Here is a 144,179-nt window from a genome sequence, read left to right as displayed (position 1 = left end):
CCACTTTTTCATCCATTGTGAGTTAGCTTGGGACATTTGGTCCTTCTGCTGGGTGACCCCAAGACCTGTGGTTGATCTCTTCAAAGCCTAGGGATCCTGTCCCTTTTGCCCTCATGGTAGTCCTATGGAAATTGCGACCCCAACACAATGTGGACCTTATGGAAAGAACAAATTAAAGAATTTTTTACAATAGGATATCATCAAAGTGGAAGTATATAGGAGAAAGCAGAGCCTTCTTCCTGAGTGAGGTAGAGCTACGAAGGATGTCAAAAGTGTTCCTTTATCGGATTTGGAAAGTTGGATAGAGGTGGTCATTGACATTAGAAAGGGACCAAATTGGTTGCTAATTGGAAACAACCCCCTGCAGCGTTTTGCAAATTTAATACCGATGGCTGCTTGCTTGGCAATCTAGGTGACTCTAGTGTCAGGGGTGTGCCAAGAGGTGATCAAGGTAGAATTAAGTTTGTTTTTTCCATGCTATGTGTATTCGCATACTTGAATTGTGTAGAATTAGGAGCTTTGAGTATGGGGCTTTGCCATGCCGAAGCATCTCTTGGCTTCGTTAATAGCCTTGTAATTGTCGGGGTTCCTAAAGTGCTCTTTCTTGGGTGGAAGGATCTGATCAATGTTTTAAATATTGTTATCGCGTAAAATATTGCACCCTTGGGATACGGATAAATATCGGTTATCGCATGGGATATATTGGTTGTATCGCATAATGCGTTGTTGTTGTTGGGAAACATGGGAACATTAGAAATTTGGTCGAATTTTTCAATGAAACTTCAGGGATTGTTGAAAAAGACATCAATACACACTTAGAAATCAAAACATTACCAAAAAGAAAAAAAAATACACATAATAGGGGTTTCCTTTGTATGGGGTCTTAATATATGTGCTTTCCAACTGAATTGATGCAAATTTATTCGAAGTCTATTCATATAATTTATAAATGTAAGAAGACATGTATGGAAACACAAGCAATACATTCAAAAGCAAAAGAAGAATCACTGGATCAGGTTACATATATGTTTAATTTTGTGTTTGGATACAAAGATTGCAACTAATTTATGAGAAATTGAGAATTTTTGATTTTTCTCAATTTTCCGCAACTTGACCTATCTCCCACAAATCTCGAAATCGAAGTTCCAAATCCATTATTTTTCATGGAGAACATAAAGAAGCATAGATTTGTAACCATTTGACACTGGTTTAACATGATTTACAACAAAAACATGATTCGAAAATTGAAAATGCTCACTAGATCGAATAGGTGGGATATATCGGCACAACCTGTGTGTTTCGCATCGCACAAGTGGTATACAAGATATATCGTGGGATATATTGGTTGATATCTTCGATATTTAAACCACCGGATCTGATCAGTTCCATGGAAACGAGTTTTCTGTGTAACTAAAATCAAAGATATGATATTCCAGAGTTCTCGCTCTCTCTCTTTTAGCCTGTCCATCGCATCTTCTGGTGAATGATCTAGCTAAATAGGGGTTGCTAGGCCTGCTTCGCTCGCTAATGCCTCATATTCGTTATCTTTATGTATAAAGCTTTTCTTATGTCTTCTTTTCCCAATAAAATTGGTGTTAATGATTTTAAAAAATGATGGAGAACTAATTGAAATGATTTGGCCAGGTGCTATGAAAGACAGAGATGGTGTTGGTAAGATCACATCCAGCCCTGATAACACATCTTTCAAAATAAATAAATAAATAAATACATAAAGAAGGCCCTGATAAGCAACAAAGTTTGATTAGGTTCCAATGGTCTGAAGGATGAGGGGACGAGCTAAAAAGACTTCTCGAGATGGTGAGAAGTGAAGGCTTGTAAACTTACTGAGGACATGTCTTTAGATAGGTTAGGTATGATTGGAGGAGAAGGATTTGTAAAGCCTATCCCAAGTAGCTGGGACAATACTATGTTGATGATGATGTTCGAGCTATCGCAAATTGATGCAATCCATCTTTGATATATCTGCCTATTAACCATTAGAAAAGGTATTGGTGTGTTATAGCTCACACTATCAAATTAATTTGAGAGGAAATTTATAATAGGGAACATTGGTGTGCTTCTTTGTGGTATAACATGATAGTAACAATAGGTCCTCTGCGTGCTTCATTAGGTCTGTGGTGCTTTTTTTTTTTTAATCATGTTTATTGAGATGTTTAGAGACATTCTTTATGGTAGTTTTAGATGCTTCTGAAAACTCAAACTTCAATCCTCATGGAATTCTAGTTGGGAGCTTGTTGCTTGTTGTCTATTTTCAGAAGGGGAATGCTGATTGTGCATGACTTACTGCACACATTTATTGCACATGAGTTCCCATGGGCACATGTGCCAGAGCTTACAAGATTGGCATTGCTCATCTATCGGGCCCCATTATGTGCACCATGGCCCCAAAATTGGGCTGATTGGATGATTCTAACTAAATCGAACAAGTGCCCCAAAGGTCACTGTTCATTTTTATTTATTTTTAATCAAATCGAGTGGTTAGGACTTAGGATCATCTAGGTCCATTTTGCCCCTATATGGCGGGGACCTTCAGTCCAGACCTTGTACAAATCTTTTCCCATGAAACTCGCATCAACATCTGCAGTCCATACTTGCCATTGTCAGAATTGTAAAGCAATCTGACTTCTAATTAATAAACTATATTAGCGGAAGAATACATCACTTTTTAGGTTGCCCATTATGAGGCTATATGGAGCAATACTCGAGCAAAGTTGCATCCCATCATGCTGTCAGTAGTTGCATGCAGCTGCAGTTATTTTCTTTCCTTCTATCCATGTATTCAATATTGATAACCCTGAATTTGATTATTCTCACTGTCAGGAACAAAATTTATTTTGATCTCTAAGGTCCTGTTTGGTAGACGACTTAAAATGGGTTCTTCCCATTTTATTTAACAGTAATGATGCATTATGCATTATACTGTTAACTAAAATAATGCATTATTACTGTTAAATAAAATGGGATGAACCCATTTGTTGGCGTCTACCAAACAGGGCCTAAATAACTTCAATTTATTAGATTATTTAGTTTGAAAATTGATAAATGTTATGTAAGTTCTATTAATTACATTGTTGAGAATGTTAACCATCTAAGTTATCTTTGCTGACCTTTTTTTTTTAATTTTTAATTTTTAAAATTTCTATTTTGTTTTAGAGGCCATATCTAGGATAAAGAATGACAACGTCCTTGAAGAACGGGATCCGGAATATGATGCTATGCTTAGTCAGTTGGTTGGGAGAATCAGGTCAAAGCCTGGAGGGAAGCTTGAAATGGGTGAGGTAGGTTCCCGCCCCTTTTTTTCTTAATTTCTCACACACTCCAACAAGTGTTGTGCGGTGACTCATTAGGTGTTTTTCTATGTTCGATACAATGACTTACTTCTTTTCCTTTTTTTTAGCGGTTGATGTCTACACTTTCCCTGATTGATAGATTTACCCTTTTATTCTCTACTTTTGATATTACAACCGTACTGCTTTCTACTACAGTACTAAAAGTAGAAATGAGGGTATGTCTATCAATAGTAGTGGGTGTAACTAGTGCCTCCTTCTCTGAATGTTTCAGGTACTTTTAGAAGGCATGTCTGATAATGAAACAGTTGTAGTGTGTGTATTTTTTTTCCTAGTAAGGTCCCAAGTCCAACTGGTGGGGCCAACCTATTGGAAGGGTTGGATGTCACCTGCACTTTATGGGTTTGAAATTATCTGCTGGGTGGGCCATAACTTGTCATCCAACCGGTTGGACTTGAGACGTTCTCTTTTTTATAAAGTGGGCTGCTGAAGTGACAGTTAATAATGCTCTAGATTAAGTGCCTATCTGCAAAAAAATACACAATTTTTACTAGTGTTCTAACCATTCATCCCTTGCATATGTGATAATCTGGCTCATGTTGACAAATATGTTGCAGATAATCACTAGTTACATGTCGCATTGATGTAGATATTGTAGCGTTAAGGAGGTTCTATGGCCAATACGCCACCATGCCTATCATCTCTTGTTTAATTGAAGCCTGCTAACTGCAAATTGATACAACTTTAGGCTATTCCCCTCTTAGTGTCATTGTGTGTGTAGTGAAGTACGTACATGCTATGAAGAATGAACTAAACTGAACTAGGTAACATATTTAGGCAGAGTGCTACCGTGACGTTCGTGCCTCTTGAAGTTTTATGGAGTGAGTGCTGAAACAACTCTATTGAGCACATCTTTCAAAAAAAAAAAAAACTCTATTGAGCACATGCAACTTGTATGTGGAGATAAGTATCACTCATTGGATGGACCACGTTCTTGATGGTCAATCTGACCAGTAGCCCGAAAAGAGGACAGTTAACTCGAAAAATGAGCCAAGGTTTTCATTCAAAGGGTGAAACTCACAGAATTGTCCAACCATTATGATATTAGTCTTTAACCGTGAAACAGACTCGGCAACCCACCAGAAAATTGCAAAGGTGCAAAAAGGTCAAATGGAATTGCCACTAACTGGATTTTGGGATTTGAATTCATTTGGGCGGTTAGAGAACCAGTGAGTCAATTCCTTAGCAATAGTCGAAAACTTGAAATTTTTGATTCCAGCGAGGACCCATTTGGACGTGCACAGAAAGGGATTTCCCAAAAGGGGGTTTCAAGCATGCTTTTTGGGCTGACTCGACCAAAACCAATTGGATTGGTTTTCGTCAAGTTTGCATTTTAGTGCTGAGTATGTCGAGTGGGATGTTAAATGGGAGTTTGCAAAGTGCACCCAAATGCATGTAAGAGCTTGTTTGATTTTTGAGAGCTTGTTTAATTACCCTATAAATGGGTAATTATTACCATTTCACCTGTTTGATTTTCAAACGAATTTCTGCTTTGGAAACCAGTTCAAAAGAGTTAATTTAAATTTGTGGACCCTAGTGTGATATGTATTATATATCTATTCCGTCCATCTATTTTACCAAAATATTTTGAGGCATGATCCAAAAAATGAGGCAAATCCAACACTCAAGTGGCCCACAACAAAAGAAATAGTGGCCCTAAGAGGTTTTTAATGGTCAGTGTTCGATTTCCTTTTTCCCATGGTGTGGTCCACTTGAGCTTTGGATAGGCCTCATTTTTTGGCTCATGCCATAAATTCGGCTGGCATAATGGATGAACGGTGTGGATAATCAACATGCATCACGATGGGACCCACAAATATTTTGTGGCCTTCTCGGTTTTTGTGTCTAAAGAGCAGCCGGTCAAATCAAGCACCGGGAATAGTGCTGTAAATAACAGGTGAAATAATTATTACCGATTTACCGGGTATTTACCATTGAATTGAAAATTCAAACAGGCCCTAAAAAAGCCTGGTTTGGCGCAAAGGGGGGTTTATGCCTCAAACTGCCCTTTGGAGGGTGCGCCCAAATGGGTCCTAATGTTCTCTACTCCCAAAATCCGGGTGAGGGTCTTGGTGGCGGAAAGGGGTAAGGCACCTTCCTTGCCCATCTAAAACGATTCTTCACTTAACAGTAGATGCATTCTTGGAATTGGTCTTAATTATGAAAGAAAATAAAAGAGAGAGAAGAAGATATTAGTAAAAAAGAAAATAAAAAAGAGGTGGCAAGTCCTTTCTCAGCAACTCTACTTTCAATGTGCCTTGCTCGATTTGTTGGAGGGTCTCATCTAATAATGTTCTTTAAATGAGAGATGGTTTGGGAGAGTTGGTATGGGGAGGAGATCATTTGAATGCTCCTCATTCAGTGGTTAGTGGAGCTGTTTCTCAGAACCTGAATCTAAGGGGATGGAAATCCAATTTCCCAAAAATTCTAGGCTTGTAGGGCATTTTCAGCTCTTTTTAAAAGGGTTTCTTGTAAGAAAAAAGGGGGTTACCTAATTATAGTTAATCCCTGCAAAAATGGAGTTTTAGGAGTCAAGACCCTCTTAATATGATTCGATTAGGGCCTGTTTGAATTTTCAATTCAATGGTAAATACTTGGTAAATGGGTAATAATTATTTTACCTCGTATTTACAACACTATTCCCGGTGCTTGATTTGACCGGCTGCTCTTTAGACAAAAAAACCGTGAAAGCCACAAAATATTTGTGGGTCCCACTGTGATGCATGTTGATTATCCACACCATTCATCCATCATGCCAGCTGAATTTATGGCATGAGCCGAAAAATGAGTCATATCCAAAGCTCAAGTGGACCACACCATGGGAAAAAGGAAATCGAACACTTACGTTAAAAACCTCATGGGGCCACTATATCTTTTGTTGTGGGCCACTTGAGTGTTGGATTTGCCTCATTTTTCAGATCATGCTCAAAATATTTTGGTAAAATGGATGGATGGAATGGATATATAATACACATCACATTGGGATCCACAAATTTAAATTAACTCTTTTGAACCGGTTTCCAAGGCAGAAATTCGTTTGAAAATCAAACGGGTGAAATGGTAATAATTACCCATCTATAGGGGTAATTACACAAGCTCTCAAAAATCAAACAGGCCCTTAGATGATTTCAGACCAGTATTAGGTTAGGTGTCTACAATAACCCATCTACATGGTGGCCGGTGGATCAGCAGGTCAATAGTCTGGATCACCATGTGCATTTGCCAGGTGAGGTTGGGTTGGTATGCATAAAAATGTGTTGGGTAGCTGGGTAGGGGTGGCACTTTATGGAACTTCTATGAAGCACATGTGATACTAGCATTTTCTGGCATTTTTTCTTCAGGTCAGAAGTGGGTTGTTGGAGAGGCCACCTAAAATGGTCCCACTGCTACTCTCGCTGGGCACATGGTGAACCACAAACATTGAAATACAGATGCATGGGGTGTTGCATGATTGGTAATGTGTCTGTGAAGAAAGTGCATAAGTCACCGCTGTGCTGGATCAGCACTTGAAGAAGTTGTTCCGATCTATATGATTTAAATATTGTAGTTTGTGACCATGGATATCTATGGTCCCAAAGCATTGTGGCAGGCCTGTCCATTGCCTCTTGAAGATTTAAATCAAAGCATCAGTGCTGATGTGTGGTCTATATCTTAGGTTGGAAAACGTGAGGATACGATGTGAGGAACAGCAAGCCTCTGCAGCAGTTATCTTCTGTTGTTAGCATCGTTATCATTGTAATGACAGCATTGGAAACTCATTGTGTTGTCCTTTTAGTGGACAGTATCTTGAAGATTGTGGAATTGGCCTTTCGTTACCAATTTGACAGGTTTCCTTCAGCAGGCCCATGATGGATTCTTTGAGATTGTAGATAGGAGTCTGACAATTCATTTCGGAGGGCCCCTTTTCAGCAGAAAATCAAGGGAAGTGGCTCGAGTCTTTAGTCATAGATGAGATAACTTAGACTCCATGCAGAGCAACCAAAGTATTACTAATTGTGGAATATCACCTACAACTGGTTATAGTTTTAAGTTAGCCTACAGCCCATCTCTCCTACGTATAACGCCAACAGCTTTGGGCATTTTTGCCCTCAGATGAGTGTTCACAACATTGGTTAAGGGAGGGTAAATTCTTCATAAATATGGAGGGAACGGTTAAAAATTTACTGCACAGGGACGGCATAGATTGCATCTGCTTCCTTTCACTTCTTTCAATGCATCTAACCTGCAAGGACCTCTTCGCTTCCCTTTTTTTCTTTTTCTTTTTTACACACGCACACATACCCCCACACACTCACGCCATAGTGGAATTATACCACCTATGGGTACTCGAACCCCTGACCAGGTGTTGAAACTCCTAAGAGTCTACCACCGGAGCAAGAGCAAGGACCCGACCTCTTCGCTTCCCTAATTAGACACATTGAGCGTCTTATTAGGGAGATAGTGAGACAAAGGCTCTATGAGGCCTACCTTGATGACTGTGTGAGATCCACTCCATACATCTACTGCATAAGCTCATGTGATTGCATGATTTACATCGATCCAAAAAATAGGTGGATCGGAGACTCAAGTGGGCCACAGCAAGGGAAATAGTGAAGATGGGTTGCTTACTATTCCGTTTTCTCTTTGTGTAACATACACCTGTGTGTAGCCCCGTCTCCCTTTGCTTCTCTCCCTTTAGAATCTTTCCCTTTTCTCTTTCTATCCCCTACTCGCTCCCTTTGTGTCGCATGTGCTTTACCCCTGGTTTCTATGATTGTGCTGTCCTGGAAAATCATGGGGTTGTAGGTGATCATTCAACATGAGTGAGGCCTTATTTGTCATATCTTGACATTTGGATTCGCAGAAAGTCGGGCATGTTCAAAAACTAAGTGATCACTTTGATTAAGGGTGTGTTTTGAAGTTTCAGCTTTTTATGGTGGGTGGGATGCCATTCATCCAAATCGCAGGGGGGATAAAGATCTCTGGCTCTGAGCAATTTCTCATATCACTTGCAACCTGGGGCAGGAAAAGCTGGAAATGAGAACCTACCTTGGTTCCACCAAAAAAGCAGAAGATGGATGACCAAGATTGCCTGATGAGCAAAAGGAGACCATAACCCAAGAGTTTTAGAGATGTGCATCATGTGGCCTATTATTATGGCTCATTTCAACAAAAATATAAGTTACAGGATGTCTGCGAGCCCCAGCAAGTCTCCTGCACACCTTTACAAGCGTCACACATGCTGACCTGGCATGTGTGCGAAATCTGACCTGTGCATCAGGTGGATCTACCATGCAGATGATCTGTTACAAAATTCAAAGCATGGCCACTCATCAAACAGGCGACTCTTGTACAAAAACAATAGACATCTTACAATTCAATGTATACTTGTGGCCAGCCTTAAGGGTGGACTGACTTGATTCCGGCACCAAATCATTCTCACGGGGAGGCCTGCATTGTACATGTCTCACATGTCCCTTGCACATGTGCCGCATGTTTGTAGCTGTCAATGGCCTAATCTGCATCCAATTGCACCACATCTTGATTAACTGTTTTGTAACTTCGGATGACCATTTTCCTTTTCCTGTCTTTGGCGCAGGCATCGGTTGTAGAGAGGTACAATAGGCCAATGCCAAAGCTGCGGAGCTCAAAAGCCGAAGTAGGTCATGATGAGCAAAAATCAGCCCCCCCAGGAAGTCTCACCATTGCCCAGTTGAGGCATATCCTCCTCCTACATCAAGGCAAGGCTGATGACCATGATGGCCCGATGGATGCTCACAACATCGCCAAGAAATTCCGGATTGACACTGCTCAGGTAGAGAAAGTCTTACAGTTCCTTTCATTGCCGCCAGAAAATATCACTAAAACGAAGAACGACGACAGCAGGTAGCCCGATTATTTTTATTTTTTTGCCGCTCTCTTTTGTTATTCTGCAGACTGTCAGTAAACAATCCAAATCAACACGACAATGGTTCCAAGAGGTCTTTTTAACCTTGGAAGATGGGATCAGTTAGTGGAATGTTGAGAGGAATTATTGGTTCCAATACATCAGGGTGTGAATAGTGTCCTAATGTGCCAAGTCCATATGACTGGGACCCATGATCGGGTGATCCAGGCCATTGATATGATGGACTTCACTGTGGATGGGAGACTCTTTTGCTTTTTTTTCTCTGGACCATTTCTGTATTCTTTTTCTCAAGCAACTACAGTAGGTCAGGATCATCCAATCTAGGAGATTTCAGTAGAGCATCCTGTCCACAGTGGGGGCCCACCAAACAACCAGAGCAAGAGTCTCACTTGTACTGAATGGATTAGCACCGTGGATCTCTTCATGTCCCGATGCATCAAGAACCGATAATATCAGAAGGCCTGAAGAGCTGTTGGTGGCTCACGTTTACGAAGTTTTGTATGAGAGAATCATCACCTCATGGAGGCTTAGGACAGATCATTATATACAAATGAAAATCAAAATGGAGGGATCTGAGATTAAATGTATGTTAGAGGTGTGGGTTCAGATGCTATATTCAATAAACAGGCACATTTGTTGTATTTCCAGTGTTGTTTTGATGTCATTTTTTGGGGCGAAATGTTCGAACTGGGTGGGCCAGGGCCCATCCATGATGTCTATGTGGAGTCCAGACCGTAAATCCCAAGAATAATCCTGACCCAAAACTCAGGTGGGACAGGCTAAAAGATCAATGTACATCCATGCCCAAACGTATATATTCACTTTTTCTTCCTGCGTAGGTTTTTTTTTTTTTTTTGTGCAATGGCACAAGTTTCATGGCGTCTTTATCCTTGTGGGGCCCATCTGATAGATGGGTTGGATGATATATAAACAAACAGTGGACCCCACATTCCATTCGGAAGTTTTCTATGGTGGGCTCCTCTTTCCCTGTTGTTCTCCATTGTTCTCTTTGGTGTCACCCACCTGAGTTATGTATGAGGAAGGATTTTGAAATCTAGGCCTAATGTGGTTGGGTGGCAATCATACATCATAGTGGGCCACACACAGCTCGAACCTATGTCCAAACCCATTGTGAATCATACGTGTGGCACGTGCATGATGATCCAAACCAAGCATTGAGTGGGTATGCCATTAATAGGCCACTTACGGACGATGGTTTTGTTGGATTATCCTAGCCATCTAATAAATGAAACTTTTATAGCAGAATATGAGCTGTTAATTTTTCCTATTAGTCACTTTGTACGTTGCTCTGCGCTTGATGAAGGGTCAGGATTGTCCAAATACTGTGTTTTTTGGGGCTCTGACCCATTCAATATTGGAAGTACTAAATGAACGGTTCCGATCTCATCCATCTATGCCATGTGTGTTGCAATGACATGGTGCAGCACTTCCTTTGCCATGAGCGTTAGTGGATGAGCCTTTTGGCACGGCAACGCTTGAAAGTTAGGGGCTAGATTATGGTACACGTGGCAAAAGTGCAGGAATTCATCATTGTGTGCTGTATCTTGGGTGGGCCATACCCAAAATATACGCCAATCTGATAGCCTATTGGGACGCGGACGTCCTACCCCCGCTGACCTCCAGCTGGGAACGGGCAGGAGCTTTGAGTGGCCACCATGATGTGTGGGTCTTATCCACACCGTCCATCCATTTTTTTCATATCATTTTAGTGTGGAAGTCCAAAAATGAGGCAGATCCAAGGCTTAAGTGGACCACACCACAGGAAGCAGTGGTGATCATGATTCTCACCGTTGAAACTTTTCTAGGGCCCACATTGATGTTTATTTGCCATCCAACCCATTCATAAAGTTACATAGACCTGGATGAGCAGAAAACACAAATATCAGTTTGATCCAAAACTTGTGGCCCCCAAGTTTTCACCGCTGCTTCCTGTGGTGTGGTCCACTTGAACCTGTTATTTAATTAATTTTAAACTTCCCAGCCTAAAATGATATGAAAAAATGGATGGACGGTGTGGATAAGACCCATACATCACGGTGGCCACTCAAAGCTCCTGCCCGTTCCCAACTGAGGACGGGTGGGGTAGGATGCAATCCGCGTCCATTCTAATGGAGGACCACGGGGTAAAGAAGGTAGATGGTTATTAAAAGTCCATAGAAGTTCTGTTGACTGTCCCTTCTTTCCATAATGACCTCCGATCCCGGAGGTGGAACTTTCTAATGAGTTTGTGGGTCACGATCGGATGATCAGAGTCGTCCATGTTTTGGGTGCCATCCCCGGCGAGACACGGTAAGAAACTTACGCTGGATGGATATTCCCGACTGCTAATTTGTTTATCCGAATTTAAACCACTCGGAAATGGAATTTTCCGTGGGGATAACACGCAACCATGACCCTTACATCATGAAAACAATGACTCAAATATTAGCTTGATCCAGAGCTCATGTGGGCTCAAATATCAACAGTGGATGCCATTGTCACCATTATTTTTTATTATGTGGCCCACACGAGCTTTAGACCGGGCTGATACTTAGAACCTGCCCTAAAATGACATGGCAAAAAGGATTGGTGGCATGGATTATTCACATACATCAATGTAGGCTTCATTAGTTGGCCCTTGCCAAGGCATATAAAATGAAGACTATAACCCTTACCTCATAACAACTCATCCCTCATAACAACCATGACCCATATATCATGGCAACCACGACCCATACCCGGGTCGTGGTTGTAATGTGGTAAGGTTCGTGGTTATAATGGGTCATGGTTATCATGTTATATGGTAAGGGTCGTTATTGTAATGTGGTAAAAGTCGTAATTGTAATGTGGTAAGGATCGTAGTTGTCATAGGTCGTGGTTATCATGTTTTATAGGTTGTCGTTATCATAAGTTGTAGTTGTCATGAGTTTGATTGTAGTTATCATATTATATATGGTTTTCATGTTATATGGGTCGCAGTTGTTACATGTTCACTTTCTTTACTACCAAATAAAAGATAGCCATTAGTACAATAGCCTAAGGCTCATTATATGACCCACAAGAGCTTTGGATCAAGTTGATATTTGGGCTCTAGCCCTAAAATGATACGGAAAAAAGGATGGGCGGTATGAATTATACATATACATCAATGTGGGCTCCACGAGTTTGGTTATTGCCCACGCACAAAAAAGGATTGCGTACACGTTACTTTCTTGGCATTAAATATGATCATGGCATTTTGGTTCAATTAATTTTTAGAAGCTTGTTAGAAGGCCACCTTCGGAATATTTTAAGGGTTGAATCTCTCTAGAGAATTTGACCATACATAGAGGCTATTACGGACAATTTCCCTAACTCAAAAGATGACGTACAGTCCTGACCACCAACGGGTGTGGTTTATAAAATTAGCTCAACACATAATCTTTGGAAGGGGATAAATGGGGGAGAGTTTAAAGACAGGGTATCCAGAGAGCGTAGAGACGGAGATGGGAGTATTTTAAGGTTTTTAAAGATTTTGGAAATCCCTAACAAGCATTATTAGGTTGTCTGATATGGTTGACGTGCGTTGTGTACAGCCATCAATGGCAGTCTGCAAGCAACCCCATGACAGTTGGCTGATTGCAATGCCGAAAACCCATCAAATCACAAGGGGCGTCCATAGCTGCAGCAACGGTTTTTTTGTTTTTAATGTATTGCAACTGTATGGGAGATGGGTTTCCACAATTAATGGTGGTTGGCGACGCCGGAATAAGAAATAAAAGAGGGGTAGGGGTTAACGGCGTTGTCAAACATTGCTGCAGGCGGTGGCGTAATCTGGTCTGATTTTTTTTATTTTCTTATTTTTTTTCAAATCTGTATGGCCGGAAGTTTGTCGGGGTCCATGGCTTTCGATCTGAATTACGCTGCTGCCGTGGTCTTGCAAACAGCCATCGGGGTTTTCACTCCGATCTGATTTCACAACAGTAAAACCACCCACAACCGGCATCTTACCAATATAGAAAACCCGGATCGTCGAAAATGAACAGGTGCTCGACAAAAGAATCTACCATCGACAAAAGAATCTACCATGATTGATGCGTAGGTGGCTCTGATACCAACTGTTATAACTGTGTTTGCGGTTATAACTGTATTTGCGGAATTGATAGATGGTCTATGCATCGATAATAGACATTCAATACTTTAATATTAACGCACACATGATTAAAAAGACATTCTCGATTTCCCAATGTAGACAGAAATCCTGCTCTTATGCGCCTCACACCTTCAAGAGAATTGAATTAGGGTTTTCTCTGTGTTGGTGACCAGGAATTACGTTTCGAAAATCGGCCCATACAAATGTTTTTATTACTGATTTAAATATGTGGGCCCCACCATGATATATATGAGTTATCCACACCATCCATCCTTTTAAAAAATATATTTTAAGGCATGAGCCCAAAACTGAGGAAAATAAAAATCTCAAGTGGACCACTCCTTAGGAAACAGGTATCATTAAAACGTCAATGGTTGAAAGTCATTTTCTCCCTAGGTCCCATAGTGATGTTTATTTTTCATCCAACCCGTTAATAAGGTCACACAGTCATGGATAAAGTGGAAACAAAAATATCAGTTTGATTGAAAACTTTCAGAGTCTTCAAAAAGCTTTCAATGGTAGGAGTTCAATTCCCATCTTACCAATATAGAAAACCCGGATCGTCGAAAATGAACAGGTGCTCGACAAAAGAATCTACCATCGACAAAAGAATCTACCATGATTGATGCGTGGGTGGCCCTGAAGCCAACTGTTATAACTGTGTTTGCAGTTATAACTGTGCTTGCGGAATTGATAGATGATCTATGCATCGATAATAGACATTCAATACTTTAATATTAAAGCATATCTGATTAGAAAGACATTTTCGATTTCTTGATGTTGACGAAAATCCTAATCTTCTATGCGTCACACCTTCAAGAGAATTGAATTAGGGTTTTTTCTGTGTTGGTGATAAGAAGGATAATTGAAATAGTGTTTTCTCATAAGTTAGTAAGCATACCAAGATATCTATTGATATAAAAGAGGTTATAGAAGCTTATCTATCACACTTCTCTCCTCTTAGGTTTCAAACTGTAAGTTTTTATATTCAGCTTAATAATTATGTACCGCCCCAAACCTATTTACAATGACCATAACAGTAGTGAAATCAATTGAATCACTCAATATGAATATTCCTACAAATAATATCTAAACCGATGATCATGTATGGCCCGCCTGATAAGAGTCTTATAATATTTTCTAAGATCACAAGTCAATTGCACGGGTAACTTAAGTCAGGAAATCTTACCTTGAAAATAATTCTGCAATTTTTATTAGCTTTCATCTGGTTAGCTAGGACTCTGGATCACATGCATATCACCATCTGAGTGCATAGCTCACCTCATTCACTTGAACTGAGCCAGAGAAAGAAAAAGCAGGAAAAAAGTGTGGGCACATGCTCCAAGCCGAAGAAAGAAAAAGTAGGTAAAAAGTGTGGGCACTCGCATGTGGTTTTAGGAGGGGTGGTTGCTCTCTCTGTTTCCAGGGCACCCATTTTTTATCAACCATACCGGGCCACATTGATCATTGGGCTAAGCCTTATTTACAGGCGAGGACAGATCCAAGGTGGGTCCTACCCGATGAATGGCAGCGATCTCTAACAGTGCTCGGTCGACGGGATGCATCATGCCGCCACCTGTGGGTAGACAGATCAGCCTACCATCTGCCGGCTTTACCAGCTATGCGTATTAAGTATTAATCTCGCATGAGTATCCTAACCTTACAAATGGTCCCGTACGACCTCCGTTCATAATCCACGCAAAGTGGACCCCGTGAAAATGAACGGTTCTGATCTCTGTGTCAACGTTAGCAAATTGGGCTCCAGCTCCTTGGTTTGTCCAGAACTCCACATGCGCGAATGCCATTCGCAGGGCTTTGGGAAACATTGTAAGAATTGATGTGGCATTCTCGTAGTTAAATCAACGAACCAGGGTAGTCTTACTTAGGGCGTGTTTGGGCGGTCGGATTAGAAGGGAATAGGTGGGATGGGATTCCAAAAACATAATTATTAGTTTATCACCATGGCAGCGATTGTACCATACTTTGTTGGTAATACGGTGTACATTGAATGGACATACCCACCATCATTTGGAATTATTGAGAATAACACACGTGTTATATTTAAATAGTTCATTTGTATTGTAACCTCAATTTATGGCATAGGCATAAAAATGAGGTAGATCCAAAACTTATGTAGCCGTAAAGAATTTTTCAACAATAAGTATTCAATCCCCATTGCTTTCTATAGTGGGGTCCACTTGAGCTTTAGATTTACCTGGTTTTTTTGCCCATGCTCTAAAATAATCTCAAAAAATAGGTGGATGGTGTGGATATAGGTATATCCTTTCAATATACCGCTGTATTACAAATAAAAAAGGAATTAAGCTTATCCCATGGTAACAGGAACAGTCCCTACCATGGGCAATAATGATGTTTTTTTAATCCCATCCCACCTGATACCGTGAGATCGGTTCAGCCAAACAGGCCCTTAGATGTCTGTAAAATTATGATATACTACTCCTCTTTGTACGCCTGTTGCAAGGCCAAGGTTAAATGACGTGGAATTGTATTAGATGAGATTAACACTATTATTATACAATGATTGCATGAGTATTTGGTTCATACAATCTCCACATTTGGGATAAAATTAATGCCATGAGAAAAACTTTGGATTAAGCAAGATTCCTTTTGGTGGATGATGATATTGTAATCAATGAACCAAAAACACAGATGTTAGTCACTTGTGCATGTATATAACTAAAATGATGTGTGTAAAAGTAGTATATGCATTAACAACATGGATAAAACACATGCATCGATGTGAAGCCCACGTGTGTAATAGATTTTAAAATATGCCAAAATTTCACATGAGATCATACGCAAGTCTATCCCAACTAATCCTAACCTGTTTGGGTAATATGCTGAAATTTCACATGGGATCATAGGCAATTCTATCCCAACTAATCCTAACCCATTTTGTCTACCCAAACATGTTATTGGAAGGATTACAATAATAGTGGTTGTATATCCATCATTTAAATCCTCTTGAGGTCGACTATACTATTTATCTGAAATTTAATTTGTTTATTATGTCATAAAGACCCAGATGAAGGCTAAAAACAAAGATCATCTTAATCCAATACGTTTATGGCCACTAAAAAGTTTTTAATGGTCGATGTTCATTAAGCACTGTTTCCTGTAATGTGGTCCAATTGAGATATGGATATACCTCATTTTTTTTGTATAATATCATAAAATGATATATAAAAAAAATGGACGGCATGGTTGAAACACATACATCATGATGGGGCCCACAGAGCACCGAACACCACCCATTGGCTGGTGGCTAGGGGGAGTAGCCAATCCGTTTCCTATCGTTTATCCACGCTGTCCATTCGTTTTTCTATCTAATTTAAGGGGTTAAGCCCCAAATTGAAGCATATCAAAATATCAAGTGGATTATATAACGGGAAACAGTGGGCATAATGATTTTCTAGTTTGCCCTGCTGATTTTCTAGTTTGCCTCGCTGATTTCATGTTTCCTCCACTCAATTTCATGCTTGCCCCGTTGATTTTATAGTTTGCCCCACTTAATTTCATGTTTGCCTCATTGATTTCATGTTTATTGACTCATTTTTCAATTTGGTGCTTATTCATCCATTTTGCCCGCTCATTTTCCGTTTGCCACTCATTTTTTTTTTTTTTTTTTTTTTTTTTTTTTTTGGTTATCTTGAAATGCATAACATTTTTTGGAGTTTGAATATCGTGTTCTTAATATCTTGCATTATTGTAACTGTTGTGGGCTTTGTTTGGTTTCTATAGATTATAATTGAGTTGTGAAGAATATGATTTTTTGTCTCTTTCTCAATTTTGATTTGTAGAAACGTTGTTAACGTGATCTTTGGCTTGTTTGGGTTGATTCCCATGTTTTGATGTTTGAAGAATGTCATTTTTATTTTATTTTGTCATAATATTTAGCTTGTTTGTGTTGATTCCCACGTTTTGATTTTTGAAGAATGTGTGTGTGCATGTGTTTACATCTTTGGCTTATTTGTGTTTATGTCCATGTTTTGATTTTGAAGAATGTGTGGTGTTGGGTATATTTGGCTGTTTGGCATGTTCTGTTATGCCATGTTCTGGTTTTTGAAGTGTTTGTTAAAGCTTATACAACATACCATTCAGGTTTTAAGGAATTTTACAAGTGAGGGCCCTTGTTCGGTTATCCAAACTGCTGATGGTTGCCTTTAGGACCCACGAAAGAGCTTAAGATTCCTTAATTGCAGCCCTTCTATTTGTTGACCACCCACAGAAATGTTTGGAATTTAAAGCTTGTACAACGTACATTTCGGGTTGTAAAGCTTGTACAACATACCATTCCTTAATATTTGTACAGAATAACATTCAGGTTTTAAACCTTGTACAACATACATCCCTTAACATACCAGTTCGTGGGATTTCACGTAACCGTAGCCAAGATGAAAAATGGCAAATGTAGATTAATGATATCTAGATGGATATCTATATGCTTCACAGAGATTTTAGTCAGGAAAATGAGAAGAAAACCCTTCGTACTTCAGTTCTTCGTTCCAAGAGAGTGTAGGGCTGGAAGCACCTGTTTTTTCGTTAAGGGGAGTGAAAGCAACACTGAAAGCAATGCGGTGAAAAGAGCATGTGAAAAGGAGGGGTATTTTCTTGAGAAAATTAGGAGTGGACCCCACCTTTTATCCAACTATTTTTATGAAACAATACAAACTTTGTTTTGCAACTTAGACCTACATGTGGGGAGACCGAATTTCAGGACGAAAATACCCTCCTTTTCGCTTGTCCCGCTCAATTTTCGGTTGCCCCGCTCAACTTCTAGTTTGTCTCGCCTAATTTCCAGTTTGGGCCGCTCATTTTCCAGTTTGTCCTGTTCAATTTTCATTTTGTCCCGCTCAATTTTCTTTGGCCAATTTGCTTCACTTCACGGTCATTTCCATGCATTTCACTGGCATACCCGGCGATTCCGTGTTGATTCACGGCCATTTCCATGCATTTCGTGGTCAATTCCCTTCACTTCACGGCCATTTCCATGCATTTCATGGTCAATTCGCTCCACTTCACGATCATTTCCATGCATTTCCGATCATTCCCGATTCCGTGTTGATTCACGTCATTTCCATGCATTTCACGGCCAATTCCAGTGATTCTATTTCATTTCACGGCCAATTCCCTTCACTTCACGATCATTTCCATGCATTTTTTTCTAAACAAACAAGCTAAAATATAGGACAACTACTCCATTACAAGTCGTATTTTGTATCAAGCAATTTATTTAGGAGAGGAAAATCCGGCATATCTTGTTAGCTTAAGGGGAGGCATTGGAATTTTCTTTGCCTTCAACACATATGATCTGCACTCAATTATAATTAATTTATAAGGAACTTATATATTAATCGGGTTCGTGTTGGGTCGACAACCCAAGACCTCAATTCGAGCTCAACCTAAGTTTTATCAGTTGGTGTTTGTATGGCCCAACCCCAAGACCAAACTCGATACATCCCGCCCAAGCCCAACCCATTGTTGGGTCGGTCACAGGTTGGTCGAGTTGAGCCCGCCCAACTTTTAGCCCTAAAATCATATATGGTACGTCAAGTAACTAATTTTGGTTTAGAAGATATTCTTGTTATATGAATAAAGAAAGAAATGAAAAAAAGAGATTAAATTTTTTTTATATGCTTATATATACATATTTATATAAATATGTGTTAGAGAAAAATGTAGGTAGAATAAAATTCTCTATGTAAATAAAATAAAATAAAATAAAAGAGAGAGAGAGAGAGAGAGAGAGAGAGAGAGAGAGAGAGAGAGAGGATACGGTACGGTTATAACTACGGTTATAATCTATAGCCATCAACTTGGACAGTGACTTGCGGTGGAATCGCGGGTGCAGTGATTGATCGCGGAGCTACGTCTATAGCTACGGTTATAGTCCGCTATAGAAAACCGTAGTTATAGGTTCCCCTTCTTCTTCTTTTTCTATTGTAATCCCCACGCTTCCTCGTGGGTCCCATCATGAGGTCTCGTGTTATATCCAAACCGTCCATCTATTTGACGGCCTCATATTAAGGCTTGAGACGAAAAATAAGATAGATCTAACTATCAAGTAGACCACACTTTAAAAGGCAATGGGGAATTGAACGTCTACCATTGAAACCCTTTTAGGGGTTATAAAAGTTTTGGATCATTATGAAATTTGTTTTTCTTCTTCACCCAGGTCTTTGTGACCCTATGAATGAACTTAGATGGGGAGGATTTCTCACAAACATCACAGTGGGCCCCTGAAGGTTTCTAATGGCTAACACTCATTCAACACTCTTCTCTGTAATGTGGTACACTTGATACTTGGATATACCTCATTTTTGGTCTCATATCATAAAATGATGTGGAAAAATAAATGGACGGCATGGATGAAAAGAATACATCATGGTGGGGCCCACAGACCACCAATCATCCGCCATTGGCTGTTGGCAGGGGAGTACCCCATGCGTTTCCGTGAAAGGAGGTATTTTCGTCCTCAAATTCGTAATCCGCACGTGGAGGTCTAAGTTGCAAAACAAAGTTTGTCTTCTTTCATAAAACACAGTTGGATAAAAGGTGGGGTCCACAGTCCTAAATGGGATAAAATCAATGCCATGCATTGTTGGTAATACGGTGTACATTGAATGGACATACCCACCATCATTTGAAATTACTGAGAATAACACACGTGTTATATCTAAAATGTTCATTTGTTTTGTAACCTCATTTTATGGCATTAGCCTAAAAATGAGGTAGTTCCAAAACTCATGTGGCCCCAAGGAAGTTTTCAATAGTAAGTATTTAATCCCCATTGTTTTCTATGGTGGGGTCCACTTGAGCTTTAGATTTACCTGATTTTTTGGGCCACGCTCTAAAATAATCTCAAAAAAAGAGTGGACGGTGTGAATATAGCCCACACATTATGGTGGGACCTACACAACTTGCTAAAATTGAGTGAAATTGGCACGGACCCAACGACCAGATGAATCCCGTCCCACCTAATCCTTTCTAATCCCACTGCCCAACCAGGCCCTTAGATGCCTGTAAAATCATCATATGCGACTCCTCTTTGTATGCCTGTTGCAAGGCCAAGGTTAAATGACGTGGAATTGTATTAGACGAGATTATCACTATTATCATACAATGATGGCATGTATGTAAATATCATGTATTTGGTTCGATACAATCTCCACATATGAGATAAAATTAACGCCATGAGAAAAACTTTGGATTAAGCAAAACTCCTTTTGGTGGATGATGATATTGTAATCAATGAACCAAAGTCACATATGTTAGTCACTTGTGTGTGTATATAACTAAAATGATGTGTGTAAAAGTGGTATATGCATTAATAACATGGATAAAACACATGCATCGATGTGAAGCCCCGGTGTGTATCAGATTTTAAAATATGCCAAATTTTCACATGGGATCGTATGCAAGTCCATCCCAACTAATCCTAACCCGTTTGGGTAATATGCCGAAATTTCACATGGGACCATATGCAAGTCTATCCGAACTAATTGTATAAGCTTAATTTCATGCTGTGTTTGTAATATGATGGTACATTGAATGGATATATCCACCATCATTTGAAACTATCGAGAATAACACGTGTTATATCCAAATTGTTCATCTATTTTGTAACATCATTTTATGACATGGGCCTAAAATTGAGGCAGATGCAAAACTTATGTGGCCCCAAAGAAGTTTTTGACGGTAGGTATTCAATCCCCGTTGCTTTCTATGGCGGGGTCCACTTGAACTTTAGATCTAGCTGATTTTTTGGCCCATGCTCTAAAATGATCTCGAAAAATGGGTGGACGGTGTGGATATAGCCCACACATCATGGTGGGACCTACTCAACTTGCTAACATTGAGTGAAATTGGCACAAGACCCAATGCAATTCCATCTAATCTAATTCCAAGCTTTTCCATTCTTCCCAAACATTGAGTGGAATTGGCACGGGACCAAATGCAATTCCATCCCACCTAATCCCATCTAACACCATACGCCAAACGCCCCCTTGATTCCATGTCCACCACACAATGAATGGTCCAGATTATGGACCACCATGCCACCCTTCTGTGGGAGCTCACATGATCCATCCTTTAAAAGAAAACATTTTAAAGCATAAATCCAAAAATTAAGAAAATCAAAATCTCAAGTGGACCACACCTTAAGGAATAATGATCATTAATATGTCAATGGTTGAAAGCTATTTTCTCCCTAGGGCCCACATTGATGTTTATTTGCCATCTAGCCTGTTCATATGGTTACACAACCATGGATATAGGGGAAACAAAAATATCAATTTGATCCAAAACTTTTGGGGTCTTCAAGAAGCTTTCTATGGTAAGAGTTCAATTCCAATTGTTTACTGTGTTGTGGTCCACTTGATCTTGGGATCTGCTTCATTTTTTGGCTCATGCCCTAAAATGAGTTAGCTAAAGGGATGAACAGTGTGGATAAGACACACACATTATGGTGAGTCCCATGATTTAACATTTTTCTCCCCGGGTGACGTGAGGAGTGTTATAAATGAAAGGTTGCCGTCAACATCACCTTGAAAATTTTAACAAAAAACACACCGGTAAATAATTATTACATATTTACCTTGAATTACCTCTGTAATTAAAAAACCAAACAGGCCCTGGAATTGGCTTCTAATAACATGCACCAAACGCCCCCTAATCCATGTTGTCCTCCCTAGCATTAACCAAATGCAATTCCATCCCACCAGATCCCATCTAAAACCATGCACCAAACACTCCCTAAATTTTGCCGAGTAAGGCCCACGTCCATGATGTATACAATACATTGGTCCAGTGGGTCCCACACTGTATGGACTAGGACCTAAAAATATTCTCCACGTTGGAATATTAGCCTTTTGGTCATGGAGAGTGATCACATACGATTCCCATCTATGGTAAGTATCATGCAGTCGAGCTGCGTGAGGCCCACCGTGATCTGCGGGTTCCATCCAACCCGTCTATTAAATGCGACCCGAAATTTTATTATAAGGATCCAAATACAGCCTGATCCATACCTCGTGTGGCCCACACCAAAATGTAACAATGGGGGAAACCCACCATAGAAACTTCCATATGGAATGTGGGGTCCAACGTATTTTGTACATTCCATCCAACTCATTCATCACGTAAGACCCTCCAGGATGAAAGGACGCACCGAAACTCAAGCCATTCAAATTAATAGGTGGGCCACAAAAGTGAATATACAGGTATTAGGACGGATGGTGCATTAAGCCTTTTTTTTTTCTTTTTTAGGAATTATTCAAAGTATGTACGGTTCACATGATGAGTCTCATCAGATTCACGGTTTGGATCCACATACACATAACAGCTGGGCCCCACACAGCTCAAACGTATGAAGTATCATTCCATTTTAATTCATAGCCTTTGATAAATGGATGAAAGAAGATAACAGTGTTTTAAAATTCAACTGAAAAGGTCCCAAGACCGATCTTACATCCTTGCATAAACATGTGTCATGGTCCATCCAAATAAGGAACCGATAACCAACGGTCTGGATTTACTGAAAGATGGGCCTCACTTGTTAGAAATGAAACCCGCGTATATAGTGAAAAGATTGTGGGTCGCGTATCGTACGATTCCTCTATGTGAAGAAAGCTGAAAGCGAAGAAGTATTTTTACCCTCTCTCTCGCGGGGCTTTCAAGGGAGAAGCTCAGATCCGAAAAACCGTAAGAGATTCTTCCTCCTTTCGATTTCTCGACGCAAAAGAGCTTCGAGATCGAATCATTTTGCGGTATTTTCACACAAATCCGTTGAAAATCACGTTAATCCGTGTTCTTTCTTTGACTGAGTTGATTTCGGATTGAGAGGTTGATATTAGGGTTTTGTTTTGTAGACAGATTGATTGCTTGTTTGTATTGGAGACTGTAAGTCTCTGATTCAATCTCTTGCGTTTTGGTTTTATTAAGAGAAAACGAAAATGTTTTTGTTTTTGTTTTTTATTTTTTAATTTTAAAGAAATTGAGGATTTTTTTGGCATATTAGTGAAATTTTCGACGTTCGAAACTGTAGATCCTTGAATAATCGATCTTTCTTTTTTTGAAAAAAGAGGCTTTGTGAAGGTAATTTTAAAAAACTGGAGGATATTAGTGAATTTCAGTGGGTTTCGATGTTTGGAACTGTAAATCTATGGGATTTTAGTGGATTTCGATGCTTGAAACTATAACCCTTTTTTAAAGTGGATGGTGAAAGAGGACGTTGGAAGATTATTTATTTATTTATTTTTAAAAATTTTTAAAATTTTTTACTGGCATTTTATCATATATATTTCAAATTAGAGGAATTAAGTGAATTGTAATTTTTGGGATGCTTAATTTACAACAAATTCCTCTTCTTTTTTTTTTTGGTTGTCACTGATCAAATAGAAAGATACAGAATTTGTTTTTCCTGTTTTTTTTTCCGTGTCTTCTTGTCTCTGTCTTTTTTTTTTTGGTAACTGAGCAAGTAAGAGGCGCTAATGCAATTTCTGCATGGGCAAATTGAAGAAGCAAGCAATTCCTGGCACATGCCAACCTGGCACTGTTGGACATCACTGCCATTCATCAGATGGGGCCTAGCATTGTTATGTTCTGGCCTGAAAATCAGGCCAGTATTGCCCACCTACCTGTCCACATATGGTTGAGTAAAAAGGGTGCTTAGAAAAAAAAGATCGACATTTAATGTAATATGTGTATGTGTTGCCTTCCTGATTAATGGATCAGCCTGATTTTTATGCTAGGACATGTTCACAGTGGGACCCACCTGGTAAAAGATCAGGGAATGTTCATGTATTTGCCAGTAGACATGTGGACTGGAAATTGCTTCGACAGACTTGCCTTGTGTGCATTGCCTTAGCATTCCTCTGAGCATATTATAGGGCTTCAATGAATTTAGCAGATTATTTGAAGTCGCAGTGCCGATACATTGTTGATGCAATTTTTTTTTCTTCTTCATGTTTTATTTTGAAGAAGCTTACTCTTTATTTTTTTTGGTCTCCGATATGTTTCTACACTTGTTTGTTGGATGGATGGTCAACTGAAGTGGAATATCCAAATTTGGGTCAGTCCTGCTATGTTTAGATCGAATAATCTGTCCAAAATTTGGTTTTCATTCTAAGTTTGACAATTGATGGTTTATAGATCTAAGAAAAGCACTAGATGTTTAACCCTTGGAGGTTATGTGGTTGGTGAGGAGGAGAAAAGAGGAGTCCCAGAGTCCCAGGAGTATATATTAACATCACTGATAAATGCATGTGGCTGGGTGGAATCTCTTTGTCAATGTTGCAATGGACTGGGTCTCCATTGTATTTGGGTGATTCTTTTTTGGGTTTTTGGCTTTTGACACCTTGGCTTGTATCTTTTTGTGTAGTTTGTTTTTCTTCTTGAGCTAGGGAGTTGACAAGAGGGCCACCCTTCATCTCTGTCCTCTAATTTTGTTTTCTTCTTCGTGTGCTTAGTAATTCATCATCTTTAAAAACATAAAATAAAAATAATGAATATGTGAGGGTGTTCTTAAAACAGTGAGGACAGTTTGTAGGGAGGTCAATGAGTCCCTGTAGTAGTGGGTCTTCATCAGGAGTCAGCATTAAGCCCTTAACCTCTTTTCACTTACCATAAATGACTTAACCACTAGTGCTCAGGATAAAATCTATTGGTGTTTGTTTTTTGAGGATGATGTGGTGTTAGTTGATGAGACTAAAGGGAGTGCAAACTCTAAATTGAAAGTTTGGTGTAGTGGATTAAAATTAGTAGAACCAAGAGCCAAGACAAAGTATTTGGAATGCAACTTTAGTAAGACGATTATAAAGGTGGGGCACTGGGTAAAATTGTTTTTGTTTTTTTGTTTTTTTTTTGTTTTCCTGAAAGGTAACACTGCCAGGGAGTGAACCCTGGATCACTTACACAACTACACTGTCTCCACCAGCTTTGGGTAAAATTGATGGTCAAAAGATTCCTTGGAAGGATGGGTAGATTGATGAGGATGTTTCCAATAGAATTAGAGTGCGGTTGATGAAGCAGAGCCATGCCTCTAAAGCATTGTGTGATTGCTACATGCTTATGAAAGTTAAGAGAAGATTTTATAAGGAAACTATTCAATATACTATGGTATATGGGTCGGAAGTGTTGGGCAATTAAAAAGCAACATGAGTAGAGACTACATGTTGCAGAGATGAGGACGTATATGTGAGAAGACATGGATAGAATTCATAGCGGGGTCATTTGAAGCAGCCTAAGGGTAGTCCTGATAAGAGATAAAGCGATGAAGAGTAGATTGAAATGATCTAATCATGTGCAATGAAGACCAAAGATGGCTCTGATAAGGAGGGGAACATTGATTAAAGTTGAAGGCAAAAGATGATAAGAGGAAGACCTAAAAAAGGGCTTGGATTGAGGTGGTGAGAAGGGATATGAAGTCTTGTTCACTCATTGAGGATAAGGCCTTAGATAAGATTGATTGGTGAAACAGGATTAGCAAAGCTGGCCCCAAATAGCTGGGACAAGTCTATGATGATAATAATGATGAAGAAATTGGACTTAAAAGAAAAACAATTGCAATAGTGCGGTGCGAAGGGATATGAAGGCTTGCTTGCTCATTGAGGATAAGGCCTTAGATAATATTGATTGGCAAAACGCGAGTAGCAAAGCTGGCCCCAAATACTTGGGACAGGTCTATGATGACAATAATGATGAAGAAATTGGACTTAGAAGAAAACACTGCAATAGTGTGGAGAGAGAACTAGCTTTCGTAATTGAAAAACTATCCAGATCATTGATTTGCTTCCATTTTGAGTTACAGCTTCATTATCGCAAATCAATCTAAGTCAATTCCACAACCAAACATACTTTCAAGGTCCTTTTGTTCAACAAAAGTTATTTGCTTCCATTTTTTTTTATTACAGCTTAATTATTGCAATCTAAGTCAATTGTACAACCAAACATGCCCTCAAGCTCCTTTTGTTCAACAAAGGCTGTAGTGGCATGGGGTACTTTTAAATATTTAATGTGATATCTTATTGTGAGTTGAGTCAAAGATTTAGCTTTGTTTAGCTACTCATTAGTTTAAGTGTTAATGGTACTGTTGATTGGAAGAAAAATTAAAAGGTTAATGCTACTGGACTTGTAGGTCCCTGACACTTTTTTCTTTTCTTTTTTCTTCTCTCTCCCTCTCTCTCTCTCTCTCTCTCTCTCTCTCTCTGTGCATGGAATTAGTGGACCTATTGGTGATTTAACATCTGCTTTGTGCAGGTTTTGGCCTTATTAGTAGCCCTTTTTATTGAATTATTTTGAAGATTTTTACTGGGTAAGAAGTGAAATGTCAAGATTTCGCGTTGATGGGAAAGTTATAGAGGGAGTAGACTTACTGAAGAGGCGACATGGGCTGTGGCGCTTGGATGTGTGGCCCTTTGCCATTCTTTATGCTGTTTGGCTTTTCACTGTTGTTCCCACTATAGATTTCAGTGATGCTTCAATAGTTCTTGGGGGGCTGGCGGCCTTTCACATTCTGGTGCTGCTTTTCACTGCTTGGTGGGTGGATTTCAGATGTTTTGTTCAGTATAGTAAGGTATGCAACTTATTAAGATTTTGATTGAAAGTCCATTTTACATATCAAACTGCTCATGGATTTTGTGGTTGTCAGAGTATTAATGCCCATCTTTTCTTAATCGTTCATAATACTTAGCTTAAATATTGGAGATATCATTGATTCACACATGGACACACACAGGGTCCCAATCCAATGCAGTTGGCTCTACCATGAGTACGGTGGAGATGACCACCTTAGGCTCCACCATGATGTTTGCATGACATCTGCTTCGTTGTCTGTTCGCCACCTCAAGTTCACTGAGCCCAAAATCAGCCCGATCTTTGATGGGCCACATCAAAGGGAAAACTGGAAAATAATATGTAAAAACTCTATATTCGCTTGTTGTGGCAGACTTGAGTTTCCGAATGACCTGATTTTTGGTATATTCGGCATCTAGTGATTGGATTGGATAGCATCTACACAACATAGTAGGCCCAACAAAACAGTTTGGGGGTTTATTGGTTGGCCGTCCCTTCCCAACTTCCAATCAGGCTGATTTTTTGCTTCATAGTGCAACATAGAAGGGCTCACCTCATGGATCGGGTGGATCTGATGCATACATCACGGTGCAGACCACAGAGATTAGGTCGAGCTTTTACTGTAGAGTTGATTCTATCATCTATGGGATCATTTTCTGATGAGGACATCTGAGAACAGAGAGTGTATCAAAGGAGGAGGAGAGCCCCGACAACTTCGATTTGGCTGGATGATTATCACGTGGGGCCCACCTATGGGCCCAGATCGACTTTCTAGCCCATTCGGAAGACCCCACATGCATGTACGTGCATCTAAAAGACCACACACTGGGAATATGCATGTTGGCTGCTTTATTAGGAGTATTGGACCGTTGGATTGCATGGAGTATAGGATTGGGCCGTTGATCGTGGACCGTCATCATCAGGGGGCATCATATATTTTATGATTGCATATTTTTTAATGATGTCTTCGTGGATTAGATGCTAGTTTTATGTTTTATTGCTTTGGTACACTTATTTTATGGTTGGGAGTATTTAGGATGTGCTAGGAACTTTTTTTTAACCGAAAGGGTAGTTTGGTCATTTGTAGCCCAAAAGGCTATAAAGCCTTGGGGGTGTAAACCCTATGGCATTATGACATTTGAATAAAAAATTCTTGTTCCCCTTTGAGAGCAACTTCTTCTCGTGAAAAGAGAAACTCCGTGGTGTGAAGCCATTCGGTGTTAAGCCGAGCCTATTTTCTCTTTTTCTTCATTCTCTAAAGGTATGTATTTCATCTCCCATCTTCGCTTCTCCCCCTCCAATACTCTTCTTCATTATTCTCCAGTTTTTCTTTAAACCCTTTTTCCCCAAACCCTTTTTTTCCCCTTTAACCAAATCCTGCAAAATTTCTTTTTCCTCTTTGTTTCTTTTAGTTCTTTTCAAAACCCATTTGAGCGAGGATCATTGCACCCAAATCTTATCCTATTCCTCCCAAACTTGACCCAACTCTTCCTCTACCCTACCCGTACCTAAAACCCACCACCCACCTTAAATTGGGTCTATTCACCTATGCCAGATGGAAGTCTCTACTTCCATAGGTCCTATTTGATGAGAATTTTATAGATCTAGCTTGCAGGATTACCTCGGTCCTAACCCTAACACGATCGAATACTTGGATTGCTTGATTTTGGGGTGTGAGTTGCTGTTAATTTTTTGTTTCATGTTACTTATGTTATCTGTTATCTAATTTCAGCAATGCATATCATGTTAGCATTCATGTCCTACATCATTTTCCTATATTATAATATAGTTATATGTATGTATGAAAATGTTCCTATAAGGTCGAACTTACTGTAGGTTACGGTATGGTTGAGATTTGTGGGCTAGACTCGACTATGATGTGTATTAGACATTCACCCTATCCATTGGATGCATACCCCTATTAGGCCTAGAGCCTAAAATCAAGCGTAGTCCATGGGTTAGGTGGGCCACACCAAAGTAAACAGTTGAGAGTAGGATGTCCATCATAGGTTTGCGTGTGGGGCTGGCATATATGTGACATTTGACCTATCCGTTGTGTGCCTCCCACATGGATGAGGGGCTCCACCAAATTTTGGCTGTTCTAAAATTTAGGCGAGCCCCATGAAGTGGTTTTGAGATGTTTTAGGCATGATTTTGCACTATTCTAGATAGTGTGTCCAACTCCCACCTGAGTTCTAGATACGATTGACTTTTTGGACATCCCATGTTTAGGAGGGGAGCCACCTGACATGTGGATCGGTTGCCCACATACACAGTAGTTGACCTACAAGAACATTTTCCACACATAGGCACATGTGTGCGGACATGGACACGAACACACATATATTACTTGAACAAAAACCTATGTTGGAGTTATCATATGGTGCTCCATCAAAAGAATGTTTTATTTTTGACACATGAATGGTAACATATGTGGCCCGTCTTTCAGGAAGTTAAACTATTGATATGGTGAATACCATCACAAGACTAATGTTTTAAATATCGTTATCGCGTAAAGTATCACACCCTTGGGATGCAGATAAATATTGGTTATCACATGGGATATCGGTTGTATCACGTAACGTATCGCTGTTGTTGGGAAACATGGGAACATTGGGAAATTGATCGAATTTTTCAATGAAACTTCATGAATTGTTGAAAAAGACATCAATACATACTTAGAAATCAAAACATTACAAAAAGGTACACATAATAGGGGTTTCCTTTTTATGAGGTCCTAATATATGTGCTTTTCAACTAAAATGATGCAAGTGTATTCAAAGTCTGTTAATATAATTTATAAATATAAGAAGACATGTATGGAAACACAAGCAATACATTCAAAAGCAAAAGAAGAATCACTAGATTAGGTTACATACATGTTTAATTTTGTGTTTGGATACAAAGATTGCAACTGATTTGTGAGAAATTGAGAAATTTTTATTTTTCTCAATTTTCCGCAACTTGACCCATCTCCCACAAATCTCGAAATTGAAGTTACATGAAGAAGCATAGATTTGTAACCATTTGACACTAGTTTAACATGATTTACAACAAAAACATGGATCGAAAATTGAAAATGCTCATTGATCCAACTTGTTGATAAGGTCACGTAGACCTGGATGAAAGGATAAAAAAGCAAATATCAACTTGTTCAAAAACTTTTGTGGCCCAAAAAAGGTTTTTAATGGTGGCCATTCAATGTCCACTGTTTCATGTGGTGTGGTCCACTTGAAATTTGTACCTACTTCATTTTCTGCACCATGCCCTAATGGTTGGGTAATCCACATCACTGGTTTCAGGTCATAGCCTAATTGAGCTATATTTTTGGATAATGAGGAATTTGTATTGCCTGTTTACCATCATGCATCACTAGACTAGGCCCACATGTAGAAATATTTAGATGGTCTGATCCATCCTTCATCTTGGTGCTTGAATGGATTGGTCACAACTCAGAACTCTAAATGCAAAATTCTTAAGGAATGGATGACTTTATATATTTTTATAAATAGTTGCATGTCGACCCTTTACACATGAATCTTGGAATACTTGTGTGAGATCCGAGCCGCTCATTAGATTGGACCCATTGTCTAGATGCCTTATTTCAAATGATAGGCCATTATATGATGCTCACCAATCTGATGTCTCAAGTGGCCACGCCGCAAGAAACAATTGTCATTGAATGCCATCAGTAACAACTTCTTTGGAGCCATAAAAGTTGTGAATGGATGCATACATGGGATGGTTGGATGGATGGATGGGATGGGATGGGATGGGTGGATTGGATGGTTGGATGGATGGATGTGATGGTTGGATGTGATGTTGGATGGATGGTTGGATGGATAGTAGGATTTTGGTTACTATTGGAGTGATTTCTTATGACAACACATGTTTTTAAGTCCCCATTAAATAAAAACTTTTAATGCATGCATTCTTTTTACATTTTTTTTTTAAATTTTAAAATATTGTTAAATATACAAATGAGTGTATTTAGGCATCTCCTGAAGTCTTACTTAAAAAATTCCACTATTTTCCCCATGTTTCTTTCCGTTTCCTCCGCATTTCCAGTTATCGATGATATTATTGATGATAACGATATTGTTCCTTTATTTCCGGCCAACGAAACTTGTAGCGGGATAAAGTCTTTATTTCCGGACAAGGTGATTGAGAGATGTGAAAGAAAGATTTCAAAATGGTAGTCGAGGTACTTATCTATGGGTGGGAGGATGGTAATGATTAAATCATCTATTTCGAATCTTCCATTCTATTTTATATCTCCTTTCAAATGCCCAAAATCTATTTTGAATGCATTGGAGAGACGAAGAAGGGTTTTTTTTTACGGGAAGGGGGAGAAACACAAGTTTCATCTAATGAGGTGGGATGAAGTCTATAAACCAATGGGTCAAGGAGCGGGGATCTAAGTTAGAAGAGATGAATTTAGCTCTTTTGGGAAAATGGGTATAGAGGTTCGGGGTGGGGGGAAAGGCCAGATGGAGGGAGGTAATAGCAAAAAAATATGGGGTAGAGGAAGGTGGGTGGTGGATGAAGGATTCATCCTTGTATCGATGTTCTTACCCATGGAAGTCAGTAGCGTCCCTAAAAGAGAGTGTGGGAGGGAATAGGCTTTCATTTGGGGGATGGGAATAGAATTAGATTTTAGGAGGATAGGTGGGTGGGAGATGTGAGGTTGGGTGAGAGGTTCCCATCTTTAGCTAGGGTAAAAGGGCAGGTGGTGAGTAATTGTTTTTCAATTAAAGGGGAGGAGGTTACATGGAGCCCTATTTTAGGAGGAAACTTTCGGATAGGGAGTTTGAAGAGATGGTTCTTTTGCTTGAGATGTTATCAAAGATTTTTCCACTTTTATCAGAAGCAGATTCCTTGAGATGGTATGAGTCAAAGACAGGTTCTTTCTCAGTGAGATCCTTCTATTGATTCTTTTGCTTGGGTGAGGATCATTCTGACATTGCGGTAACGACATCCCTTTGGCATTACGGTGCTCCTATGAAGGTGGCAACTTTTCATTGGCTACTAGGCAGAAACAAAGTGTTAACAATAGACAAACTTTGTAAGAAAAACATATATATCCCAAATGTTTACTTGATGTGCTTCAAAGATGCATAATCTGCGAATCATCTATTCATCCATTGTGTATTTGCTAGGGAGGTTTAGCATCTTTTTCTACAATTTTTCGGGGTTCTTTGGGTGTTCCTGAAGATGATTGGTGAGTTTCTCATAGCTTGGCACGAAGGGGGGATAGGGAAAGAAGGGAAAAGGCACTGCGTTTAAGTTTATTAGTGACTTTATGGCCTTTTTGGTTGGAAAGGAGCCAACACTGCTTCACCAAAAAAATGAGTGGGTCGGTGCAAGTTTTCAATAGAGCAATTCTTAATATCAAGGATTGGGTGGAAGCTTAGATTTTTAAATCTTCTCTTCCTTTCCATTTGGGGGAGTTCTGGTGGGTGGGTTTGTATTATTTATTTATTTATTAATATTTTTTAGTATATTTGTATATTTGTATAACTGTCTCCTTTGGCTTCGGCCTTTTTAATATATCATCATCATTCAATAAGAAAAAAAAAAAAAAAACTTGAAGCAATATTGACAACTCAAACACTGCTAAGGCACTGCTTATTTGAGCTCAGTTGTGCATGTATAACTTTCTTGGTAAATAACTTTCTGCGTTTAAGTTTATTAATGACTTTATGGGCTTTATGGTTGGAAAGGAACCAGCACTGCTTCAACAAAAAAATGAGTGGGCCGGTGCAAGTTTTCAACAGAGCAATTCTTAATACCAAGGATTGGGTGGAAGCTTAGATTTTTAAATCTTCTCTTCCTTTCCATTTGGGGGAGTTCTGGTGGGTGGGTTTGTATTTTTTTATATTTTATTCTGTATATTTGTATATTTGTATAACCGTCTCCTTTGGCTTCGGCCTTTTTAATATATCATCATCATTATAAAAAAAAACTTGTAGCGATACCGACAACTCAAACACTGTTAAGGCACTGCTTATTTGAGCTGAGTTGTGCATGTATAACTTTCTTGGTAAATAAGAGTACCATCTTATGCCACATCCTCTGCTTGCATCTTGGCCCATTTCGACAATCTGTTGACCTTTGAGTTTTATCTTGGAAGTACGTCAATGAAAAAAATAAAATCAGAAAGGAAGAAATTATTGATAGGTCACAAATACTAGGCTATGAGGCCCCATTGTGATTATCATCTTTGAATGAATCGCATACATCTGGATGCACTTAGTATTTATCTAGTATCTTTAGAAGCATCATCTTGAAAATGGTTGGCGAGCCATCTTTATCTATTGGCACTTCGTACGCATGAACATCCAATCTTCAAATAAAAAAAAGCAAGAATATCCTGCAATATGATCAGGAATGGACAACCATGATCATATTGCCATACATACATGCAACCGGTGACATGCCCTAACCAATATAGAAAATGTTCTTTTCAACATACCATGGTGCCAAGTCCAAGATCCTTCATGTTATATGTACAAGCTAAAAGCAAATAGAGCATTTTACTCTTGCGGACCTACCAAAAATACATTCAACTTTCTTTGCTCCTGCTGTTATCGCATCAGTTAACCTTGCTTACAAGATCTTTCATGTTATATGTACAAGACAAAAGCAAATAGAGCATTTTACTCTTGCGGACCTACCAAAAAATGCTAGATGACAACATAATTATCTGGAATATTAAAAAGTGGAAAAAGGGGTTTTCTACTAGTTTTATCTAAGTGGTTTGAGAACAGAGAGTTTTGAGATCTATTTCAGCACTTTAGAAGTTCTAAAGTTGGTAAAAGAATTGTCACTTTTCCATCCTGCCTTCTATGACAAAAAAAAATCACCATTATGTTTTAAGCATTTGGCAATGAGTTATCAGCTTGGCGGACCAATAAGCCATATGGATCATAAAACAACTGATTTGCTGGATACTCTCCTTCATGAACTTCTGACTGGTTATACTTGCTTCTTCTTCTTCTTTGATATCTCCTGTTTGTTGCTGCAATTGCATTTTACTATAGTTGGATTTTTCTTTTGATTTTGCAGGTGAAGGATATACACCATGCGGATGCATGCAAAATAACCCCTGCAAAATTCTCGGGTTCAAAAGAAACTGTGCCACTTCATTTTCGTAGATCTGTAAGTTCTATCTTTAGTTGGAATCCTGAAACCATATTCTAATATTTGGTATTATATCACCTAGTTCTACAGGATTTTCCTTTCTTCTTCTTGTTTTTAATTTTTAATTTTAATTTTTTTAATCAGTAGACCTAAAATAGTATCACATGCTAGATATTAGAGAATCATATTTTTCTTTTGCGATAAAGTTGCCATTTATTAAAAAGGAAGAATCATATTGTGATGAAAAACTGATATCATTTAGGTGTGGGAATACATTTTCTTTGATCAATAGATCTATAATGGAATTCATGTGCTATATATTAGAGAATCAGATTTTCCTTTCGCAATGGAGCTGCCATTTATTGGAAAAATAAGAATCATACTTTGATGAAACACTGATGGGATTTAGGTGTGGGAACACGGTTTTCTTATACCAATAGATCTATAATGGAATTCATGTGCTAGATATTAGAGAATCAGGTTTTCCTTTTGCAATGGAGCTGCCATTTATTGGAAAAAGAAGAATCATACTATGATGAAACACTGATAGGATTTAAGTCTGGGAACACAGTTTTCTTATACCAGTAAGGTATTCAATAATGGTAATGGTGGCTGTAATGGCCAGCCCTATGGCTGTTACAATATAGAACTTAACAACTGTTTGGCCCCCTGTACTGGATGTTATGGCCTTGTAGCAGAAGTTTTTTTTTTTTAAGAGGAAAAAACATATTGGCCCCTTATCGGCCCGTTATGGGCCTGTATCAATCTGTACGACCCTGTGTTGGTCGTTATTAGCCCGTTATGGGCCAATTTTTTCAAATTGGGCGTTACAACCCTGTATCGCATAATGGTCACAACAGTTACCGTTATGTAACATTTGTTATGGTCGGTGTTTTCAGTATCTTGCGATATCACTGATATATCCCATGATATATCTCTTATCCCAGCTAGGCGATATGAAACCCACCTTTAATATCTATTCATGGTATTGCACGATACCGTGACATCATGCGATATATCCACACTCCCCCTTTATAAATTCTTAATGTATCGTGTGATATATTGATATCGAGGATGATATTGAAAGGGATAAAAAGAAACCGGCAGTGTTTTGTCTGGAAAATCCTAAAAAAATTCTCAGTCAATGTCGATACCTGGAATTTACACAGTTGAAAATTTTGGTGATATCGATACATTGGCAATACTTAGCGATACGTCATACCTGGAATTTCTGATACTACCATGCTATTGGTATCACCGAGTTGGAGTCATGGATAATATCGGGGATATTTCAATAATATTGGGGATACTTCGAACAATGGGCGAGAACATCTACATGGTCACACACATTATGGATGGCTTGGATATTGCACCTGCCTGCCACATTGGCAAGTGTTGCCATGTAGTTGGTATAACTTTTACATGTTTGGACTTAGCAAACCTTCGTCTGTATCATCTTAGAAGTTTGAGCTTTGCTGCGACCAAACACACACAAGGCAGTTCAAGTACACTCAGCACATGTGCCATATAGCTATGAGATTAATCTATCCATCATGATATCCCATTGTATGTGCCAGATGCCACAACTATGAGATCCAATCCATTCATCAAGGGGTCCCAAATGTATAGATGATGTGGCCCAAGAACCAGATTAGTACAGGTGGGCCACAATTTACAAACCAAATACATGGCTGAGGAAAGTTATCCACTTATTTATTCTAACATGTTGACCCTCGCCATGGGTCTCCCAGCCTGTGTTTTGAGCAAGAACATCTTCAAAGTCAGATCCACAGCAGGGGTGGCTAACATGGAGTGTGTGTACTGACATGGGTGTGGACTGACAAGCTAACCCAAAAAAAAAAGTAAAAAAAAAGATCCACATGATGGCCCACTTAAATACTGTACCTTTATGCTATGCTGGCATGGTTGTGTTTGGAGATGACTTGTGCACGTGTGTGTTCCTGGCAAACCTCTTTTATTATAAGGATATATTCTAGCAAGGAAGTGAAGAAAATGATGCCCATGATTTTTCCACATGTGGGATTTTCAAAACAATGGCCCATCCATGGTAGTATCCACCATATGAGCATTCTTATTCATACATAACCATGTTAGCATGTGCTGGGGAGAGAAGGAACTGCCATGCTACTTACCATACAGACAGTATTAACCTGAACTTTGAATTGGGTGAATTAAAAAATGAACTAAATATACCTACCCAATCTCTCCCCCTTCCCCTCTCTGAAAAACAAATGAACTAAATGAACCTACCCAGTCGAACTAAATAATGTTAAAAAGTATCAAATTGTGAGCTACGAATTCGAACTCAATTGGTCGAACTGCGATTCAGGTAACTATGGTTAAAATACGGCCTTATTTTTATTATGGCATAGGATTTATCAATCAATTTTTTTCTTTAAGAAAAGTATTGCATTATTTTCCAGTTCAAGCTTTTGCTTGGTGTAGCAAATTATATATTGCCACGTGCAATCCTTTCACCTTTTCCAAGTTTGATTAGAGCGTGATGTGCCTTCTTTACTGTTTAACGAAATGGGGCCTAGTGTTTTATTGGATGGACGAATCTGCAATTGTGCAGTCGGCAGGGTCATCAGCATCTTCAGCAGTGGATGCCGAAGAAATATATTTTGATTTCAGAAAGCAACGCTTCATTTTTTCAGAAGAGAAGGACACCTTTTGCAAACTCCCTTACCCTTCGAAAGAAACATTTGGATATTATCTCAAAAATACTGGCCATGGATCAGAAGCTAAAGTTGTTGCTGCCACTGAGAAGTGGGGACGGAATGCGTAGGTTCACACACTCCTGTTTCTGGTTCGGGTTCTTGAATAACTCTGAAGGCAACTATTTTCAGAACCATTCTTTTTGCAATGCACTTTGAGCATATAACATATTAATTTGTTTGTTTATAATTCCGATTAGTAGAACCTCTTTATTTCTTAGCTGCTTATTTCTATTCCCCATGTGTACTTTTCTTTTTTGAGTATCTCTTATGCTATTGTGGGCCACATCACATGCCAGCTGTTAAATCTGTTCGTATGTGTGCATGATACTTCAACGCGATTTGTTTTTGGACATTTTCCGTCTTACATAAAAGCTATACCATGCAATATCTGTCATCATGTATGTGCTTGGCACAGGGTATGAGAACTGAGAAAACATTGAACTCCACTAGGGGCATTCTGCTTTTCTCGCCTGTCGGGGAAGGCTGACCATATTGTGGCAAATCTGAGGTCTTCGAATTTTTGAATATTTTCTGGATCATGCAGTGGTCCCTTGACGCTTAGCAATGGAGGGTGTTTTGAGGGATGTAATGAAGTGGCTGTTGAAAGATATGTTCGATGTATTGCTTTCCTTTATGATGAGATTAGGGATATCATGTTGAGGCTAAACATTTCATTCTCCCTGATCATATTAACGGCACATGGTTGGCTAATACCCTGGTTGATAGGAGTGTAACACGCTTGGATATCTACATTGGGGTGTCTATCCCTCAAGTGAAGTTTTCTGTTTATTGTGTTATCCATTAAAAAAAAAGACGATGTACTTCAGTTTTTAGCAATTTAGTAAAAAAAGGAAGCATTTTAATTCTGATGCTCTGCTTTTAGTCTTTCTATAATGATAAGATACCAGTACCCTCGTTCTTAATTAACCAGGTAATAGATATCTGAAATAATTTAGATATTGCATTGAATAGGTCTGTTCGAGGTTTGGGTTGAGTACGGGTGTAACTCACCTGTTTAAAAGCTTCGAAAAACAAATTGATTGATTGCTAGAGAAGCTCAGCACGTTTTTCCATATCTAATCAAGTATTCACTTGCCCGGGTTTGAGCAACTTCCTTTGAAACTTGAGCAGAACCTAAAATCCAATTTTTGGGCTTGTCGGTGTTTTTATCTTTCCAAATCTTTGAAGGTTCAACTAAAATTCAAGTCCAACCCCACTCCAGACCCATTGTTTTCTCCAAATCTCCTAGATCCAAAGATTTTATTCATTAGTGACTTAACCAATAACACATGTGGGTATAGTTTTTTTTTTTTTTTTTTAAAATTTTAATTTAATATATTATTATTATTTTAAATTTTTTTTAATCTCTGCTTCTCACCTTCCCTCACTTTTTTTTTTCCCCCAAGTCCTTCTAGCTTCTGGGGGAGATCATGAAGAGATTAAATTCTTCATTTGCTGCTGTCTCTTTGTATTGGAAATCTCTTTAAGTTCTCTATAGGTTTTAAATTCTTTACGGATTGCACAATCTGTAACCCTGCCTTACACTGCACTCCGCTTTCTCCCCCCCCCCCTTAACAAAGCTTGATTTAAAAAGAAAGAAAGAAAGGAAAAGAAGAGATTGAACTCCCATTTGGTAGCTTGTGCGAATTTTTTGAAAATCAACCATTCTTCGTCTGACACAGATTTTTTTTTTTTTGAAACTGGTTTGTCCTTGTTAACTTCTTGTGTGAAATTCTTGTCAAGAAGGACATGTTACTCAAGGACTACTATGTTGAGTCATTCATGCGCAAGCCTCTCCAAGTGCATTCTTTTCTCTATTTGCATGCATGAGAGAACCTTGCTTAAAATTTTTTTTTTTTTTTTTTTAAAACTATATTGGAAATGTTGATGAACTCACCTTGTACTGCTTTACAAATGGAAATAATAATAAGATTCAATTTCCTGTGATTGTGCATGCCAATGTCCGTGTACCTACTCATATTTGAAGTGTCATTGTGTGTCAGATCCTGTTGCTGAGTATGCTTGTGTGCTCATTCATTCATTCTCATTTCAATTCCACAATTTATGGGTTCTGTGACCTTTCAGTGGTTATGAGAACTTTCCTATCTGATTTGTTTTTGGGGGCTTAAGAGGCTTTTGTTGGTTTTGTAGATTTGAGTACCCACAACCTACATTCCAAAAATTGATGAAAGAGCACTGCATGGAGCCTTTTTTCGTGTTCCAGGTTAGGCAACCTTTGGAATTCTGTAGTGATGTTTGTTGTGTTCAGTTCCTCTTTGTTCTCTTTATTATTGTTATCTCTATCTTCTTGAGATAATGTTTCATACCTTCAGGTCTTCTGTGTGGGTCTCTGGTGCTTGGATGAATATTGGTACTACAGTTTGTTCACCCTTTTCATGCTATTTCTGTTTGAGTCAACGATGGCAAAAAGTAGGTTAAAAACACTGACTGAACTTAGACGTGTAAGAGTGGATGGTCAGACATTGATGGTGCATCGTTGTGGGAAGTATGTTTATTGCCATTCTTTTTAATGATTATTCCTTTGGCAAGGAAGGCTTTAAGTAGCTTTTTTGAACTGAAATTGATTTGCTTACAGGTGGGTGAAGCTCACTGGAACAGATCTTCTTCCTGGTGATGTTGTTTCCATTGGACGTTCATCTGGTCAAAATGGAGAAGAGAAGTCTGTTCCAGCAGACATGCTTATTATAGCTGGAAGTGCAATTGTGAATGAAGCTATTCTCACAGGCGAGTCTACTCCTCAGTGGAAGGTGGTTCTCTTTTCTATATTTCTCTTGACCTTCTATTTACGTTATTACCTGTTTGCCAGGACTAGAAATTATGGTATTTAGATAGGGTAATACTGCAGATTCGACTTCAGTTGGACGTTGTTACACTTACTGAAAGATGGCTAAATGATATACTGCACTACTGATGTATTGGCTAAATATGGCGCTCAATGTGAAGATATTTGTATCAGGGAATTTTTCAATCTTCTTCTAATACAATTTCATTAGCCCTCAAAGAAAGGATCAATCCATTGGAACGAGGCTTATGGTCTTCAGCAGATATTCTAGACCTGTTGGATTTTTAACCCTTTTCTGTCCGCATTTGATCCATGCCTTTCATACTGGAGATAAACATCGACTTTATTCTGGGTGACAAGTCGGCATCACACAATTTCTAATTTACATCAGTGTCCGATCTTAGGTCTCTTTATTGTGAATCTTTCCCTTCTTTTCTTGGAAGTATGGTTATTAGTCTTTAATACCAACTACCATGACTATCAGTTTGGATGGGTTACTGGTCAGCTAAATTTGATTTTTATACAGCAACATCTTAGTGGAATCAATGAGTTTTTACATTTATTTCCAGAACTTGTTTGATCAAATTCAGTTGGAAGCTGTCTGCAATGAGCTTGTTTATGAATTGACAGTTTTATCACATGGAAAACATGAAAATGAAGACAAGAAACTTCCACCAACCCTTTCTACCTCTAAGTAGGCTTCTTAGCATTCAATAATCATGGTGAAGGATAGTGAAGTGTGTCATGTACATGATTTTATATTACCATTTCAAAGCAAGAGAAATGTATGAGAAGTTGAGAATACGTCTTCTTAATGAACTATAAATGATGGCATCATGCACATTTAATTTGCGGCGTATTCTAGTAAGTTTAATTTTCATTTGGAGTCATAAGTCTGGCTTTAAGGAAGTGTTGTTAGTAATGGCTTAGGGCACATTTAATTAGTTTTAGAACTGAGTTACAACTTTCATTATTGAGAAATTCTTGGAAGATAATTTTTTAAAAACTGGGAAGGTCCTTTTTTCTTGGTAATTTATCAGCTATTTATTGGAAATACTAAAAACAGAAAAAGATGTCTAAATTACTGTAAAACCCTTTAAGAAATAAAAAAATTTACTGTAAAACCTACTAACCAAGGTAAGTTAATTATATTGAAATTGCCAAAAAGAGAGAGTAAAACATCTTATTATGCCGAAAAAAGGATTAACTTTGTTTTTTCACTGCCAAAAGGTCGCTGGTTCAGGACTAGATTACCAAAGGAATAGAATAGTTAAATAATAAGTATAGCATTTGTGCTAACGTTTTATCAAATTTGAGAATTTGTGAATGAATTATTTACAGGAAAATACAATGCTTGATTGATCTTTCGCCTGTCCAACTAGGTGTACATGCACCACCTCCTGTTGTTCTGAATCATTTATAGAGTGGGGCACATGGGCCATGGTAGATGGGAGGTACCACTAAATCTCTGTTAAATGTGGGCGTTGGTTGCAATTGTTTGTTAATCAATCGGATGTCTAGGTCATTTGATAGGGGAGATCTACCCATCCATGATGAGGTCCACCGAATCAACAGGTTACCAGGAACTGGGTTGGGTGGAGCAAGGAAGCATTCTTTCTCTCATTAAGCAGCTAGAGTACCTTTCTTTTATCATCTAGCATTGACATTTAGGAGCCGTTTGGATTTGCGAAAAGCATGAGAAAGGAAATAGGGTTTCCCAGGGAACCCTCTTTCCCACGCTTCAAAACAATAGAAAAGCGTGGGAAAGTGTGTTTCCAATGCACAGTTTTTTTTTTCAACAAAATCTCCAAATTATTTTCTCACCTTACATCCTTGGAAAGCACATTTTCTTTCCTATCATTTCCCATTATTTCACATCACTGGCTATACAACATGTACAGAGCAAGCTTTTTCTGGAATTGTGTGTGGAGTCCACTATCACATGTTTATGAAATCTACTTGTTCCATCATGTGAACTCCCTCATCCCGGTTGAGCTTGTCTCATGAATGGATTGGATGTTTTATGCAGAACACTACGGGCCACACACACAATGTGGTAGATTTTAATTGTGGGCATCCCCATTCCAACTGTTTCCTGTGGTGTGACCCATCTATGTTTTGGATCGGTCTGATTTTTTGGGATAGGGGGTAAACTTGGAAGGGCCACACATTTATGGATGGAGTGGATGTGGGCCCCCGATCACGGTGGGCCCCACGCCTAATTGTTGTATAACCTCATTTTACAATAGTTGGAATTGGCCTCTTTATATGGAAGATATAAGGGAGGGAGGGAGGGAGGGAGGGCTCAAGTCCAACTGGTTGGACTATTAGTTATGGTTCACCCAGCCATGGCTCATCTAATCAGTAGATAAGGATGATTTTGGACTATAAGTTATGGTCCACTCAGCCATGGCCCACCTAATCAGCAGATAAGGATGATTTTTTTACTTTAGATGATCCTCATGGTGGGACCAACCTATTGGAAGGGTTGGATGTCACATGCACTTAATAGGTTGGATGTTATGCGTGGTCTTGAGACCTACTTATATATAAGCAACATTTGGTGGCATCATGTATTGGACGCCCTATCAAGGAAGATGTACATGCACAATATGATTGAGCCCCACCATGAAAGATGTATAAACCATCCAACCCGTACTTTAGGTGAGCCCCATCATGAAGGTTGGACGACTAAAAAATTAGGCTGATCCAACCATCACGTGGGTCACTGCATGAATTTAGAGGTTTTTGGTTAGTTATCCATTGTCTTCTATGGTGGGGCCCATTATAATATAGGCCTGATTTGTGGGGTATCCCATCACCATGAAGAGAGTCGTATTATGTGTGGGCTGAATAGTTTTTTGGTGTCAACTTCATGCTTTGTTTTAATAAATTTGCAATTATGTTTCATTAAAAAGATAAAAAAAAAATAAAAATGATTGGTCGTTTTTCTAGGGATGTAAGGTTGTATATTTCTTAAGAGCTTCTCACTCTTTTTCAATAAAATATAAACAATGTCATCTTTCAAAAAAGAAAAAAAGAAAGAAAAGCACATGGGAATAATCTTCCAATGCTTTGATTTTGTGCATGACCCTTGCACATGTGGGTCATGTCAATGGCTTTCAATCCAAACTCATTTTGCACTTCTCTGGAAGTTTGATTTTGCCAAACATCTGATTTGAAAGTAGGTCCCAAACTTTTTGAGAAAATGTTGGTAACTAAACAAAAATGAGCAGTAGTATTTCATTTCTTATGCTTTCCTGGAAACAAAGTTTCTCATGAAATGGTATTTCCTTTCCCACACTTTCCACAAATCCAAACAGCCCCTCAGAAAAAGACCTGCTCTCAAGAAATCATAATATTAATTTAGAAAGTTTGACGATTAAATCAAAGTTATTTGGGTAGATCTTGGGTCACTTTGGTGCGTGGTATGGGAACGGGGGTTTGCGGTGTGCCAGTTCTTCTAATATGTTGTATGTTAGATGTAGTATCATGTGTGTTGCTCAAGTACTTGCACTAAAGATGCAATGTAGTTTTATTTACAAATTGATAATGAATATATGAAACAATGAATGCTATTATTGTAGATCTAGATGCACAGTGTTATATTATATATTACTTTTTATTATTAACACTGTTATATTATGTGCATGCTATTGCCTTAGTCAAAGTATAAATCAAATATATATTTATGTTACAACTAAATCAACACTAAGAGTTATAAACACAATTTTAGGTCGGTAGAAACAACATTTTGGATCACAAATGACCCTTAGGGCCTATTTGGATGGTGGGAAAAAAAGAAAAGAAAAGAACAGAGATCTGTAATGATTATGCAATGATGATTTCCCAAGATTTCCCATGTTCATGGATTCCCATGGATTCCATTATGGGGTCTCGTTTAGATAACAAATGGAAATCCACATAAAGTCCTCACAAAAGTCACCTCATATATCGTTATAGTGTAATGATTGCATTTTGAAATCCCATTTTTCCTTTGCTATCCAAACATGTTGAAACATCCCATCATGGGGAAGAGTCATCCATTTTCTTTTCTTTTCCCACCATCTGAACAGGCCCATATATCCGATTGCATGATTTGGAATGGAAAACATAGATGGTTGGTGATTTAGGTAACACTGGATGAAGTACATGTGGTTAATCGATAATTAACAAATTCAATACTTAGCATTAGCTTCTAGCATATGAAACTAACATAAAAGGAGAGAATTGAGTTTTGGTTCTTTTGGTAGAGTTTACTTCAAAATTTAAAATCAATTCTCAGTTTTCTACAGGAAGTCGTGCACTACTTGATTCATGTGAATGATCTTTCTTGCTACTTGCGGTGGAGAATATCTTTCTTAATTTCAGCAATTATTTATTTTTTCAGGTATCAATCACAGGTAAGGGGATTGAGGAGAAGTTATCAGCTAAGCGCGACAAAAGCCATATTCTGTTTGGTGGGACAAAGATATTACAACATACCCCAGATAAGGTATTTCAGACAATTTCATTTTTGCTCATTGGATCTAACATACAGCTCGCTCACTCTTTTGCTTCTTTGGAGTCAGTCGATTCATCTTAAGACTCCTGATGGTGGTTGCTTGGCCGTTGTTCTGCGAACTGGATTTGAGACAAGTCAGGGAAAATTGATGCGGACGATTTTATTTTCAACTGAGAGGGTAAGCTCATTCTGATCTCCAATTAAAAGTTGATCACTGGGGGATAAAGGATGGTTTTCTTAATAATTTCTTCAATAATCTCAAATCTATTTGGCGTTTCAGGTTACTGCAAACAGCTGGGAAAGTGGGTTATTCATTCTTTTCCTAGTCGTCTTTGCCGTCATTGCTGCTGGTTATGTACTTAAAAAGGTACCTTAGAGATACATCATCTACCACAGATAACCTGGAAATTCTTTGCATGGAACCATGATCTGGGCTGTGCCTGTGATCTTAAGACTTATGATATTTCTCTATTCCTGCATCTTACCCTTTAAAATCTAACTGATATTGGCATCATTTATGCTGGTTGCTTGGTTTTTCTCTATCATATGATTCAAATTCCTGATGTAGGGCTTGGAGGATCCAACACGGAGCAAATACAAACTTTTCCTGAGCTGTTCATTGATTATCACCTCTGTTATCCCCCCTGAGCTTCCAATGGAGCTGTCAATAGCTGTTAATACATCTCTAATTGCATTAGCACGGCGTGGGATATTCTGCACAGAGCCATTCCGGATTCCCTTTGCTGGAAAGGTTAATAAGAGCAACTCTGAATAAGAATATTCTTCTCCTATTTTGTAATTATGGTTTTAATTGTCTGTACTCACATATGCTGTTTCAGCTTACTTAGTCTCTTGCCTGCAGGTCGACATCTGTTGTTTTGACAAGACAGGAACTCTTACGTCTGATGACATGGTACAGCAGTCAATGCAGTTGACAAAACTCATGTTAAGTTGTGTATAAACTTGATGTGTAAATTTCTGATATTTTCAGGAGTTTCGAGGAGTTGGTGGTTTGAACAATAGTTTGGACTTAGAATCAGATATGACTAGAGTTCCTGTCCGCACAGTGGAAGTTCTTGCTTCTTGTCATGCTTTAGTGTTCGTGGACAATAAACTGGTAAAACTTTTGCCATTTCCTTACGTTCATCTTATTTTTTAATAGTTTACTCATGTTATTACGGTCCGGTACATTAAACTGTATACTATCTATGTTGATTCATTTTAGGACAAGGTTCAATATGCACCATATTGGTCAGCTCGAATACTGACAAAAACAGATACCTGTCAGCCAATATGCACCATGTACTGGTCATATCAGTGCAAAATTTTGACAAAGTTAGTCTGCATTTCATCCATTCACAAAAGATGCATTTTATCAGTATGATATCTGTCAGCCAGTATTTTATACCATGTTTGGAAGGACTCCCTTTTGAGCATTTCATATACGCCATTTCTGACTTCTCTCCTAAGTTCATCACTGCTTGCAGGTTGGTGATCCTCTTGAAAAGGCAGCACTCAAAGGAATAGATTGGATATATACATCTGATGAGAAGGCCATGCCTAAAAAGTAAGCAATGTTTTTAATTTTCAGTTATGGGCTAATTATCAAACTGCAATTTTCTTATCCAGAATTAAAGAACTTTTTTTGATCGATAAAAGGAATGTCTCGCTGATTGTAATCAACCTATGTTATAGACTATTAGATAGCGCTTGATTGTAATCAACCTATGTAATTGTCTATTACATTGCGCCAGTGCGAATTTTATGCTCTCCTTGCCAGTCCCCAGATGGCTGTGTAAGGTTGGCGGTCAGTGTCAAACTTATGTCATAACTTCCAACATGAATGGGAGCAATATGACATTCTAAACTCTATGCTAGGGTGTGTTATGGCCCTTGATAGAGTGGAATGGCGGAAGAGGATTCATGTAGCCGACCCTAATTAGTCGGGATAAGGGACTTAGAGGATAATGATGATTAGGGGTGTCAACGGGCTGGGTTAGGGCTGGGCCAAGCTCTGTCCAAGCCTGATCCACATTTTTTCAATGGAAGTTCAAACCCAGCCCGGGACAGAGCTTGATCTGCATTTTTCAATGTAAGCCCAAACCCGGCCCGGGCCTGGGACCACAATGGGTCAAACTAGTCCAGCCCAAGCCCGGCATGGGCCTGGGACCATGACAGGCCAAACTAGTCCAGCCCAAGCCTAGCCCATAATGTTTATACAGGGCCTGGTGCCAGGCCACCATGATGGTTGGTGGTGGTGAAGGCTTACCTAAGGTACAAACCAGGGGTGGTTCGGTGGAGCCGCGCATATGCTATGATAGCACAAGGAAGCTGATCCTTGTGCCTGCCCTTGGGACGGTTGGCGTGTGGAATGTGCGTTAGGGTGTCTAGTTGCTGGTGCGCACAAAGAGAGGAGGCATGGGTTGGAGACTTGGAGGTGAGGGAGAGAGAGATGGAGATGGGATTTGCGGATTTTTATGGTATAAAGAAAATTATAAAATTGCCCTTTGAAAACCCTAACAGGACGGGCTGACAGGCTTTTGGACATGTAACCCAAGCTTGGCCCTCGGGCCTGATACTCCAGCCAAGCCCGACACAAGGTGGGTCAGGTCCAGAAGCTCGTCGGGCGAACCCAGTCCATAGATAGCCCTAATGATGATCGATAATGGGAATTTATTAACAGAAAGAGCAGACCTTTAAAAAAAAAAAAATGGTTAGAAAGAGCAAAAATTACAATTATCCATTAAGAAAATGGATAACAAGACCCAACAAGGAGACAAACAGGACACTTCTTTAGTAAGCGTGTGGCAATAGAATTCGCATCTCTCGGCATATGATAAAACTTTACCAAAATGCACGCCACTTTTTGGAAACATTTCTTCTTGAAGCATTAAACGCTCCAATTGTTCTCAATGTTGTGATGGAAATGAAACATTGTCTCACTGTCCAATATTGGAGACTGTTTAGGAAGAGATTGAATAAATATTGTATTCTCTATTCATTCTTTTCCATTACTTCGAAATTTTCTGAAAGCTATGTAGAGTTTTCATTTTTAGCACTAGTGTGGTGAGTTGAATTTGAGGGCAATTTTTAAATCTATTTGGGTTTTCTTGGGCCATTCCATTAAAATTTGGGTGTTTTCGTTAGATGTTGTGGAGGTGGCCCTTTAAAGGAGAGGTGAAGAATATTATGACATTTGTTTAGTGCTGAACACGAGTTGACTTCGAGTCGAGCTAGGCCAAGCTCTGCTCAGCTTGACCCCACCATCACCCAAGCTCGTGCTCAGCTCGACTCAGTCTTCGAGCTCACCCCTCTAGCTCACCTTGGCTCACTGGTTCGAGCCAAGTCGAGCTGGGATAGAGTCGGGTCGAGCGAGTTAAGTCAAGTCGGATCGAGTTATATGTTTTTTTTTTTTTTTAAATTTTTAATATTGTTTTAAAAATTATAATAAAATCATTAAAATGATAAAATCAAGATTGTTAGAACCGAGGTAAGTGAAGTGGCAGTGCATAGCAAGTTATTACAAGTTAACAAGTAACAACATAAGAATGTTTGTTTCCACGAAACCTTAAACCTACTCAATAGTCATCAACAATTTATTAATATGGTTCGTATGAGGAGCGCCTTCCTGGCCGACAAATAAGAGAGTTATCACCTTCATTTGAATCGGATCTATCGGCATTGCTTTCGTCATTCGATCAACTTGATGTGTTTCTAGTTTCTTAGACAATAGGAGATGTTTGTAGATCCGAAGGTGCTATCTTCTCCTAGATAATTGTTTACTTCTTCTGAATCAAAAGGTGATGAAACTTTACCTTCGTGTTCTTGTATAGACTTAGCTAACTTTTTCAAACATTCTTTATGAGCCGATCTATAAGGAGTTTCCAACATCTTATAGAATGAGGAGAGTCTGGAGAGAAAACTTTGATGTTTTATGCTCTTCTTACTTCCTGTACTGCTCGCCCTACCCCGACGTCATGTTGTCTTGGAAAACATCAATATCTGGATGCCTCCGCCTCTTCTCTACTTATCTTTAAGGCAAGTTTCAATTGTTCTTCTTCCAGAGCTTTTAATCTGGCGTTTTCCTCTTCTTCTTCTCTACTACTTCGTTGTACTCTCTTTATTTTTTAATTTTCGTCTATTATAATAGGCTTGTTATTATATTTTTTGTGGCTAGTTGAATTTGGTGTGAAGGGGGTGCACTTTTTCTTGTTTGAGTTCAAGAGAGCCTAAAATAGAATTCGTACTTCCTGAGGCATTGGGACATGGTTTTGCGTCTCCTCCTCGACCAGGTAAGTGTATTCTAAGCCGGTTTTTGTTCATGAATTTATCTCCACACAAACGACATTTAATCTTCATTCTTCTAGATGTTGGGGAGTAGACTTGGGTACCATAATCCCAAATGTCGGCAGATGGGTCATTAGATGACATTTCTGCACAAGGCCTTTTGTTAATAGAGAATTACTTTTTTAGGCGAAATCATGAAGCCAACATAATTTACAAGAAATAAATTATAATACGTTCAAAATTCAGATTCAATGTCAATTGTCATGTCATTCAAAAATAACAAAAATTAAAGTCTTACTGAATAAAATATGAATTATAACAACTAACAATATCAAAATGTGCTAAAAATTAAAACTCACCTTTAAACAGATGATGGTGCAGTCTTGTCTAGACTCTTGATTTTGTCCTCTTCATCATTCTCTTCATCAAATGAAATACTACCCCAAACTGGGCGCAACCAATCTTGTGTACAAACGAGCACTTTAATTATTTTAGGTGCAAGAGAGTTTCTATAATTGTTTATCACCCTACTACCGGTGCTAAATGCAAACTCTGATGCCACTGTTGTAATCGGAATTGATAAAATATCTCGGGCTATCAATGATATTGTAGAGTATTTTCCTTTACGAGCTATAGCCTTCCACCAATCTAAGATGTCAAATTCTTGGTTGGAGAGACCTTCACGATTGGCTTCTTGAGATGTACATCTAATTTGATTCATTTATTTGTTGACTTGCTTCATTTTATTTTAAGGCTTAGAAGTACTCATTTAGAAAATTGTCACCACCTACAGACGAAATACAACCACGTTCATGCATAGGTTGTATGTCCTGTGTTTTGGTAGAATTAACCACATAAGAAGAGTACAATTCTTCAACTGGCACACGAACACTGGATGTTTCAACTGTTGCCTTATTAAACAAATAAATTTTCTTATAAACGTAAGTAACCAACCCCATTTTGCAGTGAGGATCAAGGACTACAACTAATGCCATTAACAGGTGACATTCGCTCCAGTGTTTTTCAAAATTCACTTGCACGCTTAGTGCCATATTTTGAATATAATCTGGACCTATTGCGACACTTTTTTGAAGAGCATACTTAATCTTCCAAAGCTTTGGAAGAAATAGATTTGCCGTTGGATATTTATTTCCGGAAAATATCTTTGTGCAGTTATAGTAAACTCAAAGAAAACTATGAACATCTTCAGCCCTTCTCCAACCATCTTCATTAGTTAACCAAGCATATGCTTTGTCACGGACCGTAAATTCTGGGAATGCAAGTTTCAACTCGATTGCCGCATCCAACATTTCATATATTGAATTCTAATGGGTGCACACATCTAACTTAAATGTTTTTTGTGATCCAACATTCAAACGTTGGAGTATATCATTCCAAATACTAAGTCTTGATGGTGATCCCCTTATATACTTCATGCTCTCTTATGTTCTCAATCGTTTTGTCAATTATTTTGGCCCATCTTACACAATCAGGTTCAAAATGTGAGCAAAACATTTGACCTGGAAAACCTTTCCTCCAATATAAAGATTCTTTGTTGTCTTGAATTGGCTCCGCAAAAAAGAAATCACACCATCGTTTACAGATGCGTTATCTATCATGATTGACGATATCCTACTTTTGATGCCTCATTCCTAAAGACAACTGTATATGTAGTCTGTGATAAGTGATAACCAAATTGGTATGAGGGAGAGAAATGTGATGAAAATTTAAAATTATCTTACATAGATTCCAATATGCATCCACATAGTATGCAATTAGTGACATGTACCATTTCCTTTGGTTGGATGCTGTCTACAAGTCTGAAGTAAGACTTGTACGTGAGACTAAGATAGATGATAAAAGGGCTTTCATCTGTCTTCTCATTCATATACATCTTCATACATTCTCTTTTCATTGCAACCTGAGAGCTTTTCTCAAATTTGGGATTCAAGTATCTGCTATATTTGCTAAAAACTCTGCTCTTAATAAACCTAAATGGTTTCTCCTCAACAATAACTATTCTTGCAAACAATTCTTTTAGTTTATCTTTTTCAAACTTGTGAGTGATGAGAGTAGCTTGCTAGTCGCTTCGTCCAAATGAGGCAAACGTGAACAATTGTTGGCTTAAACGCAATATTTTTGGGCTCTTAGCACAATTGATACCGTGTATGCGATAATGTAAAGTTGATCCCCCAGAATGCTTTGCGAAGGTTGACTTGCAATGCTTACATCTAACCTTAGTAACACGGTTCACACCATCTTTTACCTCAACCTCTTCAAATCGTCCCAAATTGCTGATATTTTCTTCCCTTTATTAAACGTAATTGAATTTAAATTTTTCTCATCTCTTTGAACATCAATAACTAGAGAGGATGTGGGTCAAGTGACAGATGCACCACCACCAGGGGTAGTAGGGGATTCCTCACTAGCCATCTTTAAATATGAAGATAACAAAACACACGTAGGATATGCGAAGTTGGAAGGTGTCATTGTAATATGTGATTTGTAAGTGAGCATTCTCTAACGTCTCCTAAAATTTATTTTCACTTTTTATCTCATTTAATAATATATCATGTACTCTACTCATACAATTTACATGCAACTTGAAAATTCTGCAACATCTCCCCAAAATTGTCCAAATATATGTAAAAATTCCCTACTGTTTGAGTGTCATCACTATTATCTGTTATTCGGTGAGGGGAGACAATCAATCAGTTGAGAAGCATATATTCGGAGAATAAATTGGGTTGATGCACCGAATCTTGAACTCCATGTGAAATGTGTAAGCAGCATTTAGGTACATGATATATTACCAAATTGTCCATCTTGGACAATTTAAGAATTTATATATATAAAGAATCTCAAACCAATAATTGATTTGAATGCAATTTATTGTATATGAATTCTTAAACGTGTAGGTAGAGTATTAAATTCATTTGTCAAGTGTCAAGTGGGGTCGCTCTAAATCTAATTGATTTGTGTTTAATTGAAGTATACAACTATGAATTATATATTTAATATATGATTTGTAGTTGAATACTTGACTTAAGTATAAATCAAATTCAAGTAATCAACTACAAGTCTACAAAAGTCCAGAATTTTCTAATTCAAGTAATCAACTAACATAGTGATGGGGACATCAGAGGACCTACTCGGGTGTATCAGAGGACCTATTCGACCACCCACATCAGCGCAACTTTCTTTGTGAATGCGAGACGAGTTCCAGATGGGGCCTGCCAGGCTATTTTGAAGACCTCACATGCATTGGACATGCATCAGGAAGACCCAACTTTGGGATGATGCATGTGGGCTGCTTAAGAGATCATTTTAGATATATGATTTCTATTTCGTGTTGATCCGACCGTTGAATCTTGTCTATCAGGCCATCGGGCCATCAAATCTTTTAGATTTGAGCCTTTTGGACCTTGATCTTGCTTTCTTTATGTTTTTTTTTTTTTTGGTATTTTTATGAGTTATTTGATGGTTGAGATTGATAATAAATGTTTTAGTTTCCTTATTTTGGATGATGAGACACTTCACTAAAATGAGTGGCATAATTATAATTATGCTGGATTTTTAATTTCGAATTTTTAATTATAAAAGCACAGGGGAGGTGGAGTTTCAACCCTAGTGGAGATTTGAAAAGAAAAAAGAAGAAGAGAGAAGCTCTCTTGTGTGAAGGAATTTTCCTTCTTATTTTCTAGGGTTTTTTGAGAAACCCTCCATTCCAATTAAATTGTGGAAGGGTAGAAGCTTGTTTGGTGGTGGATTTCCCAAGGTACATCCATCTTATTTCTCTTCTTTGAAAATGTTTGTGAGAAACCCTCCATTCCAATTGAATTGTGGAAGGGTAGAAACTTGTTTGGTGGTGGATTCCCCAAGGTACATCCTTCTTATTTCTCTTCTTTGAAAATGTTTGTGAGAAACCCTCCATTCCAATTGAATTGTGGAAGGGTAGAAGCTTGTTTGGTGGTGGATTCTCCATGATCCATCTTTTCTCTTCCCCTTCTTCGAAAGGTATTCTTCTTCTTACATCCTTTCTCTCTCTTCTTCGAAAGTTATTATTCTTCTTCTTCTCGTCTTCCTCTTTTCCCTTCCATTACAACCTTCTAAATCCTATACCTTCAATTTTCAAAATCCTCAATTCCCATGAACCCTAATTTTTCAAATTTCAGATTTTCCCCTTTCTAACCCAAATAATAAAACCTACAAATCTCTCCCTTGAGCGTGGAACGTGTCTATGCTAAATTGGAAGTTCTATCCTTCCATCGAGCCTAGTTTTAATTGATTTATGTGATTTCTTAGCACGCGGGCATGCGATTTAGGTTAAATCATATTTTATTTCCTATCGTTGACTCTTAATTACTTGGTGGGTTAGCATATTTTGTTAATTGAATTACTTTATGGACTCTTTCATAGTCTCCATGTTGCATGCTAGCATTAAATCACGTGTCCTACATCACATAGGTAATTATTCAAGTAATCAACTAACAAGTCAAGAATTTTCCAATTCAAGTAGTTCGACTAATCAAATTCAAGTAATTCTAGAAATTTTCAATTCAAGTAATTCAAGTAATCAGGCTTGACCCAACCCGACAGAATCCAAGCAGCTTCCTGTCTATCGCAGCCCAACTTTGACCCAACCTGACACAACCCAAGCAGCCCCCTGATCATCCTAGCCCAACCCTGACCCAACCCAACACAACCAAAGCAACCCCCTGACCATCCTAGCCCAACCCGATGTAACCCAACCGGCCAACCTTGACCCAACTTGACATAACCCAACCCGACACAACCGAACCAGCCCCCTGACCATCTGAACCCAACCCGACGCAACCCAAGCACAACCACATAAATAGACATGCCAATGGATTCAAACATACCTCTTTGGTTCTTGAAGAGGAGAGAGAGAGAGAGGTGGGGTCTCTGCCTCTCGCCGGGTGGTGGGATCACTGCTGGCTTGCCGCTCAGGTAGGGTGAAAGGGTAGATTTATGTTTTAACTTTTACTTGTATATATATATATATATATATATATATATTCGAGCGAGTCAGGTTCGAGCTTGGTTTCGAGTCGAGTCAATTCGAGCTTTACCTAGCTTCAACTCAACTCAATTTTTTCGAACTACAGGTTTTGGCACTCAAATTGACCCGAACCAGTCTGCGAGTCGAGTCGGTTTGAGCGAGTTTTTCAAGCTAGCTCGACTCGTGTTCAGCTCTACATTTGTTGACATCTGATCTTTGTTGAGGAAATTGGAAAGCGTGGTGCAAATGTATCTTCAACAATGTAGTTGAGCCAGTTGGAAAGACAACAAAGAAAGGAAAACTAAGAGAAATAAAATAATTCGGGCTATCATTTGGCTGAAAATTTTGGGAGTTGCTCCACCCAACTTGCATTCATGTGGAGCTAGTAGCTAATTCTGAAAGGGAAAAACATACACGTCTGTGGGGAATGGATGCGGTGTAGCCCACCTGTTCAGGACTTACACTAAGGGTGGCTGAACTGATGATTAATCTGGCTGTACAATCAGATTTGTCTTATCGTATGGCCTCTCCAGTTAGGCCGGATGGCCATCTCTGACTTTGCAGTCAGGTGGTTCCCACTGTACACTTTGCTTTTGTTTGTCATGGATATCTTTTTATTGTTCGTTTGTTTTTTTAATCCTTTGATTAACAACTTCTAGAACGGTTGGTTAGTAATGTGGAAAGATATTGTTGAACTAGGGAAGAGGTATGATAATCAAAATAGTGGGCTAACTGTCCATTGTGGGGAAAGAATGTGAAAAGGAATCTGGTTTCTACTGGGCAGAGGTGCTAAAATTTGCTTTTGGATGGGTGCATGAGCAGATGATGAACCTTTAGTGGTGTCCTCTGAGGAATTGTTTGAATCGGCCATAGACAAAGATGCAAAAATTCATGGTTGTTTCGAGATGTGGGAGATTCAGTGGCATGGAATATCAGAACGTGGAGGAATTTGTTGCATGAGTCTAGTATATGTTCGCCAACCTTCCAAGTAAGCTGCATGAGGTACACATTGGTCCTTCGTTAATAGATAGGAGAACTTGGAAGTGGTAAAGCTAGTGTAACTTCTCAGCAAAAACTTTTTTGAAGGTGTTGACGGCAAGAGAGAGACCAAGTCTGCCATGCTTGTGTGGAAAGCTTGGTCCTGCCGAGGGTCAAAGCTTTTGCATAGGTCATTACAACAAATAAGATTCGTACATTAGACAACCTAAATAAATGCATATGGCATTCCCTTATGTGTGCTTCATGTGTTAGAATGAAGAAGAATTGGTAAATAATCTATTCTTTCAGCGTGAGACAATTAGAAAAGTCTGGAATCATTTTCTCACCTTATCTGGGTTGGCATGGTCTTTCAAAAATTCAATATGTTGTGTGGTGCTCAAATGGCTTGTTGAGCCATTTATGGATCAAAAGGAATCTTTGTGGAAAATGTGTCATTTCAGATTCTTTGAGGCCTGTGGGAGGAGCAAAATTCTAGGATATTTGAAAGCAGCGCTACATCTGCAGATTCTTTGAGGCCTGTGGGAGGAGCAAAATTCTTTGATTCTGATTTTTTGGGGAGTTAGGAGAGATTGTAGTCACATTGCAAAAATAGTTTGTCTTTCTTTTAGTCATTGTTGATTGATTTGTGTCCTAGTAGGTTTGATGTTTATGTGACCTTGTTAGGTCTTGATCTTCATGATGTACTGATTTTTTGAAATTAATAAATTTGTCAATCCTAAAATAAAAAAAATAAAAAAGAAAGAAAGAAAGAAAAGAAAATGTAAGTAGTAGCTTGTTTGTCAAGGGGTATGAATAGAGGCATGTAGAGACTTTTATGGTTAAGTTGAATGAATGTTTTTCTCTCGAGAATTTTCTCAAAAATTCTATTGATTGGAATTCACCAAGGGTACAAGGCTCTCAAATCTATGGTGAGATGCCAGTAATTCTTTCCTTCTTCCTTGTCTCTTAGGGCCTGTTTGGGAGTGTGGATTTAAAACCCCTTGGATTTGAAATCCTCTTGCTATGTTTGGCACCATAGATTGAGAACAACTTAAATCCAAAAGTAGCTATTCCTAGTATATTTGCAAGGGTTTGAATTTAATTACTAAATTAACTTTAATATCTCTAATTAGTGAACTTGTGTTTTTTTTGACACAATGGTTGTAATAAGCCCGCTGAAATATATACTTTTCTAGAAAATGATGAAATTTCTTGGATGGGCCACAAACACAAGATCATGTCCAAGTGACTAACCAACGATTTTTAACCGTTGATTTACATGGACAATGTTTGGACGGTGTTGATCATCATATTAAAGTAATTAATGGTGATGCCATTAATAATCTAATTGTTTTTGGATATCATTAGTGGGCCATGTGCCCAATAGAATAATAGTACGGTGACACACATGTTACACATGCAACTATTGAAATGATTTTAGGTGTGATCCAAGCTCTCACCGTGGATTTCAAACCCCCTCTTTGAGGGGATTTGAAACCCCCTGGATTTGAAACCCCCTGTTACTTTATGCTACCAAACAACTAGGGGATTTGAAACCCCCTCAAATCCTCTCAAATCCCCCCAAATCCATGGTGCCAAAGTGTCCCATGTCAGAATTCCTTTTTCTTTTTCATATTTTTTTAATCGGCTTGGCATAAGAATTCTTGTCCTTTAGCTTGATGTGGTCCTTGCTTTTCTTTAATGCAATCATTGTTATATCATTTGTCGGAGTATCCCTGATTTTATTAAAATATCCCTGAATATTATCCGTATCTCCAGCTCGGTGATATGAATAACATTAATAGTGATACTGATAACATTGGTAGTTTTAGAAATTCCAGGTATCAGTGATATATCACTAAGTATTGCCAATGTATCGATATCGCTAATATTTTTGACTACGTATTGCAGGTGTTGCTTGTATCACCAATGAATTGATATCATCGATATTTTCGGCTATGTAAATTCTAGGTGTCACTCGTATGGCCAATGTATTGGCGATGTTTGGATAATATCACCAGAAATCTGTTTATTAAAAGAATTTTCATTTTAATTTTTTTAATGGGGGCATGGTTGTATGTAGTGTTCAAATTGTTGACGATAATATTGATCATATCACAATATTATCGTTATCGCAACATGGGCGATATCGAGAATACAGTCTTTCGTTTCCTTTTCAGTTGTCGATGATTTTTCTGCAAAATATCGTGTGTTGTCAATGTTCTGAAATATCGATGGATGTTTGGATGGAAGGTTGGGATGGATGGGATGGTCGGATTGGTTTGTAATGACAAATGCTTTAAGGACCCCATTAAATGGAAAATTGTTATGTATGCATTATTTTTGCAATATTTTGATTCATAAATATGCAAATGTGTATTTTAGCATCTCCTGAAGTTACACCGAAAAATTCCATCGATTTTCCCATGTTTCCCCAATGTTTCTCTGTATTTTCGGTTATCGGCCATTTTGATATTGTTTCCCTATCCTCGGCCAGTGAAACTTGAAGCGAAACCGATACTTCGAACATTGGTTATATTAAAAGGGGAAAAAAATGTGTGGATATCTTCTTTTTGCAATATTTTTCTTATTGGTAGCTTCCTTTTGCGATCGTGAAACTGAAGGTAATTTTTCTTGTATCTCTTTTGCCCTTATGATCAATTTTGTTCTTCTATTTGAACTGCAGGGGTGGTGGTCAAGCTGTGCAAATTGTGCAAAGACACCACTTTGCATCCTATTTAAAGCGGATGGCAGTTGTTGTTCGTGTTCAAGAAGAATTTTTTGCCTTTGTGAAGGTTTGTTGGTTGCATCTTCTTTCTTCTGCATACACTGTATCCTCAGATCAAGTTCCATAGCTAATATTTGATGACTTCTCAATTAAATACTGTGAGATCACAAAGTTGTAGGATACTGGTTACTGGATGACTGGTATCTATACATTTAATATCTGAATAAACTTTTAGGCAATTAAAATTTTATGCTCAGTGGACACTGGATGGCCAGAAAATTATATTTAATTTATGGTTAAGAATTGTTTTCACCACAGGTACAAAAAGTTTTTACTTTTCGGAAGAATACATGACAATAATTTTCTAAAATATTTATTACATTTGTGTGCCTTCATGCTGAGTGGTTGGCCTCGCAACCAGTGTTTTAAATATCGACGACATCAGCCGATATATACCACAATATATCTTGTATCCCACATATGCGATACGAAATACACAAGGAGTGGGATATATCCCAATGTTCGATCCAGTGAGGATTTTTTATTTTTGATCCTTTTTTTTTTTCCTGTAAATCATGTTAAATCAGTGTCCAATTGTTAGAAATTCATGATTTTTTATGCTTGGATTGGAAGTTTCGCTTTCGAAATTTGGAGGACATGGGCCAAGTTACAGAAAATTGAAAAAAACAAAACCAAAATTTCCCAATTTCGCGCAAATCAGTTGCAATAATTGTGTTCAAACATAAAATCAAACATGTATGTAACCTGATCTAGTGATTCTTCTTTCGCTTTTGAATGTTTTGCTTGTGTTTTCACACATCGTCTTACATTTATAAATTATATGATTAGGCTTTGAATATACTTACATCAATTCAGTTAGACAACACATAGATTAAGACCTCATATAAAGAAAACCTATTATGCGCACTTGTTTTTTGTGATGTTTTGATTTATAAGTGTGTATTGATCTCTTTTTAAACAATCGTTGAAGTGTCATTGAAAAACACGACCAATTTCCTAATGTTTCCCCATGTTTCCAACTACAACGATACATTATGTGATACAACCGACATATCCCATGCGATAACTGATACGTATCCGTATCCCAAGGGTGCGATACATAACGCGATACCGATATTTCGAACACTGCTCGCAACTGCCCTTCCATGACCCTAGCTTTCTTGCTTGCCCTTTGGGGTGTGCAGAAATTAGTTGGGCCGGGGTTCTATATTGGCGGTACCATGCTGGCATGTTAGTGATGTCAACATGAGCCTCTACCATGGCTGGTTCAAAGATCTCAGGTAAAACTGGAAGTTAATGTTTGGTGGGTAGCTGATCATAAAGCTTTTGCCAATCGACCGTTTAAAAGAACCCCAAATTGTTGGGATAAAGACTAAGATGACGATAATGACAACGATGGTGACTTCTTAGCAAGAACCGGAAGGAGTTTATACGACTGTTCTTCTAGGATGCTGACTAGATCTGTGATTTCACAAAGAAAATGCTAGAATTTGAGTTACGAGATAATGGAAGTGGAAAAGAGAAAAAAATGCGCGTTCTTCAAATGTTTGATTTGAGTAAAACCTATGAGAATGGTCTTCATTTTCAATTCAACTTGATTCATAAATTTTATCACTGTTTCAATTTTGTTTTTTAACGTGTTATTGTCGCTTTTTACATGTAAATGTTTTAAATGATAGTACTAGACATCTATTGTTTGGCTCCGGAACCAACTCTTCCTGGACGTACGGTATATGCACATTACAGTGTATGTATCAGCATCAATCTGGATGATTTAATGTGTTGTTGGTGATATTTACAGAAATTTAGTTGTATTATTTGTGTCCAAAATTGATATGCAACGATAGTTATGATATATATCTAATATGATGGGGTGTATCACATAGGACAATATATATATATATATAGAATCATGCTCCCCTGCGCACCTACGTACGTGTGCACCTTTGCACACATGCCATGGGTGTCTAATCTGAACGGTCCATGTGATGCAGAATTCCATAAAACCCCATGTGATGAATTTTCACCCTGATCTAATATTCTGGTGGGCCATAGCAAAGAGAAATGCAAATCAAGGGAGGAAACTGTTTTCATTTTTCATGGCCCACCAAAATTTTAGATCAAAGTAAAACTTGGGCCCAAGGGTTTCAGGAGGTGCTGCTTCACATGCACGGTTCAGATTTTAGATCCACATCACGTATGATGGGTTCTCAAAAAAGTTCGTACGTAGTACGTACGAACTGGTTCGCAGGTTAGCGTTTCCCTGTATATATATATATATATATATATATATATATATATATATATATATATATATATATATTGAAGACACAGGGTGTCCCCACCTCTTTTTTTGAATTGAGACTAATCCCTACGGATACACGCAATCACATTTTAAAAGATGGTCATGAATGAATTTATTAATCTAGCACTTCTGCCTGAATAACGAACAGTGTAAATGAGGCTATTGGTTAAAAAACTACAAGTTTTAGCATTTTTCTTTATGATGATCCTTCTTTACACTCCTTGAGTCTTTTCTTGCAGGGTGCACCAGAAACTATCCAGGACAGGCTTATTGATTTGCCACCATCATACATTGAGACCTACAAGAAATATACACGTCAAGGGTCTCGCGTTCTAGCCCTTGCATACAAGTCTCTTCCTGAAATGGCGGTAAGCATGATTCCTGCTTTAATCATCATTCAATTTCCTTGAAATAATAAAAGCTTTCCTGGCAGACTTTCAGTAATAGCACCAAATCGACTTTTAGTTGAATGTGTTGGTGGAAGCTATGGGGCCCTTCACTTTCAAAAAACAATATACGTTTTCTAAAAAGCACATTTTGCAAATAGGAAGTGGGCAGGGATGTGCTAATATGAAGGAATTACTGATAACAGCAACTGTCTTTGTGGCTGGTAATGGAGGATTTACTACTTGATAATCAAAACTTACTGAATATCATTTTGATTCCTCCTGGATGAGTCATTCCGTGCAATTTTATGGTCTAAAATATCGATGGTGACCTCCAAAAATTGGTTGCCATGGATCAGTTCACAGGATTATACCTTTTGAACATCCACCCTAACAATTGCAACATGGTTGCTTCATCAGTGATTCACACACAACATGTTTTGCAATCACCAAGCAGGTCATTCATGTGCAACACTGGAGCCAATGTCACTACACAGGCTTTATCTGTTTATATTTTTTGGTGATTAGATCTAGTTTCTTCTTTAAAGGTTGTCTTCTCAAATGTATTGAGGGAGGCAAGTGAGTTTGTTGATTTTCAAACGGGGGAGTGAATAGAGGTTCACTCTTGATTGGCTGGTTGTATCCTCTTCCTTAAGTTTTATCTTTGTTTTCTTAATGAGTTCAATCATCTTTTGAAAAAAAAAGGGGGAAAAACTTTAATGCGGGGGCATTTTCACACCGGGCTCGAGTGGGGTGGCCTATGGGATGCAGGGGCACACTCCGGGATGGTGGCCCATGTGAGGTGGAACCCATGTGATGTGGGGCCCACGAGGGGGGTTCAGCCAAGGTCCTAACCCATGGGATGTGGGGCCTGGGCTGTGAGATAATAGGATTGATTCGCCATACTCTATCAGTTCGAGCTTTTAGAGCAAGTGGCTAATTGTCCTGCATCAAAACGGTATCAGAGTGGGAGGTCTTGTGTTTGAGACTCCTCACCAGGGGTGATTAATGTAGGGGCATTTTCACACCGGGCTCGAGTAGGGTGCCCTGTGCGATGCAAGGGGCACACTCAGGGTGTGTGGCCTGTGTGAGGCGGGTGGCTCGTGTGAGGTGGAACCTATGTGATGTGGGGCCCATGAAGGGGTTTTGGCTGAGGTCCTAATCCATTGGATGTGGGGCTTGGGCTATGAGATAAAAGGATTGATTCGCCATGCTCTATCAGTTCGAGCTTTTAGAACAAGTGGTTAATTGTCCCGCATCAAACTTGCCACATGATCTTGGAACGGATGCCATGGAGAGTTCTCAGAGACGAGAAGAAAGCTCGTGGAAGCAAGTAGAAAGCTCATGGACGCGAGAAAAAAGCTTGCGAAATGTTGATCTCAAACATTCAAAAGGTAAAAGAACTCAGCATCACCGAGGCCTACCCTCAGGTAAATCTCGCTCCCCTTTGTCAGCAGCCTCATCTCAAAGATCTAGCAAAGGTAGATGGGATCGACATCCTTCCTTAGAGTCGGGACGATCTCGTTCCCATTCGCGAACAAATTGAAGCAAATCCTCTGCAGCTCGTAGTTTGTCTTCTAATCGAGATAACTCCCTCAATCTAGATGGAAACTTCATTACGAATCCATTAGTCCAAAGGTTCTCAGCAGGAATCAAGATGGCCATGCTCTCCTTCGGCTAGAAGGCATCCCGGGAAATGACTCTGGTCGGGAGCTCGATGAAGGGTGGACTAGGGTCAAGAGGAAACAAAGAAAAGCGGTAACGATAAATCAATTACCAAAAGGGTGCCTCCATTCAATCCCCTTCGTTAGTTTCTAACCTTATATGTTGATAATTTCCTGGAAGAATGGATGGAGATTCACTTCAAGCGAGTCTTCAGGAGATTTGGGGAAGTCAGAGAAGTTGTTATCCCCAAAGAAAGAGGAACAACCTCTATTAGGGGTTTCACTTTTGTGAGATTCAACTTTGATGAGGAGTTGAAGAGAGTTGTGGAAGGAATGACTAGCAAAAAAAATTTATGGTAAGAAAATCAGGGTAATATAGCTTACTTTGTGAATGTTGAGAAGGTCTCCGGTAGTGTTATCGAGATCCCGACCCAAAGTTTGTTTTGCCTCCCAACTAAGGTATTTAAAATTGGTTACGTAACGGTAACGGTTATATACGTTACGGGGTCGTAACGGTTGTTCTAGAAAAAACAAGCCATAAAAGCCTTATAACGATCCATAACGACCCTGTAACGAGCTTGTAATGGACTGTAACAGCCTTGTAACATTCCTGTAACAATTTTCAAAAATTAAAAAGAGCAGTAACGGTCGATACGGGGGCCATAACGGTCCGAATCACAACTAGAGCTGGGCATCGAGTCAAGTCTGACCGAGTTAGGGCTGACTCGACTCGATCTGGTTTTGAAATATGCTTAACCCGAACTCGATCCGACTCGATATTGAGTCCAGCATGCTTGACTCGATCCGAGTTCGATCTGGCCTGGACTGATCCAGACCGAGTTTGATCCAGTCAGAAGTACCGAGTCGGGTCGAGTTGGCACTGAGTCGGATTGAGAGATGAGGGGCGGAGAGATTGAGAGAGAGGAGGAGGAGGGTGATGGTGGTGGGTGGTTGTCGGGCTTGGAAGATGAGGAGGATGAGAGAGAGAGAGAGAGAGGTCGCGCTTGGAAGATGAGGAGGATGAGTGAGGGACAGAGATTTTGGGATCGGGTTGGGGTAGGGTGCAACGGGTAGGGTTAGAGAGTCGGTTCTAACTGGATCGAGTTTCGGGTCGAGTTACTAGGTAACTCGAACTCAACTCGGTTTGAGTTCGGATTGGGCGAACCCTACTCGGTTCGGACCGACTCATTCATTCGGTTTGAGTCGAGTCGGATCAGAACGAGTCGGATGAGTCGAGTTAGCCGGATCGAGTCGTTCGGTGCCCACCTCTAATCACAACGGTAACGGTGGTGCCCGTTACGGCCACCGTTACCACACCTTGCTCCCAAACCCTCCCATCTCCTCCACAAGTTAGGGGTCCTGTTTCTCTTCCCTCAGATCACTTAGGTAAATCCTACATTGATGTGTTGCGATGGAACGACTCTCTCCCTCAGTCTTCAGAGGTTCCGAATGCTCCACCTCCCCCCCGAGCCCCATCTCTTGTTCCTTTACCTGCTCCAGATTCGCATCCCCCCTCATGACTCACACTCCTTTCTACCCCTTCAGTCTTTTCCCCCTTTTTCTCCCGCCCTGTGAAGGATGCCTTCCTATTTTAGTGTCTAATTTCATCACAGACAAATTCCAATGGTTGTTAGTGGTTTTTTGTGCAAGGGATTCTCCATGAATGACCTTTCTGATGGTTCCAACACTTTTGTTCCCTCTCTGAATATTTTTATGTCAGTCGATACATCTCAGAGGAAGTAGTTTGGGTATTGTTTGCCCCTTCTTCGAATCTGGAGACTATTCTATCCATCGCTTCCTGGAACATGGTGGGACCTATGCTTCGAATGTGCAAATGGTCGGAATGGTCCAATTTTGGTGTTGTAGATGACTAGTTTTCTTTCTCTAGACTCCCTCTCGAGTTATGGTTTGAAGATTTCTTCTTAACTTTGGGACTAGGTTCTTTTGTGGGAGAGGTGTTGCAGGTTCATCAAGAGACTAGGAGCTGGGCAGATATCCGATTCACAAGAATGCTCACATAAGAGTCAAGAAATCGAGGGTCGTTCCTAATTCGGTGAAAGTTCTGGTGGGTCAATCTGAGGTATCTGTGGTGGAAATCAGGATCGAATGTTTCTTGGCTGAAAAACGGATATAGGTGGGGAGGAAGGAACACCAGATTGGGAGACCCAGGGGCTACAACAACGATAGACTCCCATGTGCCGCAGGCCCATACAAGCGTGCAACACCTCTCAGGACCTCTCCGTTCTGAATGAAGGACACGTTGGAAGACGAAAATCATCACAATCGGATTTGAGATCTTTCGTCTCTTGCTGGCAATCTTGAAAGATGTTTTGCTTCCTTTGAAATCTCACAAAAAAAATGCTTTTTCTCGCAAGATGTCAGGCTCCCCTCCAAATCCGGTAATTTTGGATCATTGAAATATCTACTCCGTCCTCCCTCGATCAGATAAAGACGCCTCGGGAGACTCCCATATCTTTTCCAATCCTGCGAGATTAAATCTCAGCCCTTCACGTGACGTCCTCTCTGAAGAAAGAGACTCGTGTCAAGACCTTTTGGCCTTTTCTCATAAGATGAGGTCAGGAGACTCTGTAATGCCTCCCATCCCCAGTAAAATCGTATTGACTTCGGAGGACCTCTTTCAAAGTGAAATATGTACTTTTACAATGTGTCGACCATCGCATTGTTCCCGCTTGAAGACGAGCTGGCATGCTCTTAAGGTGTCGGATCATGATTTAAATCCTAATCAGCCCAGCTCTGCTGAAGAAGTTTTTGATCGTCCCTTCCTCTCCGAAGTTAATAACCTCCTCTCAGATATGAATGAAGTCCCTCTCAGTATGGCAGAAGGAGCTTCCCCCATCCGCGTTTATCTTGATTTCGAGTAAGCAAGTTTAGATATGCGAATGATGGGCAAATCCCTCGACAATTTTCACATCCCTCGATGATCGAGACTCTGGAGCATTGTGGTGGAGCTGATTTCTCTCTTCCTGGTAACTTGATTTCCCCTCCCCACCCTCTTCTTACTTTAGATGTTTTTTTCTACTCCTCTTTCCTTATGTCATGTCAGTCATGATCGGTCCCTCTAGGAAGTCCCTGTGGTCCATCCTATTAGCCAGGTTAACTCGCTTGCCATCATCCCAATCCAGCAAGATTTTCCATTCGTTGAAAAGGGAGAGTCAATGTTGGGCCAGACGATCCTGGAGGATGCCATGACGATCTCTCCTCTCAGGTCAGAGTGTGGTCCTAACACCTGTTTGCTGGATCGGGGAGATTTTCCTCCTACCCTTATACCGGTGGAAGTGATGGAGGGCTTGGTTGAGGACAAAAAAGAAACGCTGGGTCAGGGAAGCGGTTGGCCACGTCGTTAGACTTCTTGGAGTAGTCTTTGGTAATTGCGATGAACACTACATAGACTTATTCAAATTAGTAGCAGAGAGGGGAGTGAAAATCACAGTTGAAAGTATGGCTCATTTCTCTCCCCCAAGGCCATTGCAAATGAATAGCGAACTCCAGAGACTAGGAGTGGAATCTTCAGGGTTGACAGAATCAATCCCCAGAAAACAGAGAAAGGGGTGAGTGGTTAAAAAAGTTACCCAATGAAGATCATGTCATGAAGTGTGAGGGGTTTGGGATGTCCCCATAAATGATCCCAGGTTAAGGAAATGCGCAAGCATTTGAATGCTAACCTTATTGTGTTGCAAGAAACGAAACTTCAATCCTTGGATGGAGGTATAGTTAATTCTCTGTGGCGCAAAAAAGGTAAAGACTGGTTATCTTTGAATTCTATAGGTGTTGCTTGTGGTATTTTGATAATGTGGGATTCTTCCGCCTGATCGAAGGAAAATTTCTGGGTGGGCCAATTTTTTGTTAATATTCTTTTTCGAGAATCCAGTTTGGGTTTTGGCTGGATTTTCTCTGGAATCTATGGTCTGACCATATCTCCCTCTTGGGCTCTATTATGGGAGGAGCTGTCTTCCATCCCCATCAAGTGGAATTTGCCTTGGGTGATTGGAGGAGACTTTAACGAAATTCGTTTTTCCCATGAAAGATCTAATGGCTCGAGGATCTCCTCCTCTAAGAGGGATTTCACTAATTGGGACCGGGGGGGCTTAGAGGGAGACAAAATACAAGCAAATGCTAGAATGTGATGGAGGGCTTGGTTGAGGACAAAAAAGAAACGTTGGGTCAGGGAAGCGATTGGCCACGTCGTTAGACTTCTTGGAGTAGTCTTTGGTAATTGCGATGAACACTACATAGACTTATTCAAATTGGTAGCAGAGAGGGGAGTGAAAATCACAGTTGAAAGTATGGCTCATTTCTCTCCCCCAAGGCCATTGCAAATGAATAGCGAACTCCAGAGACTAGGAGTGGAATCTTCAGGGTTGACAGAATCAATCCCCAGAAAACAGAGAAAGGGGTGAGGGGTTAAAAAAGTTACCCAATGAAGATCATGTCATGAAGTGTGAGGGGTTTGGGATGTCCCCATAAATGATCCCAGGTTAAGGAAATGCGCAAGCATTTGAATGCTAACCTTATTGTGTTGCAGGAAACCAAACTTCAATCCTTGGATGGAGGTATAGTTAATTCTCTGTGGCGCAAAAAAGGTAAAGATTGGTTATCTTTGAATTCTATAGGTGTTGCTTGTGGTATTTTGATAATGTGGGATTCTTGAGCCTGATCGAAGGAAAATTTCTGGATGGGCCAATTTTTTGTTAATATTCTTTTTCGAGAATCCAGTTCGGGTTTTGGCTGGATTTTCTCTGGAATCTATGGTCTGACCATATCTCCCTCTTGGGCTCTATTATGGGAGGAGCTGTCTTCCATCCCCATCAAGTGGAATTTGTCTTGGGTGATTGGAGGAGACTTTAACGAAATTCGTTTTTCCCATGAAAGATCTAATGGCTCGAGGATTTCCTCCTCTAAGAGGGATTTCACTAATTGGGACCGGGGGGGGAGGCTTAGCTTCACTTGGAGGGAGACAAAATACAAGCAAATGCCAGAATGTGAACTAATTCTATCTCCTCTTTGTTAATCAAAATGAGGTTTTCATATTGGATAAAAAGCCCATTTCTGATGCGATTGCTGATTATTTCTCAAATCTTTTCTGTGGACTTAGTGGATCGTCCCAAAATTGATAACTTCACCTTCAGATCCCTTTCGGAGGAAGAAGTCCTCCTTGAAAGACCTGTTGACTTAGAAGAAATAAAAAATGCAGTCTTGGGTCTCGGTAGGGAGAAAGCCCCATGTCCTGACGATTATCCTTTGGCTTTCTTCCAAATCTTCTGGGAAATGGTTAAATCTGATCTATTGGCATTTTATCATGGATTTTTTCTACAACAGCCGCTTGTCTTCTGAAATGGGCAGCACCTTCATTGGGCTCATCCCTAAAATTGAAGGGGCGCAAAGTGTTTAAGACTTCCGCCCGATTAGTCTGATCAATGCACCCTATAAGATTCTTTCAAAAATCTTGGCTGATAGGCTGAGAACTGTGATAAACAAAATTGTTTCCCCTTTTCAATTTGCTTTTGTCCAAGATGGGCAGATTTTAGATTGTGTTTTGATTGCTAACGAATGCTTGGATTCCTATTCCAGGGACGACAAATCGGGTATTCTTTGCAAGGTAGATTTGGAGAAAGCCTATGATAACATTGACTGGAGTTTTGCCTCAAAAGGGACGGGGACACCCCGTGTCTTTAAAAAAATCTTGACTGGGGTTTCCTAGATTATGTTCTCCAAAGAACTGGGCTTTGGTTTCAAATGGCATGCTTCGATCTGAGTGTGCATCTCGTCTCCAAAATATTGTCTTGATCAATTGATCCCCTTTTGGATATTTTAGAGCCAGTAGAGGACTGCGTCAGGGTGATCCTCTCTTCCCCCTTGCTTTTTGTTATTGTCTCAGAAGCCCTTAAAAGCTTTTCTATAAGAAACTTCCCCTCTTCTATCAACCACCTTCAGTTCGCTGATGATACTTTGTTGTTCTGTGAGGCAGATGAGATCATGATGTCCTTTTTGGGCATGACTATCTGTTGGTTCCAAGTTATTTCAGGATTAAAGGTTAACCTCTCGAAATTTGAAATCTTTGGAATCAATCTTCCTAAGGAGGTTTGTGATTTCCTAGCTAATCTAGTCGATTGTAAGGTTGGTACCCTTCCCACTGTTAGCTGGGCCTTCCTCTGTGTGGGAAAACTGCCTCTATCTTTGTGGTACAAAAATTATAGAGAGGATGGAAAATAAATAAATAAATTATCTACTTGGAAATTTAACGTCCTATCCCTTAGAGGTAGGCTCAATCTCAATAAGGCCTCTCTGTCGAACCTTCCCATTTACTATCTGTCCTTATTCCAATGCCGCAAATCCATTCAAGCTAAAATTGACAGTTTGCGTAGAAACTTTCAGTGGCAAGGAAGCAGTGACTCGTCAAAATTCCACCTTGTCAATTGGAAGGAGGTTTATTCTTCTTTAGATGAGGGAGGGGGCACCTGGTCAATAAGGTGGTTCTTGGAAAATGGATTTGGAGGTTCGGATTAGAAACGGATAGTTTATGGAGGCAAGTTGTGGCTGCTAAGTATGGTACAACTACAACCCCTCTAGGGTGGAGAACCAAAGACTCCTCATACAGAGCCTCCTTTATATGGAAGAATATTGCAAAGATGGGAAATGCGGTGTTTGAAAAGATATCCTTTGTCCTAGGAAACGGTCTCAAAATCCGATTCTGGCTGGATAACTGGTGTGGATCCCCTATTCTTGCTGAAAGTTTCCCATCCCTGTTTTCCATTTCTGTAGACTCAAACTCATTTGTTGAGAGCTGCTTTTCTTCCAATGATAACAGAGGAATGTGACTCCCTCAATGTAGAGGAAACCTTTTGGACAATGAAATAGAGGAGTTTATTGCTCTTTTGTCTCGGTTGCAGGATTTGACTCCCTCTCCTCAAGCAGAAGATTCGCTGTTCTGGACTCTTTATCTTCTCCAGAGCAGTTCTCGGTCAAGTCTCTCTATCGTTCTCTAGCGTCTTCAGAAGAACCAAGTCGCTACTGCCACATTGGAGCAATATGGAAATATGGTGTTCCGCCAAAAGTGGCTGCTTTTGGCTGGCTGCTTGGAAGAAACCAAATCCTTACGATTGACAGTCTGAAGAAAAGAGGAATGCTTCTTCCCAATGTTTGTCTTCTCTGCTTAAGGAACGAGGAGTCAGTGGATCATTTGTTTATCCACTGCCCCTTCTCCTGTGATGTCTGTTGGGGAGTTCTAAGATTGGTCAGTATTTCGTGGGTTATGCCCACTTCAATTGATGCCTTGTTCAGTATATGGCATGAAGACTCAGGAGGATGTGGCAAAAAGGAAATGGAAGCATCTCTTACTCGCAGTTTGCTGGGCTATTCGGGTGGAAAGAAACAACAGATGTTTCAGGAATAAAAGCATCTCCTCTGTAGGGATTTTCTCTAGAGTTCTTGCTATCTTTAGCGATTGGGCTCCCTAATCCTTCCTGTGGGTTTTTAGAGCCAGGCGTGGGCCTGCCCTTGTTTTTTTTTTTTTTCCTTCCCTAGTTTGTCTTAGCTTTCCTTTTCTTTCCTTTTTCCTGTTTTTGTTTTTTTCTCCTCCTTGGTTCCCTTCTCTTAGCCTGGAGAGGACCTCCCTCTCCCCCTTTTGTTCCTCTTGTCACTTTTTAATAAATTTCTCATCTTCGAAAAAAGAAAAATAAAAAAAGAAGACAAAAACTAAAAAACAAAAACAAAAAACAAAAAACAAAAAACAAAAACAAAACTTGCCACATGATCTAGGGTTGGTTCATGATGAATACTATGGTCTGTATTGCCACTTTGGGGAACTGTCAAAAAAGCGTTGGTTGATGCTTCATTACAAAATATGTATATAACATGTCATGCTTCTCTTTTGCTTGATAACTACTCTTTTTTCACCAGTGAGTCAGTGACCCTTACCTTATGGGTAATGGATTGATTGGCCCGCTATAACTATGGTTGTGAATGCCTCCATCCTACTAACTGCTTTCCAAAAGGATCAAGTCCCTGCTCTCCCATTGAAAATTTTACCTCTGTCTAATGAGGTCCTGTCCTCAGGAAATGGCTGTAGTCGTACTTGATGATGGCAGTCGCTAGGGAAATAACCTAGTATATCAAGTCTCTACCCAGACAGTCGGCTCTGAGAGAAACGCTGAAACTAGTCCGTCTCCATTTCTACCATCTTAGCATCAGAATTGAGGTTGACAATCCCACGGTGCTCAATTGAGGGAGAAGTTCTTGTGCCAGGGTCTCTAGCCGATGTATTTTTTGGATAGTAGTGCTTTGTCTAGAGGGTTAAATGTTTCGTTTACCTTTGACTCCCTGAGAATATGGGAGTTCATAATCACTATTTCTCTTTGGCTAGCTCTGGGGCTCTTTGCTCCCATCTGTATTTCTGAGTTGGTGTTTCCTCTCTTAAATTAATGAAATTAGTTATTCCTTTAAAAAAAAATAAAAAAATCAAGTCTCTGCCTGGACGGTTGGTATCCTGAGTTGGAGCATTGTTTGTAAGCTTTTATAGAACTGCTTTATTCTTTTCCATGTAGTTTTGCCACTTCCACTTGGATCCTTCCAGATTTATTGGGGGTTAAACATGCAAAAAGATGCATTCTTGGACTTTATATTATACTCATGTTGCTCTGGCTTTAGACTTGTCATTCATTTTTGTTAGAGCCTTTAATTACTTGTGATAGATGTTGTTGATTTTAATGTATAGTTACATGGCAGGTTAGTGAAGCTAGAAGCTTGGAAAGGGATTCAGTAGAGAGTGGCCTCACCTTTGCTGGTTTTGCGGTAAATAAATGGAACTAGACAGTTTTTTTTTTTTTTTCCGTCCTTTTGTAGTTTCTTTCACGTATGTCTTACACTTGTGCAGTTGCTTGTTTCTTCCACTTTGATATGCAAATCAAACTGAATTTTCCAATTAGGCTTGAATTTGGTTCCCTTTTTTATTTTATTAATTTTGCAATACTCGATGCTCTTCTTTTTGGGCAGGTTTTTAACTGTCCTATTAGACATGACTCAGCTTCAATTTTATCCGAATTAAAAGGATCATCACATGACTTGGTAAATGATATACTGTCCTATTATCTATTTCTTGCATTTATACTATTATCATCTTTGTTCTCTGAAAAGTTGGTTGAAAGGTCTTTGCTTTTGGAGAGATTCTCATGGGTCACCAGTCACCACTAATTAAAACATACTCTTTTGAGGTGCCCCACCAACAACTCCACCCTGTGATGTGACCCACTTTTAAGTGCTCGCCTTTTGTCTAGTTTACACTTCATCCCTTTAAATACTATTACTAAGTTAATTTTTTGTATTAGGTTATGATTACTGGCGATCAAGCGCTGACAGCCTGCTATGTAGCCAGTCAAGTTCATATTATTTCCAAGCCAGCACTGATTCTATCGCAATGGAAGAGTGGTAAAGGTTTTCAATGGATTTCACCTGATGAAACTGAGATCACTCCCTACAGGTGAAGTTCTTGTTTTTATCATGTTGTTTACGTTATTATGGAACTTATCTCATTTGCAAGTCGTTGTATAAGCCGATTTCCCTCCCATATTTGTTACATTGCTTATGCCTCCACTCCTATAGCTTATTTATTATTTATTTTTGTTGACTAGTTTTGTCAATGAAATTTTATTCCACTATTCTGTTATTGAGGCTGTGTTGGTTGCAGTGAGCATGAGGTTGGAGCTTTATCGAGTTCCCATGATCTCTGTATAGGTGGGGACTGCTTTGAAATGTTACAGCAGACTTCAGCTGTTCTACAAGTTATCCCATATATAAAGGTTAGATCTGCTCAGTTATCTTCTCGAAATGTCTTTCATCTGTTTCATCTCACAAAGGTTGTTGTAATGCTGATTTCAGGTCTTTGCAAGGGTTGCTCCTGAACAGAAGGAGCTTATCATGACCACTTTTAAGACAGTGGGAAGGATGACATTGATGTGTGGAGATGGGACCAATGATGTTGGGGCTCTAAAGCAGGTATTAATGCCTCTTTCTGCCTATACACACTAACATTTGTGCTTGAACTCTGAAGCATCAGTCTTCCTGAAGGGGGGAAAAATCCTTCAACTAGCACCCTGAGCTGGAAACTAGCTCCATAAGCACAACCGTCTGAGATCTAAATACTAAAGTTTCACATATCTTCCACCCATATGCCTCTCCTTCTTAGAGTCGCACTTTGGATTTGTGGGTCCTGCTTCCTAGCTGTTTATACTCGCTAGCATTTTAAAACAGATGCTTCATTGCTCCCACAACTGAATCTGTTGCAGCTTCTCTTCATGCTCTGTGCAACTATTAGGATGTGGGACATGCATTGATATCTTGTTATCCGTTAATTTGTAAGCTGCTGATTGAATGGTTGAAATGTTCAATCTGGGAGATTTGGGGTCATCCCCGGTCCATATTTGAGCCCATTTGTTTGACATCTGAACCACACTGTGTTGGTCCATTTGTATGGATTAGTGCATCTGGACAGTTGCACATTCTGATGCACCACGACCCTATAATCCCTCAGATAATTGACCATAGACTTTAGCCATGTGGGTTGGATCTTGTTATTGTTATTATTATTATTATCCTCTTTTGAAGGATAACTGAAACTTTTATTGAAAGGGGAAGAAAACGCAAGGCCACAACACCCCCCCCCCCCCCCAAAAAAAAACCTGGAAAGCCTCTACTGTGCTCCCTCCAAAGACACTGGTAGCTCTAGCCCATTCCTCAACAGACCATTTGGCCATACGAAAGACCTGGACATGATTAGAGGCCTTTTCATCGAAGGGCCTGCTATTGCACTTCAGCTGTATAGCCCATAAAGTGGCTGGGAACACTGGACATAATATAGTTTTTTCTTTCTTCCAGACTGGAGAAAGTGCCAAATAGAGAAGGTGACCCCAATCTGGCATGGCATAAACCCAATCAACTTGCATGAGCACGAAGAACCTTTCACAAAGTTTCCTAGAGAAGTTGCAGTGCAGAATAGATGGTCCATGGTATCCTTATTTTCCAAGTTCATGATTCAACCATTGGGAAGAATCATAATTCTTTTCCTCAGGTTGTCAAATGTAAGGATCTCGTTCTTACCCACCAACCAACCAAACACCACCACCTGAGGAGGCCTAGGATGCCTCCAAATATTGCGGGTAGGGCCCTTGTGCTGTGGCAGCGAGGGATCATGAAGAACTGAATAGAATGATTTTACCAAGAAAACCCTAGGCTTGCTTGGCTTCCAAACCCATGTATCCTCATTTGATGACGGACTCCCATGGTTATGAAGCTTTTCCATGAGGCTGGCAATTTCAATGATCTACTCATCTTGGAAATTCCTTCTGAACTATGTATTCCACACCAAATGCGCTCCCTCTCTAGCGAGACATTGAGAAATGAAAGATTTTTTTTTTTTTTCTCTCACCACTCTATATAAGCAGGGAAAGGCTAGGTAAAAAGGCATATCCCTACACCATCCATCCTCTTTCAGGTTGTGATATAGGTCCACGACCCACTACAGGGCCCTGCATGTGCTCATTTTTGGACTGTTTATTTATATATTTGGGGGCCTAAATTAAGGATTGCAAGAGTAGAAATTTAATATCAATAATGTTCCCTCCCTCTCTACTCTGATATTTTTCTGGGTATACTTTTGTGAATGTCTTTGTGATTCGGGTGTTGAGATCTCATTGGACACCAGGCTGTGATTCCTAGATACTTCAAAATAGGTAGCATGTCCCCATGGTATTGTGTCTGATACAGTGATGCCTCATTTTATGTGCAGAATCTGTATCCTAACAAATCTGTGCCATATCCATGCTGGATCTGCGTATCGGTTCTATGGTAGGCAGTTCTGTTTTTAAGGCTCAATGACTTGAAACTGTTAACTATGAACAACTGAGTTTAACGCTGATGCCATCAATGTCACGAAGGACGGACCACTTTCTGCCAATAATGCCATTGTCTGAATTAAATCTAGAGCTCAAGGCTAATGGACTGCCCATTAAATCCCACACTTGTGTTGTGATATTATGTGTTATTTAAAGTGTAATATTATGATCTATGATGGAGCCTCATCCCTTTAATTATAAAATTTGGCATGTGGGTGTAAGAAATTAAGAATTGGTCTTTAAGGATCATGCCTCCTGGAAATAGTTGGCATCTGGGCTCTCGGGCCCCACACCCTGCCGGGAACTGACAAAGTATTCAAACCCTCATGAATTATAGCAATGCATAAAGCCCCTTTGAGTTTCCACTTGAATATTTGGTCATTTTATCGATGTATTGTTTTGCTTTGTCATCTGGTTTACTGCCCCCATGTGTTCCCATGTCCTACTTACCAATGATGGTGGCGTGGATCCCCATGCACATTCAAAATGGAATTTTATAGGAATCGGTTTTCTTATTCTGCATACTGGTTGTGGTCCACTGTTGTTAGAAGGTTGGAGATTTGAAATGCATTCTCTTGTGCGCCCAGCATGTAAATCTTTTCACCTGTCTGATTGAGGGACAGCCTTTATGAAGGGCATGCGTTGCCTTCTATGTTTTTTAAAATTGTCATTGAATCTAAAATTTTCAAGTAACTTCTATCCAGGCTCATGTAGGCGTTGCCCTTCTGAATGCGGTCCCAACACCAGCTCAACCAGGAGATTCATCCTCCCAGACCTCCAAATCCGAGTTGAAATCAGGTAAATCAAAGAAGCCAAAGCCCACAGCAGAATCTGCGATTGTGGGTGGGGCCCTTGGTCTAAATGGCGATGGGCCTGGGAAAACCAGAGCTGTCTCCAAGGTAGATTCCAGCGCTCCCTCCACGAGCAACCGACACTTGACGGCTGCTGAGAAGCAGCGTCAGAAACTGAAGAAGCTGGTGGACGAGATGAATGAAGAGGGTGATGGGCGGGCCCCACCTATTGTCAAGCTTGGTGATGCATCAATGGCGTCGCCATTCACTGCCAAGCACGCCTCTGTGGCTCCTACCACAGATATTATCCGGCAGGGCAGGAGCACCCTGGTGACTACCCTCCAGATGTTCAAGATACTGGGCCTCAACTGCCTCGCAACAGCCTATGTTCTCAGTGTCATGTACTTGGATGGCGTCAAGCTCGGTGACGTCCAGGCTACCATCAGTGGCATCTTCACTGCTGCCTTCTTCCTCTTCATCTCTCATGCCCGCCCCCTCCCAACACTCTCAGCTGCCCGGCCCCACCCTAACATATTCTGTGCCTATGTCCTCCTCTCCCTCCTAGGCCAATTTGCGGTCCACATATTCTTCTTGATCTCAGCCGTCAACGAGGCCGGGAAGTACATGCCAGAGGAGTGTATCGAGCCTGACTCCGATTTCCACCCGAACCTGGTGAACACCGTGTCATACATGGTGAACATGATGATTCAGGTGGCCACGTTTGCTGTGAACTACATGGGCCATCCCTTCAATCAGAGCATACCAGAGAACAAGCCATTCTTGTATGCGCTGTTGGCTGCTGTTGGATTCTTCACTGTCATCGCCTCGGATCTGTTCCGGGACTTGAACGACTACTTGAAGCTGGTCCCGTTGCCAGAGGCAATGCGAGGGAAGCTTCTCATTTGGGCGTTTCTTATGTTTGCGGTCTGCTTTGTATGGGAGAGGACATTAAGGTGGGTGTTCCCAGGCCGCATCCCAGCCTGGCAGAAGAAGCAACGGCAGGCGGTCTCTACCTTACAGAAGAAAGGCGTGTGATCACCATCGGATTTAAAAAAAAGAAGGGCGATCTGATCCTGCAAAAGCAATCGCCTATGGATGGTGCGGCGGCCCAGCGTAAGGGTAACAGTTGAAGATGACATGTGAAATTTTTGTTGGGTTAATTCCCTCTTTGCTTAGATAAAATCTACTTTAATTTTATTTGGAAAATATTTTTCCTACTCATTTACATGATTGTGCTGAAAGGGAAATGGTTTTGCGAAGGATATTAGAGGTTAGGATGTGTAAATTCAGACAACCACACACCAGTAACAAGGAGAATTGATCATTTAAAAATACGATTTCATATTGTTGAACCAATGAATGTATCACTTTCTGAAAAAACCAAGTGAAATTTTTGAATGATCTGTATCATTTTGAAGAATTAACGGGAAATTTTCGTACCTTTTGATCTTTCTTTATTGTTTTAATATTCTGTTTCTGATCTTTATATCATGCCTCTTCTTCTGCCTTTAGGGTTTCTGAAGAGCTTATTGGAAATAGTCACTTGACCTGGAAATGTTACAGGGTGGCCCACATCTTTAATGCAATCATTTCTTCTGGTCGGACCATCATGGATGGGCCATGCCCCAAGAACTTGTTTTGCAAATGGACACTGTAAATGGCCCGTTTTGACAATGTAGATAGTGGGAGAGGTTTGGCACTGAGGGAAGTTTTTGAGGATATCTTCCACCTATGAAGGCATAGACCGAGCTGTTGGGCTGATCAGAATCGTACATTGGCTTGTGGTGATTAAGGATGCTACACCAAGCTCTTCCAAGTATATTTTCCGAGTTTCATCTCTTATTGGATTATGACCGTTGATTTGGATTGTGCATCACAGCTAGGACTGTTGATTTGGTCGTCGTCATGGCGTGGGCAGGATATGACTCAAAGCCAAGGTGGGGGTGGTGCTAATATATGCTGGTTGGCATCTGATCAATGGATGGCAAAGGTATGGAACTCATTCTGCGTGCGAAATAGCTGTCATCGGATGGTTGATATATCTGATCACCATACATGTTTTGCATGTATGGAGGCGATCATCATACTGGTGCTACACGTGTGGTTAAAAATCATGTGCTCGTGAAACTTCCGACCAAGGAGGCCCTTTGGATGCCTTCACTGAAAAAGGAATGCAGCAGCGTATGCAGCCCAGATGCAAGATCTCTGAATAGAATGCATTAGAAACCGGTAGCCCAAAAATAGTGTTTTGAACTGGCTTTTCCAATCCCTGGCCTAGCCCTGACCCATTTGCCATCTTGGTGCACCCAAGATTAGACAGAAGCCTTCGTAACCAAACCATGCCTCGTTGCCATTGGATTTCAATCATGCTCAGACAATGGGACCCACGAAGAAGATCTCAGGCTGATACGGTGTGAACCCACCTAATGTGGACCAGCACTTATGGTTGGGCAAGGCACATTCACTGCAGGCAGATCTTGGATGTGCCACTGCAGGAAGTGCTCAGTGTGTTGAAGGTCATCTGCAAATCTGATTTGGACCAACTTGATTTTCGGGCATATGATTTTGGTGGGGCCCACCTTTGCAGCACACGTACATGACCGTGTGCATGCGACAATCTTCGAATGTGTATCTATGTTTCTTTATAGATTGGATGGAAACGCAAACAGCACCCTGGGTACTAATGTCTTGCCACAAGGTCAGGCTGGTCAGCTTATTAGGTGGGCCAAATGCACCAAGTATTGTATATTTTAATACATAATAAACCATATGGGCATGTTTGGATGTTCCCACGCCATTCTTCACTGATTTGATTTACTATTTTTCCACCTTAGTACCGGATTCTGATGTTATTTTGGTCAGTTTTCATCACCCAAACGGGACCTTATCCCATCAATTTGCAATCCAATACAATGTGCCTAATTTTTCCAACTGGCTCAAGAGATTCTGCAACCACAAAAATGAATTGGGCTGTGTAAATCGGGTACGCCAAGGTGAGGGCCTAATAAAATGCTCACATAAAAAATACTCTGTTCTGTTAGAAAATTAGAGTATCTCTCTACAATTACTTAGCCTGAATCACACTCTACCTATTAAAATAAACATAGCTTAAAAAATCAGAGACAGAGAACGACATGTTCGGTCTGTAGTCTAAGTCATGACCCACTTCAGTTGGGGTTGAATTGGCCCAACTCAAGTGAATCCGAACTAGATCGGGTCCAATCCAATCAACTCCTAGTAAAACCATGCCAATAAATTTATTTATTTTACACACCCTCACACCCAACACACCACATGGGGTACTCTAACCCATTACTTCAGTATTGAAACTCGCAAAAGTGGATTTCAAATCCAGGTTCCAATCCACGCTCCCAAACAGGCCCTTATACATGCTACCCACAGGTACCTTATTCCCAGCGAAGCCAATTCACACGCGTGGGGTTTTGCCCACATCCCAAGGGGGGCGCCGGTTTGGGTGCATCCCTGACTGTGGGGCCCACTGTGATGTATCTGCCTTACATCCACACCGTCCAACCATTTTGAAAGCTCATTTTAAGACATGATCCAAATCTTAGGTGGACCATACCACAGGAAACAGTAGTGATTGAATCGCTACCATTCAATACTACATGGGCCACTGGAATGTTTATTTGCCATCCAACCTGTTGATTAGGTCACAAAGACCTGGATGAAGAGACCAGACAAATATCAGCTTTATCCAAAACTTTTATGGCCCGCGAGAAGTTTTTAATGGTCGATTATCATTGTTTCCTGTATTATGGTCCACCTGATGTTTGGATCTGCTTCATTTTTGAGGTCATGCCCTAAAATGAGCTTCCAAAACGGATAGACGGCGTGGATAAAAGACAATACATCAAAGTGGGCCCCACGGTCAGTGATCCATCCAAAGGACATCAAGGGCCCACCATATCCCAAGTCCCACGTGTAACAAAAACAAAGCCTTCGTGTGCATATATCCAACGCCTGAAAAAGGAGGCAATAGGTGTGAAAGTAGAATGGCCGTACATATATCCAACTACCCTATAACCGTTTCCGTCCGCCGGATCTCTCTCTCCCAGCCTCCTGGCGACCGGAAAGAAGCCCCGCCGGAACTTTCGCCCCGGCGAGAGAGATCTCCGGCGGAGGACTTCGCTCCGCTCGCCGGGGTTTTCCGGAGGCGGCTCCTTGCTGGCGTAGGTTCGGCTTCTCTGGTCGCCGTCGGGGCCAATTTCGCCGGAGTCACGAGCTTCCTTCTCGGTTTCTCGCCTGAAATCGGCCGGAGATTGAAACTCGACGTCCTTTATCCGGTCGAGGGCTACAGCCGTTGCTTGGAAACCAACGAAGGATTTGGTGAGTTTTCTAACATGCGCGCTGGGTGTGGTGCGCACACCCGAAATTAGAGGTGTAGATATAATGCAATGCTCGGGCGGAGAGTGTGCAGAGCACATTCGAGTTTTTGGTTTCGTACAAGTGGGGCCCGTGGTTCCGTGATCCACACCTTTGATTTAATGGACCTCATTCACCAGAAGTTCCCAAATTGGAAGATTCTCAGCATATATATGCGCGTGGGAAAAGGTACTATGAGGTCGACCTCATGGGAAGCTTCCCATGAGGTCAAGCTCTGTGGGCCCCACCGTGATGTGTGATGGACATCCATCCCATTAATCAAATGCACCCTTCCATGATGAGCCACAGGCCTAAAAATCATGCCAATCCATGACTTATGTGGGCGGCCACACCACAGACAATAGTTGAGAGTGTGTGAGAAATGCTCACAGGCAACTAGTTGTGTCTACAACTAGTTGGCATGTGGGGGCCACTATGGTGCTTGTATGACATCTCGTCCATATAGCAAGGTTGTCCCACCATAAAAATAGGACACGCGAAAAATCACGTGTGCGTGCGTGTGTGAGAGAGATGATCACAAGCAACTAGTCGGCATGTGGGGGCCACTATGGTGTTTGTATGACATCTCCTCCATACAACAAGGTTGTCCTACCATAAAAATAGGATATGCGAAAAATCAGACTATCCGACCATGAATATGTGATGCTCCATGTGAATGTGGAGTTTTTAGGTGTTGTTTTATGGTTTTCTATGGTGTAACCCACTTAATAGTTGGATCAACCTCATTTTGGGGCATCCCATTTTCTCACCTCCGCCTTTTTCCCAGCCCCACTCCCACACCAAGCTAGGAGGATGCATTCAATGGATCCCTACATCACCCAATATATTTTGAAGATATCAAAGAACCTCTCCTAGGGTCCGGCTCCATGGCTCAGTGGTAGACAGACTCTGTTTCAACATTGAGACCAAGGATCGAGTGCCCACGTGGTGTGGGTGGGTGTGTGAGCGTGTGGAGTGTGGGTGCTTGTGTAATTTTTTTTTTTTAAAAACAAGAACCTCTCCCACACCTCTCTACCAAAAGAGCAATAAATAAAAAAGTGATCGACTAACTCTACATTTTGTATGCACAACATAGATCTTAGGCATCACCATCTTCCTCTTTTGAAGGTTATCAATTGTGAGCACCTTGTTTCTTCCTGCCAACCAAGAAAAAGCAACTACCTTAGGAGGGGCGCCGTAGTGCCAAATGTAAGAAGTGTGACCTCTATGCTCCTTGGAGAATAACCCATCTATCAATCTTTAGAAGGAACAAACTGAAAACTGACCTGATTTTTCCTTGTTCCACACCATCACATATCTCCCTCCCATGGAAGGCCAATAGCATTGAAGCCAAGCCAATAGCTAAATGAAATCGACAACTTCCCAACTTGACTAGTTCCTTTGACATGGAGGAGCCCAAACCACTAGTTCACCAGGAAGTGAAAAACATTGAGCAATAGGATTATTTACTTCTATAGATAACCTTGCTAACCTCGTAAACTCTTCTTGAAGCACCCTCTCTCATGTCCAAACATCCTCCCATAATTGAATCCTCATTCCATCTCCCATTGAGAATCCGAACCCCTCCTTGAACTTAGTCACCAACCTAGCAACTACCTTCTACATTGCTTATGCCCTATATAAGGATGAATCTTTTGTCCACCACCTCTTGTCAATACCATACTTTCTAGCTATCACTTCTCTTCATAAGCTACCTTCTTCCATACCAAATCTCCATAACCAGTAACCTAGCGATGCAGAATTCATAAACTCCAGCTTCCCCCACGTCAACAAGTGAAACTTCTAATTTTCTTGTGCACATTGCCACAAAAAATCTCATCTTAATCTCTTCAATTTATCCACAATAGCCTTTAGACACCTAAAAAGAGAAAGTAGAGCAACAAATGTGGCATAACTACTTTTATTAACGTTAATCTACCCCTCCAGTGAGAGATGCATATTATTCCACCTTGATCATTTGCTTTTTTACTTTTTTTTTTTTGATAATATTATCCCAAAGATGCTTCACAAGTTTGCCTACGCATAAAGGGAGGCCAATGTACGAGGAAGTAAAAGATTTGGCATGACCCTTGAATTCCTCAGTTATTCTCTCCACCTCCTCCTTGGAAACATGAACACCCAGCATCTTACTTTGTAGAACATTTACCTTCAAGCCCAGCACCACTTCAAAGCATTGAACTTTTTTTTTTTCAAGTTATCTACCTTTTCTTTTTCTGCATCACCGAATAGGACGGTATCATCAGCAAATTGAAGATGAGAACTTTGAAACTCTACGTTCTCCACATTGAATGAGTTTCATGGATAAACCTGTATCCAACATTTTACTAAGGGCCCATTTGGCCGGTCGGATTGGAAGGGATTGGATGGTATTGGAAGGGATTGGAAGTTAAATCCCGGGATTGGCCTGGCGTGCCAAACAGAGTTGGTGATCTGATCCCAATCCCATGGGTCTTAAGACAATCCACTGACAACACTATCATTACCTTTAAATCCCATCCAATCCACCTTAATCCATTCAAATTTGCCCGAGACGTGTTTGGTTCGAGGGATTGGAAGGGATGGGAAGGTTTAATCCTGGGATTGGCCAGGCTTGCCAAACAGACTGGATATAGCAATCCAGGGATATAGCAATCCCATAGATCTCAAGACAATCCACTGACAACACCATCATTACCTAGAAATCCATGCCATCCACCCTAATACCATTCAATCCCTTTCAATCCATCCGGCCAAACGGGCCCTAAGCACTTCCACTACCACCACTAACAAGAAGAGGAGAGTGGATCCCCTTGACGGAGACCTTTCAAAGCCTTTATAAAATAAATAAATAAATAAATAAATAAAAAAAAAAAAACACCTTTAGGAGACTCATTAACAAACACGGAGAACTTGGCTGACCAAATACATTCTTGAATCCAACTCCTCTATTTTGCCCGCAACCAAAGCGTCCCAACGTATAATTGAAAAAATATCCCAATCTAAATTTTCAATGTCAAGCTTGCAAATAATGTATCCTTCAACCAAAAAACAAAAAGAGCTTGCAAGTAATGCCCTTCTTTTCTCCTTTGTGATGCGAGTTGATACTTTAATAGGCAATTAACACACTATCCAAGATTTGTCTTTCGGCTATGAATGTACTTTGGACTTTGAAAATAACCTTCTTTAGAACCACTCGAAATATAGATGCTAGGATTTTAGCCAAGATTTTGTAGGGGGCCACCAATAAGGATAATAAGCCTAAAATCATTTAGGCCCTCGGTACATTTTGTTTGGAATAATTGCTATAAAAGATGCTCCCAACTCCGCCGATAAATTCCCTCTTTAAAGAACTCAGCAATAAAGTTTACCAAATCACTTTTCACTAACCCTAGAAAATCTTTAAAAGCCAACATCGGAAAGCCATCCTGCCCCAGAGCCTTATCTCTGCCCAAAGCTTCCACTGTTGCATTAACTTCTTCCATGGATATCAGTTCTTCTAAAGACTCAGCTTCTGCTTCGGAGATTTGATTGAATGGAAAATTGTTTAGTTGCGGCCGCACTCACCTCTCACCTTTGAAAAGTTCCTTTAATCCATTCCTATATTCTATGGAAAGCTTAACTCTCGCATCTTTTTCCTCCTCCAACAACTTTCCCCTTTCCGCCTTTAGGTTGAGGGCTCGAATATTTTCCACCTTTGCGTCCCACTTCCCTAGCACCTCGCTCTTCCAGATATTGATCCTTCCTTTTTGAGTTTTTGGAATAACCTAAAGCCTGCATGTCCCTCCACCATGATGAAATTCCACCACTACAACTTTGAGAATCCCACCACTTCCAACCACGTCAGCTCGAACCCGAATGGCCTTGGTCCTCAATCATCCCCCTCCAATTCTAAAACAATCAAACAGCAAGGAGTGGTGGATCTCATCTATATAATCAAACAATGATCTTATCTATATAATATTTTGATTTTTTTACTTGGTTGGGTGGAACCCTTCTTTCTTTTAGTTTTTGGTATATTCCTGTTAAACCATTTATGTGTTGACTACCTATTGAAGGGTTTTGATTCTTCCCATTGAAGGAATTTTGGTAAATGGGCCATCCATAGTAAGGCCACAGTATCAACAGTTTGGATAACTAAACAATGGAGCCCACTTGCCGCCACTTGTTCAAACATAATGGAAAACCATGTAATTTTAGCTGTTCAATAGTTGGCTTTCAAACAAATAATGAATATTGAAAACGGTTAACAGTCCACAAAAACAGGTAAGGTCTATTAATCAAACATCTACATTGTCCAATTGGTACAGCCTTTTTCTCTTTCATACCATGGCCATCAACAGTAGGGTCCACCTAATGGATGGTCTGGATGCACTAGACATACAATGAATTATATGGCGGTGAGTAGCTACCATCCCAAGACAGGTTCATTCCCATGAAGTTATAAACCCAAAAATCTCTGCTATATACAACAGAAGCAAATGGACATTTTTGCCCATGCAATTAATTTTTAGGAGAGTTGTGGCCTTTAGGATTCTACAGGACACTAAATGAGATCTTCAATATGGTTAGTGGTATTTGTGGAATTTTGAAAATCTGCATGCTTACAAATGGATGGCTTCGATTTTAGCCTCGTATCCGGTAGTAAAAACATCAAGGAATTGTTGTTGCTGCATCAGTTTTGAACCATATTTCAAAAACCTGAAAACTCGACTCAACTCGATATGGAGCCAAGTCGGGTTGACTCAAAGACTCGACTTGAATTGACGTGATATTTAATAATTATTTTATAATTAATTAGAAATTTGTTTAAAGTGATAATGGAGGCTTCGAATTCATATTATCTAAAAAATGGCAAAATTCATCATTGAGTCTAACACATGGTTATTGGCTAACAATTTCTCTAGTTGTGGAAGCTCTAGGGTTCAAGTCTTGTTCCTACCATATTTTATTTTATTTATTAAAAGCTCCATCACTCAAGACTGGCTCGGTTTGAGTCAACCAAGTTGGTGAATCGGCTTGACGAGTCTAACCGAGTCAGAACTAAGTGGGGTTCATGGGCGAGTTTCATAGTGACTCGGCTCGAAATCTCGTTGAGTTGAATTGGCCGAGTTTCGAGCCGATCGACTGAGTTTTAGAATTATGTTTTGAACTAACAAGTATCCATCGCAGAATTCATCTACCCAGCGAACTGGGTTGGAGATCAGAGACTGTTGTACAGAGCAGCTGGAAAGGCAGAGTTAGAGAGATCGCTTGATCCCCCGCCCTTGAGTGATAAAAAATCTGTTCGTCCTCCGAAGAAGATTAATGAGCCTATAGTCGCGTTTGGCCCACCAGGGTCCAATGGTGAGCTTAACGTCAGTGTCATCGTTTCTCCGGTCCCTCTTGATTTCTCGTAAGTTTGTTCTTATTTTCGTCTAAAATGCAGTATTTTATGAAGTAGACCATGCAATAATCTGCATACTGGCATATGAGCAGGCATGCATACATACATGAAAAGAAGCATCTAAGTTCAAAATGTAAGGTTCTTCTAACTGTAATCCCTAAGACATAATAACTGTTAACTAAATTGAGATGAACTCATTTCTAAGCGGCAGTCAAACAGGCAGTAATTTATATATAAAATAGGGCTTTGCTAAGCGCACAGACATGTGCAATAAAGCTCATGTACACACCATATATGTGCCAAGATGGCACATTTGTCCGAGATCCAATCCATCCATCAGGTTAGTTCGAACTTCTACATGTTTTCCAAAAATAAATCTGGTCCACTCAGCATGTGGGCCCTAGTATTGGAAATAGGTGGATTTGTTAAAAAACTTTAGGCAAGCTTTTCAGAGCAGTACATATGTTTTGCAAACTATGGCCCACCTGACAGTGGATCAACCTAATTTTGGGTCTAGGGCATCAATATAGTGGTTCCTTTCTAATGGATGGATTCGATGTGCCATGCTAGCACATGTAGGTTGTATATGAACTTTATTGCATACGCATGCTAGCACATGTAGGTTGTATATGAACTTTATTGCATACGCATGCTAGCTCTATAATGCACTTAGCAAAGCTCTATAGCTCTATAAAATATATGTACTTTTGTACTAGTTGCTTTTTCTTTTTTACTTTCTTTTTTTTTTTTTGGTTGGAGGATTGGTGTTCTTGACATGGTATTTTGATGAGAAGATCCGTTAGCTCGGGAAGGGATTTGGCGCAGCTCCCTCCTCTTGTTAGACTCATATCATAGACTTGTAGTAGTATATATAACCCATGTGTTTCTCACATTCACAAATGGTACATGTAATTACAAGTGATAAGAATGAGGTCTCATGTCCAACCAGTTAGACCACAAGTTATGTCCGCCCATTGAATAACTTCCAACCTGTTTAGTGCATGTGACATCCAACCCTTCCAATACGTTAGCCCCACCATGAGGATCAGCTAGTAAAAAAATCAGCCCTATCTACCGATCAAGTGGGCCACAACATAGAAAACAAAATCTATCCATTGATAAATAGCAAAATACAAGTGTGGTCCACTCAATGAGTGGATATGGATGATTTTTGCAAAGGAGATACTCGTGGTGGGACCAACATATTGGATGGATTGGATGCCACATCCACTTCATAGGTTAGATGTTATCCACTGGGTGGACCGTAACTTGTGGTCCAATTGGTTGGATTTGAAACCTTTTCAATAAGAATATGCAATTCATGTGTTAACTAATTTACAAACTGCAAGTACTTTAAATCCATAAAAATAAAATGAATTGGGTTATTGAAAAAGTCAAACTCCACATTTAAGATAAAAATAAGCAATTCCTATTTTTTATGGTTTATCTAATATTTTTTCAGATTATTTTATTTCTTTAAAAAAATCACACTGATACGGCCGACACATGCAGATTCACATTAGTTTTTTAATGCCAATTGATATCGTTACTGATACTTTGAACCTTGAATTTGATTGCATGCTTGTTATTTCATCAAAACAAATTCATGCAAACCCGGTCTTGCTTGTAATATGGAGAGAACCTATAATCATTTCATTGGGACCTGTTTGGGTTAACACATTTTCTCAAAACGCCTCAGCCCATTTATGAATGAGCATCAAATTGTAGGCTAAACAATACGAGTGGAGCATGCCCCCAGCATTTCATGGCCAGCCAAACACCCTCTTTATGGCATCTACGGAAGAAGATTTCTATACAGACCAACATCATGGACTTGCTAATTCTTTAGCCTACATGCCGGTGCGGCTCTTGTGCAATGATCCAATGCTAACCCGATACAGCTCTTATGCACCACACTTTTTAGGATGATAAGGAACACGAGATTTAGTGGGAGAACTTTGTATTGCACTAAGGAGAGACTTTTAACTCTAAAGAGTGAGTCTCAAATGAATGAGGGATCACCTGTTGTAGGCTTAAGAACTTTCTAGCTACTTTACGTCAGTGACAAGTATTGGGCCATGTGGCTTTCATCCAGTGGTCATGAACACTCTAGAATCCTAGACTATTCTACACTTCGCTGGATACAAGAACCACCTAGAGAACTCTAGAACATTCGAAAAATCTTTTGCCAACTCTACATGCTACTAACCTGCTATAGAAGTCTACACACTGTACAAGTGCTATATATATAAATGAGAGAAGGTAATATGATTGAGGGATATTGAAATCTTACCAAGTCAGATCCTTGAAAATGGAAAGTTGACTCTTCAGACCAATGTATCACATCAAAACGATTGGAGACTGAGCTGTGTTTGGATGCACAAGTGAACTGAATTGTGAACTTTCAACGTGATCAACAGGCAATGATGAAACTTGATCATGTTTCCTTGTATCCACAGTGGCAAAAGTAGCCCTCAAATCCCAGTTGCCTTTCTTTCGACTCCAACTTGAAAGTAATGCAGTTGCTATTCATAGCCAAGACCCTCAATATGAATGTGAGCATTGGAAATCAAAATTCAGTTCTTTCCACCTCATTCAACCAAAACTTGTGACTCAGTTCAATTGTGCATCGACTTGCACTCTAGAAGTGTTAAGATAACCTCAAAAGGCAGAAACAAGATGAAAGAACATCTAAAGTGGATAAGATGGGTAAGTTGAGTCATCCAAGTGCATCGTTCTGTTTGCCAATGATGTGAAGTACGGAGCCATTGTTCTACAAAGCTATCTTGAGAATGCAAGTCATTGGTTGGGAAGCATTGAAATGAACTACAGCTAGAATTTTTTGAACCTGAATCTTTTTCTTTTTCTTTTTTAATTTTAAGGCATTTGGTTACAAAACTAGGGGTTGTCTCGATCAGGTGGTTATCATAGGGAGAAGTGAGAATACAAAGGGAAGGAAGAAACAGTGAATACAGAACTGGTGGAGTATCTATGATAGTAATGTCTAATTGCTCTTTGGGTTGCCACTTATCGTAGTTTTAGGAAGGCAAATGGGGTGTTCTGGCCCAGGAAAAGCATGTTCGAGCTCATCCCATGAGCTAAGGACTTGAGACTAGGGCCTAGCGGAGCCTGTGAACTCAAGGTCTACTTGTTGGGCCCATTTAATTATTGGGCCTAAAACTTAGGCATGGGTCCAAACCATCAATCTCGAGGCTTAGCCCAAACCCAATCCAAAGCTAGCTGAAATGGGCTGGACCAGCCCATTTGCTGCTCTACTTGATTTGAAGAGTTACTGTTAGAAGGCATGGGTAGGAGGATGTTCATCTGTGGTGATTATCATTTTAGAAGGAAAGGTGAATGTTTCCAACTAGTTGAAGTATTGAAGTATGGTCCTAAGTGGCCTATTGGTGGATATGTAATGGATATAAAAATGATCCAAATGACTTTGGGATATGACCCATCTAAGTTGGGTTTCACTATTTGGGCGTTTTGGATTTGAGTTACATGCCGTGTGAACAGCATGGGAGGAGGTGTCCTTGCATAACCCTTCTTATTCTCGGCATTTGCGTCTCTTGGGCTTGATGATCCATTTCGGGCATTTGGTAACAAGGCTCCATTTACTATCTTTGTTGATTAATGCACTTTTGCCTTCTTCACCAACAACATTTTTACTTGCGTGACACCCATCCCTATCTTCTTTTTTCTTTTCTTTTCTTTCTTTTTTTTTTTTTTTTACACCCACACACACCACAATGGGCACTTGAACCCATGACCTCAGTGTTGATAGTCACAGAGTCTATCACTGACCCATGAGTAGGGACCCAATGCCCATCCCTATCTTTACTTATATGGAAGGTAGAAATTTGGTTGTACTGCAACGTTGTCGTTAACACGCTGCCCCATCAGGCACTGTTCACTTGGGGTTTGAGTGTCACAGAAGACTGAACGTGCATCCATTTTCCTGCTTTCACCTGTTCTTATCTTAACCACGATTCAGTGGTAGCACATCAAAACTGCTTTAAAAAATCCAAGCTAAAGTGGCGATATCAGTAGAAAAAAAAAAAAAAAAAAACTTGATACCAACATGTTCTTAATCACCATCATAATCTAAGCCTTGTCATATTTAATTGAGGTCAGCTACATGAATCATTTTCCACCATTCCACTCTATCAAGAACTATAACTTCAATTAGACCATAGGTCATCAAGTCTTTCCTTATTACCTTCACCCATTTCCTTTGGGCCTTCTGGTTTCCCTTTTGAGCCTTTAACTTACACCAACGCACTCCTTCTAGCCGGCGCAGTTCTTGGTCTCTCTCACGTAAACAAACCATTCGAGTCTACTTTTGCTCTTTACATATTGGCCACTCATCTATCTCAACATCCTCATTTCAGCTGCACTCATCCTATGAACATGTTTTTTCCTCGATTGCCTAAGATTCTATCCCAGAAAGCATGGCTATTGTTATAGCTATCCTATAAAATTTCTCCTTCAATTTGATTGGTATACAACAATCACATAATAACTCTGGGCAAATATCTCCATTTCTTCCTGCTAATCATGTAGCTATCCTATACATTTTTTTAATCATGTCCTACTAATTTAGTTCCCTAATGACAGTTATGGTGTATTTCTCAACAGAATTGAAGCTTTTGGCGGTCCGAAGGAGGTTGGAGAGGCTGTGATTAGGACAATTTCTGGGTCTGGGCGAAGCCCGGATATTAATGTGACTCTAATAGATTCGGCCCTGAGAGAGGATCCTTCAAGGAAAATCAACTACTATAAGTTGGAATTCAGAGTACAGAGCTCTTCATTTCTCCGTCACAATGTCGCTGTCTGTGCCTCATGTGAGGGCCGTTTGTTTACTCTAAATGCTCAGGCGCCAGAGTCCGCATGGCCAGAGGTTAGGGAGGAGTTTCATACGATTGCTGATTCTTTCAGTCTCACCTCGGAAGGAAAATCTCTCTCTTAAGCTCTTTATCTCTTCATTTGTAATAGTTCAGCATTTGGTCTTTTAAACATCCCGAATGCGCGATGTTGTAATGATTTTCATAGTAACATTTATGACAAAAAGTTATTAATGGGGCCCATCCAAGTGGGCCACGATGTAATCAGTCGTCACCAATGAACACGTGCAGACTGGAGATTGGGGACTGCATTTTTTTAATGACCTGGCCGAACTATTCCTCCTGCTTTAGATAAAGAAATTCTACATAAGAGAAATAATAGTTAATGTTGGGGACGCAACAAGTTGTCCAGTGAGACGGAATCACGACGCAATAGGAAAAGAAAATTTCAGTCAATCACAAAGAACACACGAATTTTATGTAGAAAAAAAAAAAAACTTTGTATAAAAAAATTATAGCACCAAGTGATGAACAATTCACTGTAATTAGAAAGTTACAAGATATGGAACAACTTACATATAAGAAACTCTAGCTTCTCCCTCAAAACCTTTAAAAACGTACTAAGCTTATTTCGTTCTCTCTTAGAGATATCCTAATTCCGTGTTAACATGATCTATATAACCCCCTATAGAATTAGAAACAAAACCGCGCACTTATGCATTCTGCTTAGTCAACCCCACTTGACCTTCGGTCGACCGAAACCATGACAGAGGCTCTTGATCGACTGGAATCAAACCTCGGTCAATCGGGAACATCACATGGAGTTTCACTTGACCTAACTCCACTGGACCAGATTAAAGACACTTTTCAACAATCTCCATCGTGGCTTTAATCACCTTCATCTCCACTGCTCCAAGCTGTTATCACCATCTTTAAACTTCAGTAGTAACACCATCACTGTCGCTTTCCGTGTACACTCCACCTTCATTCCTTATTTGTCAAGCTCAAAGAAGTTGAGCAAAAACTGAACTTATCTGTAGGAATCATCTTCGTTAACATGTCCACCAGATTTTCACCGGTGTGAATCTTATCAAAAGTGACATTGCCTTCTTCTAGCATTTGCTGGATAAAATGATGATGAACATTAATGTATTTAGTCTGGGAATAGTACACCAAGTTTTTCGCCAAATTGATCGCATTTTCGCTGTCACAATGCACAAGCATGTCTTCCTGTTGAAACTCCAACTTATTCATCATTCATTTCAACCAAACAGCTTCCTTGAATGCTGCTCAGTTCCATGTATTCCACTTTGATTGTGGAAAGTGCAACCACATACTAAAGCTTTGACATCCAATTGATCGCTTCACCCGCTGACACAAATGAGTAATCGGAAGTCAACTTTCTATTGTTCACATTACCAACATAATTCGAATCTATATAACCTACTAGTCTCTCCTCAAAATTTTCGAATGTCAAAACGTAGTTCGTCGTATCTCATATATAATGAAGTGGCCATTTCACTCTCTCAGTGCTACGTGTCGGGGTTTGACATGTTTTTACTCACAAAACTCACCGCATGTGAAATATCTAGTCTAATACAGACCATGCCATACATAAGACTGTCAACCGCACTCGAGTAGGGTATACGAGACATTTACCACTTTTCTTCATTTGATATAAGACATTATTCCAAAGAAAGTTGAAAGTGAGCAGTGTGGGGGGGTGTTAACCGGTTCAATATTTTTCAATCCGAACTTAACCAAGTCCTTCTCAAGATACTTCTCCTAAGACAACCATAGCTTACTCATTTCCCTGTCTTTGTATAAGTTGATGTTGAGAATCTTTTTTACAGCTCTTAGATCTTTTATCTTAAATGTCTTAGATAACTCAGCCTTCAATATATTAATTTCAGACATGTTATGATTAGCGATAAGTATATCAACAACATACAATACCAAAATAATAAATTTCACATCACTCAATGATTTGAAATAGACACAATGATTGAATTTGCTTTTGATAAACCATTAGCTCAACATGAAAGAATCAAACTTTTTGTACCACTCCCTATGTGATTGTTTCAGGCCGTACAATGATATCTTTAACGTACAAATATTATTCTTTGTTCCATACACCTTAAACCCTTTAAATTGTTTCATGTATATCTTCTCTTCTAGTTTCCCATATGAAAAAGTAATCTTCACATTTAACCATTCCAATTTCATATTATAATGGGTAACCAACACTACTCTCGGAGGAGATTAGGTTTCATGCCAGTTGTGGTCACATAGTGTCCACACGTGGCAACCTTTAATTGGCCCACGTCAGGGCGCCGAAAATGGTTGTAAATTGGTGAAAGGAAAAAAGTGGAAATCAAACCATTCACCTCTTAAACAACTTAAACATGAAAATAAGTGTAAACAGGTGAAAAGGAAAAAGTGGAAATCAAACCATTGACTTCTTAAACAACTTAAACCACACCCAGTCACTAGTTTGTGTCAAATCCTGTAATATTTCTTATATAACTTTTGAATGTCTATGACTGATTATGAAAGAATTTGAAATAGAACTAAATAACTTTGGAGCCGAGTGGGGTCAAGTCTTCGAGTCGATCAGACCCATTGCAATACATAAGGATCTATCTGAGCAAACCTCTACAAAGGATTGACACCTCATCAAGCAAGACTTGTCATCCAAATTCTAGCTTGTACTGGGCTAGAATCATATTTAAGCAAGATGCTAGATAATGAGAATTGCTCAACCAGATTGAAAATTCGAGGTGAGGTCCATCGAGGAATATAATCTGGATCGCCAGAAGATGATATCGTCTTCTACTAAATGATGGTCCACCCTTAATTTGGAAAATCTACCCTATTTTTCACGTTGGGTCCTAGAGTTGAGATACATTTTGCATTTGGGCCATGGACTCTATATTTGTACGATTTGTCAAATGCAATCACTGGTTGTTTTTTTTCCTTCCTACTTTCTAGACGAAGACGTGGTTAAAGTGAACTGAATTGCAGATGATCGGTTCTCATCTATTACTGTTGATTTGAACAATAAAGCAAAAAGAGGATTATTGAAGATCTTAACTCAATAATTAAAGGGTTTTGATTCACATCTGTATTGGGCCCACCTGAGATCACTCGATCTGAAACAAAGATGGGTTCCCTGTTGGATATAGAGGGTGGATAGCTACAGCCTACATATTGTTCACCAAAGCCTATTATTACACAAGCATGGAACCATATAGTTTTGACTCTTATGTAGGGCCCACCATGACGTGGCACACATCGTTGCCATGCGTAAGACACAACACATGAATAAAATGAGATGACCCAAAAATCAGCTAGATCCAAATGCTCAGGCGGGCAACAAGAAAGGAATGCATGCCGTCCACCTGACACGCCCTCCATAGGCTTGGTGGGTTGTGAGGAGAGCCACCCCAGAGGAAACAGAAAAGAGGGTCTTGGCGTGTGGGACCCACCATGATGTTTATGCTACATTCAGTGGTGCACCACCCATTGGTGTAGACTTGTAGACTTACCTCAGTATTGGATCCAGCTGATTTTTGTCAAGGCCTCCCATTTTCTTGAAGGGCCGAATCTGATGCCCGGGCTTAGGTGTCTGATGGACATCAAGTGGGCCCCACGCCGAAAATATGACATAGTCAAGACTTATGGGTTCGTTTTCCTTAGTATGCTCACATTTGTACCGAGATACGTGCATTTGATCTCCTCCGTCAATCATGTTAACCCCCTCATGTCCCAAAATCAGGCCAAGACGTGGGTGGGTCACAACACAACTCTCGAACGACACCATGACCCAACCTTGGAACAACCAACAAACGGTCTCGAACAACCAATAAATCTAAAAGACACTTTGGAAAAGTTCAAAATGCTCTTGTCATCAAACAATGGATAAGAGAAAGTGCATTGTTTTCTTTTATGTGCATCCTCACCAAAAGGGTTCCGCCCATAAGCTGCCATGCCATGCCACACAAAGAAGCAACCAAAGCAAGTGTGAAAAACCCTCAAGTATATGTGCAGATTTACCAGAAGAGTGCCCCACGCATAGCAAGTTAGCACACTATTCAACTGCCAGTTTAGAAACATAGGCTAAAACGGTCCTCACTACGAAAACTAATTGTCTATTTTGATTGTATCATCAAGTCACAAGTAATTCACAATTTTTTAGCTCAACATGTTGACAAAAACATTTGTAACATCTAATCCTTAAATAAATAAATAAATAAAAACTCTTTTTATCAAGAAGAGGAGAAAACCCACAGAGGAAGAGAAACTCCAAATAAAAATGATTGAAGAGTGGAACCCTGTAGGCTAAATCATCTGCTACAATGTCCCTAACCATTGAATATGTGAAAAGGGCACTTCTTGTTGTCTTTTCTTTTTCTTGGCCTAAGGACATTTCATTTAATCTTCTTTTTAAAGGAGAAACGAAAAGTACACTAAGTCAGTGCTCCCTAATTTCCTCCAGCCTTCTTCTCAAACTCCATGGATAGCTGCCTACCAAAGAAGCGAAGCTGAATAGGGGTTGTGTTAAGAAATAGTATAGTTCCTACGAGGATATTCTTGTAATCAAAGTAAATCTTTGAGATGGGCTTGGGATCTCTTAAGATTACCATGGATAAGCATGAGAATATTTCTCGAATTTTCTCACAGAGACAAGAAGCCTTTAAAAACCATAACTTCGTATTCATTCTATTACATCAATAGAGAAACAATTCATTTTCTTTAAGGTTCTTTTCATGTCCATTTGAGCAGCCGAAGTATCCCTTCTAAGTTCCATCACAATTTGTCCAACTCTAACAGCATGGTCTACTAATCTCAAATCCATAGTTCCTTTACCCCCCTTGAACCAGATCATTGATGGGAGAAACAATTAGTACAAAATAGAACACTGCTAGAAATTGTTGTGGATGACATGCCAGGTGTAAAAGCTGCGGCAGCATGATTCTCACAACGTCAGCGTATCGCCTAAATTCTTCACACAAAAGGCAATCAAAACAACTTTATGACAATGTAACGATAGATCGTTGACATGAATTTGTTGTTAGAAACTTGGTAAGGACCAACGATAACCATGACATGTTTAGTAGGGTAAGGTACGGGAATGTGGTTTGATACAAGATTGAATGAAAATAAAATGAAAGACGCTTCAAGACTTGTAGATATAACTCTACCATGTCATGCTAAATTATATATATGGGTGCTTCAACACATAAATACCCCATGTATGGATGCTTAGGTCTGTTGAAAACTTGGAGACAATCAACCAAACAGTTATCAGCACACAACATACCAATCCCAGCATATGATTCAACACCCTTAGGCATACAATATAGACATTAATGGCTGTGAGATTTAAGATATTTATTGTGCCCTTTTATCTGCAAGACTGATTTTGATTTCCCTGATAGAGGTTGGAACCTGTAAATTCACTGCCTACAATTCTCAAAAGTCAAGATGCCTCCTATTACATTTTCAGAAAATTACAAGAAAGTACAAACTGCAACCAACTATATATGAAAGTGTGCAACATTAGCCTCCTTCCATACGTAACCATCCCACTCTATTGGCTTCTACAACTTGAAGATTTATAAAAGAGCTGATATCTTTAGTAGAATTCAGGAACTGCCACAATAGACTGAAATCAGATTAATCCAATAGATGCAGAAGAGTGGGATTCAGTAAAGAGTTTCAAAGACAGATTTTAGATGAAAATTGATACCAATAAAAGGCTTCTTGAAAGAAACCATTTCATTGACATGCAGGGCCCACCCAAATGATCAACCAATTTAATTTCATTTCATTGACATTGTAGAGGCATTATCAATATTTCATTATATCAGAAAATACTAAATAATCAAGAAGAAATTTGGAAAGCACAATAACTGAGACATTTAACCTAGCAGCTTCTGGGAAATGACATGCTATAGGCTTCAATCTAAAATTGGCATTTTCAAGGACATGTAGGATCAGATATCAATCATCAGTCCGTGGCTCTATCAAAATCTTCTTTTTTTTTAAATTATAAAAGTAACGGATTTCATTAAAGAAAGAAGAAGGACAGCCACTGCCGAGATGGCAGAAACAAAGAAAAGAAAAAGGAGAAAAGGAAACAACTACTGTCCTAGGAACATAAAATTAAAATCCTTGAGGAAGGTTATATTAGCAGCCCATTCAATAAGTAAATACTTCGCCCTGGATCCCACTATGGCTGCCGAAGACTGAGAATTGTTGAAGCATCTATTGTTCCTTTCGCTCCAGACCGCCCACCAGATTGCTATGATAGCCATTCTCCAAACGGTCGATCTGATTTTCCCCAGATTACACCCATGCCAGAGAGACAGCAGCTGAGCGGCAGAGGCCGGCACACAACCGCTGACATTAAATCTAGCCCAAAAATCTGCCCGAATCTGGGAAATGTACTGACAGTGAACAAGGAGATGGTCTACTGATTCCTCATTATCCATACAGCAGAGACAAGTATTAGGGAGCTGCATGCCTTTCTTTTTCAGATTATTGATCGTTAGAATCCTGTTTTTAGACGCCAGCCAAGAGAAACAGATGAATTTTGGGGGAACTTGGTACTTCCAAATGAAAGGAAAGGCGCGAGAAACTTGAGACGGAGATGGGGCGATTGCTGTGTATAGAGATTTGACCGAGAAACGAGAATTTTTGTCCCTCTTCCAGATTACTCTGTCTTGTTCCGTCTGAGTCGGATTAACACTAGAGAGGCACCCAAGTAACCCAGCGTAATCATTTACCTCCCTTTCGGTGAGATTTCTGCGACAGGGAATGTCCCAAACAATACCGGCATTGGATAGGGAGTAAAAACTGATGATAGGAGCATCTTTAATAGCAGTGAGACGATATATGCTTGGGAATCTGTCCTTCAGACTCAAATCCCCCAGCCAACAGTCCTCCCAAAAACGAATTGCGGCACCATTCCCCAGATCGAAACCCACATTCTCCACCACAGGCCTTTTTGCTTGAAGGATGCCTTTCCAAATATAAGAAGCTTTGTAAGCAGTGGAATCCTTGGTCCACCAACCCCCCCGAGAGAGCTCTATCAAAATCTTCTAATAGCCTGGCAGGGACAATTGAGGGCAGTAGTCATAATAACCATTGCAGAAGCTAAAGCAGTTCAGATGAGCCGACACAAAATGCTCTGAGAATACTTGTGAATATCTCTCCCCCTCTGTTAATTGACAAGGATTACCAAATTGCTATCAATTGTTCATTCCATTCATATCATTGGCATCTAATTGATGGCACTTCTGATGAAACCTTTGATGTTTTAGCCTATATCAAGGTTCATCGACATTCGTTAGCCTCAAAACCTATCTCTGTTTAAATCATGGAATCAATAAGTGAGTTTCCTATTAGCATCTGAAGAGGTGTCTTACGAATTTCTTTTTCCATCTTTTGAAAATGGACTGGTTTTTCAGACTCGGTTCATCTTTGAGTTCTCATGGATCTTGAGTTGCTTGAGAACTTCATCAGGTATTGCACCGTTGCCTAGCATGGTATGGATGTGGCTTGAATAGTACAATTTTTCTTTTTTACTTTTTAAATAAAGGTTATGAACAGAATCGGTCTGCCAATATAATAAAAATAAATAAATAAAAAAATAAAGTTTTTGAGTTACAGGACCTGAAGTGACTAATTCATGTATCTTCCAATTGGAGAATTGTATGGAATATGATAACCATGTGACAGCCACAATGATTACAAAGAAACTCCAAAATGAGCAGCATACTCATGTCTGAGTTGGAAAAAACTTTGGGGTGGCTTAATGCCATGCCAAATGGAAGTCAAAAAGGGTTCTGATCTTCCCCCACCCAGTGTCTGGTCAAACCCAAATCCAGAAAAGAACTCCACTTGGCACTTGTTTGCATGAAGCAGGGGCGAGAGCCAGGAATTGCCTGTTTTTTAATAGTCAGAAGTTCAAGGCTTCTAGCAGCCGTCTGAACTATAAATGTAATACAAGTATGTGTTGTAAAATGAATACATTGTACTGCTAACCAAGTGTTCTCACAGTTGTATGATATACAATTTGAATTGCATAGTACAATCCACAATTTGAATCATATGTTCAAATTGTATATCTGAACAAATCGTATGTTTTCTGTCAGGTTTTTATTTTTATTTTTAAGGTAATGACTATTTATTTAGGAGAAAACGAAGGCTCAAAAACAAAGGTACATTACATCCCACCTAAGAACGACCCCTCATTTTGGTCAAAATCTTGCAGTCGAAATCCATGATACAAGAAGCCCAGCCGATTATATACATTTTTCCCTCTCACATACATCCATCACAGAGCCAGTCTTGTTTCCGAAATATCTCCAGTTTCTCTCCACCCAAATAACCCACTAAACCGCCATCATTACAAGCTTCTGCACCATCCCCTCCTTTTTCTTTAGTCCGCTGTCCGCCTCTAGGCCAAGCTAATAGGAGACCCACCATGGACCCCAGCATCACCCAAGAAGACTTGAAGAATGCTATAAAATTTTTCCCACACTCTCTTGCAAATGAACAATGAATGAAGAGATGGTCCATTGATTACACCCCTCTCACACACATAGCAGGGGCACTGAAAATCAGAAAAATAAAATAAAATAAAAAGATGCACTTCTTCTTCTTTTTATTTTTTATTTTTTTATTTTTTGGTTTCCCCATGTTTTGTTTCTAAAAGTTATTTAGGGCCACTTAGGTTAAAATATAACTTCACTTTACACTTTTTACACCTTTTGAGAAACAAAGAGAGGATTTGGGGGTATTTTACTGTTTTTTTTTTTAAAAAAAAACAAGTGAGAAGAATCCAAAATTCTTTCTCATCTCTAATTGGATACAAATGGCACTTGTTTCCACGCATTACCACATCAAGAAAGGTACAAAAACATATAAACTCTTTAGGAAATCTTGCCATTCATGTTCATTTTATTTTTAAGGTATTTTCATGTAACTCTCTCAGTCGTCTCCTTAGTTTTTGTGCTTTTTTTTTGGGCCTACTTTTGAGTCTTTAGGGTTTGGTTGATATTCAACATGGTGAAAGGAAAGGGGAAGGATGATCATGCTAATGGTATCACATGGGATATTGTTCCAAACCTTCACTTATGATGCATTTTTTTTGGAAAGGCATATTGGGGAGGGGTTTTCAAATGAAATATCACCTAGCAGAAAGAAGAATGTTGTTGTATATACCCAAGTGACGAAGTGGTGAAGTTTTACTTGTTGGGTGGAATGAATGAGACGCAACAAAAGAAAGATGCCATGCATGACATTGAAAGAGTTCTGATTATACATGAGATCAGTGAGGGGGAAGAGGAAGAATGGGGTGGAGGCAATGAGGTCAATGTATGATTTTGTAGGTAGGAAAGGTGGGGAGGAAAGCAATCCACCCTACATCAAAATTGGAAAAAGGTGGACAGAGGGAATGTATGTCTTGCAATCTCGAGATTTTTATATGCGACCACTCTTCCTTTCAATTTTATTAAAAGCCCGTCTTTTTTTCTTTCTTTCTTTCTTTTGCTATGATGGATGCAGTAGCATCTTTTGGAATGGGTTTGAAGCTTCCAAGCTACCATGAACTTAGAAATAAATACCTAAAGATGGAAGTTCAAGAGATTGAGAAAAGCTTGGGAATATACAAGAAAAGTATCCGATTTTTTTTAAACGAATTAGAAGAGCATCCGATGGATGAACCAACAAAGTAAATGGGCCTGTTACCAGATTTTTGGTAAATAATCCTGGTGATACAGTTTTTCTGAGGTCCATTAATGCATCAAACATTTCTAAGAACGCGGACAACTTGTTTCAACTTCTTAATTCGGTAGTTGAAGTAGGGGAAAGGAATATAGTTCAAGCAGGTTGAACCAAACTGGTTAAGTATCAGCCGTAATGGCTGATACATAACGATAACGGCCGAGTTCGTTACACCACACGGGGGTCGAAACAGTGACGCCCTAGTTTCGGCTCGAATCGGCCGTTAAGCCCCATAATGGCCGCTACTGCCTTGTAACAGCTAGGGCACAACGGTTGTAAACGACTAGTTGTTTTGCAATTTTTCTCATTTTTAAGCACTTTTTTTTCCAAATTCATTCTTAAACTATTATACTGCAAAGTCCAATCACTCTTATCTTGAATTTGAGGATCAAAACAAGTTATTTCAAGAATTTTGTTATATCGAAGCTCCGTGGGCCATTTTCCAAAAAATCTTCAAAAATAAATATTTATACATTTCTTTTAATCTCTATTGTTATGGTTGAATATGATGCGTTATTCAAATTAGAACATATGAATGTACATTTTACAGATTATGCAACTGATTTTTTTTTTCTCGGACTATTTTCGACCAATTTTTAAAAATTAGGAAAAATCAAGTGTTTTTCAATATATATATATGATGGGTTAATGATATTAGAACATATAAATGTTATTTTTACAGATTATGCAAATGATTTGGTATTTTTTGTATTTATGGACTATTTTTGGCCTATTTTTAAAAATTAAGAAAAAAAATCAATCTTTGTGTTTTACTGGTTGAATATGATGTGTTAATGATATTAGAACACATAAATGTTCTTTTTACATATTATATGCAAATGATTCTGTTTTTTTAATATATATTTTTTTATTTTCAAACCATTTTCAGCCTATTTTAAAAAATTAGGAAAAAAAATCAATCTTTTTCTGTTTTAATGGTTGAATATGATGTGTTAATGATAGTAGAACATATAAATGTTCTTTTTACAGGTTATGCAATTGATTTGGTATTTTTTGGTAAATTTTTGTGTTTTCGAACTATTTTCAGCCTATTTTTAAAAATTAGAAAAATCAATCTTTTCAATCTTTTTCTGTTTTAGTGGTTGAATATGATGTGTTAATGATAATAGAACATATAAATGTTCTTTTTACATATTATGCAATTGATTTGCTTCTCTTTTTTCTTTTATTTTTTGTATTTACGGACTATTTTTGGCCTATTTTTAAAAATTAAGAAAAGCATGTCTTTTTTTTTTTTTTTCTTGTTTAATGATTGAATAACAATTTTGTATTAATATAAGATAGCATGATGTGCTTGAATGTCATATTGTCATTATTGATTCAATCTTCTTCTTTTTTTTGTTCGAATTAGTGATTGTATGTTTATATTTTGTTATTTTGGGCAGGTTTTGGAGCTTCATAATCATAGGGTTTAGTACTAAATTTCTTTTTTATTGATTAAATTAAGAAGAAGTTAGAACATTATTTCATTAATCTATTTACAAGTTTCGAGATTTAATTATTTCGTTCTCTTATAAAAATTGTATTTAGACACACAGAATCGAGTAGACTCTTCCATAGGCCATATCTAGCTAAGAGAATGTCTAGCCAACAAGTGAGGATATTGGATGGCAACATTATCGGATGGTAATTGGTAGTAGGCACCAAATGAAGTGCAACTATTGTGATAGACTAATAACTAATGGAATTACATGACTCAAACAATATTTGGCACATCGAAAGGGTCAAGTTACGGGATGTACCAGAGTGCTAAAAGAGATCATGATTTTGATGCGAGCAAGTTTGGATGAGTCGAATGGGAAACAAGCTGCTGTGCAGAAGAAGAAAGATGCAATTTTGGAAGTCGCTTGACGAGAGGTATTTGGTCCTTAATATATGGGCATTCGTGATGAAGAGATCTGACGAAGATTTAAATCGGGAAATAACTATTGCTAAAAGAGAGAGCGTACGCCTTGCTCGTGAAGAACGAGAACGTCAACGCGTGTTTGGCGAGGGATCTATACGTGATACCAGGGGGGTGTAACTGGCAGTGTGACTACATCTGTAAGTGGGGGTAGGTTAGGTGAATTACGACATATGTTTGGCGGTCAACGGGAGGCATCTTCACGTAATGCCCATTTGCATGTGGATGTAGAAAAAGATGAGTTAAGGAGACCCTTTATTGATCTATTCCTATTTAAGAAAGAATCAGCTAAACAAAAAAAGACAAAACAAATGTGGAGTAAAACTTTCATTGAGAAACTAGGTAGGGCAGCGGCAAAGTAATTTATACATGTCAAAATAACCCCCAAATGCAGCCAATTCTCCATATTGGCAGGTGGTAATTGATGCAGCAGCAGAAGCAAGTGAAGGAATTAAAGCTCCCACGACTAGGGAGATTAGGAAAAAATGGATAGATGCAGAGTATGCGGATGTGAAAGCATTTGTGGCTATCTTGAAACCCATATGGCAGGCCAGATGATGCACGATCATGTGCGATGGTTGCACTAGTCCAACCAGACACAGCATAATCAACTTTATGGTGTATTGCCACTTGGGAACGGTGTACCATAAGTCAATTGATGCATAAGATAAAACAAAAAATGTTACTTATATTTTTTTCTGTAATTGATAAAATGGTGGATGAGATTGGAGAGCAGAATGTGTTGCATATTGTTACAGATAACGAAGCAACATATAAGGCTCCAGGACAAAAGTTGATAAAGATACCACATATATTTTGGTCACCATGTGTTGCCCACTATATTGATCTTATATTGGAAGATATCAGGAAGAAGAAGAGTATTTAAGGAAATGGTCAAAAGGGTAAGAGAAGTAATGACATTTATTTTCAATCATAATCAAGTAGTTACAATATTGAGGATCTTTACAAAGGGAAGAGAGTTGCTTAGGCTTGGGGCGACTAGATTTGCAACTAGCTTTATAGCCCTGAAGAGTTTGTACCAGCATAGGAGAGAGTTGAGTGAGATGTTCACTTTCCAAGATTAGCTCAACACAAAACATGGGAAGAAGATATCAGGAACACCATTTGAGGTTGTGAAGACCATAAGGGGCAATAAAATATTGGAAGAAGGTCCAAAAGATCTTAAAGGTGATGGAGCCACTAATAAGGGTACTGTCTTGTTGAAACCAATGAAGCACCTACCATGGGCTTCCTCTATGATACCATGGATAAGGCCACGCTAGCAATTCAACGTAATTGTTTAAACTGGGAGGTCTACTGAAGGATGATCGATAAGAGATGGATATGACAACTCCATCATGAACTTTATGCAACAAGTTACTATCTAAATCCTAAATACATATATGCCCAATCATTTGTTGTAGATGATGAGGTTCCTGTCGGGCTAAAGAATGTGATAAAGAGATTAGATCCCGACTTAGATATGCAAATAACAGCATTGAATGAATTAGATACATATGAAAATCGCCAGGGTAACTTTGGAGATGCTCTTGCACAACATGCAATATCTAGGTTGTCACCTGTCGAATGGTAGATGAATTTCGGAGAAAGTGCGAAGGCTCTCCAAAAACTTGCAGTAAGAGTTTTGAGCCAGACAATATCTTCCTCTAGCTGCGAAAGGAACTAGAGTTGTTTTACACTTATTCATTCAAAGAAAAGGAATATATTGCAAACTAGGACGTTGGATAAGCATGTCTTCATGCACTATAACATGAGGCTAAGAATGTGGCGACATGATAGGAACATTACTACAGCAGCCGCCAGTGACACAGACGATTGTCCAATAAACATGGACAATATTGATGATGAGGACAACCTGCTTCTACCTTGGTTGGAAGTAAGAGAAAAACAAATAGAAGATGATAGTGAAGGATTGGAAGTGGATGACTCAATAATACGTACGACGCAACAAGAGAATCGTGTAGCTGTGTTGGACCTAGAAAGGGATAGATTTCATACAAAGTCTAGCTCAATGAAAGAGTACAAGCAGTATAGTAGTGATGGTGATGATGCACTTGATGTTGGTCCCACTTCTAGTGTTGCTCGGCACACCGGCATATAGCCATCTACAGATCGCAAGGCCAATGAGCATCGACAGGGTACGCGAGGTCGGACTTAATGAGTTTATTAAGTCAAGATACAGACAATGAGAGGAGGCTAGCTCCAATGGTGCACCACCAAGAGGTCCGAAACATCAACAGGCTTATGGTACCGGGAATTATAGATATTCTTACGACCGATGGGATCATACAGAGCCTATTCCGTCACATTCATGCTGGAGTAGTCCTGATCCACATGTTCCATATGATTACAAATATCCAGATCCATATCCAAATCCAAGTTATTCAAAACAGCCCAAGTATGGGCACCAATATGACTATTCAACGGGCATTGGTGGATATCCTTTCTCGGGGTCAGAGTCATTGCCTAGTCAGGATTAGTCATCCTCTAATTTTGTTGATCTGATTTTTCTCTTTTGCACTGGATATTTTATGGATATGCAACAGCTACTCCACAACTACAACCTAATGATGACAAGAACGTGGAGGTCGAGCAACCACAACAAAACATATATTCATTTTGGTGGTAACTCGAGAGTTTTATTAAGGTTAGTATTTTTTTTTCAACATTATTTACATTTAAGGTAAGTATTTCTATACCCATTACCCACACATTCATCAAGCACACACTTGACACTGCCAAACTTGTACTTAAAATAACTCCCTTAACAATCAATCAAGTAATCCTTAATCAAGTTGCACGGGAGTAAATCAGACACTACTATTTTTTTTTTCCTTTCTTTTATATCTTAAGGATGACAGGATGGGAATTACAAGAAAGGAGAAATCTCTAGCATGTTCAAGACTTTCGATAGAATAAAGTAAACATTGTAATTTATGCAAGTCCTCACCTCACACTCCTCAAGAACAGGTACGTAATGAGAATTGTAGAGTAAATTAAATAATAGCAAACACCTATACATGTGAGATATTTTGATATTAAATTCATTCTAATATATCTATCATTGGTATTAGATAGTTATGAACTTGAATCTTTGAGTTTTGCAGTCAATTCCAGGCTGTCGGGTTCATAAATTCATCAAACAACTCGATACAGCTTTCTCACCAAAGAGTTGAATGTTACACCACCATAAACACATTCAAAATTATAAATGAATGCATATTTGGAATATTTAGAATTTTCTGGATTTTCTGGATTTTTTAAGAACAAAGAAAAATTCTGACCGTTACAGGGGGCGTATCGACCGTTACGGGGCTGCAACAGCCAATACGGCCCATAACCGTATCGGTAATGGTGGGCACCGTTACACCCACCATTACCACAACGGTACGCCTTATAAAATCCTAATTGTGTGTTGGAAATCAGTTACAATTTCAAGTTCTGAAAATAACCCCAGCTGTTTAAAATTTCTTTCTATGTCCTTTACATATTCAAAATCCAGCTCCCAAGGAAAACTAATTGCAGAGGTAAATTTTTCCCCCTCTACTCACATTATATATAGTATAGATGATTGAGGAGTTTCTAATCACATAGAAAAATATAATTGAGAATTACAATCTAATGAAATGTAAAATAAATGGCTACAAAAATTGTTTAAAGAAAGAGAAAATTGTGCTTTTGTATATGTCAAAAATACACTTTATGCTGACATGAAAAGCACATAATGAATACCACAACAGTATGCCTTATGAAATCCTAATTGTGTGTTGGAAATCAGTTACAATTTCAAGTTCTGAAAATAACCCTAGCTGTTTAAAATTTCTTTCTGTCCTTTACATATTCAATGTCCAGCTCCGAAGGAAAACTAATTGTAGAGGTAACTTTTCCCCCCTCTACTCACATTATATATAGTATAAATGATTGAGTTTCTAATCGCATAGAAAAATATAATTGAGAATTACAATCTAATGTAAAATAAATGGCTACAAAAATTGTTTAAAGAAAGAGAAAATTGTGCTTTTGTATATGCCAAAAATACATTTTATGCTGACATGAAAAGCACATAATGAAGCAAGAGCATGAATAATGTGTTAAAAAATACTTACGCCCCAAATAAAACCTCTTGCATTTCTTTATACATTACCAAGGGGTAGTAGCTCATCACTGATACCAAGAATCACAAGCTAATTCCAAACTAAGGCAAACTAAGGCAAAACACCATAATATTATTTGTTGACATGAAAAATATTGATGGAAGAAGCAAAGGCATACACCTCCTAAGTATTTCAAATGTTTTAAAATGAGTAGAAAAATTTCTTGGTTGTGCTATACAAAGATGTGATGAGCTTAGAACAATGTTTGAGTTTAAAGTTATTTATAATAAAAAAAAATCAAGTGCATATCATTGTTGTCAAATGGCATATGCAATCATCTGCGACCCAACTGGAATGTGCATATGTAATTGCACAATCGCATGGCCCCCCAAAATATTTTTTTGAAAAATAATTATAAAAAGGTATTTAAAAAAATGTAAAAACACTATAAGTGTAGAGGATGGTTTTCGTAGTTTTATACCAATTTCATTAAAATTTTGTTACATTTATTACATCTATTAGGCTAAAATAGATCAACTAACAACTACTCAAATGAAATCATATACACAAAAATGTGTGTGTGTGTGTTTTTTTTTTTTTTTTTTTTTTGGGGGGGGGGGGGTTTAATTTTAAAGCCGTATGCGATCACATATTTCTGTATGTGATTGCATAATGACCAACAATCATAAAACCGCATATACCATGTATATGCTATAAAAATGGCATATGCAAGCGTAGATGCATTGAAAGTGCTAGATTATTATAATATTAAGGTACTCCTATAATTGCACAAAGCATGAAGCGAAGCAACAATAAATTCAAGTGTGAGAGCAGGGAAGGACTGAATGTTAACAGTATAAAACTAGGGAGTGGGAGTGCAAGCACAAAGCATGATATGAAGCAGGAGTAGCACCTTCTTAGATGGATTGTGCAACTACTTCCTCCCCATTATATTTTGAAGAATTGGAGAAGAGAGGTGATGGTTGGTAATGCCAAAGACCATCTTCAATTTGTTATATAAGGCAATCCCCTAAGGAATATTTAAGGAAGTACTATAGCTATTTGTGACAGATTTGTTAAAATTGCGGCAATTGGTTCAAAATATGACGAAGCCTTCAAATTTCCTGATAGTTATTCAAAGTATGTTTCCTAAAGAAGTGATATAAATTATAATAAAGAATTACGGAATCTCCAGTTATAGCATCCAAATTGATGAAATTGTCTATGCTGGTAATGTATGTCATTAGCCAATTGACATGAAGAAACTTTAGTTAAGAGTGTTACTTCACAAACTATATGTGGCACTAAAGAAGGGTTAGACTATAGGTCATCAAATCTTTTCTTACTACCTCCATCCATGTTCTTTTGAGCCTTCCACTTGCCCTTTTAGAGCCTTTAACTTGTACCAACTTACTCTTTGAATGTAATCAACCAATGTAATAGACTATTAGATCACCTTTGATTGTAATCAACCTATGTAATATTACATTGCACCTGTGGGAGTTTAGTGCTCTCATTGCCAATCCACAAGCCAGAAAAAGGAGGAGTTGCATGCAACCGGCATCAAACTTATGCCATAACTTTCATCATGAATCCGAACAATGTGTTGTTTTATCGAAATTAAAACGTTTATTAATTTTTTTTTTTTTTTTTATGGAGTGTTTATCTATTAGAGTTCACATGTTACTAGTTATTATAGTAAATCCTTTTGGGTGAATCCCAATGGATCCATGCAAGACTTGAACATCATATGATAATGGGTTGAACACTAGGCCCTTGTGGATCAATGAAGCCACTGGCTCCTTTAGGAGCCAACAACTAACAACTTAACATCAATATGTACCAATAGAACTCTTCAGCCATGACTTAATTACTCCAAGATGCACCCATGGATTTAAGTAACAATTTCGGTGTGCAAATCACCAAGGGCCTGAAACCGGTATGACTTGCCTTGTATCGGTACATTTCAGTTCCATAACGGTATGGTAACTCATTACTTTTCGGATTGAAACTTATATGACTTAAGATCATACTAACATATATCAGATGAGTTTTAAAATCCTTAATAGCATGTGGGAAGCGTGATATTTACTCAATTAATGTCTTGGGAAACTATAATGTCTAAGCGAATGTTATGTCTTCTATATTTTGTATGTCAGTTTGGAGTAATTGTTGGACACCATGCAGGACCTCACATTCCCCAGTCGTAGTTTCCAACAAGAGGAAGGATAAACACCATGTGTGCCTTTAAAGCTCTTCAATCCATGAGGGACAATCGTTGATGTCTTTGATCTTATTTAATACAACAAAATGTCCTCTTACATACTAGTTTGATTTATCAACCCATGTTCTCGGAACAATAAAACCAGTCTTTCCAGCATATTTGTTGGAAAACTCATATGCACTCCCTTCAAAATCAAATCCATGCTAACTTTTAGTGATCCATCAATCTTAACTAACGCTTCATCTCCGCTTCTTGGATATGAATCTCCTCTTCGAGGTCAAAATTTAACCTATGATTTGATTGAGGAAAAACTTGACAATCAGGAGTATTATAATCCCCACTATAAAGATATTCATTGACCTGCTTCAATCCATTACAAATTCATCAGAAAAATAGATAACAAATTTCAACCAAACTCTCTAAATTTCACCTTCTCATTATATTAATTTCAAGAGTTGAAGAATTTTGAGCATCACAACCTGCATAGCCACATGGGTCCCCATGAAACAATAGAAAATGGGCGTCAAAGGAAGCAGCATGTTGATGTGACTGTGTGCAATTTACATGGCTCGCCACGCGTTGCAAAGTCCTGTGTCCATGCATGGTTTGTAGCCACTCCTACAACATATGCTATAAAGGATTTTGGTCCCATTATCCACTACTATCCTCATGAATCAATATTAACCATCCCCAGATCATCAATATCAACGAATCATTTGAAAAACTAAAAAGAATTTCAGTCAACAATAGAAGGCACAGATTATCCTCATCATAAAAATCTACCATCTCAAAAGACATAAAAGAAAAAAGAAGAATCAAACAAACCACAACTCTCATAATTATCCCCAAAAACACTAGACTCCAAATTGAATAATAGCTCACAGTATACATCAATCAAGTAAGCAAAACAAACGGAATCCAGTCATAATTCTCAGCATACTTTCAATATGTCAAAAATCCCCACTACACAAAAGGAAAAAAAGTTTACCCCTATTGTCATTCAGCAGCACCAGCAGTGGCAGTGGCGGAAACAGTTTTCGAGGAGTCCCCGGCCTTACCATCGCTCGAACAACACCCTCCATGATGGTGGTGGTGGTGGTGGTGATGGTGGTGGTGGTGCTGCTGGTGCTGCCTTCCCTTGAGCTGCTTCCTCATGTCATAAGCATCCTCACCGTCGGCATAGTACTTGGCCTCAACATCATGGATCTTGTAGCCGAGGGTCTCAGTGTAGAGATTGAAGGCAGCGCGGTTGCTGCGGCGGACATGGAGAGAGACGTAGTCGGCGCCGAAGACCTGCTCCATGGCGTTCTGGGCGGCAGTCATGAGTTTGGTGGCGAGGCCGAGCTTGCGGTGGGTGCGGAGTACGGCAAGAGAGGTTATGTGGCCGTGGCACTCGGAAGACTCCTCCTCCATCTTGGCAAGGACGTAGCCGACGATGCGGCCGCCGTAATCCTCGGCCACGTAGAGGAGCTGAGGCCAGGAAAGGATGTGGTAGAGGTAATACTTCATCTGGTAGTTCTCTGGGAGGCAGAGCAAGTTGCAGGCCTGCATCGCCAGCAGGTCGTCGATTGTAGCTTGCCTTATGCAAACCATCTTCTCCTCCTTCCCTTTCTTTTGCTCTTTCGATTCTTCTTCAGCTGGACTGGAATGGAATGGAAGAGCCGGGACCTAGGTTTGGGATCTTGCTGGTATGGTGTTGAACCTGAAAATTTCAAGGAGTCAACACAACCCGTTGCCAACCTTATGCAGGTGGGTAGAATTCTAGCTAACAATATTAAGCCACTGCATCTCCGATGGAACAAATGAAGTATGCCATATCTACAATAGGGCCAACCATTTATGTCAAACACCCACATCAATTAGCCAATGCTTAACCTTCAAACCCAAGATTAAAAACTTATTTTCTTTAATCCTAAAATCCTCACATCCCCGATTCCTAAAAACGCCAATTTGTAAAATCAGAAAATCCCCAATTTTAAAAGTCCTCAAATCCCCAAAATCCTAAAATCCCTAAATCCCCAATTTGTAAAATCAGAAAAACCCAATTTGGGGTCCACATTCAAATCTGTAAGCCCTAAAATCTCCAAATCCTGATATAAGGGTCCACATTCAAATCGGGAATCTACAAACTACTAAATGTCAATAAAGAAAGAGAAATAAATAAATAAAACACAGAAGGTGAAATCCCCAATTCCAAAAATCCTCAGATCCCCAAAATCCTAAAATCCCCAAATCCCTAATTTGTAAAATCAGAAAAAACCCAATTCGGGGTCCACATTCAAATCTGTAAGCCCTAAAATCCCCAAAACCCTAAATGAGGGTCCACATCAAATCAAAAATCCATAAATTACTAAATCCCCAAATTCCTAAATCGGCATTGAGATTGAGAGAGGGGAAGAGAGAGAGAGAGAGAAATACCTCACGTTCGACAAATAGTCTTCAACCGAGCTTCAGAGAGAGAGAGCAGGGGCGTGCGTGGGGAGGGCGTTCGTGGATTAAAGACACACACAAGAAGGGTTAGAGGGAGGGAGAGAGAGAGAGAGAGAGAGAGAGAGAGAGGATTGGGGCGAGAGAGCGGAGCGGGACGCGGATTAGCTACTTACAGGTTGAGTGAGGTCACCAAGTTCCGTGGGGCCACTATGACGTATGTGCTGTATCCACACTGTCCATGCATTTGGAGATATTATTTTGGGGCATTATCCAAAGAATGAGGTAGATCCAAAGCTTTAGTAGACCCAGCCACATAAAACAGTAAGGAGAGTGATTCCCACCATTGAAACCTTCCTAAGGCCCACCATGATGTTTATTTGAAATCCAAACTATTCACAAGTTAACACAGACATGAAAGAAGGTAAAACACATGTATCAGCTTGATCGATAACTTTAATGGGCCTTAGGGCGTGTTTGAATTCACGTATAGTATTGTTTTGCATTGTACATATGTACGGTCACGGTATGTCAGTCACTGTAGCATGGTTCACGTTGAAATGACGGTCAACAACCTTGGTATTTGGTTACGAGCTACTAAGTCCATGTAGATGTTGCGCCAAACAGTGTCCACGTTTGGGAATAGAGTCTCCGTTCTGCTGCGTACATGTGTTATTATGAAGTACGACAAAGTATTACGGGAAACGGATTGGCTACTACCCCCGACACCAGCCAATGGCCACTGGTCAGTCCTCTGTGGGCCCCACCATCAACTGTATGTGTTTCATCTATGCCCTACATCTATCTTTACACATCATTTTACGGTACTATACTAAAAATGAGGTATATCCCAATCTCCGGTGAACCACATAATGGGGAACAGTGTATGATCAGCCTCGACCATTAAAAACACTTTCAGGGCCATCAAAGTTTTGGATGAAGCTATTTTTTGTTTTGTTTTTTTTCTCCCATCATCTGGACCTGCATGACCTACTGAACATATTCGGATATAAAATAAACAGTTCAATGGGTCTTACGAGGATTTTAATAAGGGATACTCAATGCCTACTGTTTTCAAATCATTTGGTCCACATGAGATTTACATCCCTCTTATATTTGGGATCAGGCAATAAATTGATCTGAAAAAATGGATGAACGGAATGGATGAAACAAATACATGATGGTGGGGCCCACAGAGCACCGACCACCAGCCATGGGGCCAGTGGCAAGGTCATCTTGCCAATCCGATTTCATTGAGTTGTACATCGTAGAAATGACATTGTTGAAAATCTGACGATCTGGATCATCAGTATAGTTGCCCTCAGGAGGCTTTTAACGGTTGATTTCCAATTACTGCCCTATTCATATGGCGTGGTCCACCTGCTGGATCTTTGACCCTCTCAATGGCGGAAGACAATCCATATAATGATATTTTAAAAATAAAAGTCTAGAATAGATCAATGAACGGGATGAACGATACTGTAATTTCAACTAAACAAAAATCATGTTGTCACTGTTAACTTCATTTCAGTCATTCAAAATAGATCAAACATAAGTTCTATACATATTTCAAAGTCCTCATCATAACACATGAAGCAGGTACGATCATCTCCATGCTCCACTATCGGGTTGGATCAGCTGCTGTGACCTGTTACTCCTCCCCTATGAGATGAGATTTGAAATAATCCAAACAACTACCACATATATAAGTAATACTCCTATCACCACTTTCCATATAGCAGAACCATCAGCAAACGAATTGTAGTCCCTTTTCAGGTCCTGCATTGCCGCATCCAAGACCTGCAGCCCTACAATCTTTTCCTCAATTATAGCAGAATCACGATCACATTGAGCTTTCGGCTTGAATCTCCTAGAAATTGTTTGATCATGATTATTCTGCCTATTGGCCTACAGTAATCATTAAAATGTGAAAATTAAATCAAAACACAGAATGTCTAATATGAGTTACATTCCATTTCATTGAACAACAACTCCCGAGGCAATTACTCGCATCAGCCATTAAACAACCTATAACCTACCTGAAAAATTTCCCAAGCCTAAGTAGCCTCAGCGTATGATTTGTACGACTGGTGTCTGCATCCTGGGCATTGATCAACCTGCGCATGTGCGTCCTCCCATCTGTCATACAAGCCTGGAATTCTTCCTACAAAGATGACATAAAACTTCTTCATAGCTTCTTGACAAAATAAAAAAGCTCCATCAGACCTGTCTAATGTGAAATTTTTATCGCATCGATAAACAGGATAGTAAGTAAAAATTTATAGCATGAATCACTAAATTATTTGTTATTTCTTTGAATAATAAATGGAGATCCTCCATGACATGACTAGCTGAATAGTCTCACCTCCTCAATTTTATGAATCTGATAGGTAAAATGGAATCTGATATTTTTGTTGTGTCAACATTAATACGATCCCTATTACGGATACAAGCTTCAAACAAATTCAAAAATAAATAGATTTATTTTCATTCATATATCAAAAAATAGAACCGACAAGCATCATATATCACTATGTTCACTGCAAAACAGACTAACATATAATCACCAAATTCATAGCACGTTCAGACCAATGAAATAACAACAACAATCAAACTCTTCTAACAGTTTACTATTCAAGCCTTCAAAGCCAGATACTCTGATGTACCTGAACATATGTGCCTCAAATGAAACCCTAGTTTAGTCAGATAACTGAGAAAACAGAATGTCAAGTAAGATAGATGAAAGATGGTGTCACCATCAATTAGATATGTTAAGAGTTCACCTATATTGTAGTTAGTTATGTACTCACTGAGTACCCAAAATATCCATCCAAAAACCATATCAAAATATACACACCACAGAATAAAATAAAAGTTTAGTTGTTTCATATGTCCAATGCACCAAACCCAGAATTGTTTTAGACAGGAGGATTGCAGTCAAGGAGTCTCTGGACCCACTCCTTCCTCCTTTCATGCCCCATTTTGATGAAAAACTCAGCATTAACTATATCTTCCTACATCAACCGCGCAGCACGGACCTGATCCTCATGGCTGAGGCCTTCTACTTCCTTTAGTATACCCAACAACTTTTGAAGTTGGGTTATTGTTTTGCCCTGTGTCATCGTTATGGTAAGTGTCTTGACGGCCTCAGCCATTTCACCCATTTTGTCACCAATGTGCTCGCTTGGTTTACCCTTTTGGCCACGGGTCATGCTAGTTGCGGTGTGTTGACTATTTACAGACCCACGTGAGGTCTCCATAGAACCTGTGTTGACCCTTTTTGACCGCTGATGTGATTCGTCATTGGGACGGGAAACTGGACCACTATCGTTGTCACCATCTTCATCTGAAGATAAACGAACAGTATCGGTCCCATTATCATCAGAATCAAGGTAATCTCTACAACGACGCCGGCCAAAAAGAGGAGATGAGTACGCAGTGCTGGCATAAGAGCCATGAGCACAGTCATTTCCAAATATATACGCCTAATCATTGAATCTGTTGATGTGTTTACCATGCACTCTCTCGGCGTACGGGTGAGACTGTAAGCCACATCAGTATATTAGGACGCTGTAAATATAAAAACATGAACGCAAATAATAAGAACTGACAAATATTGCATATGAAATTGGTTATCATTGACAAAGATAATCAAATTGTTACTTACCTCAATGTAGGCAGACCAGACATCATCCGTAGCAACCACCATTTTCTGATCGGCATCCTAGCCAAAACCACTGGCATTCAGCATATCCTTTACTGCCCATTAAAATCTCTTCAACGTATAAATCTGAAATATGAAGTCAAAAAACTTGTTTGGTAATTATGGCGGAAGTTTGAAAATTAAGTATCAAATTTGAGACAATATGTTTGTTAATAAACATCCGAAATGTCTAAAATATGTTAATTTGACGGATTTGCCCATATCTCTGGTTTGGAAATGTTTTACGCTATAAAGAAATTATTTTTTATTAAATAAAAATAAAATTATTTTATTTAATTCAAATAAACTATAGTAATTAAGAGGAAATTGAAATATCACTATTCATTAAAAAAAACTAGATAAATTCCTTCGGAGTATCCAAAAGTCATTTTAGGACATTCGACCACAATGAGGAGTATTCAAAGCTCAAGTAGGCCATACAAGAAGAAACAATGAGAAAGGAATGCCTACCGTTAGAACCTTCCTAGACGAGATGAAGTGAAAACATCATGAACTTAAACCCATACAAAACTTTTGTGGCCATATAAATGTTTCAACGGTGGTCACAAAATCTCTATTATTTCCTATTGTGTGGCCCATTTAAATTTTGGATACTTCTTATTTTTTGTTGCATGCCTTAAAATAAGCTCCAAAAATGGATGGATGGACTGATTTTCTCACAAACATAGCAGCAGGCCCCACACAGAATCTTTCGCAAGAAGTTCATGTGGGAGTCTTTCACAGGAGGAGGCGGATTAGATACCGACAAGTTGAGTAGGAGACTGGCTGCTGAAGTGACATCACCAAGTTCTGTGGGACCCACCATGATGTATGTGTTATATCCACACCATCCATCCATTTGGAGATATCATTTTAAGGCATGAGACAAAGAATGAGTCAGATTCAAATCTGGAGTAGAACCCACCGCATAAAATAGTGGGAAGAGTGACGCCCACCGTTGAAACCTTCCTAAGGTCTACTATGATGTTCATCTGAGATCTAACGTGTTCATAAGTTAAGACAGACATGAAAGAAGGTAAAAAAACAAATTTCAGCTTTATCTAAAACTTTTGTGGCCCTTAGAAATTTTTAAGGGTGGACGACACTCTCTCCACTGTTTTCTGTTGTGGGGTCGACTTGAGCTTTGGATCTGACTCGTTATTTGGCTCATACCCTAATTTTATATCACCAAATGGATGGACGGTGTGGATACAACACATACATCATGGTTGGTCCCAAATAACATAACATGGTGACGTCACTTCAGTAGCCACTCTCGCTAATCAACCTATTAGTAGCTAATCCGCGTCCTTCGCGGGAAATTCAGAAAACGGATTGGCTACTCCCCTACACCCGCCAATGGCTTGTGGTTGGTGCTCTATGGGGCCCACCATGATGTATGTGTTTCATCCATTCCGTCCATCTATTTTTACACATCATTTTACTTTATGAGACCAAAAATGAGGTATAGCCCAATCTCAGTTGGACCATATTACGGGAAACAATGTTGAATGAGCGTCGACCATTAAAAACATTTTAGGGGCCATAAAAGTTTTGGATTAAGCTGATTTTTGCTTTTTCCCTTCATCTAGGCCTATATGACCTAATCAACAGATTGGATGTCAAATAAATAGTACGGTGGGCCTCAGGAGGATTTTAATGGTGGATATCCAATCTCTATTGTTTTCATGTGGTGTGGTCCACCTGAGATTTATATACCTCTCATTTTTGGGATCAAGCCCTAAAATGATATTTAAAAATGGATGAACGGAATGGATGAAACACATACATCATGGTGGGTCCCATAGAGCACCGACCACCAGCCCGGGCTAGTGTCAAGGGGAGTATCCAATCCATTTTCAAAAATCCGCGTCCTATCTAGACGGAAACGGATTGGCTGGTGTGCCACACACCTATGTGGGTCACGTAATGAAGTATGTGTTATATCCAAACCTTCCATCCATTTTTCGTGCTCGTCTTAAGGCTTGAGCAAAAAAATAGGACACATCTAAAGATCAAGTGTACCACTTTGCAAAAAGTAGTGGGGGATTGAATGCCTACCATTGAAATCCTTTTTGGGGTCACAGAAGTTTCATATCAATATGAAATTTGTTTTTCCTCTTCATCTAGGTATTTGTGACCTTATGAAAAGATTGGATGAAAAATAAACATTATGGTGGGCCATATGAATTTTTTAACCGTGAAAATCATTATCCCGCTGCTATTTTTGGTGCAGTCCATTTGAGCTTTGGATATGATTCATGTTTTGGCTACTGCTGTAAAATGATCTAAAAAAATGGATGAACGGTGTGGATATAATAAATGCATCATTGTGGGCCCATGTAACTTTGATCTCCTTTAAACCGTTTGCACAACTCGGAGCTCGAGGAGCGTAGGCGCTCGTCTTCCCACAACACGTATCTACTCCCCCACCATCAACCCCGTGGCTTGTGGTCGGTGCTCCGTGGGCCCCATTATGATGTATGTTTTTCATCCATTCTGTTCATCCATTTTTACTGATCATTTTAGGGCTTCATAAAAAAAAAAAGAGAGGGATATAAATCTCAGGTGGACCATACCACAGGAAAACAATGATGATCGGATATCCACCATTAAATTTCTCCGAAGGCCTACAGTACTGTTTATTTGACATCCAATCTGTTGATTAGGTCATACAGACCAGATGAAGGTAAAAAAAAAAAAACCAAAGATCATCTTGATCCAAAACTTTCATGGGCCCCTAAAGGTTTTTACCAGTGGACTTGAGTTTTATTCAATTTCCATTGGTTTTTATGGTGTGGCCCACGTGAGTTTTACATATACCTTATTTTTGGGTGCATGCTCAAGAATGATCTGAAAAAGTTGATGTACGGTGTGGATCAAACACATAAATTACGGTAGGGTATAAATAAATTTCATGTGTTAAAAGATAGTTTTCTAAGAGAAAAAAATATCCACAGTAGTAAGGGTAATTTTGGAATAAAAAATTTATTTTAATAGAAAAATTTATGGAGCGCATTCAGCGTTCACCGTTAAGCCAGACTCCCATCGCCGAAAGAATTCAGCTAAATATCACGGAAAATCACTTAGCGCTTTTCAATTTCATTGTTAACAAACAACTCTTACTACGAGGCATTTTCTCAAATTCGTGTCAAGTGTTAATTTTAAGAGTTAACAAACATGCCCTAACTCTGCACCACATCGACTGAACATTTCAATGATGGTAACCTTGTATGCTTCTGGTTTAAAGCCCATGTCACTTTTTCGACCCAGAGTTACCTGCTCCACTAATGCATTTACCAATGCATTATCCATCGGTTCACTCCATTGAATGCGTACTGATTTGTTACTTTCTCTACTCCTTATGCTGCAGGTATTCAGTCTGACTGGGGATGGAGCTATTTGTATTGTTGACAAACTTTTTTTGGCCGGGGTACTAAAAATACTGCTTGGTGATGTCATACTCTTCCTGGGAGAGGATGTACATTTTGAAGGGGTTGCAGCCCGTTTCTTATCTTTCCTATAACGCCCTGAAAATCGGGAGTCGAGTAGAAACTCAACTCCCGAGTTCCAACACATCACTTATGCAACATATTTAATGATGGTTGTATGTTGTCTGTATTAGTGCATAAAACGTGAATGAGATTAAGCCAAAACATCAAAACATAATCCCGGGATAATTGTAATACGCAAGCGGAAGACTGAAACGAATATGTATAACTTTATGAACCAGTTTAAGTCCCCAAAGTATGTATGCATTGCCAGGTCAATAATTACATGTATTGTTTCAAAATACAAAATGTCAAAATGTAATAGTCCACTACAAGTATAACCCTGAAGCCCCATCGATCAGAATGGTCTATATGAACCCGCCTGAATACTGCATATATGAGAAAGCATCCTCATCATTTGCAAAGTCCGCCTCTGCCTTATCAGTCGGGTCTCCATCTGCAACTAAGATAGAGTCTGGTTGGTGTTTAAAACACCGTCCTATAACGTGGGAGTGAGTGATCAACTCAGTAAAATAATATAGCAAAGGTTAACATGTTCTCAATTCAGTTAAGCAGTAATGATAAAATAATACAATCAAACATCCCTAAGTACTCTGATTAATGCAAGAATGGTATGTATAAATGATGCATGCCCTTACCTGCATTTCCTCTGGGATCTTCATCTAACGGTCGTGCATGTCAGTCACTTCCTCGTGCTCTCTACTCAACGCCAAACGACACATGCAGTGTGGTGCATGAGCGTGATTACCAAGTTCTTATTAGTCCTTTTCATACAGCAGGATTGGGAAGCTAAGGTACCTCCCTTATATCAATTCTTAAACAATGATCCATTCTAGGGTCGTCAGTCCTAGCAATTCTCATACGGTGTTACGGTTCTAGGTCACTGCAAAGGGCTCGTCACCTTATAAGTGCAGGCCTAGTATGTACTCTTGTTACTACGTAAGGGCTCGTCGCCTCTACGCAGTCTTAGCATACGCTCGAGGTCACTACAAAGGGCTCGTCACCTTATCAGTGTAGGCCGAGAGCTCGAATATAGTGTCTCATACCACCGTATTCGGCTTACGAGGCTGTGTTGCTCACTGGACACTACGAGGAGGCTCGTCACCCCAGCGTAGGCCGACAGCTCGATCACGGTGTCCCATACCACCATGCCCGGCTCATAAGTCTTAGCGGATCGAGGCACCAAGGTTAAAGGGATTTTCATTGGTGAGTTTGGTACCTTAGATTCAAGCAGTAGCGTCCATACATGGTGAACATACATCAGGTCAATCGGGTTACTTGATGAGCTTGACTAGTACGAGTGCACCTCGAGTTGATCGACATGAAGGGCGTAAGCACTCCGTGTGGCCTAACCACTGCGGACAACCAAAGTACGACTTGGCTTCATCGAATGCATCTTGTGTGGCGAAAACAATCTCAGCCACCTATTCAGTGCCTATTACTGATTACCTGGACTATACCGTAGTCCCAAACACATTCAATTTTAACAGATAATCATATAAGATAATTAGAGCAGTAATGAATACCTAATTCCAATCATACAAGTATGTGAGGATTTGATGGATTTCAACTTAAACATAAATTCACACATATGCAGTCCCTAAGTAAAACAGACAAAGAATATAAGTTACATGGAGGAATTCATACACATCGTTAAGATAGTTGAGAATCTCATCTCAACGCCCATATAAAGTACAATTTACTACATGCCTGTTCATTCAGACATTTCTACAAACACTTAGACTACATATCCCAACATACAAGATGTATGTTGGTTATAGCACGTATTAGGGCAAATCCTGTCACTAAGGAATTGTTACACATACAACTAGTATAAACACACAACAATTAATCATGGCAAACACTCTTTCATATTCCATACGTATACGATCTTTTCTACAAATACATGGAATACACTAAACTCCACATAGTTTATATATATCTGAAACGAGAAACAAACATTGCATTTGGCATGCGAAATAGTACCCACATTAGTAATAAACCATTAACCGATATTGAAAGCCTTGAAAACCATAACTTATACGTTTATAGTCCACACCTTACCCTGATAAATAAGTAACAGATTCGTTTTAGACACTTAGTCTTTGTTAACGGCAGATTGACAACCTATAACATGAATTTGGTTCGCTATTTCATAACTTGCACTATCTGAAACCCTAAAACAGGTTAGGGTTAGGTTTTTTTACCTATGAACGGAATCGGAATTGCATGTATAGCGATACAGGAATGGTGGTTGAGTGCGTGGAATAGCGGGATTGAATCCCAAGAAGAATCTCCAACTCTCACTCTCACTTTCTTTCTTTTCCCTTCTCTTTTCTCTCCTCTCTCCCCTAAGGTTTTTTAAATTCGTATAAGGTGAGAGAGAGGGTTTAAGGTCCTTATATAGGCCCAGTACTGATGGAAATGGCCCCAGGTCAAGGTATACTTAGGTTATATCCAAAGGGCGTCAGTTTCAGCCCAACGAAGCACTTCTGGTGGCTCCTTTTCTACGTGCGGTCGGACTTAAGCTCCCTGACCATGGATCTAGGTCAGGCTGAGTTTTCGTTCCGATTGGGTTTGCAAATCAGCGTGGTGGACCAGTTTCAGTTTAACGATCACGGTCACTCGATCAGGGCCACAAGTACATCGACATGTGTGGGACATTTCTCCTGATCCGAGAGTGTATTTGGGTCTGAATCTGACGGTCTGAATCCTTATATTTAGCTCGCAAGCGACACGACTCAGATTACTTAAGTTCGGATTTCATTTCTAAAGACATTCACTTTTCTCACACACTTTGCTCCGGGCTCAAGTTGTGCATTTCTAGACATATAAGACTTGATTTCTGAAGGGGTTATCAAATCCAGTAATGCGGTCATAACTGTATAGTTTCGCGGTCATTGGACTTTCGTGCGGTCCAGGTCCGATACGGAGTTTCAGTATGCTCCCAAGAGCAATCGGATTTAGGGATGGATTCTAGATTTCAGGATAATGTAACATCAATGATACTGCACGGTTTAGGTCTTGCAGATCATATTTAAAGTGACTAGTGCTAATTTTACAAGTACTCTAGTTTAGCACTCGCTAATACTAATCTAATTTCTAAAGGTTTTGGTCCTAGGTGATTTCTGCCTGAGGTGGTAGTCGGGTCCTTGTACGAATTTTTTCGAGACGTTACAATCTACCCCCTTTAAAGAAAAATTTCGTCCTCGAAATAATACCTTTTCGTACTCCTCGAGAATCTGAGGGTAGTTCTTTCGAACCTCGGCTTCTGTCTCCCAAGTAGCCTCTTCTTCGGTGTGATGCGTCCACAACACTTTCACAAGTGGAATAACTTTGCTGCGCAACACCTGCTCCTTCCTGTTTAGGATACGCGCCGGTCGCAGTATATATGTAGCGTCCTCACTCAACTGTACCTGCTCCCATCTAATAATGTGGGAAGGATCAGGAACGTATTTCTTCAGCATAGATACATAAAATATGTTATGCACGCCCACAAGTGGTGTGGGCAAAGTAAGGCGGTACGCCATCGCCCCCACTCGATCAAGTATCTGGAATGGGCCAATGAATCGAGGCGTAAGCTTCCCCTTCTTGCCAAACCGAAGGACTCCCTTCATCGAAAAAACTCTGAGGAACACATGGTCTCCGACCTCGAACTCTAGCGGTCACTACCTCGTATCGGTGTAGCTCTTCTGTTTGCTCTGCGCTGTCAGAAGTCGACGCCTGATAATGTCGACTTTCTCTGAAGTCGCTTGAACTAACTCCGGGCTAATCAAGCTCTTCTCACCAATCTCTGCCGAGCAATGCGGCGTTATACACGGATGCCCTTACAGTGCCTCATAGGGAGCCATGCTAATACTCGCCTGGAAGCTGTTGTTATAAGCAAACTCTGCATAAGGAAGACAGTCATCCCAACTGTCCTTGAAATCCAGCACGCAGGCTCGCAACATATCTTTTGGAATCCGATTCACCCGTTCCATTTACCCGTCAGTCTGTGGGTGGAACGCGGTACTGAACTTCAACTTTACACCCATCGCTTCCTGGATGCGAGTCCAGAAAATGGATATAAATTACGTGTCTCGGTCTGACATGATCTCCAAGGGAACTCCATGCAGACGTACATTCTCCTTGATGTATAACCTGGCCAACTCGTCTGCAGAGTTCGAAACTCTGATATGGAGGAAATGAGCCGATTTCGTCAACCGGTCAACGATCACCTAAATGGAATCATGCCCCTTCTTCGTCTTCGGTAGCCCTGAGATGAAATCCGTAGAGATGAAATCCCACTTCCATTCTGCTATGGGCATGGGCTGAAGTAGTCCAGGAGGTCGGCGATGCTCTGCCTTGACTTGCTGGCACGTGAGACAACGGGACACATAATCTGCTATGTGAGCCTTCATATTGTCCCACCAGTACGACCTCTTCATGCCACGATACATCTTTGTACTGCCTGGATGCATATCCATCCTTGAATCGTGAGCAGCCACAAGAACTTCCTTCCTCAAGTCAGAGAGGTTTGGGACGCATAGGCGGCCACGGTAACGTAAGCCCCCATCCGTGCCAACTCTCCATTCTGAGTCCTCATCTGCACTAACTTGCTCTCTCATCTTCGCCAACAGCTCATCGTCTACCTAAGCTGCGATAATCCTATCATCAATGAGGGGCTGTACTCGAATTTGTGCGATGCCCTCATACGGCTCATTCACCGTGAGTTTCTGCTCAAAGTCTCGCATGAACTCTACCATGTCCCATTCTGCTACCATCAACGGAGCCGCAAATGCCAATGTCTTCTTGCGGCTCAGCGCGTCTGCCACAAGGTTGGCCTTGCCAGGATGGTAAGAGACTTCAAACTTAAAGTCCTTCAGTGTCTTCATCCATCGTCGCTGCCTCACATTCAGGTCTTGCTGAGTGAATATGTATCTGAGGCTCTTGTGATCGCAAAAGAGCTCGAACTCCTCTCCGTAGAGGTAATTTCTCCAGAGCTTCAGTGTAAAGATGACGGCTGCTAACTCCAGGTCGTGCGTCGGGTAGTTCTCCTTGTGTTTCCTCAACTGTCTCGAAGCATATGCAATCACCTTGTCCTTCTGCATAAGGACACAACCCAAATCGACACGAGACGCGTCTGTATATATAACATACTTGACCCCTTGCTCTGGCAATATTAGCAAAGCTGCTTCTGCCTTTTCATTTCAAGCGAACTTCAGATCTTTCCGTGTCAACTGAGACAAAGGTCTGGCTATCTTCGAGAAATTTCGAATGAATCGTTGATAGTAACCTGCCAGACCAAGAAAACTCCTCACCTTGGTAACCGAACCGGGCTGCTCCCAGTCCTGAATTGTGGCTACCTTAGCAAGGTCCACAGCTATCCCTTCCTTGGACACCACATGTCCCAGGAACTTGACTTCTTCTTTTCAGAAGTCGCACTTCTTGTACTGTGCAAACAACTGATTTTTCCTGAGTGTATTGAAGACTGCTCGCAGGTGCTCCTCGTGATCTTCCCGATTCTTGGAGTACATCGAGATGTCATCAATAAACACAATGACGAATCGGTAAAGGAACAGTCGAAATACCCTGTTCATCAAGTCCATGAACACAGCCGGAGCGTTCGTAAGGCCGAACGACATCACGAGAAACTCATAGTGCCCAAAACTGGTCCTGAAAGCCGTCTTCTGCACATCTTTATCCCTGACGCCCAACTGATGATACCCTGACTGTAGATCGATCTTAGAAAAATACTGCGCCCCTTTTAATTTAGTGAACAGATCATCTATCCTGGGCAAGGGATACTTGTTCTTCACCGTTACTTGGTTCAACCTGCGATAATCAATACACAATCGCAGTGAACCGTCCTTCTTCTTCACAAATAACACGGGTGCTCCCCAAGGCGACACACTCGGCCATATGAAGCCGGCATCTAACAGATCGTCGATCTGTTTCCTCAGTTCCTCCATCTCACATGGAGCCATGCGATAAGTCGGAAGAGATATTGATGTCGCACTGGGCACAAGTTCGATAGTGAAGTCGATCTCGCACCTAGGAGGTAGTCCAGGTATCTTACTGAATACGTCCTCAAACTCTCAAACCACTAGTGTGTCTTCAAGTACCGAGTTGTCAACATTCTTAAGTAAGGAAGCATAACAAAGAACTCGAAAGGGGCAACTGAGCTGTACGGGAAACGTAAAGGGCGTGCCCTCAGGCCCGTGAGCTGTCACTAGTTGGGTCTCGCAGTCAATCTCGGCCCTTACTTTAGTTAGCCAATCCATACCAAGGATAACGTCGAAATGGTATATCGTGGTGACAATTAAGTCAATGCATATTGTCCTATTCCCTAGATCTATCAAGCAACCCTCACACATTTTTGTGGCATCTGTAAAAGTCCCTGGTGTTGCGATAACTCACACCCCAACCATCGGAGTCGTCTTCAGCCCTAAGCGTTGGACTGCAGAACATGATATCACGGATATAGTGGATCCCGTATCCACCAATAGAAATATAGGGGTACCTTCAATGTGGGCGGTGAGCTCGAAGGCCAAAAGTACGGTAACTATAAAATCAGGCGCTTCCGCTGTGAGTGCATGGACGCGCGCCTGCTAAGATCGAATGGGCTGAGGTACCATAGGTCGATGAGGCGGACTAGATCGAGGTACGGGTGGCCTGAATGATGGATGAGCTAGTGCCGAGCGCAAAGGTGGTGCTGATATAATCTGGGAAAGCTGGCAGTTGATCCTCTGGGGTAGTGAGAAGCCGCTATCCCTCATCCTGGTGAAGCAATTCACCTCCGTGTGGCCTGGCCTCTTGCAGTAGGCACACCACACATCAGGTCACCTCATAGGAGCAGGTGGAGCCATCAACCTCGGCGGTGAATCTGCCCGCGGCCACTTCTCGAGGAATGGTCTGCTCGAAATCTCTGGTCGTGACCTAGGAGCCATCTGTGCTTGCATACGGGACTACTTGTCCCCGTCTTGCTCAGCTCTCATGGACATGCTCACTAGCTCAGTATAATTAGGTATGCTAGCGCAGCACATCTTCAAGCGAATATCTGGTTGTAGGCCCTCAGAAAAATACCGCATACGCATCGGCTCATCCCACAGAATCAACGGGGCGTACCTGCCCAACACCGTAAATCTGTTCTCATACTCAGCCACTGTCATCCTTCCCTGTCGGAGGCGAAGGAACTCACTCTCCTTCTCGTGGCGATATGTGACGGAATAGTATTTCTCGTGGAATCGGGTCTCAAAATCTGCCCACGTCAGTACGGAGGACACTATCTCACCATAAGCTGGCCTCCTTCTCGAACATGAAGGTGACCAACTCCACCTGCTCGGGCTCTGTGCAATACAACGGCTTTAGCATCTTAGAGATGCGGTCAAGCCAATACTCGGCCTCCTCGAGTCTTTGAGTACCCGCAAAGGTAGGGGGCCGTAAGCGCTGGAATAGCTCAAGGTGGCCACTGGCACCTGCATTCCTAGCAGGGGGTGTAAATGGAGCAGGCGAAGCCACACCCATGCTCTGGGCAAAAATCTCCGCCATGGTGGTCAAAAACTACTGCTGCTGCTGCATCAATAGCATCATCTGCTCCAACCTATCAGTAGGGGGAGCCGACTGAGGTACAGATGGCGTCGAAAAGGACGCACGGTTCTGCTCTTGAACCGGTGGCACAACAGATGTAGGCCCATTGGTAGGGCCAGTGGTTGGCTGAGAGTCCGGCATGGTGTCAGAGGGAGACGGGCCCGAAATGGGGTCCGTATGCTATCGCTTAGGGGAGGTGCCCCATCTGACGAATCGCCAAGAGTGAGCCGTGCCGTACTCCGTGCGGCCTTATGTAACAACCTTGGAATTTTTGTGTTAATCTTTCCTTAAGTAGTTGTTTTGGAATAATTAGCGCTTTACTCGATTGCTTGTGAAATCCGCATCAATCACTTTAAATTGTATCTCGCATGGCTCTAAACGTGTAGATTAGTGAGCGCTATGTTACTCAAATCGGGATCCATTCTAAATCCAGTTGTATTGGGAATTTTGGAAGATCCGGATCGGACCTGGGCGCGCCGAAAGTCCGATGGCGATGATCTTAAGTTGTTGCGTCACCGAGTTGGGCTTGACCATCTCCTCAAAAATCAAGTCCATTTGATGTCCGGGTCGATTTGCTTGAGCTCGGAGTGAAGAGTGTGAGAACGGTTGGAATTTATTAACCTTTTATGAAATCTGAGTCGATGTTCGACGATTTTAAGCTATCTGACCGTTGGATTTCGACCCAATTTCATCCTCGGACAGGATAGTTGGCCAGGCATATCCTAGTGCTTGTGGACTGATCGAGATTCCGTGACCGATTGAATTGAGTGTGGTCCGCCACGCTGATCTGAAGAGGTTGGTATGAAAACTCGCTTGACCTAGATCCATGGTCAATGAGCTTAAGTCCGACCTTTCGTGGTTATAGGCCCACCGAAGTGCTTCGTTGGATCGAGAAAGGCTTACTTTGGTTATAACCTAAGTATACCTTGACGGGGTTATTTTCATCAAATATAGGCCTATTTATAGTCCTTAAACCCTAGCTCTCTTTTCCATACGAATTTTCTCTAACCCTAGCTTGAAAAGAGAGTTGAAAAGAGAGAGAAAGTGAAGAGATAAGTTGGTGAATCATCTTGGTTTCTTCCTTGTTCTTCTTCATCTTTGAACCTTCACTTTGAATCGTTCTTCTGATGGTGAGTTCCTTTTGGGGTAAGTTAACCTAACCCTAACTGTGTTAGAGCTTAGATTAGTTTTGGAGTTGTTGTATCTCATTTCTATCCTTGTTTTAGGGTATTCTAGCGCCATTGACGAAGACAACTCGTCTAAATCCGTTCGGTGGTTCTTTCTTTGCTTAAGGTGCGGACTTTAAGTGTATAGGTTATGGTTTTCAAGGCTTTCAATCCCGTTAGTGATTTATTCTTGTTATGGATGAGATTTCACATGCCAAATGTTGTGTTTACGTTGCTTTCTGATATGCATGTGCTATATTGAGATTTGTGTATTCTATGTGTATGTATAAAGTACCGTATACGTATAAAATACGCACTTGTGTTTGCCATGATTATTTGTCATGTATGTACGCTAGATGCATGTATGACGACTCCTTGGTAAAAGGAATTGTCTAAGTGCATGTATTTCAACATACGTCATGTATGTTGTTCCATGTATGCTAAGTGTTTGTAGAAATGCATGAATGATCTAAGTGTAACTTATTACACTAATTGTGGGCGTTAAGAAGTGATTCTCAATACTCCTATTGATGCGCATGATTTCCTTTATGCAGAGTTACAATCCAAGTTATTTAAATTCAAGCATCTCCTATGCTTACATTTATGTTAAGTTGATATTCTTGAGATGCGTATGTACCATGATTTGAGTTCTTGTTCCATTCTGTTTTACATTCCATATGAGTATCGTAGTAGGGTAAGATGTTTGGGACTATGCCTTAGTCCAGAAATCGGTAATTGACCTATGTTCGTGGTTGAGATTGCTTTCGCCACGTGACGATTAGATGAACCCGAGTCGTATTAGAGTTGTCGCAGTGGTTTGGCCACGCGAGTGTTTGCGCACTCTATGTCGTCAATTCAACGTGCGCTCGTGCTAGTCGAGTTCGTCAAGTAACCCGATTGTCCGATGTACGTTTACCATGTATGACGCTATTGCTTGAATCTAGGATACCGAACTTACCGAACATCCTATTAACTATGGTACTTGATCCGCTAAGACTCATGAGCGGACATGGTGGTATGGGACACCGTGGTCGAGCCGTCCTAATCTGGGGTGACGAGCCTCCCGTAGTGACAGTGAGCAACTCAACTCGTGAGCCAATTATGGTGGTATGGGACACTATATTCGTCTTGCCTACATTGATTGGTGATAAGCCCTTTGTAGTGACCTCGAGCATACCTGGATACCGCAATGAGGTGACGAGCCGAACTGTGGTAGTAAGGGTATGAAAGGCGTGCATTGATTGGTGACGAGCCCTTTTGCTACGACCTCAAACATATGATCGTATGAGATGTCTAGGATTGACGACCCTAGTATGGATCACTGTTTGGATGGTGATATGAGGAAGGTATCTTAGCTTCCCAATCCGGCTGTGTGAAATGGACTAATAACAACTTGGTAATCATATCCATGCACCGCATTTGCATGTGCTTTGTAGATGTGGCGCACTTTGAGGCAATGTCATGCGTAACGTAAGATGAAGATGCTGAGGGTATACGCGTGAGGGCATGCATCATATTACATTCATCCTTGCATTAACAAGAGTACTTAGGATTTATTTAATTGTCCTGCTTTATCATTACTGTTTGATTGAACTGATAACATGTTAACCAGTGCCTTATTATTCCACTGAGTTGATCACTTACTCCCACGTTTACGGCGGTGTTAAACACCCACCGGACTGCATCTTAGGCTCGATGTTGCGAGATGTGGATGCGACTTCGAGGCGAGCGGAGCCGGATGACGACGAGCGCCTTCTCCTATATGTAGTTTTCAAGACGGGTTCTAGCGAGTCTCGGTCTGATGTCGGGACTCTGGGATTATGTTTGGGAACCTGAAACGATGTAATTGATACTTATAATTTTGATAAATAACACTTTCATACGATCTGGGCTTGTATATGTAATTCGGGGTTTACACTTGTACACATATTTTACTATAAGTCTTCGCTTGCTTTATTCACTTATCCTTGAATCATATCTCGTGTTTTGGCTTAATCTATTCCATGTTTTATGCACTAATACGATCAACATACATCCATCATTAATTATGTTGTATAAGTGATGTTTTGGAACTCGGAGCCGAGTTATGCTCGACCTCCGAATTTCGTGGCGTTACACCTTAGGTGGCATTCCCTATATATAACATAGGGTGCAACCCAGGTCAGATTCAGCATGCCCACAACCTCAACCACACAGCATTTACACACAGTTTAAAGAAACTTCATGCATTTTATTTACCAAAATTATCAATACATGAAATACACATTACATGAATCATGAAAGGAAACGCATATAAGCTATTACAAGCAAGGCTGTAAACAGTAGAACAAACTACCAAACACAAACACACTTCCTACCTACTTACTACTAGGCCCATCAACATTAAAATGCAAACATCCTAAAACAGCAACAAAACAAGCTATTGGGCAACGACATGGATGACTAGACATCCGAGTCTGGCGACGAAGGAGGGGCACCCTTATCCTGCAGGCAGCACAGGATAGCTTTCAGGGTGCGAGTCACCTTCTTAAACTTGTGCTTCACGAGGGCCCGGGTATCAATGATCTCCTGTCGTAGGGTAGCCTGGCCCTCCTCAAGTCAAACTAAACGGGCTTCCCTAGCAGCCCGATCAGGGTCATGCTCCGTTGCCGTAGGAGGGGGGCTCTCATCCGTGTCCTGAGCCTCCACTTCTTTTTCCTGTTCTTCTTCTATCTCTTCTCTACTTTCCTCATTGCTTTCATATTCCTCACTGGCCGTCTCGTCCTCACTCTCATCGAGTCGGGCTTGCCGCTGTCATGGCCCAATTTCCATCTGATTGAGAGTAGTTTCGTTGATGTAACGGGTCGGCACTGGTACTTCCACCTCAAGTCTATAGCCAAACTCACGTGCAATCTTGCATATGAGTCGGCCGAATGGGAGTGAATCAGACGCTCTAGTGGAGCGTGCAGTAAGAACTATCTGCCGCAGAATGTGCGTAGGCATGCACAATTTCTCTCCCTGCCCCACTTGTTACAGGAAATCTACCATCAGACGGGTGCACTCGCTGCGGTTGCTCCACCTAGGGTACACGTTGTACGTGAAGATGTGGTGGAACAGGCGAAAGTCATCAATCATATTGGTTGCTAGGAGACTGTTGTTCGGATTCCAGCGAGCTAGTTGTCTACAAAGGAATCACGTGCGATGATCCCTTTCACGTTCACTCCTCAAATTCTTCTCTCTTGCATGCATTTCGCCAAGCGGCATCTTCATAAGCCGAGCTATCAACCCAGCATCAATTGTGGCCTCCTGATCTCTACCTATTGGGATCTTGAACTGTAAGGGCTCCAACGTAGGCTCTCGAATGTGGGCGTAGAAGGCTCGGATTGTGCCCATGTTTGCACAGTACTCACCCTCGAACACAGGACCCCACCCGGCCTTAACCAGGTGGTCCATCACTAGATATTACACAAAGAGCCTCTCATCCACATGAGCTTCAAAGGGGACCCTGTGACCCTGAAATCTCCCATGAGACATATTCGTCAGGAGGATCCTTTCGAGGGGAGCCTGGGGATCAAGCTCCCGCTTGGTTCTTATCTCCCGATCGACACTTGCACTAGTGGCGGCGCCTCTAGGCCTCCTTGAACAAGTAGGGCGACTAGGCCCGGCCTCCTCCGTAGGAGTCCTCTTCTTCCCCATGAGAGAAAGAAGCATGGAAATCGAGAAAATGGCCGTCACAAGCTCGAATAGAGCCATTGAAGTGGAACGATAGGTGGAAATAGGATAGGTTGTTGAACTAGAAGGTAGGTGAGACACAGATGAGAGATTTGTGCACTCAAATCGAAGGAAAAGAGAGAGATAGGAGAGGATTTTGATGGGAAACGGTGAAGGGGTGTGTGTATTGAAGGAAAATGATGAAATGAGTGGATGAAGGGGAGATTTGAGAGAGAAACAAAGGTTTTTAAAGAAAAAGGAGAGCTTGGAGGAGTAGGTTATGAAGAGGGGGCGTGTTAGGAGGGGTTAAAATCAACTCAACACACATCAATGGGCCACACAATGCCTTAGGAGCGTCGGTCCGAGCCGGCCCGCCAGCGGCGAGGCCTCATGGAACCGGCGATGTCCTCGCCGGTCTCTAGACATTCTAGCGATGCCTCGCCAGTGGGGGGAGGTCTTCTTGCCCCCTGGACCCTAAAAACATGTGGGACCCACTCAGGGTCCCCCTGAAAATGTTCCATTTTGCCCCCGACTCCTTTTTGAGTCGTTTCGGATCATTTTGAGTGCTTTCTGATATAACTTCGTATTTTCTCGATTGTGGAAAGCTGGGATTGGGTAAATCATGGTCTAAACCCGTCGACTGACGGTCTAAAAGTGGTCCGGGGTTGTCTTAAGCGATCACGGATGTTTACAGACCCGATCTCAACGATCGTTGTTGGTAAATTTCGCCAATTGGCGAAACTGGACAACCTAAGCTTGTTTCTACATTTTTCTCACACCCACCTAGGTCTAAATGCGTCAGCACACGTCGTGTGACCATAACTCAGGTCCGGTTTAATCCAAATAATGCTCTAATACCAACTTATAACGCCCTGAAAATTGGGGGTCGAGTAGAAACCCAACTCCCGAGTTCCAACACATCACTTATGCAACATATTTAATAATGGTTGTATGTTGTCTATATTAGTGCATAAAACATGAATGAGATTAAGCTAAAACAGTAAAACATAATCCAAGGACAATTGTAATACGCAAGCGAAAGACTAAAATGAATATGTATAACTTTATAAACCAGTATAAGTCCCCAAAGTATGTATGCATTGCCAGGTCAATAATTACATGTATTGTTTCAAAATACAAAATGTCAAAATATAATAGTCCACTACAAGTATAACCCTGAAGCCCCATCGATCAGAACGGTCTATATGAACCCGCCTGAATACTGCATATATGAGAAAGCATCCTCATCATTTGCAAAGTCCGCCTCTGCCTTATCAGTCGGGTCTCCATCTGCAACTAAGACAGAGTCTGGTTGGTGTTTAAAATACCGTCCTATAACGTGGGAGTGAGTGATCAACTCAGTAAAATAATAAAGCAAAGGTTAACATATTCTCAATTCAATCAAGCAGTAATGATAAAACAATACAATCAAACATCCCTAAGTACTCTGATTAATGCAAGAATGATATGTATAAATGATGCATGCCCTTGCCTGCATTCCCTCTGGGATCTTTATCTAACGGTCGCGCATGTCAGTCACTTTATCGTGCTCTTTACTCAACGTCAAATGGCACATGCAGTGCGGTGCATGAGCGTGATTACCAAGTTCTTATTAGTCCTTTTCATATAGCAGGATTGGGAAGCTAAGGTACCTCCCTTATATCAATTCCCAAACAATGATCCATTCTAGGGTCGTCAGTCCTATCAATTCTCATACAGTGTTGCGGTTCTAGGTCACTGCAAGGAGCTCATCACCTTATCAGTGCAGGCCTAGTATGTACTCTTGTTGCTATGTAAGGGCTCGTCGCCTCTACGCAGTCTTAGTGTACACTCGAGGTCACTACAAAGGGCCTGTCACCTTATCAGTGTAGGCCGAGAGCTCGAATATAATGTCCCATACCACCGTATTCAGCTCACGAGGCTGTGTTGCTCACTGGACACTACGGGGAGGCTCGTCACCCCAGCGAAGGCCGACAGCTCGATCACAATGTCCCATACCACCATGCCCAGCTCATGAGTCTTAGCGGATCGAGATACCAAGGTTAAAGGGGTTTTACTGGTGAGTTTGGTACCTTAGATTCAAGCAGTAGCGTCCATACATGGTGAACATACATCGGGTCAATCGGGTTACTTGACGAGCTCGACTAGTACGAGCGCACCTCGAATTGATCGACATGAAGGGCGTAAGCACTCCGTGTGGCCTAACCACTGCCGACAACTAAAGTACGACTCCGGTTCCTCGAATGCGTCTTGTGTGGCGAAAACAACCTCAGCCACCTATTTAGTGCCTGTTACCGATTGTCTGGACTATATCGTAGTCCCAAACACATTCAATTTTAACAGATAATCATATAAGATAATTAAAGTAGTAATGAATGCCTAATTCCAATCATACAAGCATGTGAGCATTTGATGGATTTCAACTTAAACATAAATTCACACATATGCAGTCCCTAAGTAAAACAGACAAAGAATATAAGTTACATGGAGGAATTCATACACATCGTTAAGATAGTTGAGAATCTCATCTCAACGCCCATATAAAGTACAATTTACTAAATGCCTGTTCATTCAGACATTTCTACAAACACTTAGACTACATATCCCAACATACAAGATGTATGTTTGTTATAGCACATATTAGTGCAAATCCTGTTACTAAGGAATTGTTACACATATAACTAGTATAAACACACGACAATTAATCATGGCAAACACTCTTTCATATTCCATACGTATACGGTCTTTTCTACAAATACATGGAATACACTAAACTCCACATAGTTCATATATATCTGAAACGCAAAACAAACATCGCATTTGGCATGCGAAATCGCACCCACATCAGTAATAAACCATTAACCAACATTGAAAGCCTTGAAAACTATAACCTATACGTTTATAGTCCACACCTTACGCCGGTAAATAAGTAACGGATTTGTTTTAGACACTCGGTCTTTGTCAACGGCGGATTGACAACCTATAGCATGAATTTGGTTAGTTATTTCATAACTTGCACTATCTGAAACCCTAAAACAGGTTAGGGTTAGGTTTTTTTACCTATGAACGGAATCGGAATCGCATGTATAGCAATACAGGAATGGTGGTTGAGTGCGTGGAATAGCGGGATTGAATCCCAAGAAGAATCTCCAACTCTCACTCTTACTTTCTTTCTTTTCCCTTCTCTTTTCTCTCCTCTCTCCCCTAGGGTTTCTCAAATTCGTATGAGGTGAGAGAGAGAGGGTTTAAGGTCCTTATATAGGCCTAGGACTGATGGAAATGGCCCCAGGGCCAAGGTATACTTAGGTTATATCCAAAGGGTGTCTGTTTCAGCCCAACGGAGCATGTGTGGTCGGACTTAAGCTCCCTGACCATGAATCTAGGTCAAGATGAGTTTTCGTTCCGATCGGGTGTGCAGATCAGCCGTGATGGACCAGTTTCAGTTTAACGGTCACGGTCACTCGATCAGGGCCGCAAGTACATCGACATGTGTGGGACATTTCTCCTGATCTGAAGGTATATTTGGGTCTGAATCTGATTGTCTGAATCCTTATATTTGGCCCGCAAGCGACACGACTCAGATTACTTAAGTTCGGATTTCATTTCTAAAGACATTCACGTTTCTCACACACTTTGCTCCGGGCTCAAGTTGTACATTTATAGACACAATTAAGACTTGGTTTCTAAAGGGGTTGTCAAGTCCAATAATGCGGTCATAACTGTATAATTTCGCGTTCATTGGACTTTCGACGTGCGGTTCAGGTCCAATACGGAGTTTCGGTATGCTCTCGAGAGCAACCGGGTTTAAGGATGGATTTTAGATTTCAGGGAATGTAACATCAATAATACTGCACGGTTTGGGTCTTGCAGATCATATTTAAAGTGATTAGTGCTAATTTCATAAGTACTCTAGTTTAGCACTCGCTAATACAAACCTAATTTCTAAAGGTTTTGGTCCTGGGTGATTTTTGCCTGAGGTGGTACTCAGGTCCTTGTACGGATTTTTCTGAAACGTTACATTTTCCCATTTTGTTTGAGCTCTGTAGGAAATTCATGTTACCTATGCATGCTCAGAACAGTCAATGGGTCAATAATATCATGATCCAACTAAAGTCATAAATTAAAGGTCCCAACAGAAACATGGGGATTAAATCAGTGAGACCTAAAATATAAAACATGATAAGTGCTGACATATAATGAAATCCATGAAAAGTATTCAAATATTCATAACAAACAATCCAAACAGACCAACAATCCAAAAGAAACAATATCCAAGATTACAATAATGTTGTTACATGAACAGCACAAAACAGTCACTGAATTTAAAGCAAAATCAACGTCGCTGCCGGATCCGAGGAAGGTTGTCATTCCACATTCTGTTCGCAATGCCGTCCCTCTTTTTTGCCCATTCCTCTCTCGCACGATCTGTCACAATAGACCCTGGTGCTCTTCTTCGGCATTAGTGACGTCTATAGGTGATGGCGAAATTTTCTCAGTACTATCGGCAATATCCTCAATTGTTTCAACAAATCCATCTTCACCACTAACACGAAGGAAGTTATGCAGAACATAACAAGCTATAACAATTTTCACTTATGTCTTAAATTTGAACTGTGGTATTATACGGAGTATAGGAAATCGGTCTTTTAAAAGACCAAAACACCGTTCAATTACATTTCATAGTTGGGCATGCCGATAGTTAAAGAGTTCTTTCTTATTACTAGGCTTGACCCCTTTACGATTTAAATGATAACGAACACCTTGATAGGGTGCCATAAATCCTGGAGAATGGGCATATCCCGCATCGACAACATAATATTTTCCTATACAAAGAAATATGTAAATATTAAGTGATAGCCAAATCGCATCCTACATAACTATATTAAACTGACAACAATCATTCATTACCGTGAGGCACAAGAAAACAATCAGGTCGCAGAGTTAATGCATTTTGCAACACACGAGCGTTGGAGGTAGAACCATCCCAACCCGCTAGCACATATACAAATTTCATATCGAATGTACAGGCAGCCATTACATTCTGGGACAGGAAACCTTTTCGATTTTGAAAAGTTGAACTTGCTTCTTTAGGCAAATAGGCCGGTATGTGGGTGCCATGGAGTGCCTCAATGCAATCCTATAAGCAACATAATTTTTGACTTTTATGTTGATATTCATGCGGCAACATTATCATCATTCAGTAATTGTAAAATTCGGTATTATATTACCTGAAAATATGGGCTCCACATTGGATTATCATATATCTCTTTCGGGATATGTAACTCGAGGAACTTGACATATTCTGGATAAAGGCCAATTACACTAGCTGGGACTCACAAGACACCTAACAATATTTAATAAGGAATGGGCTAATAGTGAATCAGTGTCATTGAAGTTTTTCTTATATATCCATACTTCATTAGGTTCCAACTACAGAAGCAGATCATAACTCCCAGTCCCTTTGACATGCACAAGTCATGTCACAGGTTAATGGAGGTGAATCCATCTGCTAGATTTTTTGTGGATACGCAGTAACGAGGCTTAGGTACAGCAGCAGGGATAAATAATTTATAAACACTTGCGTGGGTTCTAGGCATCGTAGTAGGGAGAGGAAATATACCGTCTACTGTTGAGGATCAAATATTGCATATCAGACCCATTTATTACATGGATTTACAAGCATGACACCGTTTAATAGCCTGATTTAATCGTGTTTGTGATGCAGAGTGTATTTACAAGCATGAACTGAAAAAATGTGCTTAAACCATGGATTTAACGCTCTGATGACACCAAGGCAAGGGACGGACTCCAGGGGACCAAGATTGATGGAATTACACACTAAGGATCCGAGGAAATCAAGCCATTCACGTTAAAGAGGCCTGAAATTGGTGAAAAATGCAAGATCACATAGTTCTCACCATCTGATTGGCTCAAAACTTTATACATGGCTTGAGGGCCATAAATTAGCCGTACATATCAAATTTCAGCCCTTGGATCACTATGGAAGTGCCCCAATTGACAGATCAGCCCATAAACCATTGATTCTGGGCCCACCTGATATCTGGAACTGTCTCAACTTTGGTCTCGGCGGTTTAAATAAGATGAGGAAACAAATGGATGGTTTGGATTTTGATAGAACATCACAATGGGCCCCACATATACAACGTGTGTATATGAGGTACACACGTACCCGAGTTGCACCAAACAAGCTAAAGCGGGTCAGCGCTGCTGACCCGCATCTTCTTCCCAAAAACGGAATTTCCGTTTCACGCGGCGAGACAAACGGACGCGGTCCGTTTTTTCGGACGCTAGTGGGCCCCACACATTGCTCTAGTAGGAAATCCAAACCATCCATCGTGTAGAGGGTCATGAGTTCTTCAAACCCATGTTAAACTTTTACACCCATGCATGCACATGTGCGCGATACAAAGGCCACAAACAGGCGGTCCTGCGACGTTCAAAACGATTTTTGGGGTGATTTCTTCTCTGGGCCGCATCAATGGACGTTCAAGACCACCCATTCTTAACCGAAATTTCGTCCTGAATCCAATGGACGGGGTGGATTTTCTAGAAAATACCTCTGTGGGGCCCACCGAACACGTCAGCGCCTCTGCGTACGCCTTACGCGCGTTCGGGAAAACCGGGATTTGCGGACGATAGTGGGCCACGGTCATCGATATTTTTAGTGATCCATACCGTCCATTGTGTTCACAGGGAGGCCAATACCCTAGCCAAGCTTTCAGATTTGTCAGGTAGGTCGATATCATGCCGCAAAGACACTCCAAACGCAAGTCGTTTTTCGTTTTTACTGCGCGAACTCAGTTGTTGCGAAAGCTCTTCTATTCCGACTCCAACACAATCTCTTATGCGAAAAACTTCCCCATGGAGGACGGAAATTGGGTGCCGACGAGGGTGCTATAAAAAAAGAGAGAGAGAAAGTGTAAAAGGGGGGAGGAAAACGGAGGAAAACGGAGGAAGGCTGGACGTGGGAGCTGTGCTCGGTTTAGGTTGGCTGCTGCACAGTGGCAGCGTGTGGAGGTGGCTTGGGTTTGGGCTGGAATGGGAGTAGAGGCTGGACAAGTCTCGGTTTTGAGGATTGAAGGAGGGGAAGCCTTCACGGGAGAGAAAGTTTGTTTGTTCTCTTTAGTTTTTTTGTTTTCTTCTTCTTCTTCTTTTCTTTTCTTTTTGAGATTTAGCCTAATCATAATTATGTTAGGCTAAACCTCTTAGCTAGGGCTAAGAGGTGAAGCTTGTAGTCGATGGGAGAGACTTTGCTTGTGCCCCATTGTTTAGCCTTACTGACGTTGATTTTTAGTTCGATTAAAAGGAATACTTTCAGTTTTTTTTAATGGTTTGTTGTAATTGAAATTACAATAGATCTGCGATGGCTTTGAGTATTTCTTCCTCCTTTTGATGTTTATGACGTCGGGAAGCCTGTTGTTCACCATCGTCTCCTGGGCATGGTTGAATGATCGTACCCTTCCTAACTCTCATGCATTATGGATTGGTTGGTAATTAGTTTAATCTTGTTGTTTGCTTTGTCTCCTGGGCATGGTTAGATGATGGAATCCATTCTAATTCATATACCTTTCATCTCTTGAAAACCAGATCAAGTAAGTTCAGTTTGAATTCCATAAACCTTGATGCAGGCATAAGATCTCCCTGATCTCAACAAGTGGATCCTCTGAATCCCTAGTTTCCTTCCTCTGAATTACTTAAGTTTTAGATAATTAGTCCACAATTATTCTTTAAACTTACATTCGATTTTGATTACATCTTAGGCTAGTTCTATTTCTACCTAGTTTCAGGAAACGTACAGGTATCAGTCTCTGTGGATTCGACCTCGGTCTTACCGAGTTTATTACTACATCACAACCCTGCACTTGGGGAGTGAACAAGTTTTTGGCGCCGTTGCCGGGGACTGACGGTTACGTTTTTTCTGAAATTAATTAGTTTTAGAATTAGGTTAGGATTAGGATTTTACTAACTTTAGGTTAAAGGTTTTTTATTTTATTTTTTTATTTTTAGAAACTAACCTGTTTTCCTGTCTTGTAGGATCCTGAAATAACTTCTAAACTGGTAATCCCTTTCTAATTCCTCTACTTTTTCTATTTATTTATTATTATTTTTTTTTTTAGGATTTGAGTCTTGAAAATTTTCTATTTTCTAGTATTTTTTTTATTTTTCTTTATTATTTTTTTATTTTTTTATTTTTTTATTTTTAGGAACTAGTTTATTTTTTAAACTTTCATCTTTTGTTTTTAGAAACTAGGTTAATTATTGCCCTTTTTAGAAATTCTTTCTAATTGTAGAAACTAACTCATCTTTCATTTATTTTATTTTCTAGGCTTCGATTTTCTATTTTAGAAACTTTCTAATTATAGGTCTTCTTTTTAGAAACTAACTTTCTATTGTTTTCTTTTACAGGATCTTAACATAGGAACTTCTCATTTGGTACCTTCTTTCTAACTTCTCCTCATCTTACTTTCTATACTTCTGTAGGATTTTTCTTTCTTCTAGGATTAGACTCAGAGTTAGGGTTCTACCATGGAAGCGTGGGTACATGCATATGCCGAGATGGATAAGAGATATTGGGGAATGCCTGAGGGTTGTGGAATTCAATGTATACCTCAAGATTTTTCTCCATCGAGAGCAGACATTGAGAACCGACTAGAACGTTATGTTCCATCTGTTAATAGGGCCGTATATGATCGTAATTATGGAAACGAGGATTATTATCAACCATCATATTCTCCCATGTATGATCAATATGACTATTACCAGGGGAAACATCAAAATTTGGAAGATGAACCAACTATATGTTATAATGATTATCCTCTTGGATACCCTACCATTGATATCCAACCAGAAACAATCCAAGAGGATTTAGCTCAGCGTAGCCTGGCCTATCTCACGGAAATGAGAAAATCTTTGGAAGCGCTTAATTCGCGCCTTGATAAGATAGAGGAGGCTCGGTTATCTCAACCACAATTCATTCCAGAAATACAATGCGAGAAAAGTGATCCTAACTTGCTTTGGAAGAACTCTGGAATTACAAATGAGGAGTTGGATTCTATCAATAAGCATATGGTTCAATTTCCCGATGAGTTGATCTCAATGACTATTCAAAGGAATGGTCAAGATGCGTGTGTATCTTTCAAATACAGTGATGATGACACACTTTCCTCACATGACACACAGGATCTCAATGATGACGAAGAGGTTAGTTTTTTCAAACCTCAACCGAACTTAGGTGTAGAATGTGAGGAAAGCGACCCCATCCCAAGTGTGTACTGCACGGAATTAGACAATGATGCTTATCGGGATGATGATCATGAATATACAGTCCAAAGTCCCCTAGAATCAATCTCAAGTTTGGTTCAGGTCAATGATCAAGATGTACATGAAGTGGTCGGTCATAATGAGTCACTCCCCTCACCTGACATGTCTGATTTTAAGGTGGAGGATGAGCCCCTTACAATCGACCCTTCTAACTCTTGTGAAACATGTTTGGACCACTCCTCTGAATTAAATGATGATGTGATTCGGGAGAAGGATGAGTTGCTCGCTACGACCTTGGAAATTGAAACCACTAAGTTGAGGCCACCATCTGAGCTGTACACGTTTAACAATTCAACAATCTAATGGACGGGGTGGATTTCTCTGAAAATACTTCTGTGGGGCCCACCGAACACGTCAGCGCCTCTGCGTACGCCTTACGCGCGTTCGGGAAAACCGGGATTTGCGGACGATAGTGGGCCACGGTCATCGATATTTTTAGTGATCCATACCGTCCATTGTGTTCACAGGGAGGCCAATACCCTAGCCAAGCTTTCAGGAAGGTCGATATCACGCCGCAAAGACACTCCAAACGCAAGTCGTTTTGCGTTTTTACTGCGCAGACGAACTCAGTTGCTGCGAAAGCTCTTCTATTCCGACTCCAACACAATCTCTTAGGCGAAAAACTTCCGCATGGAGGACGGAAATTGGGTGCCGACAAGGGTGCTATAAAAAAGAGAGAGAGAAAGTGTAAGAGGGGGGAGGAAAACGGAGGAAGGCTGGACGTGGGAGCTGTGCTCGGTTTAGGTTGGCTGCTGCACAGTGGCAGCGTGTGGAGGTGGCTTGGGTTTGGGCTGGAATGGGAGCAGAGGCTGGACAAGTCTCGGTTTTGAGGATTGAAGGAGGGGAAGCCTTCACGGGAGAGAAAGTTTGTTTGTTCTCTTTAGTTTTTTTTTTTTTCTTCTTCTTCTTTTCTTTTCTTTTTGAGATTTAGCCCAATCATAATTATGTTAGGCTAAACCTCTTAGCTAGGGCTAAGAGGTGAAGCTTGTAGTCTGATGGGAGAGACTTTGCTTGTGCCCCATTGTTTAGCCTTACTGACGTTGCTTTTTAGTTCAATTAAAAGGAATACTTTCAGTTTTATTTAATGGTTTGTTGTGACTGAAATTACAATAGATCTGCGATGGCTTTGAGTATTTCTTCCTCCTTTTGATGTTTATGACGTCAGGAAGCCCTATTGTTCACCATCGTCTCATGGGCATGGTTGGATGATCGTACCCTTCCTAACTCTCATGCATTATGGATTGGTTGGTAATTAGTTTAATCCTGTTGTTTGCTTTGTCTCCTGGGCATGGTTAGATGATGGAATCCATTCTAATTCATATACCTTTCATCTCTTGAAAACCAGATCAAGTAAGTTCGGTTTGAATTCCATAAACCTTGATGCGGGCATAAGATCTCCCCGATCTCAACAAGTGGATCCTCGAATCCCTAGTTTCCTTCCTCTGAATTACTTAAGTTTTAGATAATTAGTCCACAATTATTCTTTAAACTTACATTCGATTTTGATTACATCTTAGGCTAGTTCTATTTCTACCTAGTTTCAGGAAACGTAGGTTTCAGTCCCTGTGGATTCGACCTCGGTCTTACCGAGTTTATTACTACATCACAACCCCGCACTTGGGGAGTGAACAAGTCTGCCCTATCAGATGTGCATGCAACAAAGAACAAAAAAGAATTATTCGTGCAATATATAGAGATTTCGCAGAGGAAGATGTAAGGGATAAGATCTCTCAATTTTTTAGGATGGAACCTCTCTTCCCTAAAAAGGCAAAGGCGATGTATGATCCAAACCCATCCTGAGAATGTCTCCATCCACTATACCTGGACCTGGTGAGAACCTGAACTTACGATGTTGCCGTAATACGTGGAACGGAGGTGGATTACAGGAAATGTCAATGGCGAGTCGACGATGAAATAGGGTGAGGGAGAGATCACCTGAGAATGATTACAGGAAATGTCAATGCCGATCTTTAGGTCTCCACACGAACTTCTCAAGCAAGGACTGTGAGGATGGAGAGATAGGGTGAGGGAGAGATCACTTGAGAATGATGGTCTGCATGAATAAGAACGTAGAAAGAAAAAATTTTCTTTGATTTGGCGGTGCAGTGTAATGACTCCATCGCTCTTACCGACGCACTATACACTGACAGCAGTAACGCGTGGAAGCGGAGAGTTGGTTCGACGTCATACTCGAGTCGGTCGTAGACGCCCTGTTTTTACTTCGAAATGATACATTTTTAGGATAAAGCCCTAAAATTATGTGGTAAAAGAAATGAACCAAGAGGATATAATGAATGACAGTGGGCCCACAGAGTTTACTCAGCACGCGCTTAGGGCATGTTTGGATTCACGTATAGTATTGTTTTGCATTGTACATCTGTACGGTCACGGTATGTCAGTCACTATAGCATGGTTCACGTTGGATGACGATCAACAACCATAGTGTTTGGTTACGAGCTACTAAGTCCATGTATACGTTGCGCCAAACAGTGTCCACGTTTGGGAATAGAGTCTCTGTTCTGTTGCGTACATGTGTTATTATGAAGTACAACAAAGTGTTATAGGAAACGGATTGGCTACTCCCCCCTAACACCAGCCAATGGCTGGTGGTCAGTCCTCTGTGGGCCCCACCATCGAGTGTATGTGTTTCATCCATGCCCTCCATCTATCTTTACACATCATTTTACGGTACTATACTAAAAATGAGGTATATCCCAATCTCAGGTGGACCACATAACAGGGAATAGTGTATGATCAACGTCGACCATTAAAAACACTTTCAAGGCCATCAAAGTTTTCGATGAATCTGTTTTTTGTTTTTTTTCCCATCATCTGGACCTGCATGACCTACTGAACATATTCGGATATAAAATAAACAGTTCAGTGGGTCTTACGAGGATTTTAACGGGGGATATCCAATGCCTACTGTTTTCAAATCGTCTGGTCCACATGAGATTTACATCCCTCTTATATTTGGGATCAAGCAATAAATTGATATGAAAAAATGGATGAATGGAATGGATGAAACAAATACATGATGGTGGGGCCCACAGAGCACCGACCACCAGCCACGGGGCCAGTGGCAAGGTCATCTTGCCAATCCGATTTCAATGAGAAGTACATAGTAGAAAAGACATTGATGAAAATCTGACGATCTGGATCATCAGTATAGTTTCCCTCAGGAGGCTTTAAACGCTTGATTTCCAATTACTGCCCTATTCATATGGCGTGGTCCACCTGCTGGATCTTTGACACTCTCAATGGAGGAAGACAATCCATATATTGATATTTTAAAAATAATAGTCTAGAATAGATCAATGAACGGGATGATAGATACTTTAATTTCAACTAAACACTTATCATGTTGTCACTGTTAACTTCATTTCAGTCATTCAAAACAGATCAAACATAAGTTCTATACATATTTCAAAGTCCTCAGCATAACACATGAAGCAGGGACTATCATCTCCATGCTCGACTATCGGGTTGGATTAGCTGCTGTGACCTGTTACTACTCCCCTATGAGATGAGATTTGAAATAATCCAAACCAACTACCACATATATAAGCAATACTCCTGTTACCACTTTCCTTATAGCAGAACCATCAACAAACGAATTGTAGTCCCTTTTCAGGTCCAGCATTGCCGCATCTGAGACCTGTAATCCTACAATCTTTTCCTCAATTATACCAGAATCATGATCACGTTGAGCTTCCGGCTTGAATCTCCTGGAAATTGTTTGATCACGATCATTTTGCCAATTGGCCTACAGTAATCATTAAAAAGTGAAAATTAAATCAAAACACAGAATATCTGATATGAGTTACATTTCATTTCATTGAATAACAACTCCCGAGACAGTTACTTGCCTCAGCCAGGAAACAGCTTATAACGTACCTGAAAATTTTTCCAAGCCCTTCTAGCCTCATCATATGATTTGTACGACTAGTGTCTGCATCCTGGGTATTGATCAACCTGCGCTTGTGCATCCTCCCATCTGTCATACAACCCTGGAACTCTTCCCACAAAGACGACATAAAACTTCTTCATACCTTCTTGACAAAATAAACAAGCTCTATCAGACCTCTCTAATGTGAACTTTTTATCGCTTTGATAAACAGGACAGTAAGTAAAAATTTATAGCATGAATCACTGAATTATTTGTTATTTCTGTGAAGAATAAATGGAGATCCTCCATGACATGAATAGCTGAATAGTCTCACCTCCTCAATTTCATGAATCTGATAGGTACACATTAAATTCCATGACAAAATGGAATCTGATATTTTTTGTTGTGTCAACATTAATACGATCCCTGTTACGAATACAAGCTTCGTACAAATTCAAAAATAAATAGATTTGTTTTCATTCATATATCAGAAAACAGAACCGGAAAGCATCATATATCACTATGTTCACTGTAAAACAGACTAACATATCATCACCAAATTCATAGCACGTTCAAACCAATGAAATAACAACAACAGTCAAACTCTTCTAACAGTCTACTATTCAAGCCTTCAAAGCCAGATACTCTGATGTACCTGAACATATGTACCTCAAATGAAACCCTAGATAGATGAAAGATGGTGTCACCATCAATTAGATATGTTTCTAGTTCACCCATATTGTAGTCAGTTATGTACTCATTGAGTATCCAAAATATCCATCCAAAAACCACATCAAAATATACACAACCATAGAATAAAATAAAAGTTTAGTTGTTTCAGATGCCCAATGCACTAAACCCAGAATTGTTTTAGACAAGAGGATTGCGGTCGAGGAGTCTCTGGACCCACTCCTTCCTCCTTTCATGCCCCATTTTGATGAAAAACCCAACATTAACTATATCTTCCTACATCAACCGTGCAGCACAGACCTGATCCTCATGGTTGAGGCCTTCTACTTCCTCTAGTATACCCAACAAATTTTGAAGTCGGGTCATTGTTTTGCCCTGTGCCATCGTTATGGTAAGGGTCCTGACAGCCTCAGCCATTTCACCCATTTTGTCACCAATGTGCTTGCTTGGTTTACCCCTTCGGCCACGGGTCATGCCAGTTGTGCATTGACTGTTTATACACCCATGTGAGGTCTCCATAGAACCTGTGTTGACCTTTTTAGACCGCTAATGTGATCCATCATTGGGATAGGAAACCGGACCACAATCGTCATCACCATCTTCATCCGAAGATAGACAAACAGTATCAGTCTCATTATCATCAGAATCAAGGTCAGCTCTACCGCGATGCCGGCCAGAAAAAGTAGATGAGTACGCTGTGCTGGCATAAGAGCCATGAGAACAGTCATTTTCAAACATATACGCCAAATCATTGAATCTGTCGATGTGTTTACCACGCACTCTCTTAGCATACAGGTGAGACTACAAGGCCACAACAGTATATTAAGACACTGTAAATATAACAACACGAACACATATAATAAGAACTGACAAATATAGCATATGAAACTGGTGATCATTGACGAAGATAATCAAATTGTTACTTACCTCAATGTAGGCAGACCAGACATCATCCGTAGCAACCACCATTTTTTTGTTAGCATCCTAGCCAAAACCACTGGCATTCAGCATATCCTTCACTGCCCAGTAAAATCTCTTCAATGTACGGAGACGGTTAGAGATATGTTTATTCTCTAACTCTACACCACATCGACTGAACATTTCAGTGATGGTAGCCTTGTATGCTTCTGGTTTAAAGCCCATGTCACTTTTTCGACCTAGAGTTACCTGCTCCACTAATGCATATACCAATGCATTATCCATCGGTTCACTTCATTGAATGCGCACTGATTTGTTACTTTCTCTACTCCTCTCAGTGCG

At 40.1% G+C, this 144,179-nt stretch overlaps 4 protein-coding genes across 10 annotated transcripts in view; 3 read left to right on the top strand and 1 right to left on the bottom strand.

Annotated features, from left to right (window-relative positions):
- LOC131231148 (uncharacterized) overlaps positions 1–9,896 on the top strand; it is a 14,205-nt gene extending 4,309 nt beyond the window's left edge. The window contains exons 2-3 of the mRNA XM_058227249.1: positions 3,175–3,299; positions 8,947–9,896. Of these exons, the coding sequence (XP_058083232.1) occupies positions 3,175–3,299; positions 8,947–9,237 (416 nt within the window). The 3' untranslated portion in view covers positions 9,238–9,896. The remainder of the gene's footprint in view (positions 1–3,174; positions 3,300–8,946) is intronic.
- A 13,076-nt stretch (positions 9,897–22,972) lies between these two features.
- On the top strand, positions 22,973–75,706 carry LOC131231956 (probable manganese-transporting ATPase PDR2). 2 transcript variants are annotated; one of them, XM_058228378.1, is made up of 22 exons: positions 22,973–23,110; positions 26,666–26,981; positions 34,049–34,141; positions 36,720–36,928; positions 39,016–39,088; positions 39,198–39,370; positions 39,461–39,632; positions 44,058–44,162; positions 44,239–44,349; positions 44,452–44,538; positions 44,740–44,922; positions 45,034–45,084; positions 45,163–45,288; positions 45,659–45,738; positions 57,146–57,254; positions 59,753–59,881; positions 70,306–70,371; positions 70,573–70,644; positions 70,905–71,056; positions 71,264–71,375; positions 71,455–71,571; positions 74,171–75,706. In XM_058228378.1, exons 2-22 carry the CDS (start codon positions 26,733–26,735, stop codon positions 75,290–75,292), a joined length of 3,591 nt encoding a protein of 1,196 aa, XP_058084361.1. In that variant the 5' UTR covers positions 22,973–23,110; positions 26,666–26,732; the 3' UTR covers positions 75,293–75,706. The 2 variants fall into 2 exon arrangements, with proteins under 2 accessions (XP_058084361.1, XP_058084362.1); XM_058228379.1 differs by having other exon boundaries at positions 23,065–23,175.
- Positions 75,707–78,160: 2,454 nt separating this feature from the next.
- On the top strand, positions 78,161–89,143 carry LOC131231958 (psbP domain-containing protein 7, chloroplastic). The gene is made up of 3 exons (XM_058228380.1): positions 78,161–78,607; positions 83,813–84,035; positions 88,668–89,143. Exons 1-3 carry the CDS (start codon positions 78,274–78,276, stop codon positions 88,996–88,998), a joined length of 888 nt encoding a protein of 295 aa, XP_058084363.1. The 5' UTR covers positions 78,161–78,273; the 3' UTR covers positions 88,999–89,143.
- A 4,427-nt stretch (positions 89,144–93,570) lies between these two features.
- LOC131231930 (N-terminal acetyltransferase A complex catalytic subunit NAA10-like) lies at positions 93,571–109,485 on the bottom strand. 6 transcript variants are annotated; one of them, XM_058228331.1, is made up of 3 exons: positions 109,350–109,485; positions 107,920–108,633; positions 93,571–93,878 (listed from the first exon to the last, which is right to left on the bottom strand). In XM_058228331.1, exon 2 carries the CDS (start codon positions 108,522–108,524, stop codon positions 107,928–107,930), a length of 597 nt encoding a protein of 198 aa, XP_058084314.1. In that variant the 5' UTR covers positions 108,525–108,633; positions 109,350–109,485; the 3' UTR covers positions 93,571–93,878; positions 107,920–107,927. The 6 variants fall into 6 exon arrangements, with proteins under 6 accessions (XP_058084314.1, XP_058084315.1, XP_058084313.1 ...); XM_058228332.1 differs by having other exon boundaries at positions 93,571–93,871; XM_058228330.1 differs by lacking the exon at positions 93,571–93,878 and adding an exon at positions 94,210–94,528.
- Positions 109,486–144,179: the final 34,694 nt, after the last annotated feature.

The sequence above is a fragment of the Magnolia sinica genome, chromosome 17, assembly GCF_029962835.1.
Source record: "Magnolia sinica isolate HGM2019 chromosome 17, MsV1, whole genome shotgun sequence".
Lineage (NCBI taxonomy): Eukaryota > Viridiplantae > Streptophyta > Magnoliopsida > Magnoliales > Magnoliaceae > Magnolia > Magnolia sinica.
The sequence above is the reverse complement of the archived record's forward strand: the minus strand, read 5'-3'. Positions and strand labels throughout refer to the sequence as shown.

Excerpts from the sequence above, each read along its gene's own strand:
- LOC131231956 (XM_058228378.1), top strand. The coding sequence starts at position 26,733 with ATGTCAAGATTTCGCGTTGATGGGAAAGTTATAGAGGGAGTAGACTTA. Across the intron at positions 36,929-39,015 it reads GAGAAGTGGGGACGGAATGC|ATTTGAGTACCCACAACCTA; the intron begins GTAGGTTCACAC and ends TTGGTTTTGTAG. Across the intron at positions 45,739-57,145 it reads GAGAAGGCCATGCCTAAAAA|GGGTGGTGGTCAAGCTGTGC; the intron begins GTAAGCAATGTT and ends TTTGAACTGCAG.
- LOC131231930 (XM_058228331.1), bottom strand. The coding sequence starts at position 108,524 with ATGGTTTGCATAAGGCAAGCTACAATCGACGACCTGCTGGCGATGCAG.
- LOC131231958 (XM_058228380.1), top strand. The coding sequence starts at position 78,274 with ATGGCCGTACATATATCCAACTACCCTATAACCGTTTCCGTCCGCCGG. Across the intron at positions 78,608-83,812 it reads GGAAACCAACGAAGGATTTG|AATTCATCTACCCAGCGAAC; the intron begins GTGAGTTTTCTA and ends TATCCATCGCAG. Across the intron at positions 84,036-88,667 it reads CCGGTCCCTCTTGATTTCTC|AATTGAAGCTTTTGGCGGTC; the intron begins GTAAGTTTGTTC and ends ATTTCTCAACAG.